This window comes from Leptinotarsa decemlineata, unplaced genomic scaffold (genome assembly GCF_025532065.1).
Source record: "Leptinotarsa decemlineata unplaced genomic scaffold, Ldec_3_MD MMD2_tig00026354_RagTag_RagTag, whole genome shotgun sequence".
NCBI lineage: Eukaryota > Metazoa > Arthropoda > Insecta > Coleoptera > Chrysomelidae > Leptinotarsa > Leptinotarsa decemlineata.
The window spans coordinates 3,921,409-4,032,949 of record NW_027412702.1 but is presented as its reverse complement, the minus strand read 5'-3'; the positions used below and the strand labels follow the sequence as shown (position 1 = coordinate 4,032,949).

The window sequence follows — 111,541 nt, the reverse complement described above, 5'->3', positions numbered from 1 at the left end:
AGCGCTTCCCGCCATAGGCTCAGCCTCAATTGACCCATTCCTACTTTGAGGTTTACACCACCATGCGCAATCGTACCATGGCTATTTACACAACCTCCATAACAAACAGGTCCAGAGGGAACAGATCTGTAATTCCATTACCGCGGTTGGTGTGGTTCTCATGGCTCCTGTGATGTTTAAACAAGGCAGTCGCTGTATTTGATATAAGTTTTGGATGGCCGTTGCTTGTAGAACTTTCGGTCCCCATGCAATGGCTCCATAAGTTAACATAGGTGTTATTATTGCAGTGAAATACCCCATGCGCGTCCCACTGTCCTCCGACATTGCTCATAAGCCACGTATGCTCTTTTTGCTCTACTCTGTAGATGAGAGTTCCATGTTAGCTTCCTGTCGAGTATAGTACCAAGGTATTTTACCTCTTCAGAGAAGTTTAGTTTGCTTTTGAAGATTTCGGGAGGTTTTAATCCCGTTAAACTTCTTTTTCTGATGAAAAAGATCATATCAGTCTTCTTGGGATTGATCGACAGTGAGTGTTCCTTACACCATGTTTCTATCGCACAGTGTGTTCACAAATTCGCCGGTCTGCAAGATAACTATGTCATCTGCGTATGCAATTGTGTAGAATCCATTTTCATTAAAGTGATTGATCAGGGTATCCAGAAATATGTTCCAGAAAAGGGGTGATAAGACCCCTCCCTGTGGACATCCACCGGGAGTGCTTTCACTGTGATGTCTTCTACATCAATACTTATTGCTCTACTAGAGAGCAACTTGACTATCCATTCTCTTACTACCAGGGGTACATTCCTGGAGTGAAGTTGCTGGGTAATTGTTGGAAAGGTTATTTTATCGAACGCTCCCTCGATACCTATGAATATACCCAGGGTGGATTCTTTATTGTCCAATGATCTCTCGATTCTGCCAACTACATGGTTTTTAAGAAAAATGATGTGAGACTAATCGGTCGGAATACTTTTGGTAGAGTGTAGTCCATCCTACCTGGTTTGGGTATAAATACTACTGTTACTTCTCTCCACTTACTGGGAATATACCTCAGAGCTAGAGAGGCTACGAATATTCCAACCAGGTGCGGCATAAGAGTGTCCAGTACCCACTGAAGTAGGGCTGGTCTTATACCGTCAGGTCCTGGTGACTTGAAGAGGGAAAAGCACGACATAGCCCGTCTTATTTCGTCCTCATCAATTACTGCACTAGCAAATAGCCAGTCGTATTGTGAGGATGTTGTTGGTACATCCGCCCAGTTCGTCGTTCCAGGAAAGACAGAACCTGGGAAGTGAGCTCCTGGAGGTTGGCGGCTTGTCGCCATTTTCCCTCGTCAGAATGCCGATATGTTGCTTGTGCCATCTGTTTAAACCATCCTCATCGGACAGGTTTCCTTGTAGGCAATGTCTATTTTGTTGTGGATAGATACCGTGTACCTTTCCAGTTCATCATTGTTGCCAGGAGTCAGGACCTCTGTTTCCCGCAGAGCTCCTCTTGAGAGTCGATAGTAGAGAGCTACATCCGTCCTCTTCGGGTCACAGGATTTGACAGTGGTTCTGAGATCCTGGTTCACCGAATGGGTCAGCCAGCGGTGGTCTGACATTGAGATATGGTCCGAGACTTGCCAGTCTTCTGTTAGATCTTTCTTGATTATATATCTATATAGGCACTCACCTCAAGCGATGATATCCTTGCTGCCCCAGCTGAAGTGGTGAGAGTTTGAGTCGCAACCCAATATGAGATGCCTCTCTGGTTGAGGCAGTGATCCACTAGTACCTCCATTTCTCTGATCAGTGGTAGGGTGGCTGCATCTGAAGGGAGGTACACCGATGCGAGTGTCAACGTCATATATTTGCCTTTTCCAACTGGACATACAACTTTAACCGCAGTGAGGTCTGAGGTGCTGAATTGTGCCATCGGGAAGGCTCTGCATTTCCTAGGAACGCAGATAGCCGTCCTAGGTTGCTGATTACTGAAACCAGTAATTTTGGTCTTTATTATCCACGGCTCCTAGATCAAAGCTATTGCCTCTTCCAATACATCAAGGTGGCGACATAATGTTGCTGTTGCCGCCTTTTTTTGTTGGAGGTTGCATTGTATGATTTTTATCTTTTTTTCAACGTCCTTGCCCATGAGACAGTTGTTGGATTCAAGTTACCTTCAGAGGTTCATCTGCTCCCCTACTAGGGGGAAGGTGGCCTCGCTGTTTTTGGGTGCCTCCCCCGTCAGGTCATCGACTGTCATCTGTTCAATTGCTTCGACTTCCATTTCGGAATCCATGGTGGCCTTGGGGTCAATATCCACTTTAGGTGGCTCCAGTTCCAAGGACCTAGAGTCTCCAGAGGTGCCCTCTGTTTCTTTTTTTGTTACCCTAATAGTCAGTGAGATAAACGAGTAGCTTAACCTCATCGACTTCTTCTTTAGGACAGCCATATAATTCGAAGACGATCCCGAAGACGAAGAGGTGCCCTTATGGGTTCATCTTAGCCTCATGATGGAAAGTGCACCATCTTGCTACCGTCAGGTCAGGGTTCTGCGCCTTCAGCCGACCCAGCACCCTCTTTTTTTCACCGGATGTCGTCTTATGGACGTCCTTCGGGATCCAGAGTGAGGCTTTGGTAAGCTTTGGGAGCTTATCCACACAGACGACCACAAGTGATGCCTCCTCCTACGACTTAATGTTCATTGTGGCTTTCATCAGCCACTCTTGCGTCACGTCGTCGTCGCAGACCACTCTGATGATTTCACCAGAGTATGTCCACGACTTGAACGTGGGCGGTTTGTTGTTGTTGCCAAAGGCGGAGAAGATGATCTTGTCCAGCTCCTCCAACAGTTGTTTTTCGATGAGGTTTTAAAAGGTGCAGCGGCATTACAGTCGCTGCGCAGCTTCTTTAACCTTCTTGGGGCCACATTGGCTTCCCGGACCGGGCCTCCAGTCCCCTGGCCGTTTCCCTATCCGCCACATGGGGACGCGCCCGATAATTAGCCCAACCCACGGGCCGCAAGGGTGTATTGTGGCTCACACCTATTCACACTTGACCAAATAAACCCAGCTTCTTAACGAAACCGCTTAGTTTGTATGGTGAATAGTCTTTCAGGTGGTAAGAGTAAGGCTCTGTCAAACTCTAAAAACCTGATTCGGTCCCCAGCGGGGAAAGCACCAAGTATGTGCTCTGCTGTTTCATAATTTTCCAAACAGAGGCGAAAGACACTGTTTTCCGACAGTCCGAGTCTCTGCATATGATGATTTGAATGACAGTGACCTATGAGAAGGTATGTTATAGTCATTGTAGTCCATCCCTACTGTAGTCCAACAACTGTTTGGTATCAATCTTCGAAGGGTGAATAAACGCCTTGGAGTGAGCCAATCCTGGAGGATTTTGCCAGACAGGTTCTGGTCCAATAAAGCTGCTTGCAGCATTCTCTTTTGCAAGGGAGTCAGCAGTCTCATTGCCTTCCAGGCCAGTATAGCTAGGAACCCAGACCAGAGACAATCTGTTGAGTGTTGCTACCGAGGAGAGTCGTTTTTGGCAATTTGCTACCATTTTAGAAGTTGCTCGGTAGGAGCCAAGAGCTCTCAACGCCGCTTGACTGTCCGAAAATATTTTTATTGACTTATGTATGGAGCTGGATTCTTTCAATCTCCAATTCCAATATTTCGCTAGAAATACAGTCGCAGGTTGATATATCTGTCCTGGGTCTACGACTGAAAACACCTGCACCAGAACAGGAAGGTATTTTTGATCCATATGTGAACCAACAACTATCTGCTCTTAATATTTGCTTCTCCTGGAGAATCCAGTCCTCTCTACATGGGAACGATACTTTATAAGGAGGTTCGTAGTTGACAGTTGAAGGCATAAAGTCAGAAGTCATTTCCAGAATGCTGTGACTTCCAGTGTCAATCAACAGTATGTTGCACTCTGCATTAAATTGATTTGTGCATTTGGCAATGTGCACAAGTCATTATGCAGTCCATCTAGCCTCTCTCTCCAGAAAAATGTGGAGAGGGGGTAGATCTAGAAGGATCTCCATGGCCGCTGACGGTATTGTACTGATGGCACCACTGATGGTCAGACAAGCTTGTCTCTGTAATCCAGAGAGCTTCGCCTGGGCCGTTTTCTGTAAACCCTTCGGCCACCAGGCAATTGCACCATAAGTGATCATTGATCTGACAATCATCACATGAGTCCAATGGATTTGGTTAGGATTCAAACCCCAAGTTTTACAATAAATCGTTCGACATATCCTTAGAGACAGTTTGACTTTATGTGTCTGGAGTTGACAGACATCTGCTCCCTCAGGGACCAACTGTGAACAACGTCCAACGTAGATTGCTGGTAAGTGTGGTATGATGACTGCTACCTAGGAGCTCCCAAATTATTTTTTAGTTTTTAGTACATTATCTACATCATTATTATTTTTTTTAAAATAATCGTTTAATAAAAAATGCTTTTTTATTCAACAATAGGATTTCATTATTAAAATATATGGTGCTCCGAAACGTGCTTCTTGCTATCGAGCCTTCACCCGACTCATCTAATTTACTTAACGCGGCCGAATGCATTAATTGTACGTCGCGTATTTTATTCCAGTTCACTGAAGTAATATTTCGATTCGAATAAAAAATATCTTATTATACCAATAATTTCCAATTAGGATGTTGGGATTTTTGAATATCATTAATAAATTATCATTCAAGGTGAGGTTTGATTTTTCTCTTATTTTCGTAAGGTTGTGTGAAGTGTGGAAATTCGTTTTTCATTTCGGACTCTTGTACCTGTACCAAATTTGATTATTCAGATACAATGATATCTGAATATTCGATTGTATTGGTTCTTTTTCATTAGGACAGTGACGGTGATTGAAATTGTGATGACTAAGATTAAGAGTGATTCAAGAATAATGACACGTAGGCGTCAATTTCATTATCGCTGTTGGGAAGAAGCGTTTCATTGCTGTAAAACTCCGTTGTGGTGGCCTAGCCTTAAATTTTTTTATCATTTCATTATCGATTTGAAATGACTAATAATAAGTCCAAACTGTGTCGATGAGAGATATATTACGTATATATACAGTAATTTCTTTCAGACCTTCTCTTATCTTTTCGATATCAATTTTCCATTATCGCGGGTGTGTTGTAAACCGGATGATGAAATATGGGTTGATAAGGACGTGAAAATATCCAATTCGAATCTAAAAGACCTTTTTCTATTGAAGTAGTAGTAATATAGTAGATGTCTATAGATATTCAAAAAATTGTCATTTCCTGCTTTAAGAGCGTAAAAAAACTATGATATCGGAACATTATTACTAATTCTGACAATCCTTGTAAAACTGCTTGGAAAGTAATATCTGAATTGAATAACAGACATAATAAATATAGTTTAAAAAAAACTAAAAAACACGCTTTTAAAGAACATCGAACTAAAAAGTTGAAAATATTTTTTTGAAAATAAGTTTGAAACTATAACGACCAAAAAATACTGGTATTATTTGAAAAAAACCTGGGCGCTAGATATACAGAAAATATGGCACAAAGCGCCCACACTTTTGTCACAATTAACTTTCCAGTTCGATGTTCTTTAAAAGCGTGTTTTTTAGTTTTTTTAAACTATATTCATTTTTTACTTTTAAGTTTCATAAGATATAAAAGCGTGTTTTTTAGTTTTTTAAACTATATTTATTATTTTGGTTTTCTTTTGAACAACCTATCAAGAAGGTTACATACAGCGCCATCTGCCCGCGAATAGATCAAGCACTAATGCCGATAATTCTGTCAATACAGATCCCGAGCTTGAGAGTTACAAGCAAACATGCATACAAACAATCATACATACATACATACCATCCAAATTTTTCAATTTTTGCAAATATAACTAAAGAAATGCATGGACTTAATACTCATACTTTTTTCTGAGGCCGTACTTGCCGAATGATTTGCTAGTTTTATTGAGGAACAAGCTCAAAAACAAATCATCTTTAGGTCCTGATGAAGTTCCCATATTTCTTTGAAAAGAATTGTTAGCATTATGATTGACCCTTTAACATTATTGGTGAATCTCTCTATCGAAACTGGTAAATTTCCTTCTGATCTCAAAATCGGAAAACTTATATCTGTTTATAAAAAATGCCCTGAAAATTTATAAAATCATAGGCCTATAACAATATCCAGCAGCTTCTCAGAAGTTTTCGAATATTGTTACTTAGAAAGACTTATTGTCTTTTTGAATAATTTCAACATTTTAACTCGCAGCCAGCACACTTTTCTACTACTATTAATCACTTTTGCAACGATCTACTAGACCACATCGACCGAAGTGAAATTCCTTATGATATTTTCTATGACCTGAGTCAAGTTTTCTACTTTGTTGATCATGATATCCTTATATCGAAGCTATACAACTATGATATTAGAGGTGTTTGTCTCAGTTGGATTGAGTGTTTCATTGAAAATCGATCACAGTTTGTCAGTTTGAAATATTTCTTCAACAACTCACTTCAGGACATCAAATCTTCTGAAGCTCAAATTGATATGGGTGTCCCTCCGGGTTCTGTCTTTGGCCCGGTTCTATTCATGTTATACATTGATGAAATTACGAAATAGTATAGCATGAACTGTTTACGCTTGAGGAAGCTATTGTAGGTATAGCGAAACACGTGTCGTGGTTTTCGTAAAACCCTTTTTAGTGAAAATCATATTATAAACTGTATTAAGTAGTTTCAATGTCATTGTTGTTTATTCATTTTGTTTTAAATATCACTGTATTGCTTGCTTTTCATTCGATAGTTTGCAAAACCGCGACACGTGTTTCACTGTACAATATCTACTCACACCTCTATACGTATGAAGAAGTTATCACATGACAAAACGTGTGTTACGGTTTTGTAAAATGGTGAGTGAAATTTTCGCGTTGAAGTGTTATCTCAACGCGTTATCATCGATTTTTATCTGGTATCGACCAACTCAATCGTATATCATTATAACCACAAATCAGAAATTATACAAATTGATTCCTTTGACACAATGTTGATGAAATGGAACATAATCAAATCACTTTATGATCATCAAGACATACTAACTACACTGTGGAAAATTTGTCAAGTTAGACTGAGTCGATCAAAATAATTTTACATTTCATGTAGTTGGGAATATTTCCGAAGAAATATTTGCAATCTGACTAAATACGAAAGTAGAATTGCTATCATACGAATGCTATGACTGAATATATCAAGTTGTGGAAATTCATAAAAATGTGATACTTCATCATGCAGAAAATAAATTAAAAATGTCCAGGTTTGAAATAATACAAAACAAAATTCTTTTATTGAAACCTAATCGATATGATGAAAAATAAGAAATAAAACTTTCTATATTTTTTACAACTTTTATTCGTAACTAATTTGTTACTGCAGTTTCGTCCTATAAGGACATTTTCAAACATTTACAATAAACGTTAAATAAATCATAATGTTACCCCTTACATATCTACTGTAGGTAGGTAATTGAGTACCTGGAATTTGTTTACCTGGGACAATGTGGACATGCTCATTTGAAAACAGGTTAGTAAACTAGATCGATTTGATCATTTACCAGATTACATTAGCAATGTTTATGCTTTTGAATTTCTAAGGATTTCAGATTATTGAGTTTCCAACCTTTGCTTGCATAGTGCGAAATTTCCGTATCGTTCAGATTAGGGAACTTGTGGTTGCATCCCAAGGAATGGTTTGAAAACGTCGAATCATTTTTACCTAGTCTGAAGGTTCTTTTCAGCATACCGTTTTAGGAAATTTTGACCACATTGTCTCACATAAATACTATTACACTCCGGACATTCAACCTCATAAACTCCAGATTACTTCATCTTGTCCACTTATCTTTGGTCGTTTGATCTAAGAGTATATTAATCTGTAAGTAAGGTTGAGACTTTGGTTTATTGAATAACTTCCGGATTGTGTCTGTGTTGGAACCATCGGCTTCAACCCCCAGATCAACTTTACACAAATGTAGAAAGGGCAAACTTTTCAGTTTATCCCGATAAGTTACTGCGTAGAATCAAAGTATTTTTCACAAAGAAAAATGTTCTGTTTATCAGTAATTTGTCAAAACTCCTTTGTTATCTGTCGAAGAAGTTGAGGAATAAATATTCAGCAAAGGAATAACTGCATATATATTTAAATTTCTTGTTCATTTCTGAAGACGAAGGCAGTTTTTGGCCTGCGAAACGTTAAGATAAGTACTGTATTATTTCTTAGCAATTTTTTCGATAGGCAAAATTGTTGAATATAACAAGTTTCTGATGAATAGAATATTTTTCTTTGTGAAAAATACTTTGATATTACGCAGTAATTTATCGGGTTAAACTGGAAAGTTTGCCTTCTCTACACTTGTGTAAAATTCTCCATTATAATTTCCATATTTTTCAGATTGCGGAAGGTGAAAATACCCAAGAAATACCGATAAAAAACTGATTTTTCTCCACAAAAATTATTTTCGTTCAATAGTTAAGGACCTCTATTAGTACCTATAATCTAATATATAAAAATTGATGTTTGTTGGTTGGTTGGTTGGTTGGTAAGTGATAAACTTCTACATCGCTCAACCGATCGTGATGAAACTTGACATGGATAAGTAATTTTTCATAGAAAAGGTTTTTAGGCTATCAATATTTCTGTAACTGGCCAACAGATGACGCTGTGGAACAATTTTTTGAAAGCACTGTTCTATAACGCTGCGCACGCCTAAGTTCGTTAATTCTGATTCTGTCAAAACATTGGAACAGCAGCGATACAGCAACATAGTACTAGTAGATATATAAAGGATAACATAATGATTTATTTCCAGTTTATTGTAATGGTCTCCTACCACGTAGTAACTAACGGCTACATCCATCAAGTCATTAATCAATATGAATTTTTACATGATCATCATCTGGATTTCATTTCGTTCGAAATAAAAGTATAAAAATTGTGTATTATCAATTTTTGGATATAAATTTGTTTACATAAAAAATCATAAAGTAATTAATTTACTTTAACTTATTTATCACAGCCTATAAATAGCTTTAATCTCACCAATTAAAAAATAATATTTGACTATAATAATAATTGAAAAATGAATTTACGAAAACTGCATTTTCATAATATTCCAGGAAGGTTCTAAAAGATAATATGACCACTCAAAATAATTCAGGACCGTTACAGAGTGAGTTGTCCATTATGTATTGTTGCGATCCACTCAACTGTCCTTTTCTGAAGTATTGCACAGTAAATCTATAACTTTACCTAGTTTGAACACTCTTACTGAATCTCCAAGTTGATACTCTTCACCAGTGAATCACAGACGTTCTATACTGTCATATTTTCGTTGATCTGCGGTCAATTTCTGATCTCAATCAATCTCTTGAAAATTTCATCAATAAGTCTAATGATTGCATTGTTTTGTAGGAACTCATTATCCTTGTTTCATATTATAAATAGTGAATGACCCATCTCCTTATTGGATGGAATCATCATCATTGTCAAGTAATTCTCAACATGATGAAAATATTCATGTGGGTTTCCTAAAAACTACCTATCATCCATGTCTTATCTATGTTTCATATTTACGCGTTGACGACTGCAAAGACATGATTTACGTGGTTGATAAAAAATAGATCTCGCCGTTGTATATCTACCAGTCACTATTCGACTACCTGATACTCCTTGTGAATAAATCGCAAAAATATGAAGCCAAGGAGTAACAACGATGAGCCTAATAGATCTCCCAGTGCCGTGAGGTATGGAATGGCTGCATTGTCGGGATCTATTCTCAACTTCCACAAAGTATGAATCATCACATGGCAGATATACAACAATAAGACAAGTTGGATAAGCCCTACAAGTAAGTAAGTCAGTGCAAAAGGATAATTCACAGTCGATTCTTTGTTTCGAATAAAATCGGCGACAAACAGGAAAACTGTATGTCCAGGAATGGAAATCATCAACAGCAGCCTCGCTGTTCTGGCTGGGAGTACTGAAACAAAAAAATCATCATTTCGAATATATTTATAGTTCGTTTGAGACTGTGGAAACAAGTCTGAAATCGGACTGTATAATGTTTTATCTTCATTTTCATGAAGAAAAAATTTTGCAGAAACTTTCAGCAACTCGGTAGTTACTATTGAGTGAGTGAAGATTTTTCTAAAAATCGATAAACTTTTCTTCTGTATTTTCATTTTTACATAGATCAAAATAGTCAATAGATTCGAATTTTTTCAAATGACAAAACACAAACACTACAGGAAAATCCTCAAGGCACTCCAAGAGCGGTACCTGTGCGAAAGTAGCGATTCACATTAGATTTGAATTGCTGGCGATTTAGTCCATTTGGAAGAACGTTATCAGGAAGTGTATTCCCCATAAACGCAGTTCTCCAAATGAAAGAGTTCTTAATGAAATTCGAGGTGTACTAAGTTGAACCTCAAAACGATGAGCAGCCACAGTCCATCGCGTATTTTTGATATGTACTTCGTTGAATCAAATCTGCCAAGTCACTTTCCGTGAAAGTATCTATAGAAGATCTTTCTATAGAGTATCTTTCTTCGATATTCCAGACTACCAAGGTTGCAAGTGATGTTCGCGTCTCCAATGAGGTGGACGACTGTCTCATGGATAGAATTCAGCAACTTCAGGGTATGCTTAGAGCGGATCTATATACATGAGAACATTACTCCAAAGAAGATCTGACCTGAGCTTAATAAACCATCAAAAGTTGCTGAGGTGTCTACAGTTTTCTGGTTCGAAATAGTGTTCCAAGCTTCCGAGAAGCAGCCTTTGCAATTCCACGGACATAATTGTGCCAAGACATATTGGTGTCCATTTCAACCGTCAACAAACTTATCGAATTAGAAAGCGGAATGTCTCTCATGACATTGTTATATCCGGTTCGGAGATATTTATCTTCTTGGCGAAACTGATGCCTGGGTTTTTGTGGAATTGAATTGAACCTGGTTAATTTCACCCCAATTCGAAATCACTACTAGATCGTCATCAAGATGTGCAACTTCCTGCTGCCGGTGAAGATGTGCACCTGCAGCCGATGTCTTGGAATCCAAATGAAATGACGGGACAAGTGTGCTGTTGTCAGCGAAGCAATATATTGGATATTGAAATCAACCCTTATTAAACCAATACATTTGTAGGAAGGAATGGAAACATTTTTACAATTTCAATTATCACTTGGTGATGTTAAGTTGATTAGCGAAACACGCGTCTAGAAGGTATTTAGATTCTGTCATTTCTGTCATTTCTATCTGTCAAATGAAACGGAATGCAACATGAGAAATACTGAAATACTTACCTCCACTGATCAAAGCAGTCCACGGTGCTACAAATTGTTTCGTATGAGGTGGAATGATTCCAATGAAAGAAGTTTTATGTAACATCGTCGAAGTACGACTTGCTTGGACTGACACTAAATTTCCACCAATTCCATTAATGATAGGTTGAAACATTGTATAGCCCTTGAATTCTTCCACTGCCAAATCCAGGATTAACCCCCAGACCTGAAAAAAATTAACACAACTGAAAACAAAATTTAAAACTAAGGAATGATGAAGCTATTGAAAACTTTCGCAACACCAGAACAAAAATAGATTCATTTTACGTCAGAAGTTCCAGTATGACCTATCAAGTTAGGAATGAAGTTCAAATGACATTATGGAATTGTGAAAGTACAGAGAGTCATTTCATTATTTAAACTACAAAAAATTGAACACTGGAATGAACAATAAACTGAAAATCCAATGAACATAAAGAAAAATTCAAATACTTAATTGTTTATCTGAAAAATTATTTACGCTAGCACAATGATGCACACTTGAGGATGATATATACGTAAAAGTACAATGGTACCAGAAACAAACAAAAAATAAACGAAAGATTTATGATCATTATTATCAGTTTGTGATTTATAAAACATGAGACACCCTGTAGTCAATAGAAGAGAATCATTATCTATATATGGCATATACTGTTTGTCTGAAGGTCGGATTTTCATTGTTTGATATTATATAAAATGATTTAAAATCCCTGAAAGAACTGAAAAAAGGAACAATTAAAAATGAATAGCTGAAAATAACAACCATATTGAGCAAAAAAACCTGAAATGAAATAACAGTGAAATAAAATACAAGTGGAAATAGAACAATTGAACAAAAAATGAAATAAAAAATATAGAGATTTTAAGCCAAGTTACTTCACGACGTTTCGATTGTTGGTATCCAGAATCGTCTTCTGGTGATGACTGGGTCATTCGAGTACTTTCACTTTCTCCGCTTTCCTTTTTTCGCTTCACTGGTTCAGTGGGGGATGGCCGTTTCGCGGAAGTTGGTCATTTTTCGCTTGATGATGGGTTTCCATATGTTGCGTGTCTCTACACTAGCTTGGCTGAATACATTGTTGGTCAACATGTATGCGGCTTGTTTGAAATTTCTCCTAAACCAATGTTCCTCTTTGTGTATGATCTCAGCTTGGGATCACTCGATGTAATGTTGATGGGTCCAAACATGCCCATAAACATGTTTTTTTCATTATTATTACTCAGTAATAGAATGTATGACCTTCAAAATAGCGGACAACTTGTTTTGGAAAAAAATTATTCTCTTCATTCGTAATAAAAAAAAATCGAAATGCAAGAACAAATTCCAGAAATTGAAAATATGGCCCTCAATACAGATATAAAAAATCAATTAAAACCCTATACCATTCAATTATACAAAAATCTGATGAAAGTCCCAGCTCATATTGCACTCGCCTCAGTTACCACCTTGATGTCGCGACTTCATCGACGGGACCGTTTATATCCGTCAGGGCGTTTCTGTTTTCAGACCGGTAGATACAGTATCGGGCAATATCCCTCAATAAATAAGTAGGCAACGAAAGAATACATCAAATATTCAAAATCATAAGTGAATTGAAAAGTATAAAAATGATTTTCAAATTTAACTGAGTAGAACGCGGACAGTACAAATCTGATACCTACTTGAGATTAGACGACAAGGTGGATTTCGCGTTTTGAAAGGCTTAATTGATAAGTGAAATCAGTTTTAAAAAAAATCAACGTTTTTGATGAATCGATTTCTCAAAATCGATTGATTAGGTATTTCGAGGTTTGAAAGATAACGAAAAAATATGTTTAAAACAATGAATATATCCATAGCTTGTGAGAACTTTCGTAATAGTACTTTTGCCAGATATATTGGGAAGGTCTTGATGAGTGCAATTCGGGCCACTTCAAAAGTATAATTTCCCAAGAAAACAAACGGGCTCTACAGGTTTTTGGGCCCTATTTGCAGTCAGTCAAGTTGGGTTTTCCTTCTCAGATTTTTCTGCTATACCTTGATTTTTCATAAATTAACTGATTCAAAAATACCGTTATATTATACCTATTATTCAGTATTACTTCATTCGTTCATGCACAAACTCTGTGCCTTATCTCGTTCTGAATAGTTTGTAAACGTAGGCAACTTGCACACTACTGTTACATAGAAGTCTTCATGAAAGAGTCCGTCACAGACACCAAAATACCTTTTTGTAGATATTTGTTAATTCACAAATACCTTTCACTATATTTTTGAGAAGCAGTGTATTAAGCGAGGCGAAAACGCCATCTATTGGGTCGACAAGCTTCTACATCGACCGTTAGAAGGGATACGCCCTCTGTCTGTCACAGCAGTTTTTCCTGCAACGCATCTGATTGAAACAAAATCATTCGTGATCTAACACCAGACAGAACTGTTTCAGCCCTAAGATTCATCAGGCTGGTGACTTTATAAAGTAAGTCACCGCATTTACATTCTCGGGTTTGTTCTTTGGGGACAGTTCAGTCCAACAATGCATCAGTGGTTCAATCTTGCAGTACTGATGACAACTATGACGGATCGAAACAGCACAGTTTGATGTAAAATTACGAATGATTAAATTTTGGGTTCTTGTTTCAATTTCGATTGGAGATTTATAACCTTCATATCACAACATTCAACATGATATCAATATTTTAGGAAGTAACTGAAAAAAAACATCTTTTATTGAATTATAAGATATTGAAGTCATAGTATGCCCAGTATGGCGTAACAATAAAGAAGCAGGAGTTAGCTGAGAGTTGAAGAATTTTACTGAGAAGAAGTCTAGAAATGTTGGAATTCGTGTAGTGTCATTTATGGAAGCCCTTATATATCAGTAGTTTATATTTGTTTCTTAAGTGCACTCAGGACTGGTGGTTTTATCAGAATCATCTCACAGTGCAACTAAAATTTCAGTTCATTTCTATTACTTGAATTACATGCATAATCGCCCATCACAGTGCTCAATTAGTGAGATTTAAAAATTTCGTTCCATTCCGATTAGTTTTAGAGATATTCGAAAAGAAGCAAAATTTGAAAATTCCGTTTAATTATTTTTCTACAGTTAATCATGGAGATGATGAAAAGCAAATCTACTTCCTTGTTGTCACTTTCAAAGATTTTCAATCCAATTTAAATTTTTCATATGCTCCGGAAAAAATTACCCGTAATAAGTTAGACTTTTTGGCTTATGTATCTCCATAATCGTTCAATTAGTAAAATTTCAAATCTTACTTGAGTAAGCTGTTGAAGGTTCAAGTTTTTTCTGATTTAATCAACTCCGTATCTCATGATTTTTCCGAATTTTCAATGCTGGTTCTCTTTACTTTGGACATAATGTATAGTGTATTGTTACTTTTTCCCCGTCGGTTTACCAATAATTGACTACACTGAACAATAATCAAACTCAACTTCATTTCAGTGTTGATACAATAAAACACTTTAACTAAAACTTCAGCTATTATTCCGTGTTAGGAATCACACGTTAAAAGGTAAGACCTCGTTAGTTCTTAGCTCGCACAAGTTTCTCATACTCTGAGAGTTGTCGTTCGTATGGGAGCGATAGCTGATTAACGGAAAAACAGATTTTAAACAGATTTTGAACTGATTTTTTTTTATTGGATCGCTCCGCGTACCGCACTGTCACTGAAACTTGACTGTCTCAATACGTAAGTGAATCGCTTATATATTTGGCAATTGAAGGCGGTAGAAAATTCATCGGAATTCCATCGAAGCTGGTAGCATTATTCTCGCCACGTCGAAGAACCGCGAAACGTCCGTCGGACTGGGCGCGCTCTAAGCCACGTGACAATTGATTTATGGCAACCAGTGGCGGTTTGCTTTTTTTGCACAGGGCATGATTTATAACAGTATGCAAACACTTCTCCCAAAGCCAGAGCGAAAATACCTATCTCAGTGTATAGTTGGTTTTCAATATTTTCTGAAGAGTAAGAGATCATTTTGATGAAGACTTTGATACTACCTTGATTTGTAAAATTATAAAGTTTCAGTATTGATTGCATTAGCTGACACGGTGATCTGAAGACGAAGGAAATTGACAAGTTTATTATTACTCACCCACTAATGAATAAGGCAGTTATAACTGGAACCCATCCATGGGTAAGAACTCTGCTGGTGTACTTATTTTTTTTCACGACATATATCCAACATGGTAGAAGAACAAAAATATATCCGATAAGAATACATCCCATCAGCCAAGGATAGTCATCTGAAATAATGAAATTTCTTGATAAGCGATCAATGAAAGTAACTGATAAATAATTATTAATTCATTTTATGATAATTAAACCATTGAATGGGTAGGGTGAAAATGATACTTTACAATTTACACAATAGTAACATTCAACTGAAGAAAGTTTATTTGGATAACAGAATCTTCTTGCCGACGTTTCGAATTTGATTAAATTTTTCTTCAGGGCTCTGTAGCAATGAATTTTTATAAATGATTATTATCGTTTAAGTTCTACAAGAAATAATGAGTTCTTAATTAAATTACTCACCGAAAAGTAGTTTCTCCGTATTGATAATATTACCTTTTTTAAACACCATCAGACATATTGAATACGTATTAAAAAAAATAAAAAATATTGCAACAGACGAAATTCCGAGACAAAACCAACACAAAACGACTTGAAACAAACGAATGGCTTTATCTGTGATTCTCATAAGGTGGCGTATGTTTCTTAATCAATAATAGAAAGGAAAAGAACAAAAAAGGGTGAATTATTTAGATATTTTACTCATCGAATTGAAATATGCATTATTGAGGCCATCAACATCTCTTGCTGTATAGAAAATATCGCATTTGAGGATACGTATCATTTCGCTCAAAAGTATTATGGATAAATATGGTTGAACATCTAGAATAGTTGGATAATCAAAATCAAAAATTTGTCCATATTTTTTGGGAAAGAAAGTTTTTGGCTTTCTACTACTCCATCTGATACAAAAAAAGGGATGAGAGAATCTTCCAAAGAAAGGAAGAAAGTAATCAATTTGAAACTCTATACATGAATGTGTAGATCATGCAAAGAAGTAACTTTCAGACACAAACTGAAAGAAAGTCGTTCTGAAACAGCTACTTTCATATAAACATTGAATTACACGAAAGAAAATGATTCTTTCGAAACAAATACTTCTATATGAACACTGAATTATACAGAAGATACTTTTCTCTACTCAGTTTGTATTTCAAACATTTGCTGTGGAATAAGAATCAGATATCATTCACATGAGTTCTACTTTGAATGAATGGTAATAAATTGTACTCACATGGAACACTGTCACCCTCACTGGTATACACCGATGTTTCGACACTTGCCCTAAGGCTCTTCAGTACCAAATTGGATAACATTATATATTATACAATGTTAACCAAATTGGATAACATTATATGTGTAATTCAATGTTTATATAAAAGTAGCTGTTTCAGGAGGACTTTCTTTCAGTTTGTGTCTGAAAGTTACTTCTTTGCATGAACTACACATTCATGTATAGAGTTTCAAATTGATTACTTCCTTCCTTTCTTTGGAAGATTCTCTCATCCCTTTTTTTTGTTTCAGATGGAGTAGTAGAAAGCCAAAAACTTTCTTTCTCAAAAAATTAATCACTCCTAAAAATACAACCCCTTCAATTGTCCATATTCTTCCTCATGTTCAACAGAGGCTGTGAGTTTTTTATATTTTGTTTTTTAGAGTCACTCATGTGTTCTGAAACTCGTTTTTTAAGATACCGTCCGGTTTGAGCAACATAGCATTTGTGACAGCTTCCACAGTTCACTTTGTACACTATATTAGATTGTATTTCTTGTGGTGATTTTGATTTTTATTTCGAGAAGAAATGCTTTCCAAATGTATTATCATTTGATGCTAACAGCTGTTTCAACACACTGTGTCTTTTTCTGAGCGAGTTTGAAATCTGTTTTACCGTTAACCAGCTGTCGCACCCCTACGAACGACAACCCTCAGAAGTCGACACTTGTGCGAGCTGAGGATTAACGAGGTCTTACCTTTTAACGTGTGATTTCTAACCTAACCTAGGTTTATGATGTCATCTACTAAAATATTAAAAGTTGCATTGGTAGGTAGAAAGAGGTATCAAGGGGCATTTGGAAAATAACTGATGATATTATTGATAATAGGAAAACTATAAATATCTATCTGATCAAATAGAGCACTGTTGTTTATCTTTGGCATTCGTGAAATGAGTGTTCTATCGATCTCATAGATGACGTCTTCGCAGGAGGAGATGTTATCGCTCATACAATCAATTTATATCGAGATATATATATATATATATATATATATATATATATATATATATATATATATATATATATATATATATATATATGCCTTGTTTCTGAAGGAAATCAGATATTGTGTTTGTAGAATAACACAAAATGATGGTCAATATTTTCTTTGATTCGAGGGTAGATTAAAAAATCTATAAAAATCAAAAAACATTTTGTATGAGCGATAACATCGCCTCCTACGAAGACGTCATCTATGATGTAATCGACAGAAAACTCATCCACGAATGTCAAATATAAACTAGGTACCTCAAGGCGGCCAGTCGCAAAAATAAGCTTCGATATCGACTACCGAAACAGGTTCGTTCCCTGTCTTTCACTGTAAGGCAGCTAGATGAACTTGTTATCGAACATTTACAAATTCACATGAGTGAGAACACATATGAGGAAGCTTTTGTATAGTGAAATACGTTTTTTGCGGTTTTGTGAACTATTCAGTGTTACTCACCATGTATTTTGAATAATAACTTTGCCCAAGTTGAGAGAACAATGAGAGAAACCACGTCCCCAATGCTAGCAGCCATTGGCGTAGCCAGATTGTCAGGATTCAACCTCAGCTTGTGAGATATAACAATAACACTGACCAGAACAAGATCTGAAAAAAAAAAATTCGATAAAAATATTCAAATATTTCAATTTGTAAACTCTAGAAACATTTTTCAAAACCATTTATTTCCTGGTGATAGATAATCGGAAGTTGTGACGGATTTCTACCGGCTACAAACCTCTCCACGTCACTTCCCGACCTCAGTCGATTGAACAAATATTTACTGAGACAGCCGTGCCCAGAAATTGCTTGTGTCTTGAAATAGTCCACTTTACCATATGGTCTACATGTTCACTTACTTATGTTTGGTATCAAGTTTGTCCACAAGTTTCGCCAACATGACATAAGGTTGCTTCTTACGGTTATTCTATCACTCCCTGTATATATGTCCCACCTCTCTTCAATAAGGAGTTCAATAGGGGGTATTTCAGCTATAACCCCTACTGCATCTGTAGATATTGTTCTATAGGTGGAGCATACCCTAATCCGTTGGACGCTGGCAAGTTTCAAAACAGGTTTTTTGTTACTGAACACCGTGTTCCAGACTGGTGCAGCATTCGATATTTAAGACTGGGCAATACTTAATAAAGTTCTTCTTTTGGATGATCTAGCAACTCATATTTGGAATAGGGAAGAACAATGCCATTTTCTCCACTTTTTGCGAAACTCTTCCGATGTGTTCAGCGAAGGTCAGCTCAGTATCCATCTAGATTCCTAGGTATTTCACTGCTTTTTTTGAAAGCACCACAATACCATATAGGTACATCAAATACGATAGGATTTTTTGTTGTTGTTAGGAAGACAGCTACTGTTATTTCTGCGGCTAGTGCAAGTCCCTTGTTTTCTGACAATTTTGATACCCTCTGAAGTGCAGACTTTCTTCGCCCTTGGCATTGTCATAACTATTCAAACAAAAACCAGCAATATAGACATGTCCTGTGCCCCCTTCCGATGAGCTGCATCTGAACGTGACGGTCTGACTTCTGTAGGTATCGTGACGTCAATCTTCAACAAGGCAATGCTTCAGTATTCTTCAATAAATCAAAAGAGTTGAAAAATTAGACAAAGAAGAATGTTATACTGTAAAGACAGATTGTTGTTGGGATCAAAAGTAAGTAAATGCAAAGTTATGTGACAAAGTCACATAACTTTGCATACGCAAACTACTTTTTCATTAAAAATTCACAAAGCATTTGTAACAGAAATATATCTTAACAATGGTAATGCGAATAAAGAAAAAAATATGTTTCAATTCAATCGTTTTATTATATTGCTGATCAAAACAGTGCAATCTTATATTGAATTACTTATTAAACGCTTTCATGCTTTTGGCCATTCTGCGTATCCTGAAAGATTCCTCTTTGAAAACATGTTTCGACGAAACAGTAGATGCAAGAACGAATATGTTTAACGGGTTTTCAATTTTAGTTTCGACCGACCATCTGCCATACTATCTACACAGAATTCCAAATACAAATCCTGTCTTGTAAAATTATTTCCATTCTGAAATCAACTGAACAATATGTGGAAGTAATAAAATCCATCCATTTTTTGTTCACAGTCTTTATTTGTTTAATTCACAAAACTCATTTTCTTGTGTCCAATTTTTGTAGTTTTACATTTGCAAGTTTGCATTTCAGGTCCTTGGAAAAAATAATCGTGCAGAACATCATCAATTTTTTTATTGATCGATTCCACTCACAAAAAATATATTTTGTGATTTTGTGATTCTAGTTTTTAAAAAATGTATAATTACAACAAAACTACGGGCAACATATAACGCTTTGGTGTCAGTCCTCTTCAATCATTTTATCAAGATTTCAAAAATGCTTTATAGATGAAATAAATTTGTATTCACCAATATTATGGTTTTGAAATGTTTTTCGTAGTATCCCTCTTCCACTTAAATCATTCCTCCACCAAAAATACTTTGCTGTCTTTCTGAATCAACCTGGAAGTCATAACCTCCTCAGCTATCCTCTTCATATGAATTGAGATGGATTTAACAAAATCTTTGATTGTAGTATTATGACATTCCTCTGAAATTGAGTCTTGTATTCTTTTTCTCTTTGAAACTGTACAGGTAATATTACTTAGATTGCGAGTATTCTCCAAATTATCCAATCAATCTGATATGTCAACCTTAGCTCCTCCAAAGATTCCATAACTTCCACCATGTACCTCTCCACAACCGCATTCTTCTCAATCAGGAAGTGTCTTCCTACTCAACTGCTGTGGCTGTTTGGCGCTTTCAATAAAAAACATTTGGTTCAATACGCTGGCTCCAACAAAGCTGTTTCTTTTGAATTGCAATAGGCAATCACAAAAATGTGGAGAATCTTATTAAGAGCAGCATCCGTTGGAAATTGAACCAAAGCTGGATACTTACTTTTTTGTGTACACTATTTTTTCAAGAGTTTATTATGATACGCTTCATTCTTTTTTGGTTTTTGAGGTGGGTAAATCAAGTTTTTTCGTATCTAGTTTTATACTGATGGTTTCCAAGAACTTCTTGCATGGATTTATTGTTTTTTATTCTGCTACGGTAAATAATAGCTACAATCTTTCCAACTATCTGACAAATTGATTATTAGATTATTATTATTATTATTACATATAAATAAAGTCTGAGGACAAAGTCCTATGTAAGCCTAAAAATGAAGGATATCAACAAATTAATACAATGCATGTAAAAAGAAAAGAAAAATAATTAATAAGCAAATGTCTATTTTGTTTTTGAAACTGTTCACTGAGTCGGAATTCATAACATCTTTGGGTAAGTTATTCCATGTTTCGAAAATACGATTCACCAAAAAATATTGTCTCTGCCTCGTTGCGAATTTTTCCTTTTTTAATTTGAGTGCGTGACCACGTAACCGCGAATCATTGTTGAAAACAAAAAGTTCTTTCTGATTAGCATAGTTGTACTTAGCTATACGGAAAGAAATGATGAGGTCCCCACGGAGTCGACGTTGGTCAAAAGCTAGCAGTTGTGCCATCCTCAGTCTTTCGGGATAGGTTGGACGCACTTCACCAAGACGCCACACATACGTGTGGCTCGACGCTGTACATTTTCCAACAAGTCCCAATCGCGCACCAGAACAGGACATCACACTGGACCTGCATATTCCAAGATTGGACGAACGTGGGTTTTGTAGAGTTTTATGGAACTTGAATATGATCGATGGAGGAACGTTTTGCGGATGTGGTAAATCAGTGTCTTTGTGCGTTTGCATGTGGATATTATATGTTCGGACCGAGTAAGGTCGGTATTAATAGTCACTCCCAAGTCTTCATGTGAGGATATTGTACGTAACGATTTGCCGCTTATTGTGTACCTTTGGAGTGGACTGTTCTTTCCTTGATGAAGTACGACGCATTTGTCGACGTTAAGTGGTAGGAGCCAATCCTTGCACCATTGACTAATCGAGTTAAGGTTTTCTTGAAGGGAATGATGTTCGACTAAGGCATTTCCATACAGTTTAGTATCATCGTCATAAAACGACTTGCTGGACTTTATGTGAAAAGCAAGATCACTTGCGTGAACAACGAAGAGGAGCGGGCCAAGAACAGATCCCTGGGGAACTCCACTTGTGACTTGTCTGTGCGAAGAAAAAGAGTGACCCACTTTGACCGAGAAAGTTCTATCTGTCATGTAATTTTCAATCCATAGGTTTAGTTGGCCTCGAATACCGTGTGTGCCAAGTTCGTGCATTAGCCTCCTCATTGGTACCCTGTCAAAAGCCTTGGCAAAGTCAAGATAAACGATATCTGTCGGTATTTTCTTCTCGTACGCTGTCGTCCAATCGTTCATGCATTGTAGTAGATTGCTGGTGGTTGATCTACCTTTGACGAAACCATGTTGTTCTGGTGGTATGATTGCATTTTTTGTTAAAAATTCTGACATATCTTCTACGATGATGGATTCCATCACTTTGGAAGGTACAGATAAAAAACTAATGGGCCTGTAGTTAATTGTATTGAAGATGAACAAAACATTTATTTGAAGGAGTGCTATTCATATCAATTGAAAATTGGGGGTTAGAAAAACGTTTTTTCTTTCATACTACTATAGTTTTCACAGGCCAACGTATGAATGAGAGTTTTTTACTGTGGTCTGATACAGTGCAGAGGTTTGAAGTCTTGGATTTTCCAAAGGAAGATTCTTAGTATTTATTTGTGATCAAAATAAACTTGGAGGAATTATATAACTTCTTCCATTCAACCATATATCTATGATGAAGAACGCACTGACGGCGAGTGAGCTGGCTAGGGTTGCCATGTTGTATTCATGCTCTGATTTTCATTTCATGAATTATTTTTACAACTAATGAATCGAAGAGGTTTTGTATTAAAGTTTATAATATTTGAAAGTTCTTGCAAAGCGCTTTTGACTTTCGTCGAATTTTAAAATATTATACACTTTAATACAAAACCTCTTCGATTCATTGATTCAAATAAGTGTATTCAGCTTTTCCAAATCCTTTTATTTTTACAACTCCCACATGTAAGTAAGTAAATTTTTTTTCAGGAATCAAAACTATGGAGAAATATCAAATCTTCCACTTTATCAATAATAATAATAGCAGAAAACATTAGCTCGTTTCAGCAAGATAAACTCACCCAAAATGAAGCAAGATAACGTAGCCGTCAGTGTGCTGGCCGTAGCCAATAGTAACGTATGCATCCATTCAAAATTATGGTTGACTAGTGCAGATGCTACAACTGCAAATACAGATACTATACAGGAACATACTATCGCCTGAATCTAGAAAAGAAAATTGAATTTTTGTCCTGTTCATTATTCAGATTGAAAGATTTGTCAAAAAAATTGAATGGGCTAATATTGTGGTCATCAGTCTAGTTTTCTGTGTTGGTCTTGTTACTGTTAACCAAGAAAGTTTCAGGTAGTTTCTAAGTAGTTATGAATTACGTTTCAACTGGTTCGGTATGAGAGGTGTATTCTAAATCAGAAGTGGTTGGATCATTTTTTTCGATTGAGCTGAGTGGACAAGTATTCTTTTTACTGCTTTCTTTCAATATTCAGAGGTTTTCATGATCCGTCATTTGTCGAATTTTTATGAATTCATGTATAAGATATTTATTAGTTTGCTTTCTACTGAATTAATAATGAACTCACCTGCACTAGAGTAATATTTCCTACTATCATGCTGTACAATTCTGTTTTAATATCCATAGTACCCAAATTTGCTTGGGTTGAAAGTCTTGATGCAAGACACATATCTAAATTACCTTTAAGTCCAAGTAGAGCTGGTACTAGAACATACAGGGCTTTAACTTCTTCAAAAACCTTATATTTCTGAAAATAAAAAGTAAACACTAATGAAATTGAATTCACTATTCTTTCATAAATACATATTCAGGCGTAACTTTAACCTGTGAAATGATATAATTGCACATACTGTTACAGAGGACATTACGAGTCCAGCTCCAATAGTACCAATACCAGCAATGAAAAATGGAATGCAAACTTGTATGGTTATAGCGTACCACTTCTCCTGTACCAATCGTTGTTTTTCGATTTGTATCGACCTCAAAGACTCCTTGAATTGTTCTTTTAATTGAGATTCAACTTTATGTGGCTCTGAAAATTAAAAAAATCTTTCATAATTTCATAACTGAATTATCCTAAACATATTTTGATAATTTTTTGGAAGGCGGAAAGACAGTGGAATCAACTTAGCAATATGAATAGAAATAAAAATATTGAAAACATTATACCAGCCACAAGACAATGGAATCAACTTAGCAATATGAATAGAATTCAAAATATTGAAAATATTATACCAGGACAGTACAAACTCAACAAACTGAACTCATTTCATATGAATCATAGCATAAAACGATAATGATAACCTGCGATATTTATAACAAAAAATCAACCATTATCCAAACACTTTACCCTCAGTTGGTTTGAATATAATTTCCACATTTATTCTATCGACATTCATCTAAATGCCATCTGCAGAACCGAATGAATCTTTGATGTAAATTATGAACAGTGAAGGACCTAGAACGGTTCCCCGAGGAACGCCGATTCCGATTTTCTAATGTAATATTTGATTGTCAAAAGATTCAGATAATCATTGTCTGTCTTGTGAAATGTGGTGGTGAAGTATATTGATCAGATGGAAAAATAATGAAATCGGTGAGCGTAGTGTAACCTGAGTAAATATGTTAATACTACGCCTAACGATTTTATTTTTTTTTATGTTATCAATATCATAGATTGCTGAGGAGAGTGGTGTGATGACTGCTACCTAGGACCTTCCGAATAATTTTTTAGTTTTCAGTACATTTTTCAATAAAACCGTTCAACATTTTTTTACTTGTTTTATTTTTGAATTTTTAGTTTCTGATTTTTTTCCACCATAACGCCACACAGTCGTTGTTACGACACAAAATCTTGACTTGAATGGAAGATCCATGTTTGTATCCTGATTCTGAGTTGATAAAGGTTTTCATATAGAGTATATTGGATTTGCATTGAAGACTTTTCACGCAGTACACATACAAAAACTCCAAAGTTGCAATCTGATTGCAGTTTTGAAGTCGATGTTCTGACTTTTATCAACGTGGTGTTTGTACAGTCAGTGGGCTATGCCTGAAGACTGGCAGAAAACAAATCTAAAGAAATGAAAATTAAACGTTCAAGGCAGTCTCGATATACCTTCATAGTAGGTTCAATGTAGAATGTATATTTTCAATTATGGAATATCATTGACTTTAGGTCGATGATCGTCACTATCTTGCACTGACGAGTGGCTAATGAGCCCGAAACCGATCTGCAAGTGTGCCCGTTTCAAAATTGAAAGTCGTCTCTTTCAGTTGTATTGCCAATTGCATATGCAGGAAATTTTCTGTGAAGATTCCCGCACTGACGCCTGTCGGATATAATTCAGCGCCCTTCGTGGTATTAACCAGGGGAGCAGTTGTTTTCTGATAGGCGTCAGTCCATTCAACCTACTGTGTAGGTATATCGAGACTGGCTTGAACGTTTAAAGTTCATTTCTTCAGATGTGTTTGTATAGAGCTGTGGTTGTTTGTTTGTTGTGAATTTGGAATTTGTGTTCCTCTAATCTGACTGATATTCGCTTATTCGTTTGGCCGACCTATTCTCCGCTGCTATCAAAACATGCGGTCTTATATTTGCCTTTGCTCTTTAGGTTGATTTTTCTTTTTGGATTATTCAAAAAATGTCTGATTTTCAAATTCTTCCTCTTTTATTTGTAACATCTCTGACGTAGGGCAGGATGGCTTCAGTTTCTTCCGTGTTCGTTTTTCATTGTTTTCCTTCTATCTTCTGTGTGTTGCTTCGTTAATTGTATGATTTTTATATCTATTCTGCTGAAGAGCTTCTCGTCTTCCATTTCTTGTTCCTGTGTGTCTTGGTCTGTTAGGCGATTGGATATGTGCTTTTTGGTATCTGTTAGTGTATGTGTTGGTTCAGTGTAGACTGTGAACTGAATTTCCCCATTGAGTTCTCTTCTAACTGATACATCCAAGAAAGGTAACTAGTTGATTTTTTCCATCTCTAAAGTAAACTGGATTTTCCCGTGGGTTGAGTTCAGGTATGTCACGAAATGGTGAAGTTCTTCATATCCATGACGCCAAATGATGAAATGTCGTCGACCTATCTCAGTTATAATTTGGTTTTCTTCGGGGTGTAGTTCAGAATCTTAGTTTTGAAGACAAGTGACAAGTTACAATGCGGAACCCATCGGAGCACATTCTTTCTGTCCATAAAGTCTGTTATGAGAACTAAAATATGTGTTTTTCAAGCAGTGTTTATAGGTTTATAGGTGTTTATATTCAAGAATAATATGTCCATACTGGCACATTATCGTTCTTGTCCAATTCGACGATTTTAATGAGGCTGGTGAAATGCTCGAAGTTCTTGGCATATGATCCAAATGTGTGAGTGGTCGCATTTTGCTGGCCACCTGTAGCGACTCAACCTGTAGTGGCGACCAATTGTTGGTGTTTTCGCGTGATCAGTTGTTAGCGATTTTTTTGCGGGGAACACCATTCTAAACAGGTGGAAATATTCTCAAAAACAAAGCAGCAATGAATAGGGTATTGATCAAAACTTATTCGAAGGTCGATGGTTCGTCATTTTTCATGAGAAGTTAAAAATCGGATAGAAGGAGTGTTCATCAAAGGAGCCGAAAATAAAAATCTTTCGAATGAACATACAACTTTGATGTATTTTGATATATCATATTATCATGCTATTTAAAAAGTACATGATTTGTTCTCTTGACCTCATTAAACCATTGTTGATTACTTTATTATCGATTCAAGTGTGAGTGATAGCAGCTTCCGTTATTACTATACAATAATTTAGAGACTGTCGAACAATGTTTGAAGGTTGCTGACATTTTTTTATATTATTTCTGACAGTATTAACTGATTTGAAATGTGAGTTAGGAAAAAATAGAAAAGGTAATACCTGAGTTCAATTTGAAAGTCAAATTCATTTTCATAAATTAACCTTTATTTTACCACTCTGTTATATAGCGTTTTTCATATACAGCGTGACTCACGGTCGATGGTAGGTTAGACGTTTCTGGAAAACACAAAGCATGATTTTTCTGAAAATTCCAACTCTCACATTTCCTTACCTGTTCTATCGATCTGAAATATTTTCAGCATTGCGGCGTTGCCACTTCCATCAAAAAGTCTTACCAACTTTATTTTTTTAAATGGAACACCCCGTATATTAATACATTTTTTGAATCGCTCTGGTATTTTAATACTTTTTTGTGAGTAATGTCCTATACCTATCTCCATCTGTTTTCGAGATAAAAAATAAATTGTGCTAAATATGGTCCAAAACATAGCCTTAATTGAAATTAAGTACATCAGTACTCTCAATTCATGAAAAGTTGATGTTTTGATGATAGTTTGGACAAACTCAAAATATTCAAATAACACCAAACCAAGAAATCGACTCCATATCATACAGGGCGTGCTAAAATTACTATTATTTCCATTGTACATAAAAGTAGTCAAAAGTTCATTTTTTCAAATGAAACCCCCTGTATATTACTCGGTAAATTGAAAGATGGTGAAAAATGATTCAAGATGATATATCATGTCCCTATACCTAAATCGTCAAGTTTTCTCAATAAAGTCACTTCTTCTAGAAACATTATTTTATTTTAGAATTTGGATTCAGGTAGTAGTGGAATTATCAAGCTTATAGCAGTTCGGTTACTTTTATAAGTAATTTACAAAGAGTTATCGACGATGTTTCGAATCATCTTCCAAAATGAATGCAAATATCGATTATTCAAACGAAGTTCTTATGAAATTATTTATTATACACATGAACAAAGTGATCAAATCATTGTCAGAACGTGTAAAAAATTCAACCAAATGTCTCCTGAATTAACACCAATGAACGAGAGGAAGTTTGTAAGGTTACAAAATAATTTCCTTAACTATGGCTCAAAGTTTCCAGGGAACAACTGTACCAAAAATCAGTCATTTCTAGGTAAAAAGAAAGATTTTGTTGGCTAAAATATATGAAAGTACAGACAATAACAGAATAAGATGATTCAAAATAACAAAATTGTAAACAAAATATCACATTTTCACAATAAATGCTGAAAATGTTGTTCATTACATTCTAAACACTTTGAAATGTTTTTTTTGTACGCGATTTGTTGTTGCTTTTTAAATTTCCTGGAGATCCAGATCTTCAATACTCCGCACTATTTGCCGTCGCAATTCTTCTTTGGTAGGCACTGAAGTACTGTATACCCTTTCTTTTAAAACACCCCATAACAAAAGTCAAGTGTCGTGAGATCGGGTGATCTCGGTGGCCAATCCCACGGCCCTAAACGCCTAAACCAACGATCGTCGAAGAGTTCGTCAAGTTTCCTGGAAACTTCCTGGGTGGAATGAGCTGACGCTCCGTCCAGTTGAAACCACGAATTCATATATTCCTCTAAAGGCAAATTTTCAAGAAAATCGGTTATAGTCGTCCTTAATATTTGGAGATATCTCTCTGCATTCAATGTATCTTCATAAATAAAAAAGCTAATTTCATTGTTCTTCAAAAATGTTGATTCGTCGCTTCAAATTATTCTTGACAAAAATTCACGATCTTTCTGTGTATGAATCAAAAGGGATTCACAAAAATGCATTCTACGTTCGAAGTATTCTGCTTTTAGAGCTTGAACTTTGGTAAATTTATACGGATGCATTCCGTGATTTTTCAAAATTCGTTGTACTGAAGCATGTGATACACCTAAATCTTTTTCTGCACCGCGAATGGAAGCTTCTGGATATGCATAAAAATATGCCAAAACGTTAACAGTATTGTCCTCATTTGAAGTAACAGGTTTTGGTAATGTTGATGGCGCTTTTAACATGGAGCCATAGTTAAAGAAATTATTTTGTAATCTTACAAACTTCCTCTCGTTCATTGGTAATAATTCAGGATACATTTGTTTGAATTTTCTACGAGTTCTGGCAATGATTTGATCACACTGTCCGTGTATAAATAATTTCATAAGAACTTCGTTTGAATAATCAATATTTGCATTCATTTTTGGCAATTTTTTGAAACACCGTCAATAACCATTCATCATTTACTTATAAAAGTCACTAAACTGTCATAAGCTTGATATTTCCACCATTTCCTAGAAATCAAATTTTTTTAAAATTATTTTTTGTACAACTGTTATTGAAAATCTCTTTGATAGAAACACTTCGATCAGAACACCTACCAAAAAATCATTTAGAAAAGTTCACACATGCAGTTCGTGCTATTGGTAATATTAAATCCCTGTGAAGTTACTGACGATGACGAAGTAGTATTCAGTCCAACTGTACAAAAGTCCTTCATGACTAACCAATAATCCTCCTTAAAATAACGTGAGTTGGCGTATGTAGTTGTAACATATGCTTTGTAATCCAAAGATTGTGTGTTCAAATTCCATGGAGCCTATAATTTTTTTATTATCAGCAGTAACGTTATACAAAAAAATTTGTATGATACATTTGTTAAAAGTGATTTTATTTTGCTCGTGAGTTTGCTCCACTTGCTGACGCTCGTTTTGCAATAATCCCCACTCACAAAATAAATTCCACTTTCAACACTTGTAGGTAAAACGTGAATAACTATTTTTCCACAAAAACGGCTTCATTCAGAAAACTTGACGATTTAGGTATATCATGTATATCATCTTGAAGCATTTTTCACCATCTTTCAATTTATCAAGTAATATACAGGGGAATTCATTTGAAAAAAATGAACTCTCAAGTACTTTTATGCACAATGGAAATAATAGTAATTTTAGCACGCCCTGTATGATATGGAGTCGATTTCTTGGTGTTATTTGAATATTTCGAGTTTGTCCAAAGTATCATCAAAACATAAACTTTTCATGAATTGAGAGTACTGAGGTACTTAATTTCAATTCAAGCTATGTTTTGGACCATATTTAGCACAATTTATTTTTTATCTCGAAAACAGATAGAGATAGGTATAGGACATTATTAACAAAAAAGTATTGAAATACTAGAGCAATTCAAAAAATGTATTAATATACATTTAAAAAAATATAATTTCTAGGACTTTTTGATAGAAGCGGCAACACCACAATGCTGAAAATATTTTAGATCGATAGAACAGGTAAGGAAATGTGAGAGGTGAAATTTTCAGAAAAATCATGGTTTGCGTTTTCCAGAAACGTCTAACCTATCATCGACCGTAAGTCACGCTGTATATGATAACTATTCGAGGTTTTATTATGAGTATGAGATGTATAAATTGAAAAAAAATTACTTCAAAGTAATTCACATGAAAAAGTCATTCCAGATGGCCATTTATTTTCGTTTGTGTATGAAAAAAATCATTATTTTACACATTTTTTCGAAGAGTTTTTTTTCTGGCATTCATGAACTTATTGAGTTAGGAAACAAAAATAAGTATTATTTACCTACCATAAATCGTATACACTCCCATGCCATTAATGTGATTCCCTTTAGTGGATTTTCCCATTTCCACTGTCATTGCAAATATTGTCCAAAGAGCTGGAAAAAATGATTGGGTATAAAATTACCATTGAATTGGAAAATTTGACATTGAAGCAATCTAGATAACCGCGTTGAGATGAGATACAAATATAAATATTCAGAATAAAAGAGTTTCTGATTCAGCTGTCTTACACAGTAGTATTTGGTTAAATTGTTTTCGTATGGTGTGTTAGTTATAAAACAAAAAAATCTTTGTAAGCTAGAATTTTCATTTGCTTTTTTATAATATTTTATCATGAATAATTCGTGACTACGAAGAAAAGTGTCATCAGATTCTAGTTTTTTTCTGTGTCGCTAATCCCAAACTCGGAGTCAAGTGAAGTTATCTACAAATTCACCAGAACTTTCACTTTCCAGTTCTTCGGCGAAGTTTCAAATATCTCTCTCTGCCTCATATTCTTACCAAAGTTTTAAAATACCATTCCATTCTGTTTTGTATCACTCATATTTTGATTGCATTTTTGATAGAATCCAGTAATTTTTTAGTAAATTATTGTATAATATGCAAAAAAGTTTTTAAATACTCGCCACGCGTGTCTTGCGATTCTAACCTCAAATGAAAATATAGTTTTGCTATGTGGAAATTACTAGAGTAAAAGGGCCAAATACAATTCAGTAATTTTGAACATTGGAAGAGTCATTGGAGATGTCAAAAACGAAACATTGCAATCTTCAAAAAGCGGTGACAACTGATGCGCAGATAGGATCAGCATTAAATGTGGAAAGATCAGTTACATCTGAAAAATTGATAGTTTCAGAATCCAATTTGAAACGATATGTCGCAGATATGAGCGATATCAAATGTGCAACAGAGACCAGCAACTAATCTTCCAGAAAAAAGCATGCAATTGTTAGAACCAATACTCCTAGAAAAAAAAAAGATAATGTCAGTGACATTGAAATGAAGAGAAGAGTGATGAATCTCAAAGAGATTGCAAATGAAGGAGGTCGAAATAAGAAAAAAAAGTGACTCAAGGAAGTTTCAATGGATAAAGAGTGTTATAAGCTAATTCGTAATGGAAAGTACGAAGGTCCTTCCAATGAATTTGAATAACCTGCATGTCGTCTTGAGTTCATTCAGATTGGAGCCCAGATCCCTTACTCTTTTAGCTGATTTTTGTCGAAGAAGGACAAGTGGGTTCATGACTGAGGGGATGTTGGTGGTATGAAGTCCTAAGACATCAGTACTGCCCTTCACGGGGTACCCCTACCTGGCTGGGGTGGGATGGATGAAAAATCTATTCGTCCTTTAACGGGGGACATGAAGGCCTCATTCAACTGAGTGTCGGGGCCTTCTATATCGAGAGGGGTCGTTAGTTAGCTTCCCTAACTAACGGATTTTCGTGAGTTTCCGATTTTCGCCGATTCCTCGACTGAATGGATACCAGAAATACCAGAAATAAAATTTATGGGTCCACGAGTAGTACCAGCACAGCGAGGATAATTCTCTGTGATTTTTGTACCAATTTCACTATGTTGAATAGCTGACGTGTTGAGGGGAAAATCCGCACTCCAAAGGTTTTGTTTTTCATCAGAATTACATTTTTCTTAAAAATTTAAATGCGCCAATTATAAGAACATAAAACTTATGACTTCAAGTGAAGTAACAGTGATGAATAGTATTCGTAATTGAATCTACTTTGTTTTTATTTCAGTTCATATCAAGTGTTCGCAATTACCTCACTCATTCCTGAGTTGTTTTTGAATGCTGTGGTTTTTTGTATGGTTTTGATAATAAATGTTCAGTATCTTTTCGTATAAATCAAACTTTGAACGATTTCTAACAAAGAAATGACAATAAATGAAGTGATAGTCTCAGGGATAAAGGTACGTGGACTATTCAAAAAATAAGATGAATGTTCAAATTTCCCAGGCTACGTTGATTCGATTGGCATTTCTCCAGTTTTTTTTTATATTGGTTTACACGTCTTGAACATATGTTCACAGTTTCTGCTGTTCAACATGTTTAATTTGTTGGCTAGAGGCATAAAAGTTAGAAGCGTTTTGCGTGTTTGGCGATTTTCTGTCGTGGAAAAAAATGGATTAAAAGACTTACATCAATTTTTCTGTACAAAATGGAAGTGCTCATGAATACTTGAAATGTTGACAGTAGCATACAGCGATTGTACAGAAACATGTTCACAAGTGGTAATAGCTTTTCAAAGAAAGTCGAGAAGATGTAAATCACGACGCTCGCAATGGACGCCCCAGCAAATGAACAAACGATGAAAATGTTGAGAAATCTGGTATTCACCAGATTTCTCAACATTTCAGGGGGTCAAATCTGGTATTCACCAGATTTGACCCCCTGCGCTTCTGTCCTGTTCCCCAGATTGAAGAGACCTACGAAAGGACGGCGTTCTGCGGCTATTGAGGAGATAAACAACGAATTGCTGAGAAGCTCTAGTACATACATAAAGTGCATATCAGAACTGCTTTGAGGATTGGAAAAAACGCTGGTACAAGTTTTGTATATTTTAGGGGAACTACTTAGTAGAAGACAAAATAGAAATTGATAGATAAATAAATATTTTTTGACCTTCCCCCTCCTCCCAATAAACTAATAGAAATACTTCCAAGGATCTTTATAAAAAAAGTCTCCAAAGTAAAAAAAATATCACTGAATATACTGAATATCACTGGAGTTTTTTTCCCAACACCAAACAGTTATTTCAACAACGCGACACGTATTTCGATCACCAAGTGATCATCCTCAAGGAGAAGATCAAACTAATCATACTCACAAAGTTATCCTTATTTATACCATAGATACCTCTTCCAGGTACCTGCGTCTTAAATGTCTTAAATTAATTTTACAGTGTGTCCTTATGTAATAGTCAGTTAAATCTAATAATCAAAATATTATTTCAACTAGCTATATAAAACTAACTTTACAGTATTGCCTCATCTACTAGTCTAAAATTAATTTTACAATGTGTCCTCATGTAATAGTCAGGCAAATCTAATAATTAAAATATTATTTCAACAAACTATATGTATATTATACTATTAGGTATTGGTCCACCATCGTTATTCATCCTATTATTATGTTTACTTATTTTTAAATTTTCATAGACATCTAGATGCCTGTTGTTGTTAACTTGTTTAACTAATCTTGATAAACTGAAGTGTATGGAATGGTTTTGTTGACAAATATGATTGGCGACTGCTGATTTTTGATCTTCCATGTCTTGAGAGTGCTAGACGTTCCTTATATCTAATTTTTATAGATCTTTTTGTCTGTCCATAATATTTTGCATCGCAGTCTTTACATTTGATTTCGTAAATTCCAGACTTTTCCGAATTCTCGACTTTCTCTTTTGGATTTCCTGAGAGGCTCTGTAGTGTATGACTTTTTTAAAAACCACCTTCATATCTAGTTCCTTGAAAATCTTTCCAAAGTTCTTCGTGTATTGGTGGTATGGAACTGAAATATATTTATCTTGGTTTTTGTCGGTTAAAAAAGTCGAGATTTTGTTCATTCTTAACCTTCCTTATTATATCATCTACAATAGCCCTCTAGAAACGGTTAGTCGCTGCTATTTCCTGTATTGTAAGTTTTTCTTTTATGAATCTCTCATGTGTGAGAGGAAAAGTCTAAAGACTGTGCTGTTCACAGTGATGTGAATATATCTGTACGTGTTTGTTTTTTTTTAATACATCGTATTCTAGTCCTCCATATTGGTACGTCATTACCAAAAGTCAAGAAATAAAAGTTGTCCTTTATTTTCTAACTCATACGTGAATTTTATTGATGGAATTCTGTTGTTTAAAAAGGAAACAAAGTCCTCAATATTCAATTTTTTGTTATCGAATATCGCAAAAACATCATCCACATCCTAGGAAAATACTTTGACTTTTCTTCGGTTTTTGTTTCGAATCTGCTCATGAACAGGTTTGCTAGGTAGGGGGACAAGGGGTTACCCAAAGTCGTTCCCCCGTATTGTTCATAAAAGCAAGCTTTTACCTGGAACCGGTTTTGTTTCATATACAAATTAGTGAGAGAAACGAATACATCAATTTTGTTATTATTGAAATTAATTTTCTATAGTAATTCCCTGAGGAAACCAAAATCTCACCTTCTTGCAGAACAATGGTTTTTGTATATTGTATGAACTCTAAGAAGTCCTTAGTGAACCATTTTGCTATTTGGTAGGTACTAATACTGAGTTTGAAAAAATATGAAATTATAATTTGGCATATTTCGTCTGAGTAAAGATAATGGTATTTATAAGGAATCCTAACACGAGAATAACTACCTATAGACGATGACATGTCCCCTTATGGTGATGCCATTTATGGGATCGATAGTATGTGGATCCATGAGTGGATTTGAAGGAATATTTTGAATAGGCTGCAACCACCGATTTAGAAAAATCTGGGTGTACTTACATATTTTTTCCAAAAACAAAACATAAGCACTATAGGAACACCCTTAAGGTGCTCTAAAATCGGTACCTGTGCGAAAACAGCGATTCACATTGGATTTGAATTGGATTAAATAAATTCGGGAATAAGTACCGCTCTTGGTGGCTTCAAATATGATAAGTTACTTGAACACTTCCCTTGAAAGTATCTATAGAAGAGAGACAAATCTCCAACCTTTATTCGATGTTCCTGACTATCAAGGTTGCAAGTGATGTTCACGTCTCCAATCAGTAGAATGGCTCTTTTCAGGATGGAATGCAGCAGCTGACATATTGGAGGGCTGTATCTTCAGAACTGAGGGGGAGCGTCGGTTTTTCCATACATACAAAATTTTCCACTAGACTTTCTAAAAGTCATTTTTTCTTATGAATTGGGGGGTTGTGTCATTGGGGGTTTAAAAGTGTTAGTTCCATATTTTCACACTAGAGAAACGGAAAGTGTTGAGAATTTTCATTAAATTTTTTCTTTCCTCAAGTCACCACACTTTCCTTGGTAGTCCCACACTTTCCGATTTATGTTCAAATCCTGGACATAAATCCACTAGCACTGATACTAAAGGCCCTTAGAGTGAATCAACGGAAAGCCAGATCAGTGAATAATTATCACTAGGCGTGCCTAGTGTTTGAGAAAAAAAGATGTCGCCCTAAATCCGAAGATCCGTGAGAACTCTTTCAAAACAACAAGATCTAGATTTAGACGTAGAACGACAATCTCCCCACTTGTCTTCTGGGACCATGACTGCTCTGAGGCACCTGGATGCCTTAAATGTGCTGAAAGGCATCAAACTCATAAATGTGTCAAACGAAGATAGAAGCCAGCTAGATCCGCCATTTGCGGTAGAGACCACACTGCTAATTCTAGCGATCACCCAGAGAGAGCCCATGGTTGAGGATCAACCGCACCTCATGACGGCAACTGATTGCTTCCGGAGGCTCAGCGGAATGGTCAGTCTAGCTCAGATCATCATAGCCACGAATGTCATTTTTAACTAAATGACTGAAAATATGGAATGCGTTCGCGACGTTTGCGAGTAGTATCAATGATTATTCTTCCATAGATGCCTATAAAGGCATGCAAGCTGGATGTGAATGGTGTCAACAAGTACCCTAGTGTTGTTAACTTCGTTCATGCGCATGAGGTGGATATAACGTTTCCGTCAGAAACCAAGCCTCGACAGGAGCATAAACTGAAGCTACGAGGAATCATTACCATCCGCGTTGATCGTCCTGACGCGGTAAGAACTGGTGGGGTATCTATTATTGTCCGGAGAGGTATTGCACACACACGGACACCACAGTAGCGAAGCAGTATCAAACATTTGAGTGTTAAGCTTGCTGATGATACCTGCGTGTTTGCAGTACATAACAAACCGGATGGAGCGCTTCACACCGCATAATTTGGACAATCTGCTAAACGTTGGCAATGAGGTGCTGATTGTGGGTGACCTGAACGCTAGGAGGCTCGATGGGGGCGACAGCTGGTTACCGAAAAAACAAATTTCATTAGATAACAAGATTAGCGTGACATTACATATCTATTTCCCGAGGTAATCCCCATTTGCCTCGCAAATGTAAATTATACGATTCGAGCTTACATGATATCAAGAAAGATGGAAGCGTATTGCTTATTATTATCAGACCATTTGAGACCGGGAATTCTCTATATTTAACTGTTGCCCACAGTGACACAATTAGTTATGTGTGTTTGGTGAAACAGTATTCATCACTGAACCTCCAAAATGTAAGTACAGATTAAGTTTTCTTACGGTATAATAATGAGAAATACACAAGTCAAGAGGTTGGTAATAATATATTTTGAATATGTCCTTTGCAAATTGAACGTTACCTTAAATTGGACATGGGATATTCAATGTACATCTGCTACCATGAGCAGGATCGAAATCGACAGTGTTTCGGACATTATTGGTAGTGCCATTGAGGGAAGTAAAACCTCATTGGCTCCGAAGAACGTTAGCATTATTGATCTGAACAGCATTTTCTCTGATTTAAAAGACAGAAGTATCATTATCTCAAACAATAGCTTCTAATTATACTTTTCACATTCATTTGAAAAATTGTGCTTTTTTTCAAGTTGAACTTAAACACTCTGTGGCGTAGAACTCCAAGTGAGTGAAATAGGATACAAATAAAAAAATAAAGAGTGAATTGCCAGGCCAATAATATGATATATTTAGAAAACATTTCACATTTGCTTTCTCTCATTGCAATTGAACGATTCTACGTTGATCTGTTGCAAAACCAAGCTTTGATGTCAACCATAGAAAACGCCCAAAAAAAGGTGACATCAAAGATCGAAACAGACAGCACGATTTCGATCTGGCGTATACATCTTATGTATACGCCAGTAATGTAACACTGAACTCAACTTTCGCTACAGACCACTTTGATTATGACGACATCATCTATATTATTGACAAAATAGTCACTAGGTTCATTCAAAATGGGACCAGTTCCCAAAAGCATTGCACTCCTGGCTCATTACCAGACACTAGATGGCTCTACGATCAACTACAGATCTGGTCATTGATCTGGGTCACGACTGCAATGTTTGAGACCCAGCTCGATGATCAATCTTGACAAGAAATGAGTATTAGGAGGTTCATTTGGAGAATAATCCATTCAAATATATCGCAGCAAAAAATGAATTGTGCTATTGTATCACTGACCTCAATAGATGACTCATTTATTTTGTAAACTTAGTTTACTTGAGAATGGTTCAATAAACCAAAACAGGTCGTAACAAATAAAAATCTTACTAGAAATTATACATAATTGTATTGAATTGTAATTTGAGAACTTCATGTTGTAACACAAATTACAACTGAACACTGGACACTTTGTAACTATCGCATGTATTTCACTGCCGATTTTTCGATTGTCCAAACTGTTGTGTGAACTTATTCAAACTGACTTGAAGTTCGACGCTGTCTCGTATATGTATACCACATTTGAATTTTTTCTGGTGGTACCAACGACCACCTCCGAGAGTCGCTGTCAGGCGGCTCGGGTAAGTATAAAAACTTTATAAACAGATTACTAACACACAATTTTTTACACACATAGTTTGCGAGCGAAAGATACTTGTCTCCGGTATCAACAGATCACGAGAGTGAAAGCACCTTAAGGCTCACTTTCAACCCCAGGAGGACAGATATCAATCATGTTGAAGTTTCCATCAACAGGTTGAGGTTTCCTAAGGATTAAGTGGAGGTGGGTGGACAAGATTCTAGCTTCTGCACACACTAACTATGTGGGCACTCAACTCCGGGGGGGGGGTATGGGGATCTCTTGTGGTCGCCATCATTTTCACCTGTCGAGAGCAGTTCGACACTCTACGCGTGGCGATGTGATGCCGCGATATATCGGACTTCTTTCAATGACAACGTGTTGGCATTTGCTACTTTGTTGGCTCTGGTATACGTGCTAGCACTGTTAGCTTTATTGAATTTCTAAAGTTCACAAGGTCCTTTGATAATTATTCTGTTCACTCTGAGGAATGTTCCGGAGTATTTCCATTGCCTGACTTCGCGGTAGTATAACTAGGATAGTGGTTCCAGGTAAATAACCTGTAATAACTAACCATCAAAAGTGAGAGGCTTCAGTGTTTTACCTTCAATGTTACTAGTACTTCTCCATGAAGCGGATATACTCTGCTCCAGCGAAACCAGTTGGCTAGCCGTCCATGCCGCGCTTGTTGATTTTTTCCAATTTTTTTCAACTTCTTTCATTTCATTTCATTTCATAGCTTTTATAGGTTAGAGTTCTTTTGTAGTTTTGGTCGATTACAGGGTATCCCATATAAAACTCCGCGGGCAAATATCTAAAGAATGAAAAAGAATATCCATATTTCGTGAAAGCAGATAATTCTGGTGTCCTCTTATTTACGTAGAGATCCAGCACTAGGCGTCATTCGTTAGGGCGTCATGACACCGACGCCAATTTTTTCAAATGATAACCCAGTATTTTCAAATGAATTCTGCATTAAATTTTGAATTCAGCCATATAGCACACTTGTAGTTTTCCTTGAATACTGATGAAAAAAGGCAATTTCATTGCGTATTATGAAGAGGGTCATGAATAAGTCAAAATAAATATAATAATGTATTTATCGATCTATCAGAAGACCTGTCAGATTTGACGAAAGTGTATATTCAGTTTTGTGTTTTTGTGTGTTTTTCGTAAAATTGGAAAATGGTTCAACTTTCGAATGCAGAAAAGTTGGATATGATATGTATTTATGGCGAAGCAAAAAGGATTACAAAAGAAGCAGTGAGAGTAGACGCTAATCTGTATCCTAACAGAAAATTACCGTCAGACAAAACATTCGCTGGATTAGCCTAATCTTTGGCACGAAATGGATGTTTTAATGGACGAAAGCGAGAAAAACCAAAAACGGCTACTGATGAGAATCACAGTGTTGCAGTACTGGTCAAATATTATTGGAACCACATAGTTCCACCAGACAAGTAGCAATGAATTGTGACATTTCAAAATCGTCAATACAACGTATTTTGTCAAAAAACAAATTCCATCCATACAAAATACATTTGGTTCAAGGACTACATTCAGGTAATAACCATCATGTTTCATTTTTAATAACTAAAATATATTCCCATATTCAGGAGATTTTGATAGAAGATTGAACTTCATTCCATAGTTGTCCACCCGTATTCACGATGATGATCACTTTCTGAAAAAAATATGGAGTGATAAAAGCCGTTTCCATAACAACGGTATAATAAACAAACATAATTGTCACTATTGGTCTGACGTGAACCCTCATTGGGTGCAAGAAACGAATCTCTTGGAGAATTTACCAATACAAACTCGACTGAATATGTGGTTTCAATAAGATGGGGCACCTCTACATAATAATAGAATAGGTACCCAATATTTGGATGATACTTTTAATGAGAAATGGATTGGAAATAAGGATCCAATATCATGGCCAGCTTGAAGTCCAGATATTACTCTACAAGATTTCTTTTTGTGGAGATATATCAGACTCAGTTCATATGCGACGTCCACAAAATGTAGATGATTTAAAAAATAGTATCGGTATTCAAGGAAAACTACAAATGTGATATATGGCTGAATTCAGAATTTAATGCAAAATTCAAAAACCAATTGAAAATGCTGGATTACTATTTAAAAAAATTGGCGTCGGTGTCGCGACGCCCCAACGGACGGCGCCTAGTACTGGATATCTACGTAAATAAGAGGACCCTTTGACACCAAAATCATTTGCTTTCACGAAATTAGGATATTCTTTTTCAATTTTTTGATATTTGCCCTCGGATTTTCATATGGGACACCCTGTATATTCTTATTCCAACATTCATGGTGAAAAAGTGTTTTTATCATCTCTGAAAATTTGAATTTTTTCATTTTCACGAGTGATGAATTCATCATCCTATCAAAATAATTGAATGTATGGAACAAAATATATGTTCAACAAATTAATTTTGTTACTCATAGCTCAATTGGAGTAATTATTGAAACTATTGAAATTCATTTAAACTGCAGTTTTGAATTGCTAATATAGAAATTAGTTCCTTTATCCAATAAAAATGAATATTTATCAACTGTGTGATACGTATTTCAGATAATAATGTAATGTAGAAATGAACCACACTTCTCATCTGGAAGTTACATGTCACATATATTTATATTTACATCCTCCTATAGTCTATTTCAAAAGAGTGTAGAGTAATAAATCATGAAGTGTCATAAAATTTGCCTGAATTTCGTTGTCGTCCATGGGCGTAGGCAAATCTTAATAATTAATAATTAATAACTTAATAATTAAAGTAAATTAAAAATTACAGACATAGATAATAATAAAAGGCCATTTTTGGGAAGTAATTTGGTCTAAAACTAAGTACCTACATGTATTTAGGTAAGTAAAATTTCTTAAAAAAAGATTAAGATTAATTTTAGTGGTTCTTGTAAATTTATTTAATATGCAATTTGGGTTCATATACTTGAGCATGATTTCTCAAAAAAGGGTTAACACTTAGTTCCGAGGTGCCATGTCATTATAATAATCCCTTTTTGACCCTGCCCACCAATCATGCAATACCTATTAAACCCAGGTAATTAAGAAAAAGGGTTTAAATATATTGTAATGGTGTCTTAAACATTCGAGTTATAATAGTAATTGTTACTACACCAATTAAACGTACAGTGATATTGTGATATAGAAATAGTGAAAAAGTTATAAAATGGGGACATTTACTCCAAAGAAAAGAAGTGTAAAAAATTCTCCGCTATCTGTTTGCGAAAAAGTTATAATTTTAAATGTATATGATTGCATAAAACACGATCACCCTAGTTTGTCTGTGCAAGAAAGTGTTGAGCGATGTGCCCGAATGACTGGAATTGGACAGTCCACGATTTTTAAATTATTGCGAGAAAGAAAGATATCAGGCCAGGTAAGTCCATGCAAGAGAAAATCAGGAAGACCAATAAAAATCTTAGATGAAGACACCAAATGTGACATTCGAAGAAAAGTTCATTCGTTTTATTTTAAAGAGGAAATACCCACTCTTGAAAAAATATTTATCGAGATAAGCCAAGATAACGATATTCCTTTGATATCCAGAAAACTTTTATGGAAAACTTTAAAAAGTATGAATTTTGCCTGGGAAAAGCACAATCGAAAGGCACTATTACTGGAAAGTGATGAAATTGTTTGCTGGAGACGAAAATATTTGACAACTATAAAGCAGTACCGCAGAGAGCAAAAGAAAATTTTTTATCTTGATGAGACGTGGATAAACGAAGGTTATATAGTCAAAAAAATGTGGCAAGATAAAAATATAACAAGTTCTCGCCAAGCTTTCATAGAAGGCCTTTCGACGGGTATTAAAGTGCCTTCGGGAAAAGGGAAGAGGCTTATAATTGCTCACATTGGAAGCGAAGACGGATTTTTAAAAGAAGGTTTGTTAAGCTTTGAGTCGTGCCGGACGGGAGATTATCATGAGGACATGAATTCGGATGTCTTCGAAGACTACTTCGGGGAAATGTTAAAATTTCTTTCAGCTGATTCGGTCGTGGTTATGGATAATGCAAGCTACCATTCAAGGCGCTTAGAGAAGGTACCAACTTCAGCTTGGAGAAAGCAAGAAATTATTAACTGGCTGTCAAATAAAGGTATTCAGTTTGAGACGAATTAAGTAAAGAAGGAACTACTAGCCATAGTAAAACAACATAAATCTCGCTTCATGAAATATGCCGTAGAAGATGTAGCAGAAAAGTATAAAGTAACTGTGCTGCGCCTACCGCCATATCATTGCGAATTAAATCCTATAGAACTTATATGGGCACAAGTTAAAGGATATGTTGCAAGGCACAATACCACATTTAAAATGAAAGATGTCAAGGTATTGTTTGATCAAGCCATTATGGAAATCACATCAGAAAACTGGCAAAAAGCAATTCAGCATGTTTTAAAAGAGGAAGATAAAATGTGGGAACTGGACAACTTGGTCGATCAGGTGGTTGACCCTATAATTATAACACCAGGGGATGATGACAGTTCTTCGGATGAAGACTATACTGATGTAGAATAATTTAATTGAATTGTAAATATACTGTAGCGGGATAAGCAATCTGGACAGAGACCAGTGTATCAGTGACAGTGACACTTTTGCTTAGGTTAGGGTTTAGAATTAAGGGTAGTCTGAATAATTATTTTTTCGGAAGGTTCTCGAAAATTGTACCTAGTAATCTCTAGAACATTCAATTAGGGTATAAATAGAGTGTTGTTAAACGTTAAGGGAAGTTCACAGTTTTAGTATTGTTCAAGTGTCAAATTGTAATAACGTATCCAGTAAAGTTCTTGTCGTTTTTGTGAATAAATTGATTTAAAGTCCCCACAAGTGTTTCAATACGTAAAGTTCGTTCGTGTGTGTTTGTGAGTATTTCCCGATTTCGGTTCGTATATATTTTATTGTTACATTTTATATTTTTTTAATAACACTGTTCTGCTGTATTAAATTTTTATTTCCTTTAATATAATTTTTATGAATGCATATTCTTTTGGCAATTATTCCACTAGCGCGCCTCTGGCTCAGTATTTATCCGTCGATAACAATGGACAAATCCCTTAAAACAGGGTGATACCTACCTGCTCTTTATGAAACGACATAATTTTGCAATGCGGACTAGGGAAGTGACAGAATTTATTGACGGATCACCCTGTAGCGCTTTTGAATACTTAATGAGATTTTATTACTCTACACTCTTTTGAAATAGACTATAATTAAGTTTGATGTCGTTATTGGATCATTTCTGATGTGAAACTTCTATAGCCGTACATAAAACCGATTACTGGCGTGGCGACGCATGCCGTGGCGAAAGGTCGCCATGCGCAAGCGACTGTACGATTCTCTTTCCGCTGGTTCGGCATTCTGCTCTCTCTCTCTCTCTTGCTATTCTGAGCTCAGATATAGTGTATACAGTTGTGTTTGCTACAGTAAACATAACCTGTGTTTTACTGAATGAATAATGTTTAAAAATAATATGCCTGACAGTGATAACTCGGAAAATGGAAATGAGCAACTTCCTGCAAAGTGTGTCCCACTACGATACACTATCAAGTCATCAGTGAGTTAATTATATGTTTAGATTTTATAATTAATGTGGACATTTATCTGTGCACAATTTTCATAGCATATAATATTTTTAAATTAATAACTATTTATAACTAATTTTATTCTTATGAAAAATAATGCACTGAAACACTTTCGTGAAGAATATATTTCATAAAGACCGATAAAATTGTATTTCAAAATTATCTGATAGCGATAGTGCACGATAGCGATAGTGCACGAATGCTTTTCCATCACCACCAACCATCACAGGGGTCACAAAATATTATTATTATTGATGTTTCACATCTGCCAGACGTCCCGTGAAGCCTCACAATTTTTGTTTTCATTCACTTACCTCTCAATTGATTTCGAAGTAATAAAATGTTCAAAATCGTCTCACCATCCAAATACGGAATGAACACGAAGCACTATATCAGTTAATCAGTTATGATTAAAATTTTACTCGTAACGCACTTTATATTGGCGCTATCTAATCCATGTCTGACGAAAAATTCAGATTGACTTATCCACTACTCTCGTTCGTTTCAAGTTTCATTCGAAAATTACATCGCTGTAGGTTAATGTAGTCTTCCATAGTAATTTGTAATAAATGTAATAATAATAAACGTTATTTTCCTGTTTGTCTAAAAAATAAAATTTAACAATATGAACAAAAAACGAAAGAGCTTGTCTACAGTACAGTAACAGAACTTATGTAGGCGAAACATTATGCTCCATCAGTGTAAGACAAAATGAACATCGTGAATACATGACAAATAGACAGATTACTGGATCGTAGATAACGAATAATATTTTGAAACTCAGAATCGATTTCAAACAACATTCTGTATGTTTGATTAGAATATTGGATATGAAATTTGGCTATTCTATTTTTTTGATATCTGACAAAAGAAATTGAATCTAGGTGTTTTGAAAATAATTTTAGGTTTGTAAGGGTGAAGAGTTTGTCATTTGCTAAGTATATAATTAACCAAGTATAATGATTATTAATTTTAAAGAGTTAATCAATCAGAACAACTTATACTATCTTCAAAACTGAATGAGCGTTAGGCAACACAGAAGTATATCACTCTGGAGGATGCTGTATAATTAAAGAACTTAACATCAGTATCAGACAGCGCTGTCTTGACTTGCTAAGGTATCATCAGTGTTACCGCCTTCACTTTCAGGGTTGTTCTTTATATGACCAACGAACCGACAATTGAGTCCTCTGTCGAGACCTTAGATGGAATCTTCGTAAGGGGAGCTGTCATCGTCTTCACTTACATATTGTATAATAACTAATATCACCCAATTCCTCAAATTCATGGATCATTTCCTTATCTCTCTAATTTTCTATTTTTTCCGCAGGAGGATTGGAACACGACTAGGATGATACGAGAGAAGCATATACGGGGTCTGTTCAAAAAAATAAAATGAATTTTTATTTTGCTCAAGAAATATTTATTTATTCATTGATTTCTATTCTGTCACATTACCAGTTGTTTCCCTCAGATATAATACACTTGTGTCAGTATTACTTCCAACCTCGAAGCAGTTCTAATATTCACTTTGTAGTATCAGCTGTTTCAGCGGTTCGGTTGTTATCTCCCCAATATTTGCACAACACTATCCTTTCATGGTTCTCTTCAACTTTGGTGACATGAACAAGTCGCAGGAGGCCAAATCTGATAAATACGGTGGCTGTGACATGATTACGCTGTTGTTTTCTGCCAAAAACGAGTTAGCAGGTGTATTACAGTAATACAAAAACCATGATTTAATTTTCCACAGTACTGGACATTTTCTTCGTATTGCTTCTCGCAAGCAGCGCATAACTTCAAGATGATATTCCTTAATAACCGTGAGACCATGTGTGCATTACGCCACGGTAATCGAAGAAAACAGTGAGCAAAACCTTGACATTTGATCAAACTTTTTTTTTCTTAATTACATTTATTTAATGTCGCATCAACCTCGAGGGTTATTAGCGACAATTCAAATTTCACAAAATATTGATTTCTTGCAGCAGCTTTAAACATCTTAGAAAGGCAATTAGTTTTTCATAGTTACAATTTTGTCCTAACACTGCTTCAATTGAAGGGGGGATGTCGTACTCGACTCTCTCGTTGTAGTAAGATGCGTACTCAGATAAAATTTGTTTGACACTTATGGCACAGTCACAAACTTCACATGTAGAAGGATTATTACCATTGAGGATGTATTCATGAGTGAGGTGAGTATGCCCTAGTCGAAGACGTGACAGGATAACTTGCAATTATCTCGTTTTTGGAAGTGATTTCCAGGGTAAGACCAATGGTTTGATTGCTGATAACTTAGAGTTGGATCCATTCCATTACTGTTGCCATACGTTAGTAAGGATTCGTTTGTAAAACGGTTTCAGGTCAGGGTGGGCTATTTTTTTTTTCAATGTCTGTAAGTGGGTTAGTAATAGCATCGTTTACCAGCTGGTCGGCCCTTTCGTTGCCTGCTATACCAACATGTGATGGAACCCACATAAAGTGAATATGTTTACGTTTCTCAATGATTGAGTGGAGCTTATGTTTGATGTGAAGTATTATGGGGTGTTCTGGGTTTAGCTTCGTTATTACCTCCAGTGTACTCAGTGAGTCGGTAATTACCAAGAATTTTAAATGATCGCTTTTCTCTGCATATTCAAGTGCTTTCCATATGGCATAAAGTTCTCCTGAGAACACAGTGCTTACTACTGGTGATTTGAAGGAGTGATTGGAGGCAGTACTGGTGAATGCTGCCCCCACTCCTTTTTCTGATTTGGATGCGTCGGTGTATATCTGGATACAGTCTTCGAATTGTTGCAATAGTTGTTGAAAAGTTGAGTGAATTAGACTATGATTGGTGGTATTTTTCTCGAATTGTACGAGCCCTTTTTCAATTTCAATGCTTGGAAAGGCCCATGGAGCAGGATTAAGAATATTTGAGGTGTTGAAAATTTCAAGTCGATTGAATAGTAAGTTGGAAAGGAATCGATTGGGTCTCTCGTAGAATGGAATTGCCATTCCGAAAAAAACAGCTGAGCTGTTTTCTTTGGATACTTAATGGAGGTTCTCCTGACTCACAGTATAAACTTCCAATCGGACTTGTGTGGAATGCTCCAAAAGCAATTCTGAGCGCACAGTTTTGGATAGTGTCCAGTTTTTTGAAGCTCCCGTTTTTTGCAGAGGTGTACACTATAGAACTATAATTCAGTTTTGATATAATTAAAGATCTATAGATCAACATTAATATATTTGTATATGTACCCCATTATCTAGATGCAATATTTTTCATTATGTTTAGACCGCTCTGACAAGTCATTTTCAGGTATGTAATGTGCTCATTCCAGTTAAGTTTTTGAACGAATATCATACCCAGAATTTTATATGTTTGACATACTCAATATCTTTATTGTTGAGTTGTAATTTAGGCAAATTTTCTTTGGGTCTTTTCGTGAAATGGATACAGTTTGTCCTGCTTTCAGATATTCTTAGGCCTGATAGGACTGCATTCGCAGTCCAAAAGTGACGTTTTCGAATAATTATTACAATTATTCTTCCTTGTCCTTTGATACAATTCGTTCCATTATGATCGTCATTAGTAAACACTCACGAAAATTATCAATCAATGATATTATATGCATTTAATTTCGAAATTCATATCTTTGTTATTTATCAGATTGCTCTATGTCGAAATCAAGTATTCGGCATTGGTAAGTTACCTTCTAACTTTTATTGTCTTTAGAATTTTCCAGCTATGAGAAAAATATAATTCTTGCTACTATTTTCCACTTTGTAACCTCGTTATCCTATTGTTTATTGCCATTGATCAATATATATTGCAAAATACCGTGAAATTAAATTCTCAGAATTATATTGAACACATAGAAACCATGATAGATTGTAAACTTTTGTTTCATCAGTAGGTACTTCACTTTACGAAAATTATATTAATATGTTTGCTGAATGTAAACAATCTTTAAATGATGTATTTGTAAGAGGCAAGTGCAGTTCTGACTATCAACAGAGGACATGTTACTTTCTTTGTTTATATTCATTACTAACAGGCACGAAGTTTTGAAGGGAGTGACGAACGGTGAATATTCTATTCGAATAAAGACTGAGGTGGGAAAAAATGCAGAAACATAGATATGGTCATTTATGTCTATGGATCGTAATCAGACATGACAGCGATAGTGAGCGAACACAAATGCAGTATAATATCACATTTTTGATAGTTGAATAGAAAATTATTTTCAAGATATATTCATTTTTATATATAAAAACAAAAATTATTCTCATATTATGGTATTCAATTTTATCTCTTTATCTCTTTATCTCTTTTGGCTTTGCCAAACAAACATTGAACACCTGGATGGAAAGAAGATTCATGGACTTCTGGCAGAATCTTCCAGGATTGGCTCACTCCAAGGCGTTTATTCACCCTTCGAAGCTTGATTACAAACAGTTGTTGAACAGTAGGGATGAACTACGATGTCTAATAGGCCTTCTTACAGGTCATTGTCACTATAATTGTCATATGCAGAGACTTGGACTGTCGAAAGACAGTGTATATCACCTCTGTTTGGGAAATGTAGAAACAGAAGAGCATATACTATGTGCATGCCTCGCCGGGGACCGAATCAGGTTCTAAGAGTTCGGCAGATCCGTACTCATACCATCTGACCTGAAAGAATACTCACCATACAAACTAATCGGCTTCGTTAAGAAACTGGGGTTATTTGGCCGAGTGTGAATAGGTGTGAGCCACAATAAACCCTTGCGGGTCGCGGTGAAGGGTCGAATAGACTCACTCACTTGTGACCTTACCTAACATAACCAGAAATGACTCCTTTCATCAATTTTAGGCTGTTTTCCTTTTTCAAATTTCGTATTTGTATAATGAATTTTATTTATTCTATATAATAATTCACACCTGTAGTGTTCTTAGAATGAAAATATTGTTTTGCAAAACGTTGACATCTTGGGAAAGGAAGGTTTTGGCTTTCTCCATCTTTATACGAGTACAAAAACTTTTTAGAATCTTCCAAAGAAAGAATTAAACTAATAATTTTCAAAATAAACTCTTCACAGATATATGTAGATCATGCAAAAGAGTAACGTTCAGACACAAACCAGAAGAAAGAGCCTTTTCGAAACAACTACTCTCATATGAACATTGAATTATACAAAAAACACCTTTTTTTATTCAGTTTGCACTTCAACCATTCGTTATGGAATTGAATCAGATATCATCCACAGGATTGCTATACAATATAGTGTATGAAAGAGGTGAAATTTCACTTACATGGAACACTATCATCCTCAATGGCAGACATCCAATGTTTGAGAATAAGAAACTTGCCTCATTGCCTCTTCAGCACCAGCACTGGATAAAAGTGGAGAAGTAGATAGTGAAAACCTTTTTTTCCAAAAATAAATCCCTCCTGAAAACATACCCCTTTCAATTTAAATCTTCATCTTGTTTTATCCAGTGAAGAAACCAAAAACTGTTTTGTGCTTTTTATATTCAGATCCAATCAGAATAAGGCTTTCAAGAAAAATGGACTGGGATATACCGTGGATATACCGAGTCTTTCAGAAGTAGTTTTGTCAAATATGGTGGCTTATGGTGGCTGTTATATTTGACCACAACCATTTTCATGAAACAGTTGTCGTATCTGATTCTAGAGGATTCATTCCTCGTGTTTTCATGAGAAACGTGTGAGTTATCTTATATTTTTCTATATTATTTCATAGAAAACTAGCAAACCCACGCTAGAATTTGTCAATGGTATTTCCCTATGAGGTTGTTTATATAAATTCCACGGAATGTTTCTTCTAGAGAAACACCTTACTCTCAACAGAACAAAATTATGTTGATGATGCTAACTTGATTAGCAAAACGTGCGTCGAGAGATGGAGAAGTGTTTTCAGTAAATTAGTTTCATGCACAGAGGTTTCCAATTATCATGTTTATATTAAATTGATCATATAGTTATCAAAAGAGAGTCTTCTCAACAAACTCATTGCCAAAGTACTCCAAATTTTTGTTGGAAAAGTTTGATACTGAAAGTAACATAACTTTTGCTACTATTTTTGTCAGCTAACGAACTACTTGGAATATACCTACCCATAATTTTCATATTTTTCAAAAGTGGTCTTCGAGGGCGTTCGGGAATCAATAAAATATGTTTTTTGATTTCGATTCGCCCAATATTATGAAAATAGATTTTGTTCAATTTTTCAGTTGATATTGAAAAGATTACATTTTTGAAATATCTTCCTATCAAAACAAACTCTTCAACTGAGTTTTTGCGATGGTTAATTGTTATCTCTGATATAAAGAAATCGAAGGTAGGAGACTTTGAATATTATTGGAGTTTTTTCTCAACACCCAACCGTTATTTTAACACCTCGACATGTGTTTCGATCACCAAGTGATCATCTTCAAGATGAAGATCAAGTTTCATTACTACACAAAGGTTCCAGTGCATCACAAGTAGAAGACTTTGTTTCAACTCTTAAAAAAAAGAGAACTCCAAATATTGAGTTCACATATGAAATTGAAAACAACGAGGAGTTACCATTCTTGGATATCTTAGTAATGAGATGTTTACAGAAGAATCAGCAGTACTTTTAGATATAGCGCACACCATTGTAAACAACGCAAAAGGGCAGGTCTGATCTTTCCTGTCTTGCTATCAGCGACATGCAGCTTGTTAAATCTAGAAAGAGACTTGAGAATTATTTCTTTCTTTCTTTCTCTCTCTCTCTCACCCTCGCTCTCATAGTCTTCTAACGAACGCACATCTAGTTGGCGGGACCATAACTGGTATTCTTCAAATATTGTTAATAAGTTAAAACGGACGTGTAAATTCTGGAAAAATCTTCGCAAATCTTCGAATTTTCAAAAAGACATAGATTCTATGACAAAAACTATATTCCCCAGACTAAGCGAGCAATTAGAACTCGTTTCAAAGTGCACGCAGCGCGTATCCGATTTCGAAGACAGAAAAATCTACTGTCGCTAATACGCCGGGAGAACGGTCATAAAATATATTGAAAGTGTGAAATTGTTGAGAGAAGTACATGGGACTAGATTTCGGATGCTTCCAAAGGTCTGGAAATAACAAAAACATGAGAACTATGAACAGCGACAAAGGTCCCATTTCAAGCAGCCCATTGTATTTCTCTTTATGAATCACTCTGTTAAAATTTGGGGCAACTTTACCGCTACATTAACGCTTAGTATCTTGCATATTGGTGAATAATTTAAAAAAGTATATTGCATCGATACCTAAAACTCTTATACGAAACATGTATTTGATAACATTGGCCCTCCTTCGTCGTTCATGTGCGTTTCAAAGTCCACATGAAAGGTAATTTGGAAAGGTAATTTTGAGCTCTGTTGAAATATACAAGAATATACAAAGTGTTTCATTGGAAAAATAGTTTCATATCAATAACTATTGATTTCTCATTTGAAAAAATTAGTTTTTTACACTATTGAATTCTACGCAAAAATGGTTCTATAGAAACAAGAAATTTTAGACAGGAAAAATGTTACACTACTTTTCGAAAATGCACATTTTCGAAAAACATGCTGTGATTCAGAAACGATGATAGGTATAAATATGCGGTTTTCACCATTCAATCTGTCATAAAATTTGACCCTCAGACACAGCCATCGGTTTTCATCTATCTAGTTTGAAAACAGCAGTTTCCCTTTAAAATTGTCCAATTTGGCACACTCTGTACAAGGCAGCCTAGGTAGGTCATGGCTGTGACAATCAGTGCCAGAATATCAGGCCTATTTGTTCCATCATTTATTCAATATAGATTAATTTAATTTCCGAAAATTTATGGGCTAGAATGATTTAACTTTTTTACTTTAACCTCGATTGAGGGAAATGGAAGTCAACCAAATGCTGATATTTCATCAAGCAAAATTCAACGACCATTTGTCGATGTCCTTTATTGTAGGCAGACAATAGACAAACGTTATTTTTTTCTCTGTCCCGAACGAACGGGTAATTTTGGTTCTGTTTCATGTACAATGATTTTTTGATTGATATCACTGCCATGAAAATCTCGTTTTTCACAATATTATAACTAATAATCGTCACGATTGAAAAATAATAGCATCTCCTATTGTTATATATCAGTTATTAAAAATCACACATAGTAATAAATAGTCAACCGTCACACTAACAGTAAGGTCGTACAAAAATTCCAGCTTTAATCGATAATCGCTATTGTTCTGATAGTATTGTTTATATTTAGGTATGAAACTGATAACTCCGCCACTTGATACTTATGACGATTATAATAATATCTGAACGTGGCTTAAAAATGATTATACTAATTTTGTGTATGTACATTATTAGTATTATCATTTAATCCCACAAAAGTAACAATTGACGTATGGTAGCTATAATATATCTACATACACAAAATAGTCAATGAAGGATTTCATTAGGTAATAAGTACCAAATCTTTCCTTACATTATCATAATAATATACATAAAATTGAGTAATAATCTGAGCTTTTCTCAAATCAAACAAAATCAATATTAAATAGTTCAACTTAGATTAGTTTGAGTTATCACTTGTGTCGGGTGTCCCGAGACGCACAAAGTTTTCTCATTGAGTTTTAGTTTTCTATTAGATAGATAGATAGACATATACTTTATTCACCAAGGAAATACAATCTTATTGACAAAGCTTGTTAAAAAATCAAAAACACAAATATCCCAATAACACAATTTGAGCAAAACTAAGTTCACATATCTAATAGATGAAATATAACAATAAAAAATAAAATTTAACGACGTTTGTCGAAAGAATAATTTGTATAGTCCCTTTCAAAAAATGTAAAAACAAATATACACAATTTGAACATGAGTTCACATGTCATGGCAATAAAATAAGATATAAGTATCACACTATAAAATAGGATTTGAAGTTTAGGTGTCAATATGACCAATAACAAAAAAGCACATACCTATATTGAATCACAGCAAAGTTCCATTGTAATATTCATCCAAATTGTAGTACGCTTTTGTTGCAAGAGCATCTTTAACAAAAAGCGATTTCTTATTCGTGATCGATGAGGCTAATTGCACACACACCGATTGTGGACGGCCGATTTTATACCGGTGATCGACGCCGATCACCAGTAGGCATGTGTGCCAGGACCCGTACCCACATGTGGTTCACTATTGAAATTTGGACGACCGGTATAAAAACGGCCGTCCAAAATCGGTATGTGTGCATTTAACGTAAAGATGCGTAATCACCAAAAAAGCGAGCACGAGCGAGCATAAGCGAGTATTCGTGTATGTTTGGTCGTGTTCACTCATGTTCGCTCGTGTTTGCTCAACATATTGTTGTCTCGTCCACACCAGAACGAATATCTTCAAGTTTGTAGTCGTAGTTGATCCATCTATTTTGTGCGAGCATTTGTGTATGTTTGCTCGTGTTCGCTCATTATTTATTATTGATGCAGAATGCTCGTTCACTCTTGTCCGCTCTTGTTCGCTCGTACTCGCTTTTTTGGTGAATACGCACCTTGAGGCTAATTGCACACACACCGATTGTGGACGGCCGATTTTATACCGGTCGTCCAAATTCCAATAGTGAACCACATGTAGGAACGGGACCTTGCACACATACCTACCGATGATCGACGCCGATCACCGGTCGGCGTGTGTGCCAGATCCCGTTGCCACATGTGGTTCACTATTGGAATTTGGACGACCGGTATAAAATCGGTCGTCCAAAATCGGCGTGTGTGCATTTAGCGTAACGCTTACTGCACAGTGCACGCTTAGTGAGTCTGCAAGCACTCGGTACCAATGAAATATCGGTCGATTTTATAATTAGCCTAACGCTATTTGCACACACACCGATTTTGGACGGCCAGTATAAAATCGGCCGATATTTTATTGGTAGCGGGTGCATGCACACTTACTGGATTTTTATCGGTCAAATAATCAGTTACTTTATTGTCGTAATTAGCACGCACTACCAAAACGAAGTTAATGCGTAATAACTACAATTTCACCTGCATTCGAGACTGGAATGGTCGGTAAAAAACCGGTGAGTATGCAAGAATGTATTTAGTCATGTACGCCACTACTTCCCGGTACTGCCGGCGATACAGTGGCAGTGGACGGCTGCTCACCGGTATTTTACTGGCAACGATCACCGGTCGGCGTGTGTGCCAGGTCCCGTTCCCACATGTGGTTCACTAATGGAATTTGGACGACCGGTACAAAGTCGACCGTCCAAAATCGGTGTGTGTGTGCAACTAGCGTAACGAAGCTCTGGTTTGCAACAGACTACCGCAATGACATTTATATATCTTCAATAAATACGGTTTGAGTTTTCTCGTCGAGCTCATAGACGGCGTCATCGTAGAGAGAGTTCTCCATGATTACTTACAACTCGTTTTCTTCAGGAATCATGCACTTTTGTATGATTATCGGTTTCATGATACCCATGTTATTCATAATATTTTCATGATATAACCTCATAATGAGAAATCATGTATCTAAAGAAGAAAGTAATACAAATCATGAAATTGTGAAACAACAACAAAAATTAATTGGCACTCCAGGGCGACTTGATTGATTCCAGTGGCGCATTTGCTTTTTCAGCTGCCGGGTTTTCCGGCAGCTGATTACACTTCAAGATCTGAAGATCTTGAAGTGTGATTCAAATTTATTTAAATCATTTGACGAAGAAGAAGCGAAAACATCAATTGTTGGCGACAAAAATGCATACTTTGAAAAACTTGATTAGCTCATCGTAAACGAATCGAGATTCACTCTTCGCGGTGTGAAAAAAAAAAGCTCATAAGGACCTTTTTTTCCTCTATTGACAATCCGCCCCGGCCTTGGTGCCGACATGAATATACATGGATTGTTATCTTGTAAGAAAAGCCCACAAGCTAGGAATCGCACATTGAAAGGTAATACCTTGTTGAACCTCAGCTTGCCCAACTTCTGAAGGTTGTCGTTTATAGGGGCACGACAGCTGGTTAACGAAAAAACAGATTTCAGCAGAAACAGATTGTATTACATTTCTCATTGGGAACGGTTTTAATCCATTGTCATGTACCGTTTTTATCATTTAACAATGACAGTGAGAGTGATAGTAATACTGTAAGAATGCTTAAGAGTGAAGGCACACTTTCAGAATCGAGTATTTTATTAGTTTTTTTTTTTTGTGAAAACTCCCTTATGATTTCAAATAATTTAAATGAAAGGTGAGATGCATGAAAAAAATGTTTTCGAATCAGAAAAAAGGCGAGTGTTCTTGAGACCACCCGACTGAAATAAAACTTCTTCAGCTCCATCTTTATATACATTTATACAGTGTCACACATAAAGTTCGCGACATATAGAATTTTTTTATTGATAGATATAATGAATATTTGACTTCGCTGTTAGTTCGTACTTGAGAAATGAGTAAAAAAACCTTTTTCCTTTTGATTCCTGCTGCAGTTTTTTTCAACACCAAATAGTTATTTAAAATAACGGTTTGGTGTTGGGAAAAAACTCCAGTATTATTCATTACTACACCAAAGGTTCCAAACAGTGCTTCACAAGTAATCTTTCCTTTTGTTATGTGCTATTCTGACCCTGTGAAATTTGACATATTTTTTCGAAAATCCCCAAAAAATTTGAACTCTCCACTGTCAGCGAGTGTTCTTTAGACCACACGACTGAAATAAAATTTCCTCAGCTCTATTTATACGTACATATATACAGTGTCACACATAAAGTTCGCGACATATGGAAGTTTTTTATTGAGAGATATAATGAATATTGAGCGACAGCGGAAATGCACAAGAGTCATGGCTCACATATTTGAGGATGCATAACTCTAAGATTGTAGATAATTTCGTTGTCCAATTGAAATCCACGATGAAATGCACACACTGTGGATACTCTTCAGTAACATTTGATCCTTTCTGGGATTTGTCTCTCTCCATACCACAAAGAACCGACCAATTGAGTTTGTGGCAATGCTTAGATTATTTTACAGGAGAAGAAACTTTGGATGGAATTGAAAAACCGACGTGTTCGAAATGCAAGGAAAAAAGAAAATGCATAAAGTCCCTATCAATCCACAAGTTTCCCTATATTTTAGTAATACATTTAAAAAGATTCTCTCCAACGGAAAGTAGAGGCAAATGAATGATGTCATCGAATTTCCTCTAGAAGGATTGGATATGGACAATTTTGCAGGAGAAAATGTGGCTACTTGTTATAATCTATATGCACTTTTAAATCACAGTAGGACTACTAACAGAGGACTTTATACAGCATACTGCAGACACCCGTATACTAGCGCATGGCACAAATACAACGATTCACACGTGTCACCAATTTCACCAAAGTCGCTTGTGAGTGGAGAAGCATACGTCCTCTTTTATGTAAAGGATGGAACAAAATCGCGCCTTTAAGATAACCGAGGGAAAGTTTCTTTGTGCAATTATAATTTATTTTTTGTTAATTTCTTACATAGTAGAACTTAATATTGTGATTTTTTAATAAGTCAGTATAAGTCGAGAACAGTTGCAATAAATATATGAATATTAGACTTCGCTGTTAGTTTTTGCTTGAGAAATGAGTAAAAAAATCCTTTTCCCTTTTGAATAGGTACTACTGGAGTTCCAAAATTCATTATTACACAAAAAATTCCGAACAGTGCATTACAAGTACTCTTTCCTCTTGTCATGTGCTATTCTAAACCTGTGAAATTCGACAATTTTTTTTCGAAAATCCTCAACAAAAATTTTTTGGAAACTTGACAAAAAAGTTTCCAATTGTATGCCATTGCTTGAAATTTGAACTCTCTACTGTCACTCTACTTTTTTTCCAGTTTTTTTTTATTTTCGAAACTTTCGCTCTATCGATTGTTACGAAACATGATTCAAATTTCATAATTTTGATGAATACGAGACTTCAATGTCATATCTTGCCCAGAAAATACCCGCATTAGCCTATTACCAGAAAAAGAAATAAATACATCTCCAGAAATTTGTCTTTGTTGTTGCAAAGTTCAGCTAGCTTTTTCATTTCATTGTTGAACTGATTCGGATTTTCAATGTATGGACATATAAACTAAACATTGACCTACAGTTTCATAACTATTCAAAAGACTTTCGTTCTAGGGATTTGTACTAAACATGATATAAAATTTGGTAATTTTAAACATTATAAGAGAAATGCAACATGTCGTGAAGAAAATACTAGGTACTGATCAAATCAAAATAAAATATTTCACTAGTAGGCTTTTGAAGCGAAATTTTAGTTTCAATTAATGTCAAATTATAGTATTTAATGACTTGAGTTGTTTTGTGTACAGATTTACAGTACAGATTACATATAATTCACAAATGAGTTTCATATACAATGTTATCCATACAAGAGAAAGTTGATATCGTTTTTTATGTGGTGAGAATGTGCCATATCGAGATGTTGCTTGTAATTTCAATCACTGGCATCCAGGAAAAAATATTCACTATAGTACCGTGGAAATAATATTGAAAACATTCAAAGAAACTTGCTCTGTGGACAATCGTCTCAAAAAAATACATAATCCAATAAAGTATAATGAAGAAAAAAAACTCAATATTTGTTTGAGCGTTATTGAAAACGAAAAAACTAATAGGAGTATTAGTGAAGATACAGGGGTTGGCAGAGAAATTGTGAGAAGAATTTTGCACAAAATTAACTTCCATCCCTATAAGCCAAAGTTTATGCACACATTCTTTAATTTTATTCATTATTTTCATTATTGGATACTTCAGTAATTACTGTCGTTGATTGTAAGATCGAGACAATAGGCTTATGGTATGAAAGATATCTAGAGAAAACTGCATCGATTGTTGTTCCATGTGTTGTGGTAGGTTCATTTCGTTTATTATTCATTTGTAGTTCTAATTTATCTTGTAAAAAGTTCAGTAATATATCTCCTTATACCTCCCTCTTCACTTCCGTTCGCTTCGCCCGATCACACTTTTCGTAACGCTTTTGTCACTCATTCATCCACTTACTCCCCAGGTCAAGCGCGCGTTAACAAGTTTTACTTCAAAATATTTTCATTTAACACACCTTAAGGACTCTCTTTCCTAGACAAAATTGGAAAATATTCAATAATTTCTTCGTTCCTTCAACGAAGGAACGGTCAAGTTAGTCATCACATGTTGAAAGGTAATATTAGGGAAACGTAATTAGTTAGTCAACTGAACCCTGTCTGTGCTAAAATATAGAAATCAATATTCATAGAGAAATTAACAAAAAAGAAATAGTGGTAAGTAAATTGATAACGAAGAAAATAACGGGGCAATTGAATCAAAGTTATTACAGAAAGAAAGGAGCAATGGGTACGATTCTGGGTTAACAAAAAGTAATCAGTTCCTTGATTCAATGGATTCGGTATCCTGAAACGACTCTATGTAGTTTTTCTACGAGTAATCCGATTTTATTGAATCTTTCAGTAGCCTATTGAGAAAAAATGTTTTAAATAGATATAGACAAAATGAAAAATAGTTGAACGATAACTGTCGCTTCCTCATAGTGATAGAAATAGTAATATCTGCTAGATAACGTATAAACTCGTAACATATAACACATAAACAGTATAAATCTATACAGGGTGTAACTAAATAAGTGTAAAATATTTAAGGAGGTGATTCCTCATCGAAAAGATAGGATCTTTCATAAAAAGATATTTTATTGGTCAGTCGGTAGCCAAGCGGTTCGGCGTGGGTGCTTTGTTCACTCACTCGAATTGACTGCCGTGTTGGTCGGTGGTTCAAGCCCTAGTCCGAACGATCGATCTTCACTTGCTACCGTCCAACCCGTGTTAGGAATCACACGTTAAAAGGTAAGACCTCGTTAATCCTTAGCTCGCACAAGTTTCGACTTCTGAGGGTTGTCGTTCGTAGGGGTGCGACAGCTGGTTAACGGAAAAACAGATTTTAAACAGATTTTTAAACAGATCCCTTGTTAAGATACAGCCCCTTAAAGGGGGTACATAAAATTTGTATAACAACTTTTTTCACAAGCACTAAAAAAGTTACAATATTGAAATTATCCTGACGTTTTGTACTACCAAAAAGACACTTAGCCAGTAATTTATTTGATTTACCCCATGGTTGTAAGGGGTGGAAAACGCAACTCCTAAAATTTATTTCCAATGTAACTTTCTGTCTTATTATTTGTTTACCATTTGAAATTTCATTTCCGATAGCCTGTTTCATTTCTAACAAAAAATGTTTCTTGGGTTTTTTGCCCAAAATGAACCAGTGCGCAGCAAAAAATCATTTTATGAACAACTACAGAGATACATCGTCATAAATGCGAACTGGATTTATTGTTATTTTGTAGTTAGTACCTGCATTAAACGATTGAAGGATGATAAACAAAACGGATGTATTAATAACAAAACACACAACATGTAGAAATCATAGTAATTGTTCAATAAGTCTACCTTCAGACATTGCGCATGCGTCTAGACGTCGGCGCATTGAGCCACGTATTCGCTCAAATATTCCTGGAGTCTCTCTGATTACCCTGCACGCATCGATGATGCGGTTTCTTGAGTCCTCTACATCGGCCGGATCGGCGGCCTGCTTTTGGCCGCCGATCCGAACTAGTTGTCTTGCAATGAAAGCTGCAATGTTCGACAGAGAACATTTTTGATGTTGAAATTCAATTCTTCTGTCGTGATCATTTTTCAGAAGTTTTTGAATAGTTTGCATCGCATATGGATGCAATTCACATTTCCTTATAACTATGTGCCTATGGATACATAAAATACATATTCATCCCAATAATGATGAAATGAAAGATTAACCAAACAGAATGAATTTGTTAGGAATGATGGATGTGATGATTTTGTTTTCAGACACAAACAATCAAGTGAAAGATTATTATTTGATTTATCAATAAAACTGACATAATCAAAATGATCGATGATTTGAATAATGGAATTCAATTCCATCAGTGTATACATATAGTCACATAATCATTGGTAGGTAAAATGAAAATGAACAGAACAGCTATTGATGACATATGTAATAGGTGTCCCCTCTTTCAGTGGTACAGAATGGGCCAAATTCGACACTTTCAAAGGGAAACTACTGTTTTCAAACGAGATAGATGAAAACTGGTAGCTGTGTCTGAATGTCAAATGATGATAAACTCAATGGTGAAAACCGAATATCGATATCTATTATCGTTTCAGAGTTACAGCTTGTTTTTCGTAAATGTGCATTTTCGAAAAGTTGCTGTAACTTTTTTTTCTGTCAAAAATTTCCTGTTTCTATGGAAATATTTTCAAAACATTTTTTATCGTAGAATTCAATGGTGGAAAAAACTATTTTTTTCAAATGAGATATCAATAATTATTATTGGTGGAAAACTATTTCTTCAATTGGGCACCCTGTATATTCCTGCATATTTCTATAGATTACCTTTCCAAAAATGTAGCACACCCAACGTTTTGCTAGAATCATCTTTGAAATTTAGTGCTTTTAAGTTTTTTCATACAGACTCTGGAAAACACAGGTAGCTGTCAAATTTGGATTTAAGCAGTAAAGACGCTCTTCAATTAGTGGTTTTTGTTCAATTTTCAAACACATTCGCAATGAAGTATAAGAATTATGAAAAATGGGATATGATAGTGTTTTATACAAACCGGAAAAAATGCAGAAGCAACAAGCAATTTGTATCACGAGAGGTAGCCAGAGAGAAGACAACCATTTAGAGACAATTCTTATTCTTGGGCACAACAAAATCCTCATTTTATTATTGAACAGAGAAGTCAAGGCAGATTTGGATTTAGTTTGTTGGCAGGTGTTTTCAGAAGTAAAATTATCGGCCCGTTCATTAATAATAGCACTCTCTCATATCAGAGGTGTTAAGAAATTTTATGGCAAAATATTGAACCATTCGTTGATGAATTGCTACTAATGGAGTTCAGAAAAATATATTTTCAACAAGAAGGGGATCCGACTCACAACACTGCAATTGACACCAACTTTTTGGCTGCAAATTTTGGCAATAAATGGATAGTTAACCAAGGACCCAACCGTTGGCCGGCCACGCCACCGGACCTAACGCCTTTTACCTTTGAGCACAATTTCAAAGATCTTATTTTTGAATTTCCGACCAATTCTAGATACGAATTGGAAGCGGCAATGATTCAAAGTGTTGCTTTTCTCATTCCTATTGAACTAATTGATGTGGCAAAAAACGTTCAGAAAGCGTGTCGCCTTAATGTAGGAGAAGCTGGTGTACATTTCGAACACCCTGTCTGGTATGTTATCAATTTTATTGCAACTATGGGTTTTAATTACCGCTTTCTCAACAGTTGATGGCTGCTACTGAATAATTTCTTTCTATTTTATCGTCGCGTCGTCCAAAGCCTACTTGATCAAAGTATGCGTTTCGAAGTCTACATGAGAAATCCTGAAAGCTCTGTATTTCAAAGATGACCCTAGCAAAACATCAAGTTTTTTTCCTGGGTTTTTTGCCCAAAATAAACCAGTTCGCAGCAAAAAATTATTTTACGAACAACTACACAGATACATCGTCATAAATGCTAACTGAATTTATTGTTATTTTGTAGTTAGTACCTGCATTAAACGATTAAAGGGTAATAAACAAAACTAATTTAATAATAACAAAACACACAACTTGTAGAAATCATAGTAAATGTTCAATATGTCTACCTTCAGACATTATGCATGCGTCTAGACGTCGGCACATTGAGCCACGTATTCGCTCAAATATTCCTGGAGTCTCTCTGATTGATGCGGTTTCCTAAGTCCTCTGCATCGCGAACAGGAGTACGATAAACCAAATGCTGTAAATGGCCCATAATAGAGAAATCGAGAGGATTGAGATCCCGGGATCGAGAGGGCCAGTTCTGTGGTCCCAAAGGAACTTCTTCCAGCAGTACTGGATGCACTTCTTTTAAAAATTGAAGGTTTGCCTCACCATTCAATCGAGGAGGTAGAAAATGAGGCCCAAATAAATCATCCCCAATAACCGTGTTAAGAATCACACGTTTAAAGGTAAGACCTCGATAGTCCTTAGCTCGCACAAGTTTCTCAACTTCTGAGAGTTGTCGTTCGTAAGGGGTCGGCAGCTAATTAACGGAAAAACAGATTTTAAACAGATTTAAACTCCGAGCCACACGTCAAGAAAAAACTGTTGAGAGAAAACAGCCCATATATGGTAATTATGAAAATAAATAATATTATCCCGAGAAAAACTAAATTTGTCTGTGAATTGTATCGTCTTCAGAAAGTCACAATTTCTTCTAATCATTTCCAGCATCCAATTGCAAAATTCAAGACGGTTCGGAAAGTCTCGCGGTAACAGTGCCTGTACTCGTTGCAGAAGGAAAGGGTATAAGAGTTGTTCCTTTAAAATTCGAAATACCGTTATATCATCAACATTTAGCTGGAAAGCAATCTTTCTAATACTGGTAGTAGGTTGTTCTTAAATCAAATTAAGTACTGCTTCCTCAAGCTGTGGTGTTCGTACTTCTCGATGGCGACCACAATCCTGCGTTCTTTCGTCGAATGAACCATATTCTCGTAATCGTTGATGAAGTCGAGCAAATATTCTATGTGAAGGATGCTGCCGTTGAGGATACATTCCAGCATATCTTTTAGAAGCTTCTAACCCATTCCCCTGCGACAGACCGTAAACGTAATGCATATCAGCCATTTCCTCATTTATGTATGCCATTTTAATAACAAGTGATTGATATCAGATGATTGATACTGCGAAAAAAAATTAAAGAAGTTTATAAATTTGATAAAAGGTTATATTTGTTCGGAGAGAATTGAAGAAATCATCATTCTGAATTACTGATGAACTTTCAAGTATACTTGCTCAGAGTACTTGAAATAATTCATGATTGAATTGAGAGACCCCGTTTCTTTGAAGACTTTTGCTTATCTAGACACCACAACATAATTTAATGGCCAATTCATTAAGGATTATATCCACTATTTTCAGGTAGTTACATCGAAACTAAACTAGACTAATCACCTGATTATTTCTAGAGTATACATTTGTTTTTAATTATTATTAATTCATATTTCCTACAAGATGAACCTATTGTATAGCAAAATCCATGTCAAATCTTCATAGTAAAAATCTCACTATTTGAGTTTAGCTTTACGAGGAGTATCACATTTATAGCCTAGTTAACAAGTTGCAAATAGTTGAAAATGATGAAAAAATAGATATAATGGTCGAAAAAGAAGTGCAATGGCTTATTCGATCCCAAAAAAATATGACAAAACCATTTTAGCACATAATAAATAGCAAAAGTTATAAACGAAGCATATCTAGAAAAAAGATATTTAAGTTTTTGCAAATCCTTCAGAAACTATGAAGAATTGGGAAATTTAAAAAGAAAATCATTAAATAGAAGGAACTTCACGAAAAAAATCGCACCTCCCGAAACTATATCCCTATTATTCCTAATTATTTATGAATAGGCGGCAGCGGGTAAATTTGGGGATGCGGACGCGGCATTTGAAGCGAGGACGTTATAAAAAATTGTTTATTCTCGTTGAAGAAAAATCTTCAAGTGAATCATCAAAACAACTATTAGGTAATTATTATTTAACGAATCTTTATTTGACTTACGTCTTCATTGAAGACCACAAAAAATATTTGAATAATTTCCAAAAAAATGTTTCGCTTCGTGATCTTCTCATCAGTATTTTTAATAAGATCACGTTTTTGTAACCAATAAAGACATTTAGTATGTTGAAAAAACATTTTTAGTGCCATTTGTTTATAAAATTTTCATAAACAAATAGATTATGTGAGTATGATGTTTCCTAGAAAAAAAATTTAATTGTTTATATTTTTTTTTAATATTTCAAAGGTTTGAACAATCAGTCAAGAAATGTTTTATATTTTGAAAATCATAATTGACATTTCTCTACAAATTAACAAAAAAATGTTTCCATTAATAATTTCATTGTTTATTTACTGAACAATTTGTTGTAAACAAATTATCAACAACCATACATTTCAAACTTCCGAAGAGTTTTTTTATTTGTGGACTATAAAATTAATATAAATTTAAAACTTTTAGAGATATGAAAATGAACATTCAATAAAGTTTCATAGAGAATTAATAGATCAATCAAATGAGTAGTTCTTCAACAAATTTGTAACTATGGTCAATCAATTGTATTTTGAATTAGTTAACAAAAATACGACATTTTTGACATTTTCGCTATTTTCTGATGATTCCCAAAAAAAATGACTATTTAATATGTAGAGACAATGTAATTAAATGAATTTGTTATCAAACAATTACCAAAGTTGTCCCTACGTACAAGTTTCGAAAATTGAGGAGAGGAAATTTGAAGAAAAATGCAAGAAAATAAATCAATAGATGAAAAACCAAATTATTTTCAAATGAACTATTGCTTAGGTTGGAAATTGAATCAATAAACGGCATTATATTTGCGTCATTCATCATGCTGGAAGTAAAAAAATAGCGAAAAACGTCTAAAATGCCAGTTATTTTTACAAAAAAGTGCAAATAACCACTAATTGATACCTAATAGTTACAAATTTGTTAAAAAGCTCATCATTTGAAAGATCTATCAATTCTCTATAAAACTGTATTCAATGTTTATTTCCATGTTTCTAATGGTTTTAAAGATATTTTTTGACTGTTTAGTTTAGAAATTGAGTGATTCATGCAACTTTTGTAGCAAATAATTTTCAAAAGTATATACAATAAAAAACTAAAAAAAAAACTTCGAAAGTTCAAAATTTTGTGATTTTTTTTTGAATTTTCATCAGTCCGAGAAAAAATATATATGGTGGTTGGAAATTTATAACAAATTGTTTAGTTAACAAACAATAAATGTATCAATTAATCTTTCTATCAATTAGTAGAGGAATGTCAATTATGATTTTCTAAATGGAAAATACTTCTTAACTAATTATTCAAACATTTAAAATATGAAAAACCGATTATAAACAATTGAAAATTTTTACTGAAAAAATTGTTTTCTTTAGAAAATCATAATATTGTGAAGACAATAAAATCATTCAAAAAATGTTTGAATACTCACATAGTCTATTTTTTTATCAACAATTCATAAACAAATGGCGCTTACTTCTTTTTTTCAACACACCGTATGTCTTTATTTGATACAAAAACTGGAAAATTATAATGAATATCAAAAAAATATATGACAATAAGTCGATTATTCATTTTTTTGTTACTGTAAAAAATTATAATAAACAAAATATCAGAATTTTCCACAACATGATCTTAATAATTATACTGATGAGAAGAGCTCTACGAAGAAGCCAAATATATTTTCAAACATCATTTAAACATTTTTCGTGGTCTTCAATGAAGACACAAGTCAAGTATAAATTTTTTAATTATTGATTACCTAGTTTTTTAAAGATTGTTTCTCAACGAGAATGAATTTTTTACAAATTTTCAAAATAATATCTAATAATTGAAAAAACATTTTCCCGCGGCGGGCTATTTATAAATAATTAGAAATAATAGAGATAGCGCTTCGGGAGGTGAGACTTTTGTTCGTGAATTTTCTCCTTTTTGAAGATTTAATTTTTGAATTTCTCAGTTCCTTATAGTTTTTCAAATATTTGCAAAAACTTGAATACCTTTTCTCATACCTCAATTTGTTTTTATAACTTTTTCAATTTTTTTATGTGCTGAAAAACTATTTAGACACATTTTTCGAGATATCATCCCGGATCGAATAAGTCATCGCACGTATATTCCGACCATTAAGTATCTCTATTTTTCATCATTTTCAACTTGTGAACTAGACTATTAGTCGTGACCTCAAGTCGATTCGAATTTTAACAGTTGGATTCATTTTACATAAAATATACCAATTCTACTTTCGATAAAAATGAATTCATATTTTCAATTCTGAAGGAAAAGTTTTTTAACATTCAGTACTTTCCTAAGATATATTCTGAGTTACATCACTGAATGATCATCCGGTATCTGTTTCTAGAAAACCAGGGGATTTTTGAATAGATAAATTGACTCTCTACTATCCTGAATTTCAAATATATAGTGATAACACACACTTACCAAGTTACCATTTCGAAACTGTAATTATAGAGATCAAAATGTAGTGAATCATTATGAGTCGCTAGCGAGAGCAAGATGAATTCTGTTTTCTTTGAAAAAATATAATTTTCTCTAGCATCATGATGAGATAATAGAAATCAGTGGGATTATAACACATCCAAAGGGTAAAAAATAATTTTCATTGATCAGCTGTAAATTATATTAATCAAGTGTGATGATAGCAGAGTTGATTTTAAGCTCCATATGTCTATCATATTGATAAACAATTTGATTGAATCAATGCTTCAACAGACCTGTTTCTGGTGAATCAAAAGTTGTTATTTGTGGATTAACGAGAGTTAACTTTTAAACGTGCGATTTCTAGCATCTAATCCTCTCATTGTCAAGTTGAGAGGAATGTTGGGAGAATGTTGTTTCAATAACATCATCCGTTGAATGGATTTGAAAGGAAATTTCGAATTTTAAATATCTTCTTCTTTTATTTTATTTTTTCTTTATTTATGTAAAAACGATACTCACATAAAGCTGTTAAAAACAATAATTCATAATACTTTATTGATTGAAAGAACTTGATTTCGTAGGAGATTACTACAACTTTTTTACAAGTTTTTAACTTGCAATTTTGGTATACAGGATGTAACATAAGTACGTTAAAATATTCAATATTCAATGTTGTGTCCGGAAATGCTTTTATTCCGAGATACAGGATGTTGAAATTGAATTTTTTTGTTCGTTTTTCAAAAATAACTTTTGCAAAAAAAAAAGTTATTTGCACGAAATTTGGTACCCGCTTTATTTTGTAGTGTGAAATCATAATTTCGTATTAATCGTGCATGTAACGTCTAGAGGGCTCTGCAAACGCTGTCATTATTTATTTCAAGTTACCTTAACTTTTTTGACAGTAAACTTTTGGTACTTCTCAAAAAAAATCTTATTCCCACATCTTTTCCAAGTAATAAGGTACACTTCCTCAACAACGCTGGAGGTGATACTTTCTATATCGATTCATGTTACTTAGCTCCTAGGGTGCTAGTGAAGTTGCTGAGAACATAAGTTTTTGCAAATTTTGTTTTTTGTATCTCGAAATCGAATGATTTTTCAATAAACATTTTATAGTCGAATGTTATTTATTCCAACGAGATCCATCTCATACTTAGTTTTTGTAACGTTCTCAGCAACTTCACTTAGCGTCCCAGGAGTTAAGTAATAGAAAGAAAGAAAGAAATTTATTCATTCATGGACCAACTACATGGTATCGAACATGTCAACTTATACTTATAAATATGTAAACAAACAAACATGTAAATATACATTCATTACATATAAACATAGGACCGTAAAATACAGATATATATATATATAAATATATGTATAAATAAAAATGTAAAAACGTATAGATGTACAAGTGTAAAAATGTAAAATTAAAATATAAAAGAATAAGATTATTTACACACAGATATATACAAAAAACCCAATCAGCGAAATTGTAATGTATAATAAGATTTAGCCAATAAGAAATCTTTCAGTGATTTTCTTAATTCGATAGTATTACAGGCATTCATTAGATTAGGGAGTTTATTATTGTATATTTTTACCCCAGCATAAGTTGGCGATTTTTCAAATGCGGATGTTCTGTGAGTCTTTGTCATTAAATTCGAAGCATTTCTAGTGCGATATTGATGGTGGCAATTGTTTTTTATCAGCTCATTTTCATGCTTTTTAATGTGTAAGCAACTTTTATGAATATAAATGCAGCAAACTGTCATAATCTTTTTACTCTTAAAAAATTCCCTGCAAGAATAACGTGGCTTCATGTTGAACATCATTCTAACAATTCGTTTTTGTGTAACAAATATCCTATTTATTTCTGTAGCATTTCCCCATAACGTGATGTGAAAAGATAGTGCAGAATATACTAATGCATAATAAACTTGGATAAGTATATTCTCATGAAGTTCATACCTCAATTGCAGAATTGCGAAGTATGATTTGGAGAGTTTTTTAGATGAACTTTCAATATGCTCAGACCATGAGAGTGATTTATCAAATCGATCAAATTGAATCTTATTGAAATATATAATTTTTGTTTTCTGTGCATTCAGCATCAGTTTATTGGAATGACAATATTTTGTCATTTCACTAATACAGAGTTCAACCGATAAAATCATATCCTCCATAGATGACTCAGCTATACCAAATGTTGTGTCATCAGCAAAATTGATTAGATAAAAGCACCTATCGACATTAATTACGAAATCATTGAGAAATAGTAAGAAAAGCAATGGTCCCAGAATTGAACCTTGCGCTACTCCAACATCAACTGAATATCTTTCTGACTCAACACTATCTATTTCTACAAAGAATTATCTATTTGATAGGAATGAAATGATCCAGTCAAGAATATTTCCTCTAATGCTAATATTATACAGTTTGGAAGCCATGAACACTTTATCAATGCAGTCGAAAGCTTTAGACAAGTCAAAGAAAATGCCTGCCACGTGCTTCCTATTGTCCATATTCCTAGATATGAAATCAACAAAAAGGATAGTAGCAGATTCAGTTGACCTGCCCATGCGAAATCCATGTTGAGAATCAGATAAAATTTTATGACTTATTAAAAAATTCATTAGTCTATTGTACATTAGTCTTTCTAAAATTTTTGAAAAAATACTGAGAAGACTAATTGGTCTATAATTATCAATTTCTGATCTATTACCACTTTTATGTATGACGATCACTTTACTCAATTCCAGCACATCTGGAAATTCACCTGTTTCAATAGACATATTGATCAGGTCAGTTAGGGGTTGCACCACACTAATGGAAACTACTTTCAAAACATTGGGAAATACATTATCAAGTCCTGATGCCGTTTTACTTTTGAGGTTGAATATTGTTGACTTGACCTCTTCGGTTATGGCGGGTTCGAAGAAAAAGGTATTTTGTTGCATTTCACCAGTGGTGCAGCTTTGAGACATGTCAACTCCAAAATATTCGTCAATTTTGTTTATTATATTAGTGGAGGAATGTTCGCCAAAACAATTAGCTACTGAGACGGGATCAGTAAATGTGGTACCATTTATTGTAAGTGTTATACCGTTTTTATTTTTTGGACTTCTGCCTAATTTTGTGTTGACTTCCTTCCGAATTTGTTTTGATTTGTTACTGGCTTTAATAATGTTTTCATTATTGTTAGCCCGTTTAGCATCCCTTATAAGTTTTCTATAATGTTTCCTTTTTGTTTTATATAATCTTTCCAACAATGCATTTTCTGATTGTTTACTCATGACGTAGGCATTGTCTAGATCATCCCTTGCCAGTTTTAACTCCAGATTAAACCAATTTGTTTTTTTTTTCGTGAGGTCTTCGAATTGGGTATCGGTTGACATGATTCATCGTAAAGCATTTTGAATTGATCACAGAAATTCTGGAAATTGACCGATAATAATTTTTCGTAGGATATATCCCATTCCTTTGTATCTAACATTGTTTTAACATTGTTTTCAACTGACGGATATTCTTAAACGATATGTTTCTGTGGAATCCAGTAGGGATAATATCTACTTCAGGTTCAGGAGTGCTGTAGTTATAATGCATAGAAGTTGCTAAATGATCTGAGAGGTGAGGATTGAATGTTGTTTGAGTACATTTATTAAGATCCAAGTTAGTTATAATGTAGTCAATTCCACTAATTGAATTTTGATTGTTTTTATTAGTGCAAATTCTTGTAGGTGTCGAAACTAAATTGTGGCATTCATATGAATCCATCAGATCCTTTAATAATTTTAAGTTGTCGTTTTTCTTGTCTACAAAATCAATGTTTAAATCACCACAAATTATGATTTTATGAGTAGATAATACTTCATTGATAATGAGAGACAATTTGTCAATAAAGTTCTTAACACAGCTATTTGGGGGTCTGTATATGCAAATCAAGCATATTTTCACATTCGCAGTTATTTCTAGCATACAGTACTCAAGTTCCATCTTCTCAGAAAATTTGTTTGTCATTGGCCTATAATTTATTTCTGTATTGTTTTTCATGTAGATAGCCGTTTCTCCATGAATTCTTGACTTTCTGCAAAAAGATGTCATCAACGTATAATTAGGAATAACTGCCATGTTAATGTTCAAATTATTTATCCAGTGTTCACTTAAGCACAGGAAGTCAATATTTGTCTGAATTAATATAATTTCAATTTGATTTATTTTTGATGCCCTGGATTGTACATTAATATGTAATATTTTCAGTACTTTTATAGATTCTACGTCTATTTCACTTCTAAAAAATCAGAATGATTTATTGTTTCGTTCATCTCTGTAAAAAGTGACTTATCTATATTTTCTGTTCTTGATTCATGAGGAATAAACTCAGACTGAGATAAGTGATCATCTTGAGTTCCGTTGTTATTTGTTAATTTGGGTTCTTGTTCAAAGGTTTCAAAATTCTCTGAAATCTTTATCTTCTGCAGCTGCATCGATATAGAAAATGATAACGATCACCTCCAGCGTTGTTGAGGAAGTGTACCTTTTTTACTTGGAAAAGGAGTGGGAATAAGGTTTTCCGTGTTAGGAATCACACGTTGAAAGGTAAGACCTGGTTAGTCCTTAGCTCGCACAAGTTTCTCAACTTTTGAGAGTTGTCGTTCGTATGGGGGCGGCAGCTGATTAACGGAAAAACAGATTTTTTTAAGTATCAGAAGTTTACTGTCAAAAAAGTTAGGGCAATTTGAAATAAATAATGACAGCGTTCGCAGCGCCCTCTAGATGTTACGATGATGATACGAAATTATGATTTCCCACTTCAAAATAAAGCGGGTACCAAATTTCGTGCAAATAATTTATTTTTCGTAAAAGTTATTTTTGAGAAATGAACAAAAAATCCAATTTCAACACCCTCTATCTCCGAAACGAAGCATTTCCGAACACAAATTACACCTCCATGATAGGGGTATCAAATAAAAGATTTTGCTGAAAAAAAAACGAAACATCAATTGACATCAGTCTAAATCGAATATGGTGTACAACCCAAGCTGGCGGACTTATTATTTTTCATGCATTTCCATGATATGGGATTTAAATGAAGGTATGTGCTAGAATAATTATGAAAAATTGAATGACTTCAGAATTGTTCAAAATGGTGGAATCTCAAAGATGTGAAATATATTTTTTCATGCACCCGCATAATATGGATATCGAATGATAAGTTCAAGAGTTCCAAAATTCGAAATGGCGAAAAAAGAGTACTGCCATATCAATTTCAAAAAGCTATAACTAGGCAAAAGACAATGTAATTATGAGGCAAATACAAACTGGATTATTATTAAAAAACCAACAACTTCAAATTCATTCACACTCATTTGTTTATCGCTTATCGCCAGATTGTAATTTCAAAAGTATTGAAAAGATATGTATATGAAAGTAGCAGTATTATGAAACTCTGTATAATTTGGAATCAGATATCCAGGGTTCAGATGGTATCAACTTAAAATTATTTTTTTTGTGGTGTCCATACGTTCTATCAATAGTGAACTTGCAGATTTTTTATATCGTAAATGTGTTCTGCTATGATAACTATTAACTACTGCAAAATATGAGGAGTGAAATAGTCAATTTATAAAAAATATAAAAAGTTTCTTACGTTGAAAAACCAATTCAAACAAGCGTTTAAAGGCGCGAACTGTCATGACGTCATACTGTATCAATCCGGGCGCACGCAAATGGCGCAGGCTGTGACTGCCGTTCAAATCTACTTATTTAAGCAGCTGCAGCGAAACGCTTTTGTGTAAAATGTGATGAGGTCCTGTTTTTTTTAATAGATTAGTATTCTTAAGTTGTATAGTTTCGTGATTTCTGTTTAACCTTGATTTAGCTTTGTGCGTTTGTGAATTTATAAATCTAACGAGGACTTCAATTTTGAAGGCATTGGAACACAAACAATATTACAAATATTGCAGTGTGTCTTTGTGCACAAATACTTTCATTAAATCACCCAATAAAATATAAGAGTACCTGAAAATAATAGTAATCGTCTAACTAAATGGTCAAATGCATTCAGAAGCGATAAAAATGATTCCACATAACAGCAAAGCTCTTCATGTATGTAAAGACCATTTTAATGTAAGTATACAGGGTGTCCCTGGACTTCCTCTTCTCCTCTCGGGAATGTATAGATGGGGTCAAAATATCACCAGTACTTCATATAACTTTTTTTCCTAAAATCCTTCGTTACCAAGTAACGGGCCCTCGAAGTTACAAAATGAAAAATGTTTTTCTTTGATAACTTTTCAAGTGAATATTCAAAATCATCCAAATTTTGGTAATTGACTAAACAAATGAATTCCGTCGATGAGCTTTCATGCAGGAGTCAGTTGTTTTGCTACAAAGTCAGGAACGGACTACCCCCGATGGTCCACACCCCAAAACTTTGAAATGACAGATATTTTTCAATATTTTTCAACAAATTAAGGTTACTTGGACAATTTTATGAATAAAAGTACTCGTGTGGAAAGTCGATCGGAGCAACGAGTCTTGAGAAAAATGTAGTTTCACTCGACGACATCAAACCCGCTCGTCCACCATTATTTGAAATGAATAATTATCAAAGCAGAAATAATAATGATAACGTTAATTCAACATTTATCCTGAGATGTCTATCATTATTCGAAAATATTAGTTTTCAAGGAAAATGGAAATGATAGGTAAAATGTTCATAACGAATTTTTATAATGCAAACACGTTCAACTAACGAAACTCAAGAGCTTCAAGAGCAAACAGAAATGAAAAATCCGCTACAGAAACTGCTCGATATGACCACCTTCTCTCTCTATACATTTTCTTAGTCTGCGAAGACACCCTCTCTGTACTTGAAATAGCATTCCAGGGTCGTTTCGTATGGCTTCACAATGTAATGTTATTCTATTCAACAATGCATCTCTTGTGTGAATAGGTGTAGCGTAAACAAGGCTTTTTAGATGCCCCCACAGAAAGAAATCCAATGAATTTAAATCCGGAGACCGCGATGGCCATGAATATGGCCCACCTCTACCAATCCATCTATTGTGGAAAATATGGTTCAGATGGTCACGCACAATCAAACTAAAATGAGGAGGAGCGCCATCATGCATAAACCACATATCTCTTCGGGTTTGCAATGGAACATGTTCCAAAAGTCCATTCAAATCGTTCTGAATGAACTCCAAATAACGTTCTCCATTCAATCGGTCCTGTAGAACGAATGGTCCTATAAGATGGTTTCCTATGATACCAGCCCAAACATTCACGTTGAATTTCCGTTGGTGTTTGGTTTGCAATATCCCATGGGGATTTTCTTCGGCCCATATATGGAGATTATGAGAGTTGATAACTCCATCTCTACTGAAACCTGCTTCATCAGTGAATAAAACTCGATTAATAAAAGTCATATCCTCTCTTTGCCTATCCATGAACCAATTGGCATATTCCAGTCGTGCTGGAAAATCTTGAGGTGTCATGGCATGTACCTTCTGGATGTGAAATGGGTGGAGCAGTTGTTCCCTAATTATTCTATGAATAGTGGACTTGGATGTATGGAACTGTTCTGATAGATTTCTGATGCTCATTGAAGGATCATCAGCGACGGCTTCCAAAATATTTTCCTCCAATACAACGGTACGTACAGTCCTAGGAGCGCCCTCACCACCTCGTTTTGGCAAAACTGTACCTACAATAATATCGAAATAAAACAACGTGCTCAAATTAATTATCAATTATTACATACCTGTCTCCCTCAAGCTGCGATCGACATGCTCGAATGTTTCTCTTGACGGTACCGTTCGATTGGGAAAATGCTCGGAATACAGACGACGAGCTTCTGCAGCATTACAAAATGTTCGTCCATAAAATACATGCATATATACATATTCATTGAATGTAAACTGTTCGGCCATATCAAAAAAATTCAAAATATCCTATAGAATATTGACAATACAATGATAGTCATATGACAACGCACCACTCAACAAAACAAAATCGCATTCCAGTTTCTCATTTTTTATCAAAACTTTCTAAAAGGTTTTTTTGTCAACATCTGTGAAAGAAATGGAACATAATTATTCCCTGGATATTTTTCACCTGATCATGTGCAGCCGTTTTTGTAGTTCATTCGTTTGCTTTTTATTAGTATAGTAAATATTTTTTCCGATGTGCGTTTTTTTCAGCTAAATTTAGATTCGTGTTAAAGAATTTCTCCCATAAAATTATAATTATCAGTGAAACTCCTCAACAGTTTAGCTGTGAAGAATTTGAAACATTCGAATGTTGAGTTTCATGAGATTCAGATAACTGATCAACACGAAACGTGTTTATTCCACACGTATTATGTACATACAAAATATGGAATGAATTCGATATTTCATAGTAGAGTAGCTTGTTAGTTTAAAAACACCACGAATCTACAGAACTTGATATTTCTTTTGAAAAAATATCTGCTATCACAATTGTGACTTAAACTTCCATATAGGTACTGTACTTTTTGTTTACGACTTCATTTTAGCATACTTTGTATTATTCCTGTTATAAATGTTGTTGAATTAACGTTATCATTATTATTTCTGCTCTGATAATTATTCATTTCAAATAATGGTGGACGAGCGGGTTTGATGTCGTCGAGTAGAACTACATTTTTATGAAGACTCGTTGCTCCGATCGACTTTCCACACGAGTACTTTTATTCATAAAATTGTCCAGGTAACCTCATTTTGTTGAAAAATATTGAAAAATATCTGTCATTTCAAAGTTTTGGGGTGTGGACCATCGGGGGTAGTCCGTTCCTGACTTTGTAGCAAAACAACTGACTCCTGCATGAAAGCTCATCGACGGAATTCATTTGTTTAGTCAATTACCAAAATTTGGATGATTTTGAATATTTACTTGAAAAGTTATCAAAGAAAAACATTTTTCATTTTGTAACTTCGAGGGCCCGTAACTTGGTTACGAAGACTTTTAGGAAAAAAAATTATATGAAGTACTGGTGATATTTTGACCCCATCTATACATTCCCGAGAGGAAAAGAGGAAGTCCAGGGACACCCTGTATACATACTATTATCTATCTAATTTGTGAGATAATTGCGTTCAGGCTAGGGATATTGGAAAATTGAATATCATAATTAATGTTAGTTGTAAAGGCAATCAAGATTAACCAAACTAACACAATTTAACCCAAACTATTCAAACAAATGTCATCAAGTTAGATTCTATCATCAAATAATTATCTCCGTTTATGATAATATATAAAATATATAGTTTTATACTTTTGAGGTATACAAAAACAATGGAATTGCTTCATATTGTATCTATGAAATATATTATGTTGTTTTACCCCACTTAACATAAGTATACGAGTATTAATTTTTTTACAGAGGTACATAGAATTTATACATAAGGATCAAGCTTGCAACATATGATAATTATAGTTACCTGTCTATTTTAACTTCGCGTACTTCACCAAGAGAAGAGAAAAATGTTCAGTTTCTTTAATGAATTTCGCTACCATAAACACAATTAATAGTAAATAATACTGTAGGAAATACACTAAAAACCATAGATTTGGACAAAAATATCACAATAAACAACAGAAACTTGGAACCAGCAAACGCAAACAGTTCAACATAAATGGATAAATATAGTATGACGTCACATCCAATGGCTGGGTTTTCTTAACCACGTGACGAAATTTAAGTTTTTAGTAAACTTTAATTGTTTCTACAGAATGAATAGTATTTAAAGAATTTTGTTTTTTGTTAATAAAGGCTTCATTACAATGATATATTTTGATTCTCAATGTAATTTTCGCAATTAAATTTTTATGCAAGTTCCCTATTGTTGTGCATATTATATTAGATTTTTGTCTCATTCACAGTGTATTCCGGAAAAAATTGAAACATACACTAGAACAATTATATCCTTAGAAACAAAATATAAAAGAATTGAAAGATATCCGACCTCTAAGTGTTCTAACCACGCCCTCTAACGGGCCTATTACAAGTTCAGTAATCGTCAATGTCATTCCAGCAGATAATTACAGAAACATCATTATTTAAAATTGTCCCGTGTCATTATTTTCCGCACCTTACATGTTCATTATTACTGATATCATTTTTTCATCATTATCATGTTTCGAGTGGTGTAGAAATCACATAGATGGTTTTTATAGATTATGGATTTTAAGAAAAAAACAGGTCTAGCTATAATTAATGTCTTGAGTATGAACCGTTCTGTTAAACGTCGTTACTGGATCGTCGTGAAGAGGATATTAACATGTTTTTAGCCTTATCAAAACTTTTCTGATACTCTTCTGACCAAAACCACTTAGTATTTTTTTTCAACAAACTATACAAAGGCTTCATGATATCTGATGCATTTTGAATGAACTTGCCATAAAAATTAAACATTCCCAAAAATTATTTCAATTTCATGACCGTTTTGGGAGACGAAACATTTTTGATAGCTAACACTCGTTCATTCGAAGTGTGTAAGTCATCTTCATCGATTATATGACCTAAATATTTCACTGATTTCTGAAAAAAACTACATTTATTTTTTTTTTACTTTCAACCCACAATCTTGAAGCCGTTTCAGAACATTTTCGAGTTTTTCAAGATGTGATTGATTATTTTCAGCAGTTATCAAAATGTCGTCTAGAAAATAAACAACTACCGGCATTACAATCAACTATTCCATAATATTCTGAAACAATGATAGAGCTGATATGATATCATACGGAAGTTTTGTGTAAGAAAAAAGTCCTTTGTGGGTGCTAATAGTGACTAGTTTCCTTGATTCCTCTGATAAGACAACCTGTTGATAAGCCTGTGACAGATCAATTTTATTAAACTGCTTACCACGTTGTAATTGAGAAAATAAATACTCAATACGTGGCAATGAAAAGAGGGGTATTTCCAGATGTGGGTTTAGTGTTACCTTAAAATTTCCGCATATGCGAATGCCACCATTTGATTTCAAAATAGATACTATTGGAGTAGCCTATTCAGAAAATTCAGTAGGTATTAGAACATTAGTAGAACATTAGAATCCCATAGTTTTGAAAGAGAGACATATATAATCTTTTAACGTTAAATCATTTTCTAATAGCGGTTTATCCTGAAAATGTTTCCCATCCTCGTCGCCAATGTTCTGTTTGCTGGTAATAGAGAAAATGTCTCTTATTTTAAAGGATTTTATTTTCTAAACTGTGCCTGAAATCACATATTGGCTCGAAGACGAGCTGCTCCATGAAAACAATAGTTTTTTATAATTACTGTCGAGTAGCCAAACAGAGTGGTACTCGACAAATACGCCAATATATAACACCTCTTCCCTAAATTTTACAGATACTTACAAAAATTATTTCTCACCAATGAAAAACAAAATAAAAAATCTGTGCCAAATCTGATAAGTTTTTGTATCTGACTACGACGTCTTGAAGTTTTTGGTGAAAATGTGTTCCTATTAGTCATTTCACTATTTTCATTATTACAAGTTCCACTATCTTATTTATCACTCATCATAATGTCATTATTAATATTATTACAAATTATTTACACATTATTTACATTATTTACAAATTCACTACATGTGCACGAAATAGTATTCTGTTCCGCCCTATTTACATCATTAGTTCCATTTATTTGGGATCATGGAGTGATTGAAACTAGCACAGGTTTGTTATTCGTCATATAATTTGCTTTGTTTTAATTTTTGTGTATTTTCCATGTCATTCCACAATCTGTTTGAATCACATATGTTCTGGAACCAAGAACTCGCTTTATAATACCTGAGCACCAAGGATTTCATTTTTACCATACACATGTGTGTACTGTGTAACCCATCTAATATATATTTCCGGCATTTTTGCGGAACTATCAATCGTTATCCCCACATGAAACAGTCCTGTTCAATCATAATCTCGTTTTTTCCGTAAAAAGTACGGCTTGAAGATATGGGAAGGGCAAACAATAGGTCAGCTATTCCTAACATGAAAAATAACCTTGCTTAAAATTGCATCTGTGGCCGTTTCTTTTTTGATAATTTTGAAATGTATTGGTGAATTTGAGTTTTCTACAAATTGAATATACGAAGTGTTTGAATCTGAAATCAAATATAGTTATTCGTCTTAACCTCGTCTTCTGGATTATGTACCAAGTTTCTGGATAAAAAATCCGCAGAATTATTTTCAGATTTAACATATTCTATATCATACGTGAAGGCTGAAAGAATATGAGCCCACCTTTGCAATCGATTAGCAGCAAATATTGGTAAACCCCTTTTACCCACGAATATAGTCAACAACGGTTTGTGATCCGTATACAAATGAAAATGTTGAGCATGAAGGTACTGAAAAAATTTTTTTCAATTCAATTATTCAATAATTCGGTTATGTTAAATAATCGTGAGGCGAAAGCAATTGGTTTTTCTGAATTATCATCAAATATGTGACTAGATGTTGCTCTCAGTTCGTATTGTTACAAAAACCTGTTCGATTCATTCATTTATTAAATTGTTTTCGAGAAATTGTATATGTGTTTGTAGGAAGATGTAAGTAGATATAGATAGATATATACGTGTGTGCCAATTTTTCTTCCTCTTTTTACTCTATTATTTTTTCTCATCCCACTTTTGAATCATCCTACGCTTGAGAATAATAACAGAGGTCTTGTCTTTCACCAGATACACATACCATCTGATCTTTGGCGTTTTCCCAATGTCTTTTTGTGATAAATTTGATTTATTTATGTATTATGGGAAATAAAGACCTATATTATTATTGAACTTGCTTGTTACACATTCTTTCTTCATTGATGCTTTCTGGCCTAGTTCTTGAGAAAAATTTGTGAGTGAGCATAGTTGAATATTTTCGGATGTGCAGAAATCTAAATAATTCCGGTCGAATAATCTGAAGAACTCCGAAAATATCATCCGGCAACACTATTGCCATTATAAATTGATAAAATTCGTTGTACTCAATTATCGTAATTTTGAAATAGAAAGATAATTTATATATTTATAGAAGAACTTATTTCACACCATTTAATTTTTGTAGATACGGCAAAATGCTAATTAAAGTTTTCTTTTCTCAATAGAAACAAAGAAGGTACTATGAGATAAATGTTGATATCTACAGTAGTTTCGGAGTTAGAAATAGAATTGAACTTTTCCGATATGCATCAATATTTTCAGCACTATTGAAGTTATAAAATATTCAAAAATATTTGAAAAAAAAATTACTTTGAAAAATATACAAAAGTATGTCGGATATACTTTTCGGTCACTTGAAATTAAATACCATTTTGAAGAAATACCAAAAAAGTATGTTTGAGCATTTGAAACATAAACCGGACCGGACCGGATTTTTGGAATACTGCCAGAAGTTCACTGAAAATGCTTTCATATATATTTTTGAAAGATATAGGAATTACTTCCGATCCTGAAGTAAATCCGAGGTTATTTTGACAGCTTTATGTTAGTTTAATTTTATTATTCCCGACGGTTCAAATTAAATTTGTAGTTCTGATGCATTTCTGATAAAATTCCATATTTATTATAAAAAATAGTTAGTTCAGCCAATTCTTACCTTAATTCTTTGAAGTTACATCTTCTGCCGTGAGAAACAAACCGATTATAACAATGGATCACTACAAGCCCACACAAACTCACTCTCTGTACGAATTCCAACTATTACTGACTTTCCTTCAACTTGCAGTCAGAATATTCAGGTAAAAAGATTTCAGCCCTTCCAAGAATGAGATTCAATACATTAGATATTTAGGGATTTACTAAACAGTTAGAAAATCAAAATTAACTTTCATTATACACTTGTTGAAGTATTATGACAAAAAATAGTAACAATGATTCTCAATAAGGAAATATCATTTGAATACATGTTGTATATCTATGAATACGTTATCTTTGTAAGCCGCGTATAATCGGTAGTCGACTGTTTATACCTATATAGACTACCTTTGTTCATTTACTTTGTGAAATAAATTGTCAACAATGAAGCAATCGCTTCCAAGAAAAGATAGTACTATGGAGTTCCCAACTACTCATTATAACTCTCAACAAAACATCGGTACGGTCGTCAAAATTACAATTTTTTAACTTGATTTTATTCAAAAAAGTTAAATTGATTTTTTGATTTGTCTTGTTGGAGATGTCGATTCCAAAGAAATATTTCCTAATGTCTTTCTTCATTACATATTAGAACTGAGTAGGTAACAGATAACACAGTATTTGAAGGGTTATATGAGCTAAAAGGATCAGAGAGAGGATTGTTCATCTTCAGAATTTTTTTTGTTATTTGAGAGAAAGTCTGGCAATGTCATTTCTTCCACTCCTCCAAAAAACAACGTAGCATCATTGGCTGATTGTTATTTTCCTCACACATTTTGATGACACCCATTACAACAGTTTCCTATACTAGTTGTTTTGTCACATTCTTCAATGACTTTCGATCCGATATGGCGAAAAAAGCAAGTAGTGATCAAAATATAAACCAAAATTTTTTCATCGACTTTGTTCGAGATTATGTATATAATTATAATCGATGAATGATATATTCCTATGACGAATTTATCAAGATTAAGCTCTATTACTGGTGTTTTACCCAACACCACATCGTTATTTTGAACACCTCGATACATGTTTCATTCACCAACTGATTAGTTTCAAGGGAAAGATTCAAGTTTAATCTCCCTCTTGAAGATGATCACTTGGTGATTGAAACACGTGTCGATGTGTTGGAAAAAAACGGTTTACGTTCAATCCTCCTCTTGAAGATGATCAATTGGTGATTACAACAGGTGTCGAGGTGTTGAAAATAATGGTTTGGTGTCAGAATAGAACTCCAGTAATATTCATTACTACACCAAAGGTTTCAAACAGTGCATCACAAGATAAACCTCATTGACTTCACACTACATTTGCTTCAATAATTCACCGTTTGTTTCGACATATAAATATATCTTCAAATCATCGGCAAACAGTCTTTTTATACAGTCTTCATAATCATCAATTTCATTTATAAATAACAAAAACAGAAGTGTTCCAAAATTCGATCCTTTCGGGACTTCAGATGATGGATTGTGGAATAAAAAATCAAGTATATAAGATAAAATCAGTCACGCTCAAGTGAAATTTTAGCATGGGTCTTGCTAAAATATAAGTTTAATGACTGTGGTACTAGTGCATCAATGCCTCAACCAGAGAGTGGAGTTCATATTGGGTTGAGACTCAAACTCTCACCACTTGAGCTGGGGCACCAAGGATATCAACGCTCGAGATGAGTCCCTATATGAATATATAATTAAAAAAGATCTAACAATTTTGAATAGAGGCACGTAGCCGACATTAATAGATATCACGCTTACTACAGCCAAAATATCAAACAAAATCCAAGACTGGCAAGTCTCGGACCATATCTCAATGTCAGACCACCGCTGGCTGATCTATTTGGTAAACCAGGATCTCAGGACCACTGTAAAATCCCGTGACCCGAAGAGGACGGATTTAGCTCTCTACAATCGACTCTTAAGAGGAGCTCTGCGGAAAACAGAGGTCCTGACTCCTGGGCAACAATGAAGAACTGGAAAGGTACACGGTATCTATCCACAACAAAATAGACACTGCCTACAAGGAATCCTGTCCGATGAGGATGGTTCAAACAGATGGCACAACCAACACATGGTGGTGCCCTGAATTGGAACACCTCAGGAGGACAGCGAGAACGACCTTTGATAAGGCAAAACGTAGAAGATTCAAAGAGGACTGGGGTATACAGGGCTTTTCATGATGAGCGTTAATTAGCCGATTCTGGCAAACTATTGAATGGATCAACCTGAAAATTCTACAGTATGCATAAGTCAATATGACCTACACGCCTAAAATATTTTAGACGAAGCGCTTCTATTATAAAGTAGCGGCTTCTTTGATTTTTCAAATGAAATATCCCGTATATAATATCATATTATGATTCATTATCACTTTGTCAACAAATTCATATACTATTTCCCTATACCTATCTCTTACCGTTTAGAAGATATAAATTAATTTCGATATTTTTTTTACTTTTATGAACTTTTATAAATGCTGATAATATTGAACTCTCTTGCACTGAAACAATCAAATTTGAAATGGAGTGGAGTGATACTATGAGGATCTTCACTCCGAGTCATATTTTCATTTGCCTCATACAGGGTCTTCAAAAAATGCAGATACTTTGATCTAATGAAAAAATGAGTGGAACTCAATTTTTTCAAATAGAACACCCTGTATATTTCAACATTTTCGAGCTCTACATCCAATTTTAGATTAACTTTGTTCAGATAATACTTTTTCTATTTTGAACCGTTTTCGAGTTAAACTTTTTCAAGCCAACCTCAGAGAGTTCAAAAAAGTCTGCAGACAAAAGCAAAGAGAAGCATAGAGAGCCTATTGTGAGGCAGTCGAAGACTTCCCACTAGCTTCTAGGCTACAGAAGGCACTCTCAAATGACCACCATAAGAGTATCGGCATCCTGACAAGGAAAAATGGCGACAAAGCCGCCAACCTCCAGGAGAGTGCTGAGATTCTTATGAAAACTCACTTCCCAGGTTCTGTCTTTCCTGGAACGACGAACTGGGCGGATGTACCAATAACACCCTCACAATACGACTGGCATTCTGCTAGTGCAGTATTTGAGGTGGACAAAATAAGACGGGCTATATCGGGCTTTTCCCCCTTCAAGTCACCAGGACCTGACGGTATAAGACCAGCCCTAATTCAGTGGGGACTGGACACTCTTATGCCGCACCTGGTTGGAATATTCAGAGCCTCTCTAGCTCTAAGGTATATTCCCAGTAAGTGGAGAGAAGAAAGAGTAGTATTTATACCCAAACCAGGTAGGATGGACTACACCATACCAAAAGCATTCCGACCAATTAGTCTCACATCATTTTTCTTAAAAACCATGGAGAGGCTATGTGAGCGATACATAAGAGATGAAGTACTAGTTCACAACCCATTTCATCCAAATCAGCATGCATATACTCCGGGAAGGTCTACTGATTCTTCCCTTCACCATGTGGTTGGCAGAATCGAGAGATCATTGGACAATAAAGAATCCACTCTGGGTATATTCATAGATATCGAGGGAGCGTTTGATAAAACAACCTTTCCTACAATTACCCAGCAACTACACTCCAGGAATGTACCCCTGGTAGTAGGAGAATGGATACTCAAGATGCTCTCTAGTAGAACAATAAGTATTAATGTAGAAGACATCACAGTGAAAGGACTGGTCATGAGGGGATGTCCATAGGGAGGGGGTCTTATCACCCCTTCTCTGGAACATAGTTCTGGATACCCTGATTATTCATCTTAACAAAAATGGATTCTACACAATTGCATACGCAGATGACATAGTTATCTTTCCGACCGGTAAATTTGTGAACACACAGTGCGAAAGAGCGCAGGATGGGCTCAAATTGATATAAACATGGTGTAAGGAACACTCACTGTCGATCAATTCAAAGAAGACTGAAATGGTCCTCTTCACCAGGAAAAGAAGTTTAACGGGCTTAAAACCTCCCGAAATCTTCAAAAGCAAACTAAACTTCTCTGAAAAGGTAAAATACCTTGGTACTATTTTCGACAGGAAGCTAACATGGAACTCTCATCTACAGAGTAGAGCAAAAAGAGCATACTTTGCTTATGAGCAATGTCAGAGGACAGTGGGACGCGCATGGGGTCTTTCACCCCTTGTGGTCACCTGGATCTACACTGCGATAATAAGACATATGTTAACGTATGGAGCCATTGCATGGGGACCGAAAGTTCTACAAGCAACGGCCATCCAAAAATTATACCAAATACGGCGAATGGCTTGTTTAAACATCACAGGAGCTATGAGAACAACACCAACCGCGGCAATGGAATTAATCACGGGCCTGACCCCTCTTGATCTGTACGTGAAGGAGGTTGCCTTGATGGCCATGGTACGATTGCGCACGGCTGGTGTAAACCTCGAAGTAGGAATGAGTCAATTGAGGCTGAACCTGTGGCGGGAAGCGCTTACGACGCAACCTCTGCTGCAGGCAATTAGCGATGCAATTGAACACATGTTTGTGTTTAGTAAACCCTACAGAATACAAATGAAGCAGAACATAGAGTCAGATGATATAAATGCAATACGGATTTACACGGACGGCTCAAAAACCATAGAAGGCTCAGGGTATGGAGTGTATTCCAGATCACTAAACCTAAGAATTAAGTGGGGAATTGGAAGAAATACCAGCGTGGTCCAAATAGAACTGGATGGTATCTCAATCGTCACAAAAGAATTAACCAAGAAAGGAATTTCTGGCAAAAACATAACAATCTGCATTGAGAGCAGACAAGCCATATTAGCCTTGAAAAGACAACGTAAAACCTCAGGGCTAGTACTAGAGTGTCACCAAGATTTAGCCAAAGCCTCGGTAGATGATAACATTATCCTTAGGTGGGTTGAAGGGCACGACAGGAGTAAAGGTAATCGCATTGCCGACTTTTCAGCCAAGGAAGCGGCTGGACTAAGAATTTTAGAACCCAGTGGCACCTACGGCCTGATGACTTCGACAATTGCGGAAATAGTCAAGTGTTACACCCATGCTCAATTCTTAAAGAGATGGGACGAAACCAAAGGATGTAATCTTGCCAGGATCACCTTGGGTGACCCTGGAAAGCTGGCGCCGAAGAAATATTTGGTAATGTCCAGGAAAAATCTGCACCTAACAGTATGATTTCTGACTGGTCACTGTCAACTAAGGAAACACCTCCATAATATGGGGCTGGTGGACACACCTCTATGCAGGATGTGTGAACAGGAAGATGAGACTGTCAGGCATGTCCTGTGCGAGTGTTATCGTCAATAAGAGAGTGTGTGTTCGGCGAGTCTTGGCCTACACCTGTCGATATAAAGGAGATGTCTCCCAGTGACCTGTCCACCTTCCTGGAAAGAACAGGATGGACGATTAGCTAGGAGGACAACTCCTCGGGAGGATGTACAATGGGTCACATGTGGCCTAAGTACTGTGGGCTTACACTCACCCTCCCCACTCTACAGATACAGATAGAGTTACCTTGTAGCAATATCACTTTACATCTCATCTTGTCACCATTATTGAAGTATACAAAGTAGTTTTGTGACTTTTAGTTCATATTTTTGAATATTTGACCATTCCCCGCATGGTACTTTCACATAAAGAAGTATTTTTTTGTTAAACCATGGTGACCAAGTATTATCAAATTCAATTGTTCTCAAATCATTTCTTCAGGTAGTTCACTTCACAGATTCACATGGTCGTTTCCTTCTAGTATGAGGCATAGTCAGCTTCAACGCAAGTATCTCTCATTTTAGAATAATCCTGTCCAAGATTTGAAACCTACTGACATTCAGAGATTTTGTGATAATTCAAATATTTCCTCATGAGGAGCGATTCATTGATATTTCAAAAAATAGAATGAATATAATCTGAATGGATAAATAATTACAATTCTCATAGAATGATTCAGATGCGTTGAAGGAATTCAGGCAGATTTTCAGGCAATTTCGATGCAATGGTAACCCTATCATAATCCAATCTGTGACCATTCAAACGTACCACTCAGTTCGTTCATATCTACGGGGAACACCCTGTTTGAATAATATTTTCTCCATTTTCACCATACTATAAATTTGTCTAATATTCTGAAAATGACAATTCAAATACGACATAGAATGGGTTGATCGCTGCAATCAGAAATTGTTTATTTCAGTCATATTAATGTAAATACGTAAAATGGATCCAGCAAGAAAAATATTTTCCAACATGACTGATTGTATATTTGAACCAATTCGCCGGTAGAAATCAGCTGAAATTGAGCGTTTTTTAATATTAGAAAAGTCCAATCGGTACATTAAATTTTTCTAGTGCATCAAAAATATATTTCATGACATTTCTTGGAGAGATGTTATTCAATAGTTTTCTGATATGTTTTCTGGAATCGATTGTTCGAAGTTAGTTCTTGGGATAGTTTTGTAGATTCAAAGTTATCAATTTTTTTGCACTCCATTCAATTTATCAATTGCATTTTTGGAATCTCATTGACTTTCCACTCTGAATATTCATTTCACCTATCATACAGCCTTAGATATGTAAAATATGAAAATATAATGTGGTTTCTGTAGGATTAGTTATGAAAAATCCAACAATCGGTTTCGATATTCTTAGGTTAGATCAAATCATCTAAAAAAAATTCTTTCAGGCCAGTCTCAATTCCCTACACTGTAGGTTAATGGACTGACACCTATCAGAAAACAACTACTCCCCTGGCTAATACCACGAAGGGCGTTGGATTATATCCGAAAGGTGTCAATGCAGGATTCTTCACTGAAGTTATTCCTGCGTATGCTGTTGACGATACAACTGCCGCAACATATTTTCAATTATTGGAACACACTTGCAGACCGGTTTCAAGCTGTTTGGCCACTTGTCAGTGCAAGGTAGTGTATATCATCGACTTTATGTTGATGATTTTGATTTATATATATGATATTTGATTTATAGCCAGTCTTCAAGTATGCCCACTGTCTATATGTGATTGAGTTAGATCGTTATTTCGTTATCTGTTTACTGCACTTATAAAATATTTGAAAACTGAAACTTGATTCTGAGGTTATGTTTGTGAAAATTTCCCTTGGAAAATTTTGCACTGAAACGAGAAAAACCTTTTTGGGACTATGTTGCACTAGAAGAGCGGTGGAAACTCAACAAATATTCAGAAAATTTTATATTCTTTTAACAATGTTGGTGATTAAAATCAAACACATCCAAGCCCTTCAAGGAAACTCCATTGTTCTTAACTGGCTATAAACTCCAATGGCTTTTTACGATATTTCAAATATTGGAGAATTTTGTAGAAGGAAATTTTCTATGAAGTACAAGATTTTTTGCTAATCTGATAATTCACCTACTTAAACAATTTTGAATTGAAATATCAGCAAAACTTTGAATAACAAAGCAGAATACCTACTTTTTAACAAAAGAAATTACGAAATCACACCCAGTATTTACATAGGAAGCTACTCTGTTCATAAAATTAATTCCACTCACCTTCAAAATGCTGCTAAAGAAGTGATAAGATGACAAATGTTATCACGAACTGCATCGTCACAACAAACCTTTTGAATCAACTACAACAAAGTTTTCGAATCACGATTTCGTTCAGTTATACCTCATTGAAATTCAGTATATTATACTGTATGTGAAAAACATTTCCCCGTCCAACTGATATAGATCCTCAAACAATTCGTCGAAATGTCATTGAAAAATATTTTAGTATTAATTTATTAACCGTTTACGACACATGCAGGTCACGATGGAATTTACTGAGATTTTTGTTAGGTCTTTTCGTTATTGGTAACCTCTAATAATGAAAAAATTATCAATAGTGTGATTATTAATAACATTAATATTATCAATGAGAAATCGACACAGTATATGGTCTGAATCGATAACCGCAATACATTTGATACAATATCGCATGAGCACATCTTGCATTTGCTACGACGCCTTCCGGAACATGAGAAAATAGTGAGATGCTGCTGACCACCAAACAGCACCGCCTTGATACGATACGAGTCCTAGTGGCTGCTTATTCCAAGAGCCTCCACGTGTTGTGGCCGACCGCTGATCAGGCGGAATCCTTCTGAAAGGACATCTATGAACACCCGCAGCCACTCAACTTAGGTACTCCAGCCCTAGCGCAGTTAGAAGCTTTCAGCAGAGAGCTTCGACAGCCTGAGCTCAACAAACTACGCAAGCCGATAACCCCGGATGACGTTCGAAGAGCCCTGGTGGGTTCTAAAGTTAGCGTAACAAACATATTCCCCTTTCCAATCTTACTCTGCTCGTTAGGAGTAGTGGAAGTGGGCTCGGGAGGAGCTGTATCTCCCCCATAGGAGTTTGGAGTGTCTACATGACAGATTGGTACTGGACGGAGACTGTAAAGTCGTCAGGAGTTCAAATTCCTTTCTCTGGATGATCCGCGACCATGACAGGGCAGCTGCGCGAGTAACTGGTGAACTCGGTTTGATTTGCGACACTGAAAAAGGTGATCACAACTTCGAGTTGGAACCCGTTCAGCAAAAGGCCCATATAGAAGCCACAGGGATTAATTCACTCCTGCGGCAACACAAGAATATGCCAATGCATGAGATCATATTCAACTACATTGAAGACCTTGGCTTATAAAAGCGCCTGGCCTTCGCTTTCCTCAGGTCGAGTGAGCTGAGGTCAAAAACTGAGGAGTACGTCATGGTCTTCAACACCTCAGTCTACCGCAGTCGCGCGATGGCTATAGAGATTCCTGACACAAGGTGCAGGCCTGCCGCGAGGCGTCTGCGACTCTGATGTACTTGCTATCAGCATGTTTTGCGTAAGTGGTCTAAGCCTATATCCATCGATATAACGCGGCCCTAAGAGTACTTCATTACCACCTACGGCACTCTTATGGTATTAACAATACAACTGTGTTGATGCCCTACGCTCCGGAAGAAATTTGATATTGAATCTGTTGTGGGGAACGAGAGGTGCCGAATTTATTGGAACTATTCGTTCTCTACCCTCGGGCTAATACAAGCTGAGAGACTTGATGTAGTCCTTCTCGACTACCAGAGAAAGACGATATTTGTGGTGAAGTTTTAACTCCTGGCGAGACGAATATCGTCCGAGAAGAGGAGAGGGAATAAAAAAAGAATGAAATATCGACATTATTTTTCGAACGCAGTAGACTCCAAACAGACAACTCTGTCAAAATGGCAGTTCTGATTATTGGAGTCCTTGGTGAAATAATGCCCTTTATACTCTTGAATCTCAAAATCATGCCAGATAGCCTTACTAAGGCAGTAATCTCAGCCGGTCAAATGAAAAAGACTCATTTTTGGATCACTGCGCTTACTCAGGGCACAATATTCTTGGACCCAATGATCATTCACCCCACGGTATGGGAAGTGGTTGGTCGTTGGTTAATAATGCTGGCGCCCCCTCCTGAATGTATCGAGGCTTCGGGGTTTGGAAAAAATAATAGTAATAATAATAATAATACTTAATGATTGCTTTTCGTATCGGAAGAAAAGAACTAGGTTTGGAAACACAAGATGGAGGCTAAGGTCACTTTGGCGAGTCACATGTCTCGTATTCAACGTGTGATGGATTACAGGGCGACCAACAAGCTTTGCAGGTCCGCAGTGCAGCGAAAAACCACTAAACTACGACGTATCCATCACACTTTAAGGCGTGCTGCTGACCACCAAACAGACACTCCAGCCTTAGCGCAGTTCGAAGCTTTCGGCAGATATCTTTGACAGCCTGAGCTCAATGAACTGTACAACCCGATAACCACGGATGACGTTCGAAGAGCCCTTGTGGGTTCCAAGAACTTTACTGATCCAGGCCCAGACGGACTGACGGAGTGGTTATTAGTTGATAATGCTATCATGGCCTCCTACATGTAAGGTTATTAGCACAACCTTTTCCGCCAATAACCTTATCAAATACCTTATTTTAGAATATTTGCTTCTAAGGCATCTTCCCGAGGCGGCTGAGGAATTTATTTCAGTTTCCTAAACTGAAAGAGGTGATCACAACTCTGTCACCGAGTTGAAACCCATTCAACAAATAGTAAACATAAAACACAAAGGTCACTTCACTTTTGCGGCATGGCAAGCATAAAACTATATGTGGGGTCTCCTTTAACAACATTGTATACCTCAGCTTATCGATGATTTTTGTTTTTATCACGCAGAGTGAACCGAAGTCGAAAACTGAGGGATTCATCAATGCCTGCCATGATACCTCAGCTCGTCGCACTTGTTTGCTGAGAAAAGATGTTCCTGACACCAAAAGCCTGCCGCAAGGCGCCTGAGACCTTAATCAACTTGCTATCAGCAGGTCCAGCATATGCGGCTTTATCGACATAATTCGGCCTTAAGAGTGATTTATTATTCTGATAAGATGGTTTGTTATGATTGTTGGCGTCCCTAGTGTAAAGATACATTTTCTAATAGAAAGTCTTCCAAAGTGGACATGGAGGACTTTGAAACCAGGGACATTGACACGTCTCATCTCAAACCCACATGTTGGCTCCGATACGTGGATAACATTTTTGTTAGATGGCTCATGGATTCCTGAATCACATCAACTTCCCACACCCTGACCTAAAATTTACAATAGAAGTCAAAAATAACAACTCACCTCTATTCCTGGATGTTCTCTCACACACACTGCCAACCGAAAACCTACCCATACCAATCGCTATCTCAATGCCAAGTCCCGTCATCATCCTGCCCAGCTGAATTTCATTTTAAATTATCTCATACACCAATCAACTTGACAACTATAACAGATCCAAATTACTAGACAAACTCAAAGCCGCCCTTCACCAAAACGACAATCCCGTCTCCCAAATCCAAAGATCAATTCAACGACAACAAACCCAAACGAATTGCCCGAAGAACAGACTGACCAGCCAGAAGATTTTCTCCCTTACATCCATGGAGTTATCGACAGAGCATATACCATGTTCTACTTGCCCCAGAACTTACATTAGCCAGACCAATAGAAGAATTTCCAACAGAGCCTATGAACATGAACTAGCTGTTCGCAAATCAGAACCAGCCCCATCCCTCTTCAAACATCACTTTGAAACAGGCCACACAATAAGCTTCAGAAACACCAAAACCATTGCTACGGAGAAAACCCTTCAGGTCAGGATAATTCGTGAAGCCATTGAAATTGAAAAACGTCCGGACTGTCTTAAAAAATGAGACGATTCACAGAGACTATCTCAACCATGGAGGTCATTATTATCTCGCTACACATTTCAAAGTAACTCACGTCAATTAGAAATACAAGACTAATTTTCCGTCAGGTCGGGTACCTGTTACAACAGCTCTACTTTAAACCTATCCAACACCATAAATACTGGCTTCGAACAATAAAGTTATCAGTGTTTACTTGGAGCTAAACAAAGCAAGAACAAAGTCAGTGACGAGACTTGGGGGGTCAGGGAGATTACGACCCCGTCGTCGAGTCAAGTAATTTCAGTTTTAAGTGGTTCTTGAAAATGGCAAAAGCCAAAACGACGAACAGATGAAAATTACAGACGCGGTTCAACCCGGACAATCGATGTATTGAAATAAGACAATGTTGCAGACAGTGTCTGCACTCAAGAAGCAAAAAATATCACACTGAAAATCTCTTTGAAAAATTGAAATTGAGGGATCTTATTTTGTTGGCGACGTATCCAGCATGTTTGTTCCATCTTGAATTATCATCTATCATGAGGCCTAGATATTTGATAATTTTTTTGATACAATTTTTATGATGGCTCCGTTAATGTACATAATCGAATTGATTGAAATCAACTTTCCAGTTGGTGAAAAGTATAAGGTATTTTTCATGATTAATTGTAGGTAGTCTGTTTTCAAACCACTCACTTTCAAGTTCGACAAATTCGTGGACTCGTCAGCGCGGTGCAGCCAAGTGTAAAGATACGCAACACTTGTTTGCCGAAAGCAGAAAACAACACATACACACGGAGTCAACAACAGAAGCCAAACGCACATTTGCGCCCCCCTCCAGTTTTTGGAGTGTTGTGTCCACGAATTGTTTCATATTTGATTGGTATCATACACACTCGATAAAATCTCTATTTGTATTTATATATGTAAGAATATACAGGCTTTCCATGCAAAAAAATAATTTTCCATCAATAACTATTGATATCCCATTTGAAAAAATAGTGCTTCAGAAAATTTTCATAGAAACAAAAAATTTTCAACAGGAAGAAAGTTACAGCAACTTATCGAAAATGCACATTTCCGAAAAACATGCTGTATGTAACGGCTAGTTTAGCGTTACAACAAAATGAGCATGACTATTCAGGAACACCCTGTACTAGCCATTGAACAAAATGAATTTGTGGTTGTCTACTGACAGTTGAAGATTGTAGGAAGTTCGGCAAGCAAAACATTCTACGCACTCCACAAAAAGTGTTAAATGCCAGGGGATTAAAAAACAACAAACAAAACGAGTTCTCGAAGTTTGAACGAGAGAATAAGTCGAAAAAGTAGCGAACGGTTCACGAAGAATTTGAAGTGATTTCTTTTCATCCAAGTTTTGGGATTTTTCTTTGCTGAATCTTATGTTACACTAGTTTTCATGTTTTCTTGTGTAGATACGTTATAAACGTATTCGTGACATTTGGTTGAAAACTAGTACCTTGAGAGGGATTTACATTCGCTGCTTGTTCCTACAAAATCGTAAGTCGAAGATTTTCATACACAATTTTCTTGTAACTCGAAACCGAACGTTTTCAGGCAGCACTTTCCAACAAAATCGAGAAGCTGCCGAATTTCATATATGATCGTAGACCCTCATCAAAAGAGGTAGTTTTACTCTTATTAGTAATTAAGTAATAGGTTTCAATTTATTTTATTGTGCATTCTAGGGTCTTACTCAAGGGTCTCACTCTAGGATCGTACTCTTACTCTTAGTATTGAGTCAGTCTCAGACAGTTGAATCCGTGACACAATTCTGATGTACCTCGATGAATTTGAATGAAATACCTTTTGTGCAGTTGGATTGGAGAGTGCAGTAATGCTGTTCACCCGCCGGTTACCAAGTTACATCTGAACCTGAATCCTGAATTATGTGACAGATAAGATGCATGATATTTGTTTGTGACTGTAGAGAAAACATATGTATTTATGATACTTACATTTATATCTATTATATAATTCTCCATATTCAACTATACGACATCTTACCACTCATTACGAATTAGCCTTAAAGTGTAAGCTTCACGTGCGCACGTTGAGTATATATATATATATATTTTTTTTATAGCTACATCACTAACCCTATTTTGACTGATAGGAATTTCATATGTGGTAAACTCAGAAGTAATCTCGAGTATGATACAATGCTGTAATCAGTATTTACTCGTTACTATTAGAAATTAAACTTCTTCACTCAACTCACTCATAAATTAGAACCTTGAAGAATTTCAGTGTACTTATCAATAATATTAATATACCTATTTTTTTGTCATCCAAACATATATCCTTTTTTTAATTTTTTTTTCTTAATAAATAAGTGGTTCAAGGTGAAGCTTGCTATCTGTCTCTCCCGACAAATCATCATAGTCTTTCCAAACCAAATAAGCATAATTGTACTTATATCCAAGTTCTCAAAGTATAGTACAGGACGAAATCCAAAAGAACTGAAGGTTCCCCAGTTTGAACCTGCGAAAATAAACTGGTGGCGCCCCCTAGCATTTTCTTATATTTTATTATTTTTTTTTTTAAACCCAGCCTACTCTCCGACTGCGCGCCGTGCATTTTTGATTTTGCAGCGCGTTAACGCATTTCGTCCTGGGAAAGCTGTTGAAAATTGAGCCGTTGCAAATTTGGCGCCCTCGTGTGGGGCTTCGCTTTAACTGAGACGTCTCAATATTTTGTGTTTATGAAATTGACCCTTAAATTTTCGCACCGACGCCAGGCGTCCTTTTGTTATTTTTGTTGATTTTTGAGTTTTTTTCAATTTCTCAATTGATTTGAACGCATTTTAGTGCTACATCCACCGACGCCGAGTATTCTTTTGTTATTTCAGTTTATTCCTAAGTTATTTCAATTTCTTACTAATTTTTTTTTTGTTGTGCTTGAACTTACCACACATAAGATTTTTTTTAATACAAATTATCCTACTATGGCAACTACAAAGATCAAGATTGATCCAAACCGTCTCACCAAAGAAGAACTGCTGTATGAATTGATAGTCCGAGGCCTGGATGGTACAAATCTTGTCGTCACGGAGTTGAGAGCGGTACTTCGCAATGCTTTACGTTTGGAGAAGACTTCTCTTGCTATCAAGAACCCTATATACCCTTATGCTTTCTCAGAGGATTCGCAGTCACTGAAGAGTAACTTGGATACTATAGAATTAGCTATCAACGAATTCGAAGGTACTGAGCAAGATGGAAAATATAAAAGTATCACCTCTAAAATTGCGCACTCTCTAGGCCGACTGAACCGTGCTCACCCAGAAAGTGAAGTTGAAAAGAAATGCATTTCAGACATAAGGCTCAAATTGCTTCTGGCTTTCGATAAATTACAAGAGAAGAGCAAGAAATTTCGGAAAGGTAGGGACTCAACTGTGTTTGACTTATCGGTCATACGAGGTACTGTTGGTGATCCTGGAGCTCAGAGCTCTACTGTTGATCTGGACGGAGATTCAAGTGAGGAAGACGATATTATCACCCGGATAAAACCCGTACCAGTACGCGACTGGGGACTGAGATTCACTGGAAAGAAAGGAGACATGTCATTGAGTACATTTTTGGAGAAAGTCGACGAGAGGAGACGTTCTCGTGGTATTTCCCGAGCTGTATTATTCCGAGATGCTGTTGATTTATTCGAGGGAGACGCTTATATTTGGTTCAATATGGTGAAGGACTGGGCCACTGATTGGGAATCACTAGTAGACTTGATGCGCGAACAGTTTCTTCCTGATAATTTTGATCGTGATCTATTTGAGGAGATTAAACGACGTACGCAGGGAACAAACGAAAATATCGGTCTGTATATCGCAAGTATGAAGGGACTTTTCAAGAAAATGAGAAACCCTATTTCAGAAGAATCCCAGCTGGAAATTATTCTTGAAAGAATTGATCCATATTATCATCCATTCTTAGCTTTCGGTAATATAACCTCCATAGCTGATCTGCTGGAATCTTGTCGGAAGTTGGATGCAAAAAGACAGTTAGCCAAATCATATACTCCACCACCGCATAAGAATAGAAGTCTCATCCCAGAACTAGCATATGCTTCCACCAGTGAGCACCATTCTTCCCCAGCTGAGAGTACTATGCGAAGATATGAATCAACGAAGAGGGGTGTAAACAGCATAGAAAGTACAGATGTTTCAAGAACTGACGGAAAACGTTGTTGGAATTGTAGAGAATTTGGGCACCTTTCGACCACCTGCCGACAACAACAAAAACGATACTGCTACAAGTGTGGTTACCAAAATGTCACGGTGCGCAATTGCCCACGTTGTAATAAATTGCAGGGAAACGATCAATCGAGGCGCTAGGTACTGACCAAGCCACGCCTCGAAGAGAAAAGTTGGTCGATGATTCGTGTAATTCGGTCAAGTTCGTTTTAGATTTTGTTTTATCTCATGCTAATGGTGATGACCGACCTTATGTGAATGTTTCAATTTTTGGAAAAAATTTGCTTGGGTTACTGGACTCTGGAGCAAGCAGAACAATTGTAGGGAATAAAGGGTGGCAATTACTCAAAAGCATTGGCTTAATTGATATACAACCTGCTGAGTTACAATCAGTAACGGTGGCAAACGGAAACAATTGCAATTGTCTAGGAGTCCTTAGGGTTCCTATTAAACTTCGGGAAGTTGAAAAAATTATAGATGTTTTGGTGGTTCCCGATTTGAATCATACTCTAATTCTTGGGATAGATTTTTGGGTTCGCATGGGAATTATTCCTGATCTACGATCAAATGAATGGAAATTTGGTATTATTGACGCTGTTGATACTAGTCCATCTCAAGAAACTTTACGCCCACTTGGTTGTTTGACTCCGGAGCAATATAATATTTTGAACAAATTAATTGAAGACACCTTTGAAAAGATGGGTGATGGTATAGGATGTACCGATGCTGTGGAACACAATATCGAAATTCTTAATAACGTACAGCCAATAAAGCAACGCTTTTATCCAGTATCTCCAACTCTGATGAAGTACATGGATCAAGAATTACAGAAAATGCTTGAGCAGGATATTATCGAGCCGTCAAATAGTCCTTGGAGCAGCCCAGTAGTCATGGTGCGGAAGAAGGATAATTCATATCGATTTTGTGTGGACTACCGGAAGGTAAATAGTGTTACAAAGCGTGATGCATATCCGCTCCCGTTCGTATCAACTATTTTGGATCGCCTCAGGGATGCCAGATTTCTATCAAGTTTGGACCTTAAATCAGCCTACTGGCAAATACCAGTTGCCAAGGCATCTCGGCAATATACCGCTTTCACTGTACCGGGAAGAGGACTTTTTCAATTCAAACGACTACCGTTTGGTCTCCATACTGCACCAGCTACTTGGCAACGACTTATAGATAGGGTTATAGGAGTGGATCTTGAACCATATGCTTTCGTTTATCTGGACGATATCGTTGTTGTCTCTGAAACGTTTGAGAAACATGTAGAAATACTTTCTAAGATTTTTAATAGGCTCATGTCCGCTGGTTTAACACTAAGTAAGGAGAAATGTCAATTTTGTCGCCCAGAACTACATTACCTTGGATATGTTGTTGATGTGAATGGACTTCACGTAGATCCTGCGAAAGTGCAAGCAATTTTGAATATTCCTTCGCCCACTAAAGTGTCTGATGTTCGTAGTATCATTGGTACTGCCTCATGGTACCGCAGGTTCATACCGAATTTTTCCTCTCTAATTCAACCTTTGACGGAACTTTTGAAAAGGAATGTAAAATTTTGCTGGACAGACCGACAGGAGGATGCGTTGAAACTCATAAAGGAACGACTGATATCAGCTCCTGTATTGTCATGTCCTAATTTCGATTTGGAATTCGTCATTCAGACCGATGCCAGTGCCTATGGAATTGGAGCTGTCCTAACTCAAACATATCCTGAAGAAGGTGAAAAAGTCGTGTGCTACCTTTCGAGATCTCTAACTAAACAGGAAAGGAAGTATTCCACGACAGAGCGTGAATGCCTGGCCGTGTTGTGGAGCATCGAGAAGTTGCGACCATATATCGAGGGCTCTCATTTTACAGTGATCACCGATCATTGGTCATTGTGTTGGTTGAATAATCTTAAGGATCCGACGGGACGTTTAGCGAGATGGGCGCTGAAACTTCAACAATATAATTTCACGCTAGTACACAGAAAGGGAAAGGAGCACGTTGTCCCAGATATGCTTTCGCGATCTGTTCCAGTTGTAGATACCGTCGAAGAATCTGACATCAAAACTGATAGGTGGTACTTGAAAATGCTAGATAATGTTTCAAAAAATCCTCTTAGATTCCCAGCCTGGCGTATCGTGGGTTCGAACCTTTATAAGGCTGTTGATGCCAAGTGTAAATCTTTGGAACTAGTAGATGAAGGAGACAGATGGAAGCGCGTGTTACCCAAAAATAGTAGGAAATCAGTGTTAAAGAAGTGCCACGACGAACCAATTTCTGGTCATCCTGGTGTATTCAAAACTCTTCGAAGAGTTGCGCAGTATTACTATTGGCCCAAAATGAAATCGGACATTTCCGAGAATGTGTAATTTGTTGTCAAAATAAACCGGAACAAAAGAAACCTGCTGGTTTACTGGTTCCCCGCAAGGTGGCTGACAAGCCTTTTCAAATCGTGTCTTGCGATCTCATAGGACCGTTACCTAGGTCGAGTCGCGGATTTAAATTTATTCTAGTTATAGTAGACAATCTAAGTAAGTTTACCATTGTAGTTCCACTTCGTAATGCTACTTCAAAGTTGGTATGTATGGCAATCGAAGAGAATCTTCTCTTAATGTTCGGGCAGCCGGAAGTACTCATAAGTGATAATGGCCCCCAATTCAAATCTAAGGAGTTCCACAACTTACTTGAGTCATATAATATTCGACAGTCTTTTACTGCTTTCTATCATGCTCAAGCGAACCCTACAGAGCGTGTCAATAAGACATTAGAAACAATGATCCGGTGTTATATCTCTGAAAACCACCGAGAATGGGACAAGCATATTTTTAAACTGGCTTGTGCATTACGTACGCAAGTTCATGAATCCACGAGACATACGCCGTATTTCACCATTTTTGGACGAGAAATGCCATCGAACTTATTTTCCCAACAGGGTGAGCAGCCACCCATCTGCCAAACGGAAGGAAACACATTAATGCAGGATAGGAGTAAAATGTTTCAGGAACTCTATGCAGATATCAAGAAAAGATTGGTTAGAGCGGCAGAGAAGAATAAACGTCTTTATGATTTACGTCATCGTCCCGTCACCTATAATTGTGGGGATCGTGTTTATCGAAAAAATTATGTCCTATCAGATGCGGCGAAGAATTATTCGGCCAAGTTGGCACCAAAATACCTGGGGCCATTTATCATTTCAAAGAAGGTCTCAACCTGGACATATGAGCTGAAGGACTCCGATGGAAGATTCAGGGGAACTTGGCACGCCAAAGACTTGAAGGCGTCACCTTAATAAGTTAGAGTCATTTTTTTTTTTATTTATTTATTTTTTTTTTAATAGGTTCAGGTGGAATTTGTAACGGCTAGTTTAGCGTTACAACAAAATGAGCATGACTATTCAGGAACACCCTGTACTAGCCATTGAACAAAATGAATTTGTGGTTGTCTACTGACAGTTGAAGATTGTAGGAAGTTCGGCAAGCAAAACATTCTACGCACTCCACAAAAAGTGTTAAATGCCAGGGGATTAAAAAACAACAAACAAAACGAGTTCTCGAAGTTTGAACGAGAGAATAAGTCGAAAAAGTAGCGAACGGTTCACGAAGAATTTGAAGTGATTTCTTTTCATCCAAGTTTTGGGATTTTTCTTTGCTGAATCTTATGTTACACTAGTTTTCATGTTTTCTTGTGTAGATACGTTATAAACGTATTCGTGACATTTGGTTGAAAACTAGTACCTTGAGAGGGATTTACATTCGCTGCTTGTTCCTACAAAATCGTAAGTCGAAGATTTTCATACACAATTTTCTTGTAACTCGAAACCGAACGTTTTCAGGCAGCACTTTCCAACAAAATCGAGAAGCTGCCGAATTTCATATATGATCGTAGACCCTCATCAAAAGAGGTAGTTTTACTCTTATTAGTAATTAAGTAATAGGTTTCAATTTATTTTATTGTGCATTCTAGGGTCTTACTCAAGGGTCTCACTCTAGGATCGTACTCTTACTCTTAGTATTGAGTCAGTCTCAGACAGTTGAATCCGTGACACAATTCTGATGTACCTCGATGAATTTGAATGAAATACCTTTTGTGCAGTTGGATTGGAGAGTGCAGTAATGCTGTTCACCCGCCGGTTACCAAGTTACATCTGAACCTGAATCCTGAATTATGTGACAGATAAGATGCATGATATTTGTTTGTGACTGTAGAGAAAACATATGTATTTATGATACTTACATTTATATCTATTATATAATTCTCCATATTCAACTATACGACATCTTACCACTCATTACGAATTAGCCTTAAAGTGTAAGCTTCACGTGCGCACGTTGAGTATATATATATATATATATTTTTTTTATAGCTACATCACTAACCCTATTTTGACTGATAGGAATTTCATATGTGGTAAACTCAGAAGTAATCTCGAGTATGATACAATGCTGTAATCAGTATTTACTCGTTACTATTAGAAATTAAACTTCTTCACTCAACTCACTCATAAATTAGAACCTTGAAGAATTTCAGTGTACTTATCAATAATATTAATATACCTATTTTTTTGTCATCCAAACATATATCCTTTTTTTAATTTTTTTTTCTTAATAAATAAGTGGTTCAAGGTGAAGCTTGCTATCTGTCTCTCCCGACAAATCATCATAGTCTTTCCAAACCAAATAAGCATAATTGTACTTATATCCAAGTTCTCAAAGTATAGTACAGGACGAAATCCAAAAGAACTGAAGGTTCCCCAGTTTGAACCTGCGAAAATAAACTGGTGGCGCCCCCTAGCATTTTCTTATATTTTATTATTTTTTTTTTTAAACCCAGCCTACTCTCCGACTGCGCGCCGTGCATTTTTGATTTTGCAGCGCGTTAACGCATTTCGTCCTGGGAAAGCTGTTGAAAATTGAGCCGTTGCATGTAACCCATTTGTCATAAAATTTGACTCTATGGCATTGGCATCAGTTTTCATCTGTGAAGTTTGAAAACCGAAGTTTCCCTTTAATAGTGTCCAGTTTGGCCCACTCTGTACAATATTTTTTAGGCATGTCCAATAATGAGATACAATTCAGATGTCTGTTTCATATCCCAGTCTTTCAGAAATCATATACATGGTGAACTTCCTTTTGTGAAAAAAGATGTTTTAATGGGATGCTTATGTTTAATACATGATTTCTGTAAGATCCACATAAGACATTTCATTTGAAAAATTGTCATAATTGAACGATGATAGAAATCAATCGGCATTTTGACGGGGTCCTTTTCATCTTGCAGATTTATGAATATAGCTTTCAATTTTATCAATGGCAATAATTCGTCTGTTTTCAAATATAATTTCATTGCAGATTTTTTAATATTAATGAATTCAAAATATACCTTACAAAATCAGTGTTACCCCAATTAATGATATTCATAAACTGATCTTCACTTACCCATTCTTAGTTTTACTGAACAAGTGTATTAATGTACCTTTACTTCAAGTCACAAGGTTGACATAAATACCTTAAAGTATTACACACACACTTAAATTATATTATGTTGGTAACAATTGCATTGGAATAAATTCTAAACTACGCAGTATACCATTGTCAAATCGAAGGATTGCATGTTCGATAAGACCTACAGTTATAATTAATAACAGTGGATCAAAATTGGAATATAATAAGCAACAACTCATTTTTGAGCTGTTATCAGTGGGTAAGAAAAAATTATTCAACCAAGGAAATGAGTTATCATACTCACCAGTTTTTATATCTACAAATAAATAACGAAGTAGCATCTAAGTGACGATTATGATATTGCCATTTTAGCTATAAAAGAAGGTCAAGGTTAGGCAATAAAAATTATATACGGACCAGTAGATGACTAGAAAATGATACGAAAATTTAACGTCGTACCTTGCATGCCAATTTTTACACACAATAACTGGTGCCTATTTCTTAAAGCAAATGTAAAGCTATTACATTTCGGATAACTGTGGCAATCTGATACCAAGATATAACTTTCAGGTAAGATTTTTTTTTGGGTAATAGGAATAGTTTGGAAATTGGTCATGTGTAACTGCCTTTCCTTGATGAAATTTTGTCGAGTCGAGCAGTTCCGTTTTTTTCTGCAACTGTATCTTCCATTCGTCCCATCAGCCATTCCTGTCTATGATCTTTCGAATCAATCATCACTGGAATGTCGTCAACTTTGTATCGTAGTACATTTTTCCTACCAAATTCGACGTCGAAATTAATTCATTTTATATTCATGTATTCGTATCCAAAGTTTCCAATACCGACCTACTAAATCTTGGGCAATCCTTTACTGTTTCCTGAAGTAGAGTTCACCAACCTCATATGAGAATACAGTGCCTGGCCTAAGAAGCAACAAATGATTGTGTGTCAAAGCTTCAGGATCATCAGAATTCACAACTCCCATAGAAAGTGTTGATATCAGTTCAGATTTTTTTCGGCTGGCCAAATGAAGCATCTATCGCTAAAACTTTTTAGCTGGTGTCTAATTAGGCAGATTATTGCATATGAACTGCTGGTGGATGAAAATGTGAAAATCTTCTTATATCCTTGATAAATATTGATCGGAAAAAAATATTGCTCTATAAGTAAAAAAAAATTATTGCAGGAACAGTAGATTCCAACTTCCTTACTCTACATTGGAGACATGCCCTGAATTTCATCTTGACAGCTTTTTGAATGTGAATAATTAGTACTTTCAGTGTCACATATTTTCCGGGTTCGAAGGCCGCTAGCTCCTTCAGAGGTTCATACATCCTAGAGTATTATCCTTGCAGTCATCGATGTCACGAGTGACTAGCTTCTTCAGAGGTTTATACATCCTGGATTGATATCCGATGACTGCATGGATATTAACCTAGAATGCATAAACCTCTGAAGAAGCTAGCCAGTCGCACCAGCAAAACGTCAGGAAGAAATTCCAAAAATACACGGCCTTTGAACCCACAAAATAGTTACGCTACCTTTTTGTCAATCTGTACTTTATTGATCTGGATTTGGAAAGTTTTATACAGTGTAGAATGTCTTCTTCAAGTGATTCCCCTTTGTTAAACTGAATGAATTAACCTGCGACAGAAAAGCTACTGGTTTACATATATTGAAATGCAACACCCATACTAGTGATCATGATAATGACGGTCATTTTAACAGTCTGATTATATCAGAGAACTTGTTATTTTGGGATTGCTGGTAGTTACAAATACTTGCTCGAAATTTTCATTATTAAATGGTGGATCTTTTGGCCAGAACTCCTTTGAGTATTTGTAAAATGCCAGATTACCTGGCCAGATGTAGGTAATCAGGGTTGAAGTCAACATATTTTATTAAATTCGGAAAGTATTCAGCACCAGTGTGAAGCAGTTCTTCGGAGAGTCTCTCTGGTTCGCAAGTGCATCGAGCTCTCTCAACTAACGTTCGCGTAACCACTCTTTTTGAAAAGGTTGGTGTTGTTTGAGTTGTGTATGTGATGATTTTCTGTACATACAAAAATATAGCTTTGAAATTATTCTTATAGACTCAAATCTAAACGTCTGTAGCATTATATACAGAGCGTTCCAACGAAAACATGACTCCCCTGTAAGTCACAAAGGACGTTTAATCGAAAATTCCAAAAAACACGTCAATTTTATTTCTAGGGAGACTAATTCTGATATGGAGATCATACCCAAAACTTCAGCCCCCTGCAGTCAGCAACTACCCTCCATATTTTTTTCAATGACATGAGGGTGACATGAGGAGAGTAATACATCATTCGAAAGGTTTTTTGTCCTTCTATTACTTCTGTGATTTTTTTCGAAATTGGTTGATTCGTTATTGAGAAATAGAATGTTGAATATTTTATTTAATAAAAAACAGAAAATTCGCTGTCACTCATTTTACTGAGGAAATCAACAAGAGTAATATCAATGGCAACATAATCAACGGATGAAGTGTTCAAAATGACCTCCATCCAGTTCTATACGATAATAATACAGTCTACTTTGGAAAGCGTTCCTTACATTATTGAAGATGTCTGGAGTCAGAAATCGCCATTCCCGAAAAATTATCTGACACAGGTGTTCTAAATTTGTAGAATTTATTCATAAAATAGTAAACGTTTTGAAACGAACGACTCTGTTAGTTTTTTCTACACTGATAGTTTTGCTTGAATCTGGTTGTCGCAGAACAAAAAGTAGCTAGTTGGCCACTGTCACTTCTTCACGAATTATTATTCAGTCGTCTTTGTTCACTGTGTTTCAACATGGTTCATTCTGCTGAAGGAAGGGTAGAAACTGTTACAACCTATTATGAAAATAATGAATGTGCTGAAGCTGCTGCAAGAATTTATAAAACAAATCATCCAGACCACAATGTGGATCATCAATACGTTAAACAGTTAAAGGATAAGTTTCGAACTTCAGGTTCTGTTCACAACAGAAAACATAAAGTATTCCGTCCTACCAGAAATGACGGAGTTGAAGTTATAGTTTTAGGACATGTATAAATGGATAATCGACAATCTATCATACAAGCAGCTAGAGCGTCTAGAGCAGGGGTCTCCAAACTACGGCCCGCGCGCCGAATCCGGCCCGCCAGTGTCATCAATCCGGCCCGCGACAGCCAATGATTTACTGTCATCAATCTGGCCCGCGACAGCCAATGATTACCTAATTGTTGTTACTATTGCTGTAATAAGTTAAAGAAGAAAACACAGAATGATAATTACTCGGTTTTATTTACTTGCAAGGTAAAACTTAACGACAGAAATGATGACAAAGAAAACTTAAGTATCTGAGTTTAAGCATATTTATAACTAACAAATAATTGAAATGAATCACAGTAAAACAAAAACACTAATGAGATTTATGTAATTGTGATTTTCCACCGACAATACTTTGTAGTTGTGGATCAATTTTACTTGTACCAATTATCAAAAGAGATGCAAGATGCTCATCGGTTAATTGAGATCTGTGAACATTCTTTGTGTACTTCATCTTGGAAAACGTTTTCTCACACAAGTAAGTAGTACCAAAAACAGAAAACAACCCACGAGCAAATTTATACAAATTATCAAATTGTTCCAGTGGAAGACTCTTATAAAATTCCAACAAAGATGAATTTTGATATTTGTTCTAAAGCATATCATTGCACCGTAAATCAATAATTTCCATTTGGACTTCCGGAGCCAGGGTTTCAATGTCAGAATCAAAAGGATTTTGAAAAAGCTTAATTTCATTCGCAATGACATCGAAATCTGAAAAACGAGTATCAAAATTTATCTTCAAAGCACTTAAAGTTTCGATTGCAAAATTGACGGGAAATTCAGTCTCTGTAGTGTGGCTGAATATTTCACATGTTTCAAAATGTGTGAAACATTTTTTATGTAATTGCGATTAAAATAGTATTATTTTCTGCCTGAAGGATTTGATATTGGTGTATAAATCAGGGAGAAGCTGATTTTCTCCTTGCAATCACAAATTCAGTTCGTTTATATGATTTGTCAAATCGACATAGAAGACTAACATCCACATCCATTCACTATTTTCTAAATCGACAAAAGGGCGCTGCTTCTCATTTAAAAAAAATTCGATCTCTGCTCGAAGTTCAAAAAAGCGCTGAAGGACTTTTCCGCAACTAAGCCAGCGTACGGCAGTATGATATAGGAAATCATTTTCTCCAATCTGTTGAATAAACTCGCGGAATGGTCGGTGGTTCAGCCCAATGGATCTGATGAAGTTAACAACTGATATGACTGGTTTTAGAACTACAGACATATCCAAACATTTTCCGCACAAGGACCGTTGATGAATGATACAATGTAAGACTAATGATTTTGAATCACCATCATTTTCTACAGCCTTTGACAAAAGTGCAACCACTCCTTTATTTTTACCATACATATTTTTGCCTCCATCAGTTGTTATAGATTGCGAATTTCTCCATCGAAAGTTCTTTTTATTAATGGCATTTTCACCTCCCCTTAAAAATATCTGCCCTAGTTGTCGAGCCGCGAATACTATCAATACTATCAATAGACAAAAGCTATGAAGTGTATGAAGACTTCATAGTTTTTATCTACTCCGCGAATAAAAATCAACACCTGAGCAGTATCTGACACATTCGTTGACTCATCCAATGCTAGAGAAAACCACTCATGATGTCCATTTTTGTCAGACAGTTGAAATGATATATTTTCTGCGATGTTTTTCACCCTCCGAGCCACGGTGTTTGCTGACTAACTGACACTTTTGAATAAAACCTTTTCGGAGCATATTTCTTCGGCTACTGCAATCAAACATTCTTTTATCATTTCTCCATCGGTGAATAGTTTTCCACGTTTTCCGATTTCAAGAGCCACACGAAAACTGGCGCGAGTTGCAGACTCTTGTTCAGTATTCGCTTTGGTAAACAAAGATTGCTGCGATTTGAGTCCGCGTTTCAAAGCTTCAAATTTTTCCTTCCGCCAACTTCCTGAATAGTTGGAGTAACTTTGAAGATGTTTCGATTCATAGTGTCGTTTAATGTTATAGTATTTGAGAACAGCTATGGTTTCATTACAAATTGAACATAGCGCTTTATTACTGGACTCAATCACAAAATACTGAAACTTCCATTTTTCTTGAAACGTTCTGTATTCACTGTCGATTTTTCGCTTCTTTTCCATACTAACAAATCACACATAAAAACAATAAGTCAAATCAAAATATTTTTATTGACGGGTGTTACTTTATTTCACAATAGACAGTTTCGCTTCCTTCGCCTTTCCTACGCAGACTAACTCGCAGTTGCGCCGCTAGCCTTTTTATATGCAATTATTACTGCCATCTCGAGGTGATCGGAATACACTAGCTAGAACCAGAACTTTTTCGAACCAACGCGGTAATTCCAAATATTTAATTACGCCTAATGCCACCTAGTGGGAAGCTGAAAAAGATAGTACATAGTACCACTACTCGCCACTAGATGTCGTATCACAATACACAATAATAATTGAAATGCAAAAAAAGCGTAAATTTGCTTAAGTCACGCACTTTGCGACTATCCTAGTATAGAAATATAGTTAAGGGCAGAAATTGGCCCTTGGAACAAACTGAAAAAATTATTATGGCCCGAAAGCTTCAAAGTTTGGAGACCCCTGGTCTAGTGTATCTGCTACTAGTGTTTTTCGGATTTTGAAAGCCTACAAATTCCATCCTTCCAAAATAATTCTAGTTCAGGAATTAAACGAAGATGATCCTATCATACAATACATGTTTATCAAACGAAAGTTCTTTCATGTTGAATGTTGAAGAAATAGACATAATTATCGTTACTGGTGCGATGTGAATCATCAGTTGATGATGGAAACACATTCACATATTGTTGGACCATTCTTCATTGGAGGTAATCTCAATGGAGACACATACTTAAATCTATTACAAGACTGTGTAGATCCTATGATTACACAAATTTTAGAAAATGATAAAAATTTAGTAGAAAATGCACTAGCATTTCAGCAGGATGATACACTCCTACATTTTGATGTTCGGGTGAGACAGTTTTTAGACGAACGTTTTCCAATGCGTTGGATCGGCAGAAGGGGTCCAGTGGATTGGCCAGCTAGATCACTTGATCTCACACCGATAGAATTCTTTCTGTGAGGGACACCTGAAGTCTAAAGTTTACACTGAGATACAGAACGCTTTCAAAAGTAGATTGTATTATTGCATGGAACTAGGTGAAGATCATTTTGAACAATTTATTCGTTGATTTTGTTCCCACTGATATTATTTGTTGTTGATTTCCTCATTAAAATGAATGATGGCGAATTTTCTGGTTTTTCTTGATGAAAATGTTCAACATGTGATTTCTCGATAACGAATGAACCAATTTAAAAAAAAATTACAGAAGTAATAGAAGGACAAAATACCTTTCAAATGCCATGCCATTGAAAAAAGAGGAGGGGTAGTGGCTGTCCGCAGGTGGTTGAAGTTTCGGGTATGATTCCCATATCAGAATTAGTCACCCTAGAAATATAAAAATTGACGGGTTCTTTGAAGTTTTCGATTATATGTCCGTTTCTGGCTTACAGGGGAGGTCAAGTTTTCGTTGGAACGTCCTGTATGTATCAAGTTGGATTTTGATCAATACTGATCAGCGAATATTGGTTTCGTTACGATTTAACATTTATTATTAAAACGATCTTACTTGGAGAATGGAGAATAACTCAAGGGAATGAATGAATCAAATATATCATTCGCTTTGTCATGAATATAAATAGAGTTTCACTTGGAAGTAGTTTGATACATTAACATATATTATCTACAACACTAAATCAAATTCTTTATGAATTGGAACAACACTCAAATCAAGTTCGAATACGTGTCAAACAATTCAAAATACGAGATATCATTACTGGTGCTAGGCTTAACAACAAATACATAGCTGCACTCAGCTGTCATGGTAAGGCAAGATGTTATCGCGTTTATTCAGTTATCTTTCCAGAACAATTGAGTCTTGCAGTGCATTTTTTGTTCAACTTAACACCGCTGATGAAATTCTAATGTCGGCTTTGCAAAAGACCGCCTTAGGAAGCCTAGTTTATCTTCATTGTTGAAGAATATGGTCTTCTATCGATCCCATAGATGGCATCTCCACAAGGTGCCGCAAGACGCCACCACCTTCAACATCAACACTTTATTGTGAGCGTGTCTTTACTCAAGGACACGCCCGAAGAAGCCATTGTATGGCTAAACATGCGTTGCGTTTTTGTAAAACTGTTGAGTGAAAATATCACAATGAAGTGTTTTTTTGAATACGTTATACTTATGGATTTTCATGAAGTATTGGCCAATTCCATAATATATGTAATCACCTTTACTCATTACTTTTTGCTCGGTTGAAAACTTCTTTTGATGATGGTCTATTTATTGAGTAAAACGCTGTGAGAAGAAATACCATTCGAAATTTGCCTATATTGGACTTCTAGATGTGAATTTGATATCAAAGCACGTCACTCGCAAGTATTTTTGGAAAAACGGCTCCGCAGTGGTTACAAAAATCAGGTCTTCAAACATACTCGTATTTTTTTTCAAACCGCTAAATGACATGAAGGGTGAATTAAATCATAATATTTTTTCAATGCTCATAGGGGAATAACCAAATATTCGACAAACCCCAAAATTAATAAATTACTAATGGACAATTTTCTACGAAAAGTATAAAAAATCAGATGTGTACTCATATCAAATTATATATTTTCATAATTTCGATGCGGCAATATTACGATTTGCTTGAATACATTCGCTGTTTTGACAGCGACAGTGAACGTATAAATATAGGGTCTTTAATTAGGAGCTTAAAATTTTTAAATTTTAACAAACAAAAATTTTTATTTGAAAAAACATATTGAAAAACCTATTTGAAAGACCTGTTGATGCCATTATGTGTGTAACATGACATCGTTCAAATGTCCGCCACGGCTTTTCAGGGTGGAGGGCATCCGAAACGTCCAATTTTCCTTGACTCTGACGCATGAATCAGGCTGAATTTGACCGATGGCATAGGTTATTTTGGCTTTAAGAATCGCTGTGATTTGTGACTCATTCGCATACACCTGCGACTTGAGAAAACTCCACAAGAAGAAGTTTAACGGGGTTCAATCACACGATCTCGGTTGCCAATTCACATCACTTCCACGTGAGATGACCATGCCCAAAAATCGCTCGTGCAGAATATCCAATGTGTCATGAGCTGTGTAGCACGTAGCACCGTCTTATCGAAACCACATATCCTTGGGGTCCAGATCATCCAATTCAGGCCGAAAGAAGTTGGTAATCGTCGACCTATAGGTAGTGCTCGTCGTTGACTGATGGTCTGGCCAATGTCGTTCTCAACAAAGAAATATGGACCGATGAAAACCGATATAAAACGAGATATTATACATGCGATGTTCACCTATGCGGTTATCCGAATATCAGTGGATAGGTCCATTACGTACTTATTGCTCAAATCACCAATTCCACCCTACTGGGTTTTTTTACTCACAGTATGGAATGAATAAAATAATTTTCTCAACCTACTTTCACATTTCATTGAACTACTCAGTCAAAAATTCATCATTCATTGAAATGGTACACTTTCGGTAAATCCCACTTTTTCAATTAATTTCTCTATCATATACGGTAACGATTTCACACAACTAACCAATGAACTGATCATTTCAGTAAAGACATATCGGATAAGCTTAGTTGAAATCAATGAACTACAGAAGGAATTATAATTATTTAGGATTGGTGCATTATGCTACAGATTACTCTAAAGGTGTCAACACAAAACTCCCAATACTCTATAGATCAACGGTCGGCAACAGGCGGACCGCGAAAGGTCGAACCGCCAAATATTGTAATGTGTTACATACCAAGTATAAATCAATACGTAGATAAGGTATACTATACTTTTATCAATTAAAGTAATATTTTAAGCCACATAGAATTCAACTTAGTATGTACTTATTTTATTTCAAGTTGCCTGGTCAATCTGTTTTACAAGTACCTACAACTGATATGGTTTTGTTAGTTTTTCATCTACCCTGTGTTTGTGTGTGTGTTTATGGCGCTTGTTATGGCGACTGTTTTGTTTTGTTGGAACAAGCGCGAGCGAGTATCGCAATCGGGAGGTGCGGGCGTGTGAGCGGGAGAAAGCAGACTCATTCATTTTTTTGTGATTTTTCGCGTTTTCATAATATTTTCGTACCTATGCTACTATGGATCTTAAAAAGCGTAAAGTGGACAGTGAAAATAGGAGATTTCTGGCAGAATGGACTGAACAATCTTGTTTTACGCTGCCTGATGCAATAAAACTTTCGTTATCGTTAGTAGTAGAAGTAGTATTTATTTTTCTCGTTTAAAGGTATAAAATTATTTTTCACAATAACGAAAAATACGTCAGAGAATACGTCGTAAATAAAGAGAGCGTTTTCACACTAAACTATCACACTATACAGGGTGTCCCTGAACTTCCTCTTTTTCTCTGGGGAATGTATAGATGGGGTCATAATATTACCAGTACTTCATATAACTTTTTTTCCTAAAAGTCTTCGTAACCAAGTTACGGGCCCTCGAAGTTACAAAATGAAAAATGTTTTTCTTTGATAACTTTTCAAGTGAATATTCAAAATCATCCAAATTTCGGTAATTGACTAAACAAATGAATTCCGTCGATGAGCTTTCATGCAGGAGTCAGTTGTTTTGCTACAAAGTCAGGAACGGACTATCCCCGATGGTCCACACCCCAAAACTTTGAAATGACAGATATTTTTCAATATTTTTCAACAAAATAAGGTTACTTGGACAATTTTATGAATAAAAGTACTCGTGTGGAAAGTCGATCGGAGCAACGAGTCTTGATAAAAATGTAGTTCTACTCGACGACATCAAACCCGCTCGTCCACCATTATTTGAAATGAATAATTATCAAAGCAGAAATAATAATGATAACGTTAATTCAACAACATTTATAACAGGAATAATACAAAGTATGCTAAAATGAAGTCGTAAACAAAAAGTACAGTACCTATATGGAAATTTAAGTCACAATTGTGATAGCAGATATTTTTTCAAAAGAAATATCAAGTTCTGTAGATTCGTGGTGTTTTTAAACTAACAAGCTACTCTACTATGAAATATCGAATTCATTCCATATTTTGTATGTACATAATGTGTGGAATAATCACGTTTCGTGTTGATCAGTTATCTGAATCTCATGAAACTCAACATTCGAGTGTTTCAAATTCTTCTTCACAGCTAAACTGTTGAGGAGTTTCACTGATAATTATAATTTTATGGGAGAAATTCTTTAACACGAATCTAAATTTAGCTGAAAAAACGCACATCGGAAAAAATATTTACTATACTAATAAAAAGCAAACGAATGAACTACAAAAACGGCTGCACATGATCAGGTGAAAAATATCCAGGGAATAATTATGTTCCATTTCTTTCACAGATGTTGACAAAAAAACCTTTTAGAAAGAAACTGGAATGCGATTTTGTTTTGTTGAGTGGTGCGTTGTCATATGACTATCATTGTATTGTCAATATTCTATAGGATATTTTGAATTTTTTTGATATGGCCGAACAGTTTACATTCAATGAATATGCATATATGCATGTATTTTATGGACGAGCATTTTGTAATGCTGCAGAAGCTCGTCATCTGTATTCCGAGCATTTTCCCAATCGAACGGTACCGTCAAGAGAAACATTCGAGCGTGTCGATCGCAGCTTGAGGGAGACAGGTATGTAATAATTGATAATTAATTTGAGCACGTTGTTTTATTTCGATATTATTGTAGGTACAGTTTTGCCAAAACGAAGTGGTGAGGGCGCTCCTAGGACTGTACGTACCGTTGTATTGGAGGAAAATATTTTGGAAGCCGTCGCTGATGATCCATCAATGAGCATCAGAAATCTATCAGAACAGTTCCATACATCCAAGTCCACTATTAATAGAATAATTAGGAAACAACTGCTCCACCCATTTCACATCCAGAAGGTACATGCCATGACACCTCAAGATTTTCCAGCACGACTGGAATATGCCAATTGGTTCATTGATAGGTAAAGAGAGGATATGACTTTTATTAATCGAGTTTTATTCACTGATGAAGCAAGTTTCAGTAGAGATGGAGTTATCAACTCTCATAATCTCCATATATGGGCCGAAGAAAATCCCCATGGGATATTGCAAACCAAACACCAACGGAAATTCAACGTGAATGTTTGGGCTGGTATCATAGGAAACCATCTTATAGGACCATTCGTTCTACAGGACCGATTGAATGGAGAACGTTATTTGGAGTTCATTCAGAACGATTTGAATGGACTCTTGGAACATGTTCCATTGCAAACCCGAAGAGATATGTGGTTTATGCATGATGGCGCTCCTCCTCATTTTAGTTTGATT

The 111,541-nt window shown here is 35.5% G+C and overlaps 1 protein-coding gene and 1 long non-coding RNA gene across 2 annotated transcripts; one reads left to right on the top strand and one right to left on the bottom strand.

Moving 5' to 3' along the window:
• Positions 1–7,321: 7,321 nt before the first annotated feature.
• LOC111511028 (solute carrier family 41 member 3) lies at positions 7,322–79,487 on the bottom strand. Its single transcript, XM_074184534.1, is given in 10 exon segments — positions 7,322–10,021; positions 11,348–11,552; positions 15,464–15,618; positions 18,170–18,316; positions 22,892–23,036; positions 23,409–23,588; positions 23,692–23,873; positions 30,248–30,337; positions 48,708–48,846; positions 79,172–79,487. Coding segments are annotated over 9 exon segments (1,467 nt in total). The 5' UTR covers positions 48,739–48,846; positions 79,172–79,487; the 3' UTR covers positions 7,322–9,689.
• Positions 79,488–96,958: 17,471 nt separating this feature from the next.
• LOC141486325 (uncharacterized) lies at positions 96,959–98,869 on the top strand. Its single transcript, XR_012467771.1, has 3 exons — positions 96,959–98,373; positions 98,431–98,499; positions 98,562–98,869. It is a non-coding gene; the product is annotated as an uncharacterized lncRNA (long non-coding RNA).
• Positions 98,870–111,541: the final 12,672 nt, after the last annotated feature.